The sequence below is a fragment of the Equus caballus genome, chromosome 5, assembly GCF_041296265.1.
Source record: "Equus caballus isolate H_3958 breed thoroughbred chromosome 5, TB-T2T, whole genome shotgun sequence".
Lineage (NCBI taxonomy): Eukaryota > Metazoa > Chordata > Mammalia > Perissodactyla > Equidae > Equus > Equus caballus.
In genome coordinates this window covers 5,386,558-5,519,927 of record NC_091688.1, presented here as the reverse complement: position 1 = coordinate 5,519,927, position 133,370 = coordinate 5,386,558, and the positions used below count along the sequence as shown (strand labels likewise).

Genomic DNA, 133,370 nt, shown 5'->3' with positions numbered 1-133,370 from the left:
CTTTCTCTGTGCTGAATTCTGGATTCTTTCCTCGGATTTACCTTGGCTCACTAATTCTCCCTTCCCATGTGTTTAATCTGCTCTTTAATTTAGTTTTACATTCAATCATGCTATTTTTCCCTTCTAGAAGTTAATTTTTTTAAATTGCATGGTTTTTGATAGTTATTTTCTCATGTTTTAAATTTTATCTTTAATTAATTAATAAGCTTAAAACACATTTTTATAGTTAGCCAATAATCACATTATCTCAATCCTTAGGAGTCTGACTGGGCTTTTGTTTTTGCTGACTCTTGCTCATGGTGGCTTGTTTCCTCATGCTCTGTACTTCTCACTTTTGAGCTCATGCTCAGCTTGGCTTTATCTGTGGGATTCCTGTGGCATCTGTGCTGAGTATCCGTCCCTCCAGGTATGGTTTATTTTAGCATCTGCTAAAAGCTTGAGTTTGTTACTAACCTAGGACCATTTTATGTGAATTTCTTAGTTTGGGGTTTCCAAGGAAACACAGAGAATGTAATCATGGACCCCAATCCATAGGCGGGCAGGCTGGGGTTATGGATTCTGAGAGGAGACTTTTTTCTAAAGAGCCCTGGATGATATGTGCAGGGATTATTTCATGCCCACTTTGTTGGCGAGCAGCTGTATTTTTTCCTTTGCTCACCTTCACTGAGGATGATATTTCAATGTTCTTGGCTTTATGCAGGAGTCTTGGCTTCATCCCTCCACCTTGTGTGGTTGAAGGGTTTGTCTCCTGCTCTCACATGGCTTTTCCACGGGCGAAGAGAATGAAAGTTATCCTCGGGGCAGTCTCATCTTCAACAATCTCCAGGGAACGCCCTTATTTCCATGCAAAGTCAGCTATACACTGGAGAGACTTGCTATGTGTGATCCAGTATTTTTATGTGCTTTTTGATGGCAAGGTTTGTATATTATCTAGTCTACTATATTTTCAGAGATAGAAGTCATCACTCTTATATAAGCCATGTATTAGTTAATGCTTCATGCCTTTATATATTGACTTTCCTATTATTGATAATAATTTTAACCCTTTAGAGAATTTTAAAGCTCACAAATCCTTTCCATATCTATTCACCCATAGGAATCATTGCCTTCTTTTTATAGACAAGGAAACTGGGCTCAGAGTTAAGTGACTTGTCTCATAATTAACAATTTTTTTATACCTGTTCGGTGTCAGGTACTATAAATATATTCTGGCAAAGGCTTACAGAAGACCCATGAAATGGGCGTTGTTTTCTGTGTCTCATGATTGAGAAAGCTCAGTGTCTGAAGGCTTATGTAACTCATTTAAGGTCCCATAGCTGGTCATACTCAGGCCTGCCTGATTCAGGAGCCGGTTCTTTCCAGTGCTGTCTCTGCTCATTCCATTTTGCCAGACTGCTTTCCTAGATGTGGGCTCAGTGAGGGCATTGATGCATTAGTGCGAATCTGTACTCAGAAAGCTCTTTACTAATAAATGTGTTCATTAGTTACCATCGTTCATTGGTTAGTTGCAAATGTGCTCTATGTGTTTTTTTCAATCTTAGTTACATCTGGGGGGAAAGTTCCTTTGGAGTCTTAAATGACCCAAATGACCCCAGACACTACCATTTACTGCTGTCACCTGCTAAAGGTGTAGAACTCTTGCCTAAGGATTCCTAGCTAGCATCTCAAGCTGTGGTTTTTAATCTTTTCTTGTTGAGCCATGAATTTATTTTTCTCATGCTGTTTCACACAGAATCCTAACATAAGTCAGATAAATCAGAGCAGTGGCACTTCCTAAGGACTACATACCGGCCTCCCACCACAGGTCACTTCATGATAAATTTGTAATCTCATAAAAAATATATAAACAAGTAAAAAAGAAATAAAAATCACTGGTTTTGATAAACATATTCATCTGTCTACTAAAATAGCTCCTGATTCTTAGTTTTTAGTTTCTACTATTTGTATCTATATAATTATGTGAGCCCAGGACATTGAAAAACCATGTCTCTAAGAAAGAAAGAAGAAATTGCCTGTACTCTGAACCTGATATGCCGTACCAGCGCTCTTTAATTCAGTCCAACATCCTAATTTGTCAGTCTCAATGAAACAACATAGCATCGATCAGCCAAAGTCGGAGGTAGGAAACTTGAGACTTCAAAAGAAATCTCTCCTCTCGGTAAGTCGCTTTGTCTTCTCATGGGGAATGCATCTTTTTTCTCTGCCCCTCTGGATACTTCCATGTAAAAGTTTTGGGAGGCCCTGCCTCAGGTCATTCTAAAGCCAGGAGTTTGGACTCTAAAACCCGAGGTCTTTCCATTATACAACATACTTCCTTGGTCCTTCCTCTTTTCCCCAGCCTGAGATCAACATAACTCTATTTCTTATTTGAGACCCAAATCAAGTCTCATTTTCTCTCAGAAGTGGCTCTTGGCTGTCTCTATTCATAAAGATTTTTCTGTCCTTTGAACTTAGAGCTGACACATGACTACAATCCCACTCAAGATATATCCCTTGGGTACCTTTTCTATCTATCTGCCCCGTTCCTTTAAAGGCTATATGACATCTCATTATTTGTATAGCATACTGTTTTTATTGAAACATATTGAAAGACTTTTATCTTGGTACTACATTTTGGTATTACAAACGATGTGTTGATTATCATGGCACTTTCATCTTGGCATATTTGTTCCAATAGATATGTAGGGTAAATTCTTACTATTAAAGCCATTGGGTTAGAGGGCCGTGGACATCACATGTTTTTGATAGCTACTAGCAGTTATACGAGAGTGGCTGTTTCTGCACACCCTCACCAATATCAGGTGTCATACATAGTTAGATAGAATTTATTTGGTTTATGTGTGTTAGGTTAGGTAATAAATATGTGTACACCCTTTTCTTTTTTCTCTAGAGAAAGGACTTTTTAGGTGTTGTGACACTGAACAAATTTCATCTCTCTGAGTCTCAGTTTTCTTATCTGAAAAATGGGGTTAAGCACACCTTAAGAATATTTATAGATTTGTTGTCAAGATTAAATAATACAATGTAAAAAAAGGACTTGACTCAATATTTGGCAATGCCCAATAAATGGCAGGAACATTCTTCTTGTGTTCTCTGTAGCACTGGAAACACATGACACTCAATGAAAACAAGATGAGGAAAATCATTTCATCACTATGGTACCCATCATTTTCTGACTGTTGAGCACATCCAGATGCCATTGTAAGTTCTTCACTTATTGGCTCATTTAATGCTATTAAATGTGCTATTATTATCCTTATTTTACACCAACTTTAGCATTACAAGCTATTTGGGAATGGATTTGGGATTGAAACCTAGGCAGTCTGAATATAGAACTTGAGATGGTAAGTAGTCCACCTTTCGGAAATCAGATGCTGTACAACAGGTTGCTCACCTTTTGCTCACCTTAGGCTGACGTGCTGCCTTGGGAGCCGCCATCTTACTAAGGCTGGTCGGCTTCCTCAGCAGGCTTCACCATTCCTCCCTTGGTGTGATATCACACTTAGAAGTGCCACCTGTTGTGGTTCAAAAAAAACACTATAATTAAGGAAGACAGTCAGAGGAAAACAATAAGCAAAGTAAAAAAAAATCGCAAAGTAAGAAAAGTAAAAAGAAATATCACAATTTATTCAAACACTGATTTGATACGTACTGGATACTATATAAAGCCCTACATCTAAAGATAAAGCTCCACGTGAGTCTCCTCAGCCAAATTTTACAGTAGTCCTTTAGCAGCATGCCTTCAATAAGTCATGGGCTTGTGTGTTTTCATGTGAGTATTTAAAACGGTGTTTTAAAATAAGTATAAATATTCATTGTTTGGCCTCACCTTCTAGAATTTCTGTGTCGGCGTCAGGAGGGGAAGACTGTAGTAAGAATTGTGCATCTTAATTTTGAAATGGAGAACATTCCCCAAAGCCCAAAGCATACAGGTGATTTTATTTTAAGGCGGGGATGATAGACGATGGTGATCTTTCTCATTTTACAAATGAACATTGAGGCTGCGAATGTCAGACAGCAGGTGGGAACTTTTGTTGTGCTATCAGGACAAAGGGAAGCAGGTTTGTGGAGCGTGACCTTGGGCTTTCAAAAGGGATCCTGATTCAAAATTGATAAACCTTTAGCTAGACTCACTAAGAAAAAAGAGAGAGAAGGCTAAAATAAATAAAATTAAAAATGAAACGTGAGAAATTACAATGGATTCCACAGAAATACAAAGGATTATAGAAGAATACTATGAAACCTATATGCCAACAAATTGGATAACCTAGAAGAAATAGATAAATTCTTAGACTCATACAACCTCCCAAAACTGAACCAAGAAGAAATAGAGAATCTGAATAGACCAAACACAAGTAAAAGATTGAAACAGTAATCAAAAACCTCCCAAAAAACAACAGTCCAGGACTAGATGGCTTCTCTGGAGAATTCCACCAAACATTCAAAGAAGATTTAATACCTATCCTTCTTGAACTACTTTTAAGAATGAAAGAGATAGAACACTTCATAACTCATTCTATGAGGCCAACGTTACCCTGATCCCAAAACCAGACAAGAGTAGCACAAAGAATAAAATTACAGACCAATATTGCTGAAGAATATAGATGCAAAAATCCTTAACAAAATTTCAGCAAATCGAATACAGCAATGCAATAAAAGGATTATACGACATGACAAAGTGGGACTTATACCAGGGACACAGGGATAGTTCAACATCCACAAATCAATGTGATACACCACATTAACAGAATGGGGAATAAAAATCACATGATCATCTCAATAGATGCAGAGAAAGCATTTGATAAGATCCAACATCCATTTATGATAAAAACTCTCCATAAAATGGGTATAGAAGGAAAGTGCCTTAACATAATAAACACCATATATGACAAACCCACAGCCAACATCATACTTAATGGTGAAAAACTGAAAGCCATCCCTCTGAGAACAGGAACAAGACAAGGGTGCCCACTCTCGCCGCTTCTATTCAACATAGTACTGGAGGTTTTGGGCAAAGCAATTAGGCAAGAAAAAGAAATGGAAGGAATCCAAACTGGAAAGGATGAAGTAAAATGCTTGCTGTTTGTGGATAACACGATTCTATATCTAGAAAACCCTAAAGAATCCACCAGAAAACTATTAGAAATAATCAACAACTACAGCAAAGTTGCAGGGTACAAAATCAACTTATAACCATAAGTTCCGTTTCTATACACTAATAACAAACTAACAGAAAGAGAAATAAAAAATACAATCTCATTTATAGCTGCAACAAGAAAAATAAAATATCAAAGAATAAATTTAACCAAGGAGGTGAAAGACCTATACACTGAAAACTATAAGACATTATTGAAAGAAATTGAAGGAGACATAAAGAAATGGAATGATGTCCCATGTTCATGGATTGGAAGAATAAATATAGTTAAAATGACCATCTACAGATTCAATGCAATCCTGATCAGAATCCCTAGGACATTCTTCACGGAAATAGAACAAAGAACCCTAAAATTTATATAGAACAACAAAAGACCCCAAATAGCCAAAGCAATCCTGAGAAAAAAGAAAAAAGCTAGAGGCATTACAATCCCCGACTTCAAAATATACTACAAAGCTACAGTAATCAAAACAGCATGGGCTGGTACAAAAACAGACACACAGATCAATGGAACAGAATTGAAAGCCCAGAAATAAAACCACACATCTATGGACAGCTAATTTTTGACAAAAGAGCCAAGAACATACAATGGAGAAAGAAAAGTCTCTTCAGTAAATGGTGTTGGGAGAACTGGACAGCCAGACGCAAAAGAATGAAAGTAGACCATTGTCTCACACCATACACATAAATTAACTCAAAATGGATTAAAGACTGGAATGTAAGACCTGAAACCATAAAACTCCTAGAAGAAAATATAGGCAGTAAACTCTTTGACGTCAGTCTTAGCAACATCTTTTCAAATACCATGTCTACTCAGGCAAGGGAAACAAAAGAAAAAATAAACAATGGGACTACATCAGACTAAAAAGCTTCTGTAAGGCAAAGGAAACCATCAACAAAATGAAAAGACAACCCACCAAATGAGAGAAAATATTTACAAATCGTATGTCCGAGGAGGGATTAATTTCCAAAATATTTAAAGAACTCGCACAACTCAACAACAACAAAACAAACAACCCAATCAAAAAATGGGCAGAAGATATGAACAGGCATTTTTCCAAAGCAGATATACAGATGGCCAACAGGCACATGAAAAGGCATTCAACATCACTAATTATTAGGGAAATGCAAATCAAAACTACAATGAGATATCACATTACACCTCTTAAATTGGTTATAATTAACAAGACAAAAAACAACATATGTTGGAGAGGATGGGGAGAAAAGGGAACCCTCATACACTGCTGGTGAGAGCGCAAACTGGTGCAGCCACTATGGAAAACAGTATGGAGATTTTTCAAAAAATGAAAAATAGAATTACCATTTGATCCAGCTATCCCACTACTTGGTGTTTATCCAAAGAACATGAAATCAACAATTCAAAGAGATCTATGCACCCTTATGTTCATTGCAGTGTTGTTCACGATGGCCAAGATGTGGACGAAACCTGAGTGCCCATTGATTGACGAATGGATAAAGAAGATATGATATATATGTATATATGATGGAATACTGCTCAGCCTAAAAAAAGACAAAATTGTCCCATTTGCAACAATAGAGATGGACCTTGAGGGCATCATGTTAAGTGAAATAAGCCAGACAGAGAAAGAAAAACCCTGTATGATTTCACTCATATGTGGAAAATAAAGAAACACACGGATAAGGAGAACAGATTAGTAGTTACCAGAAGGGAAGGGGGTAGGTGGGTGAGCAGAAAGGGTGAAGGGCCACATATGTGTGGTGATGGATAAAAGCTAGACTGTTGGTGGTGAGCACAATGCAGTCTGCACAGAAACTGATAAATAATAATGTACACCTGAAATTATACAATGTTATAAACAATATGACTCCAAGAAAATAATTTTTTTAAAAATCAAAAGAAAAAAAGTATAGTCACACAGAAAAGTAATCTGGAAGGTTATATGACACAATATTAACTCCATGTGGTGAGATTAGAGGAAATCTTTATATGTTAAAAATATCTTTCTGATTTGCTTGAAATTTTTTAATGAGAATCCATTCCTTTCATCATCAGGAAAATGATGAAGCCATTAATTAAGAAAGAAAATGAGTGGTGAGCACAGGAGGCTCTGCCTTCCTGGCCCCACTGTAGACTAATCTAGGCCAGGCTCGCTGCCCTCCTATCAGTCCTGCTGGATTGCATCTCAGATTAGTTGGCGTTCTTGAGTTCTTCCTCTTACTGCAGCCCAGATGAGATGTCTTCTGCTTCTGCTTCGTTCTGTGAACTGATGGGAGGTCCTGGAATTATCATCAAATGGAGTTCCAGCCAGGTTCCCTCTGCCATCCGATCTTAGTCTATCTCTGTGCTCAGCACGACACCTCAGAGGAATTCCAGTCCGCCCTGTTGCACGGAGTCATAGAAAAGGAAAGCTTTCGAATTGGGTAGCTCTGTGTTGGGGTCATAGCTCTGCCACTCGGTCTGGTTATTTAACCAGCCTGAATTTCAGTGTCCTTATCTATAGAGTGCAGACAATAATACTATCCTTTTTTGTTTTTTAAATATTAGAGAGAATGTACACAGTGTTTACCAAAGAAGTTGTCATTCACTCATTTTACAACAGCCATTCGTTGTGCATTTATTTATGCCGTGCACTCTCTGGGCACTGGCGAGACACAGAGTCTACATTTCTTTTAGAGGAATATGTGTTTTTCAACTCTTTTTTTCCTAAGAAAGTCATTGTTTTATTTCGTTTAATATATACAACGTATTTTCTCTTTAAGCACAATGTAGACCTCACTATATTGTTTGTGACTTTTATTTTTTTTCAGTTTTATTAAGAAGTAATTGACATACAAAGACTATATTTTAGTGTAGAACATCCTCTGCGTATGACCTTTCAACTTATTAGTTTCTATGGCTACAAAGGTATGCGCATAGCTGAAGCATATCAACTGCCCCCACGAGAGATGTTCTAGCAGGCACCTGTGGCTGTCCTGTTTGCCATCATTCATGGCTTAAGGTATCTTTCCTGGGTTTTGCTTTTTTTTTTTTTCCTGAAAGGCCAAGCAAAACAAAAAGAATGAACTAAAAAAGCTGTGATATTTAATACCACTTTGATATTACAGGCATTCAGTTTTATTGAAAAGCTACTTTCATTGTTCAGACATCAGGATCCTGACTTAGAAAGATTTATAAAAATTTTCATAGTTGTTGAAGACTGGTTTCTTCTTATCAATTTTATATGCAGTGAAAATAATAAAGACAAAATAAGATCATCTTTTTAAGAGAGCTGAAATCAAAAAGAAGAGTTGGAACTGATACTGTCCATGTCTATGGTTCTCTTGGGGAATTTCAGTTTTTATAGCTAGCTAATAGTGTTGACAATTATTGAACAATGTATCAAATACTGTTCTAAGTGTATGAACTAATTTAATTCTCATACCAAAGAGATATAGTTATTTGCTCCCCTCCATCTTAAAGATGAGAAAACTGAGGCACAGAGAGTTTACATAGACAGGTCACAGGCAGTAAATGGCAGAGTAGGGATTTGAACCCAGGAAGTTGGGCTCTGGAAGCCGCACATCCTTGTGCCATATTGTTTATGCATGTTGGTTACTATAAGACCTCACTATAGACCTATGAAAAAAAGGACTGATTAACAACTTTTTTGAAATATAATGTGCTCATTGGTAGAGCAACTCCTGACTGGACGCAAACTCCTAACTACAGTGGTAGGGATGCTAATGGTAGTTGCTTTGCCAGAATCACCCGTGGAACACCCACTATTCTATTGGTGAAGATCTCCTGAAACTCAGAGAGATGTTCAAATTGAATTAAAATGTTAATCAACTAAAAACAGCAAAGACCCTTTAGGATACTTGGAAAGGGCTAGAAGTTACTGAACTAACTGGCAGTCTGGGACTCAGAAAGAAGTCAAAGGAGTGAGAAATGAAGCGTAAATCAAGTCATCACGAGTAATCTCTTTCTCACGGTGGGACAACTGAGAGCAGGTGTTGCCTGTCTGCCTCCAGGTTCTTTGCTTTTCCTCTACAGCTTGACCCACAAGGAGGGACTTTTCCAGCGTCTTTTGCTACCTTAGTTCTGAGGATGGTGAGCAGCTAAAGAGCTAATGTAACAGTGACCAGCTAGTCAAAGGCTTTGTGACACTTGAGGCAAAGCGTGCTCTAGCTTTGATGTCCCATCAGGTTTGCAGGACTTCTGCAGGACTGGATTTAGGGTCGATGCGCCACTCAGGCCTAGGAGAGCCAGTTTACTGACTTGTAGTTAAACTAGTAAATCTAGTGACAGGAGGCATTTGACCTAGATATTATTTCTTTAGTTCATTCTTCAGGTTTTATGTCTATGCTTGTATTTTGGGAAAAACTTAAGCAACTCAATGTCTGATTCTGTTACATCAAGAATGAGTTATATTTTTAAAAAACAGTGGAATTTTTATTAAAAATATTGACCTCAGAGGTATCAATCACCAGATTTAAGAAGAATATACCTAGAGAGGATTACTCACCTGAAGAAAAACTCCTAGCTATAATTAAGTACTTTCCCTAAAAATCCTGAATATAATGATTCTAAATTATTTCTCTTTCTTTTTTCTTTAATATAAACCATCCATCCATTTGGAAGCTTCTGAGCCCATGCTGGTGACAAATCCATCATGGCTCGAAGTGGTTCCATGATGAAGTCAGAGTTATATTGTTGGTGACCTTGCTGTATCCCACACTGCATAACTGTTCACCCTCTCCTCTTTCCCTCCTGTCTCTGTGGGAGAGATGTCCCTTCTCTAGTTCCTGGGTACAGACCCTCTCTCGTCCCATACTCATGGGATGCTGCCTCATGAACTACCCTCTATCTTTCCTGGGTTACTGTCTCTCCTTTTCTATTGGTTTATGGCCCTGGTTTCAAGTAGGCTCATCTCCACTATATGAGCAACTGGAGAGAAGGGACAGTATGTTCCTTTTTTCTGAATATCTTGCCTACCTAGCATACCATGGGAGATGAAAATAGAATTATTTTTGGAATTAAAATGTAATGATAAAGAAAATAAGCTTTGATTTATTTTTCCTCTTATTCTGACTTGATAAAGAGACACTGACCAACTTTAAGCAGAGCTCGGCTATGCAGTTTGCCGAGTGCTCAGGTCCCTTCATGATGGTGGTTATGACTCGGTTTTAGCTCTTGTGCTACCAGAGGAGTGACTGTGCAGGAGTAGAAGTCAGGAGAGGTGAGTAGACCAAACCATTCTTTTCTGTCATTCCTGTGCCTAACTTTTCTCCCTGAGGTGGAAGCAGAAAAAGAACTACCATCTCCACATTGTACATCTCTATGCTGGCAGCAAAAACTCCCATGATCTCTTACCTGCCAGAGTTTCTCTATCAATTTACCTTTCTAGGTCCTCCATTGGCGCTCAGTGTACCACTGTTGTCCCTGCCATGTAGTTTTCCTTGGAGGGGAGTCCTGTGAATATCCCAGGCAACACTTTGCAGTCTACAACTTGCTTCTGAACAGACTTGGAGTTACAAAATCTCAGCGTATACCAGTCTGTTTCCTAGAACAGTCGGTCTTTCTTCCACAACAAGCCATTTTAGGCTAACCAGAAAGCTTAACAGATTTTCTAAAACTGCTATTTAAGGTATTATACGTAAGATTATACAAATGCCATGAGTTGCAAAAGCAGAACTTGAAGGTAATCACTTCTGCCTAAAAGAAGCAAGAAGAGAAAAGCTCAAAACTGAGCCCTGAGTCTGGGAAGCCAAAATGAGGATGGCGTTTAGTTCACCAAGAGAGGGAAGAGGAAAATCATCTCATCTGTCTCTGACAGTTCTGTCTCCTCAAGGCCGTGCAAGCATCGAGGTTTTTGTTGTTGTTTTTATTTTTCAATTCAACAGAACTACAGAGCGCTCATTTGGCTTCATAGCTGTCAGGCTGAGGCCACCTCCTTGTCTACCCTCCTCTAGGCTGTTATGTCACAGTGAGACTTGCTGGAGGCATGAGATCGGGTCCAAATGGCCTGAGTTGCCCAGTGGTCCAGAAGTACCAGCTTGCTGGGATTTGCAAGAGCTGGTGACACATGGGTGATAAATGAAGGAAAGGAAAATTGTGTAGCTGAGAGACACTGAAGTCTGAGAAGGATTCTGCTCCAGCGACTCCCTAAATTGACAGTCCATGGCAGTTATTCACAGCAGTGCTAATCTCTTCTCTCCCTCTGCCCCTGGCCAAGCATGAAAGGAATAATAGGAAACTGCTAGAGAATATCAGCTTGAATTTCACCACCCTAGCACACCTAATTTTTTTTTTGTACATTCTCTTCCTGAACTCATATTTAACCTGTGCAACAGATTAATGATCTAAAAGGGAGAAGATTCCTTTACTTAAATTTTCCTATTTAGTCAAGTTGAAGGAGATATTTTCATGTGGGTAGAAAGTTGTGGAAATTTGGTGAGGGTGTCTGAACCTTTGGCTTTCTGGTTTCTGCTTATTCAACACTTTAACACTTTTCTTTGTGACCTTGGGAAGCTACCTCGTCTCACCGTGCCTTTCCCAAAGCAGCTGGTAAGAAGATTTGTTTTGGCCTATAGAAAGGAACCCCCATCATCTCTGGGGGAGTGTTGACGTGAATAACGAACACGGTACACGCTACTTATTCTTTGTAGCTGTTAACATTTCCCCCAACATTTATTTAAAAATTCAAATCAGCAGAAAAGTTGTGAGAATGGCACAATGAATGCCCATATACCCTTTATCTAGATTTACCAATTGTTAACATTTTGCCACATCTGCTTTATCTCTTTCCACACACATGCACATTCACACAAATATATTTTTGGTGAACCATTTGAGACTTCTTTCACAGAGAACTCAATTACTATGATCCTAAATGTCTTAACACACGTCTTCTAAGAACAAGGACATTCTCCTACATAACAGCAATATAAGTATCACATTCAGGAACTCTAACCTTGGAAATTGATATTATCTAATACATAGACCAAATTCAAATGTCCTCAATTATCCCAATAATATTTTTACATGTTTTTATTATTTTTTTCAATCCAGGATAGAATCAAGAATCATGCATTGTCCTGTATTTTTTTTTTAACCTAGAACAGTTCCCAAGCCTTTAAAAAATTTTCTCTGATCACCTCGACATTTTTGAAGAGTTCAAACCAGTTGTTTTGTAAAATGTCCGTCAACTTGGATTCATCTGTTTCCTTGTGCTCAGATTCAGATTAAACTTTTTATGGCAGGAATACTGCATATGTGCTGTTGTATTCTCAGTGCATTACAGCAGGAAGCACAAGCTGGCAGTTCTATTATCGATGCTGTTAACTTTGATCATTTAGTTAAGTTGGTGTCCGCCAGCTTTCTCCATTTAGTGGTGCTTTTCTTTTCCTGTTTTTAATAAACAAGCAATTTGTGGACTGATATTTTAAAATTGTTCACTGCCAGTGGGTTTTTTGTATGCTCTTTTTGTTATGGTAGCCAATATTTCATTAAATATTTCATTCATAACAGTTCATAACAGTTTTCTTCATCTGACAATTCCAATATTTGCAATTCTTGGATGTCTAAATCTACTTTTAAATGACTTCTTGTGTGCTTGGTCATCTTCATTAGTTCATTACTTGAGCTTGATAAGAGCATCCTCAGGTCTAACTTGGCGAATCTTTCCTCTGAAGAGGGTTTGACTTTGACTCCTGCCGTAGAGGTACCATTTCTGGCCCTCCTTGTGGCTTTTGACTTTGAGTGGAAATGTGGGCTCAGCTTTCCCATCTGACTGCTCATCTAAGATTCTCTGCCCTCACGGCAGAGAGAATCTTAGAGTCTTGCCTCTTTCTCTGTTTAATAACAAGGCTTGTCCCACAGCAGCCTCACAGGAAGCCAGAGGTTGAGAAAGGCCTATCTCTAAGAGATTTGTGGCTGTGGCTTTTTGTCTAATGGAGTAAATTTTAAATCAATACCCAAAAAGTTCACAGAGTTTTTAAAGAATTGCATCAGCTTGGATGGAAAGGGACACAAACTGTACAAAATGAAAGGAGACCGTTGGACCCCTCAGCTACTACAAACAGGGATCCGGCTGAGAAAACTACTCAGCTGCAAACTCAGGCCATTCCCATTACAAAGGAATGATGACTTAGAGGACAGAACCAAGACCCTGAGGCAGAGCCAAGAGCCAGAGAACAAAGCAGCAGACTTGAGCCCTAATCAGAAACTGGCCACATTTGCCTTGCTGGATCTCGGAATTGCTTATGGACCTGTGATTGCCATGTGCCTCTTGTTTTCCCACTTTCTGAACAGGAGTATCCACAGTGGTTAGTTCCCACCACTGTATATTGGGTGTGTGGGGCTGATAACTTTAGTTCACTGGTATTTAGATTGGAGGAGTGGGGCCCGAGTTGCTGTACCTGGGAACTGATACATGCTAGGACCTAATTTATGACTTGAATTGATGTCATGATGGGATGAGACTTGGTGGTCTTAGGGGAGAGGCTGATAATATCTTGCAGGTGGGTACCATGAAGTACCGTGGCCTGAGGATGGGCTGTGCTGACTGTATTTTCCCAAGATGGCCACAACAATATTTCCTGTCTTACTATATGGTGATCTTGAACATCTCTCCCGTTGAGAGGTAGGATCTATGCTCCTTTTTCTTGAATTTGGGCAGATTCATGACTACAGCAGAAGTGAGGCTAGATCATAAATGGTAATACAGTGTCCTGTCTCTCTTGAGATGCTGACTCTAAAAACCCAGGCACCTTGCGCTTTGAAGCTCAAGCAGCCACATGGAGAGACCGTGTGCAGGTCTTGCAGCCAACTGCCCCAGCTGAGATCCTGGCCAACGGCCAGCATCCACCACCAGACATGTGAGTGAGTGAGCTTCAGAGGATTCCAATCTCTAATTGTCATGTAACCCCCAGGCTTCAGGTCTTCCCAGTTGAGAGCCCAGGCATTGCTGCCCAGAGACCAGCCATCCCTTTCTGGATTTCTGACCCACAGAATATGTGGGCAGAATCTAATGTTGTTGTTGTAAGTTTGGGGTGGTTTGTACGACAGCAATAGTAACTGGACCACTAGGTAGAGCTTGCGTCTCCCTGGGGAACATGGCAATGTTGTTTCTGCGGTCACTCTTGTTATTCTCATTGCCTCCAAATAGAAGCCATTTTCAAAGGTAGAGTGGGAGCTCTCTCATTTTTAGTAAACTCAAAGCAAGGAACTAGCTGTTCAGGAGATGAGGCAGGGTGCCAGATATTGCCTGAAGAAAAAAAAAGTGGTTGGAAATGTGACACTGCTAGGAGAATCACTCTCATTCCAAAGTCAGACTCAACGAAATTATATTGAACACTATGCTAAACACCAGGATGTGGTACAGATGGAAGGGAAGAGACAGGATATATGGCATCAACAGTTCAGCATTTCCTCCTGTGGTCAACTTCCTGATTTTCTTTCTATTATCCACTCTAAGTTCTCAAGAAGAGATATGATTTTTCTAGGTCATTACCCCTGCCCCTCGCTGGGCAGAGTTTTCATATCAAGCCACTTGATGGGCTGCTGGCTAACCTACGGACTGTCTGCCTTTGGGTCAGGCATCTTCCCCACTCAAGCTTCTGTGGTAGACGTGATTGGGACTGTTTTGGGGTAATTTTGTTCCCCAAAACTCATATGTTGAAGCCCTAACCCCCAGTACCTCAGAATGTGACTTTACTTGGAGGTAGGGTCTTTAAAGAAATGATTAAATAAAAATGAGGCCGTTAGGGTGGGCCTCAATCCAATACGACTGGTGTCCTTATAAGAAGAGGAATAGAGGGACACCAGGGGTGCAATATAGAGGAAAGGCCATGTGAGGATGCAGCGAGAAGGTGGACGCTATAAGTCAAGGAGAGAGGCCTCAGGAGAAACCAACTCTGCTGACACCTTGGTCTTGATTTCCTGTCTTCAGGACTGTGAGGAAATAAATTTCTGTTGTTTGAGCTCCCCAGTCTGTGGTTCTTTGTCATGGCAGCCCCAGCAGACTAATACAGGAATCCAACATGGCTGCTCATCTGTGGCTGTGGCCACTCTAAATTTCCTTTAGAAAGGAACTCTGAGAGAAGCAGGCACACAGCTTGTCCTGTATCCAGACCTTTCATTCAACTTTTTAACCCATTTGTAGAAAGAAGGCTAACAGAAATGAAAACCAATATATGAAAATTAGGTCTAATCAAATGCCACACTATATGATGTAGAAAATTATACAGTACAGTGTTTACACTGTAAGACTTTGGAGAAGGGGGAACTCAGTGTGGATTATAGAAGTCCATACATAGAGGGGGCACTTTATGAAAATGATGGGCTGCATACTGTACCTTTGAAGTTGAGAGGGATTTAAAGAGGTGTGAGGGAGGTAAAACAGCTGTCTGGATATGGTTGATCGGTTGATCCGTGTGAGCCAAAGCAAGGAAGTAGCACTGAGTGTGACGCACGCAGGTTCGGTGGAGAAGCATCCTGTGTAGGGCAGACCCGACACGTTGGGAACAGTGGGAGACAGGATTGGGCAGGTAGGGTAGATGGAGATCATGGACGACCTTGAAAAGCAGGCCAAGAACTTCTTATGGTTCTTAGGACTGATCTGCTGGTGCAAGCTATCCTTCAAATATCCCAGGATTCACCCACAACAGTAGTTTTTTGTTTTTGTTGGTTTTCTCTCTCTCTTTTTTTTTAAAGATTGACACCTGAGCTAACAACTTGCCAATCTTATTTTTTTTTGCTTTTTATCCCCAAATCCTCCCAGTAGATAGTTGTATATGTTTAGTTTGTGGGTCCTTCTAGTTGTGGCATGTGGGATGCTGCCTCAACATGGCCTGACGAGCGGTGCCATGTCCACGCCCAGGATCTGAACCGGTGAAACCCTGGGCTGCTGAAGCGGAGCGCTCAAACTTAACCACTGGGCCACGGGGCCAGCCCTATTGGTTTTCTCTTAAAACTACAGGGTGATATGAATATAATCGTTCTTTAGAATCATTGTATAATTATGGGAAAAAATTAGTATTACTTGTCAAAGGGGTTTCTAATTATAAGGAGGAAAATCCAGTCTCTGTGAGGGAAAACAAAGAATTATCAATTCACTCAATAAATGTTTGTTGAATGCTTACTAAGGGCTAATATGGGACATAAAGATGGGAAAGGTGCTCTTGGCCGTTGGGACTTTGGGTGGACAGGAAGTTTTAGATGGGTAGAAAGGCAGGAGAGCATTCCAGATGGCTGAAACTCCAATGACAAACATGCAGAGGGAAGAATAACAGAGGAGTGAGGAGACTGATCAAAGTATGGAGAAGACATCCACAGAGGCAGCTGGAAGTGAGGATGCAGAAGTGGGAGGAGCTACATTAACGTTAGGCTTTACAAATAAGCTAGGGCAGTTAATTTAGTAAATTCCGTTTTCCGAGGCAGACATCTGGCCATCGTGATTCAGAAGGAATCCCACCAGAAGATGATGGACTCAAAGCTTTGGCACATTAAGAGTTAACTTATTTCTATCAAACATACCATATTCACCAATCATTTAAGATAACCAAGCTATAATACAAATTTAATCATCTTCTCTTACATTTGTTTTAAAACACAAAATAATCTTCCTTACAAGGAGTTAGAAATAATCAGAGGGAAAGGTGTGAGTGTAATATTATACATATGAATTAATATATTGGCATCAAATTTAATTTAAAGTAGGTGGTAAAATCTGTCTTTAAAAAAAACACTTCTAGGGGCTGGCCCCGTGGCCGAGTGGTTAAGTTCGCGCACTCTGCTGCAGGCGGCCCAGTGTTTCGTTGGTTCGAATCCTGGGCGTGGACATGGCACTGCTCATCAAACCATGCTGAGGCAGCATCCCACATGCCACAACTAGAAGGACCCACAACGAAGAATATACAACTATGTACCGGGGCTTTGGGGAGAAAAAGGAAAAAAATAAAATCTTTAAAAAAAAAAAACCACTTCTATTGTCTAACACCTATGACTAGAAGAGGAAGATTTGGGGCAAGATTTTAGTTTCTGAATACAAAATCTATCTCACTAGATGAAGATGGGTATCAAATTTCAGGAGAACAGGAGGATTCCTCTAGATGAAAAGGTCCTTGGAGGTGGTTAGTTTAACCTTCCACTCCACAGATGAGAATCCTGCTATTCAGGGAGCATCCCTGGGCCTCCCAGATTTGGGCAGGTGCCTGGGGAGCAGAATCAGCCCATCATTGGGGCCCAGCTTTTCATGCATGGTCCCAGGCAGTTGAGTTCCAAAGTTGAGTGTTTAAAATACTAAATTTGGGGGACAGCTGCCTCAGAGTTTGATGTGCCTCAAGGTGTCCTGCTGAAAACGGAGGACAGCATTTCCCAGCCTGTTCATCAGAAGGCCCTGGGCTGCTTGTTAAAAAAAACAAAACAATGAAACAGATTTCCAGGACCCCACCCAGACCTAAGGAGTCAGAACTCTGGAGTAGGGACTAGGAATGTGTATTTTAACAAGCATAGCAAGTGATTTTTAGTCACACTAAAATTTGAGAACCACTTACCCAGGACAAGTGCAGACTTCTGTGATTGCCTCTTACTGGCGGTCATCTTTCTCCACCCCGTCTTCTCCTTTTGGTCCTCAGCCCCACTGCCTTGGCCTGATGCTGTGTGGGCCTCCCAGCTCATACCCGCTGCAGTGTCCTTTTCCGTCCCCATGATCCTCTTCAACTTTCCACTGCCCCAGCATTTTTTCTCTTCCTCCTCTCTTCCCTTCTCCTTGCTGCTCCTCAGTGTTCTTGTTTTCATCTCCTCTCTCTTCTCCCTCTGTGTTTCATTTCCTCTCTCCCTTGCTTCTGACCCACTCTACTCCCTGCCTGACCAGGCCATTGCCAAGTGGTGCTGGTGCATCGACGGGCAGCCAAAGGCAGAATGACAAGGGAGGTGAGCACAGAGTTCTGATCAGAGACAGTGGTTCAGGACGTACCTGGGGAGGTCAGAGACAGACTCTGAGGCTGGATGGGCAGACATGGATAGCTGCAAGGGATGAGGGCGGGTGCAGATCTATGACACAGGACATTCCATGAGGAAGTAGATCCAGGGGCCAAGGTGGCTGGCGGGGCAGAGTGCCCCGTGCACACCTGCTCCCTGTCTTCCCAGTGGCTGGTGTGTGGGTCAGCTACAGAGCAGCTGAGAATCAGACCCTTCACCAGACGTGTTCCCAGGTGCTTACCTACCTACCAGGAGGGGTTTGTGTCCTCCTTTGTCAGACTTGAGACTTTTAATAAAGCAGTGAACACATCGTACACATGAGGAACCTTAAGTATGCGGGAATGGAGGCTTTCCCAGACATCCCTCACACACAGGCACGGAAGGCAGAATTCCAACTGAGAGGCCAGCACACTGGACCTCGGGCAAAACTGAGAATCAGACAAAGTCTGCCTTGTTTGTCCAATAGAATCTAAGCCCTTATATATGTTTGTATATACCTTTACATTCTGGCACAAAGTAAACACCCAGTGCGTGCTGGCTATTACTTGTTGTTAGGAAATAGTCCTCTATCTTCCGTATGCCCGTATTTTTTTCCCATTCAGGGCAGGCACTAGGGCTGGCATTTTGGGACCTCTCACAAGGAGGTCTTTGTGTCAGAACACCTGGAATGATAATCAGAGGCAATTTCTCCCTCCCCTGGAGAGCACAGATGCCATGCACCTTGGGTGTGGGCTGGGTTCTTTGGAGGCCCAGGAAGTGCCATTGCTGACAAAAGGGCTCCATTTGTCGGTCCCCTGCACCTGTTGCCAGGAGGCGTGGCATGTTCCATAGATTCCATTGGGAAGGACAGCCTCTTGGGAGGAGGAGCAGAAGGGTCCTCACCCAGGAGCCCTCCTTTCCAGGATGTAGCTCCCCCAACAATACTGTCTGGGTGGGTCAGCAGCACCCAAGGCAGGAACTCAGGGAGGCTCTCCTCTCTCGATGGTCTGGATGAGCCAGGAGTTGGCTCCATTTCCTTCCTGCCTTTCTTTGGACTCTCAGGTATCTCCCTTCAGAGGGTTGTGTTCCTAAAGGCTAGAACAACCCTGGTGGTAGGGGCCACCCTACTGTCCCTGCCCCCACCTTCCAGGGCAGGGAATTTTACTGGGCATTTCTTCCAGAAGCTATATCTGAATTTGAATGTGAGTTTCTCTGTCCTTTGTGATCTGCCATCTAGAATCACAGGCGGAGCCCTTCACGTTCCAGTTTGCCCTTAGCATCCTTTGGCAGACCCATCCTCTTCCACCTTCCACCGCCGCCCTGTACAACTCATCCCTCCTTGGCTCCCGCGCGCGTCATCCTTGCTGGCATCTTTCCTCATTTTCTTATCTGGTTGAAGCATTCCTGCTCTCTCTCTCTTCTGCTAATCTTCCATTCAAGGCCCACTCAGAATAAATGTCAGCGGCTTTCCCTGCCTGGCCTCCTGTCCACCCCGCTCCCCCAGCCCTGCAGAAATAACCCGCCTCTCCTCCACTGCTGCTTCCCCGGCACACGCCCTTGTTATTGCGCTTCTCCTACTGTGTCATCATTAAATGTTGACACCTGTGCCTCCCCGGGGCTCGAATGTGAGCTCCACAGGTCTTTTAATGGTGTCCCCAGGGCCAGCCTCAGGGCTTCAACATAGTGGTCTCTCAGGAACGGCTGCATTTTATTCTGACAGGATTGTCCACAACCTCAATGCTCCCCCCTCACTAACCCCAAAGATAAGAAGTTGGAGAGGGGACTTTTGGGTAAATTAATCTGCACTGTCACCTGCATACAGTGCCAGGCTTAAGCCTCTACTGCCGGCTGGATCTGAGGCGACAGAGATTCTCTCAAGGTAGAAAGGCCTCTAGTGACTAGGCTGCCTTCTGATCTCAGCTTCATTGTGATTGTGATCTCACTCATTCATTCATTTGATAAACAAGTAGCAAGCAATAGGATATATTGGAGTATATGAGGAAGTCATTTGGTGTAAACCTAATCCAGCCTGACCTTGTTTTTCAAAAGGGCCTGACGTGGCCATTGAGTATGCATTATACATCTGCTTTAAGCATTTGCTATGTCCCAAAGACAGGAACAAATGGCCTTAAGATAAAGATGCAACTTCCCCCACATTGGAATTTCCTTAAGGATAAGCATCTCTCCCTAGGCTAGGAACTGATTGCTGTGCTCAACTGCTCAACCTGTGACCACCCAGCTTGAGACAACAGACCTGCCACATGCCGTGTCCATCAAGACAGCAGACCTGCTATCTACTGTGTGAATAGCTGTGCTGTGCCAGCTAGGCAATCTCATGACTGTTGTAAAAGGGACATTCCTATCATATGTGATGTACGCTCTTTGTTCTAAGATGGTATATAACCACTTTGTATGCCCCACTTCTTTGGTGCCCTTCCTTCCTTGTGGAATGAAGGCCCCAGGCTAAGCTAGTCCTCAGATCTGGTTCCTAATAAACTCACCGCAATTTCGATGTATAGGTTGGTTATGGATTATTTCCTTGACACATTCATTCATTCTCCTGTGCTTCCTGTGATCACTCTTCCTAAGGCAGGATCCCTCTGCTGATGTTGATCGAAGTACTCTTTTTATTTTCTTCCAGAGCCTGATACTAATCCACAGCTATTTGTCTACATGTTTATTGTCTGCCCCTCCATTAGGATGAGGACTCCTGGAGGATGTAGATCTTGTCCGCCATCTTGGCTCTAGTGTCTTCAGCACCAAGTACAATGCCTGCTCCAATATCTGTGGAATAAATAAATGAGTGAACAAACACGCATTTCACTAAGTCTCTGTGTCTGACTCTGGGTGAGGGACAGGAGGTACAGAAGAAATAAGACAGAGCTTTTGTTTTTAACGGGCTTGCTCACAAGCTGAGGAAGCAGATTACACCACAACACAGAGCGATATACTGATAGAGTGGAACATGGGGAGTCATGGGGAGACGGAGGACTAACCCAGACTAAGGAAGAGGTGGGTGTCAGGGAAGTTTGACGTTTGTGTTGACTCCTGAAAGTCAGCAAAAGTTTGCCTGGGACAGAGGTTTGGGAAGGACAGTCTAGGGAGATGAAGCCACATGTACACAAGCCCAATGGGGAAAGAATGGCAGATGAAAGGAAGCGTGTTAGTAGCTGGAGCCTGGTGTGCAAGGGAGGCCTGTAGACAAACTGGCCTCTTGGCAGGGTGGCTGGGTGTTCCCGTGTGGTTGGCTTTACTTTCTTTAGCGCGGGGCCAAGATGCAGACTTCAGGATGGGGTAGCCCCCTGAAGAGAGTGAAGCGCCGCACACCCTAATGACCCCGGTTCCTTCCCCTTGTGGCCTTTCCTTCTGCATTATTCCCAGGAGGCAGAGGAGGGAAAGGCGGCTTTGGGTGGCCGGGCAGAGGGGCCTCTGAGGCAGGCAGCAGGGCAGCACAGGGCTCTCCCTGAGAGAGCATGGCTCTCAGGAAGCAGTTCCCGCAGGGCCAGCGCAGTGTTGGGAGAACTGCGCCGAGTGAGCAGCTGCAGGAGGAGGAGAAACGCAGAGGAAGAACACAGGCTTTGCTTTCTGAGAAAAGGCAGATGATAAGCTTCCGGAAGCTTCTTTTCAAGACTGTGGATCCTCTTGAGCTAGAGCCTTTGGAGGTGCTGTTTGAGATGCAAGGAACAGAGGGTGATTGCCTGTTCAGTCCCCTCCCTGCCCCTCTCTCCTGAGAGTACTTACTGAGTGTCTATTGTGTGCAGGGAACTGTTCTAGCAGTTGGAAACGTGACATCGAGCAAAGCAGTCAAAGTCCATGCTCTCCTAGAGCTCACGTTCGAAGTGTGTGTGGGGAGCAGACAACATATAAGAAAAAACAGATGTGTAATGAAGAGAGCAATGAAGAAAAATGAAGCAGGGTGGTGTGTGCTGGTTGAGAGAAGGGGCCAGAGCTGGCCTTCCTGAAGAGGGGACATTTGAACAGAATCCTGAATGGAGTGAGGGAGAGAGCTGTGCGTGTTTGCGGGTGAAGCGCGTAACTCTGTTAGCTGAGGGTGCTGCATTCTCAGGAGTGTCTGGTCACCCGGGGGAACACGGCTGATGACTGTCTCCCATTCTGTGAAGGACAGAGAAGTCCCATATGCAGAGGGCATAGGGAACAGAGAATGTGAGATTATTATCTAGTGTAAATAATATAATGGGTATGTTATTATATAATTTGTAACATATATCATGTTATATTCTAATATTATATCGCATATTTTGTATACATTATATGTAATAGAGTGATGATAAGATTCGGAATAAATAATTGAGTGTTTTCTCCCTTTGCAGTTCCGTACTATTCATGGACTTAGTCTCTCTTCATTCAGCAGCATGGCTGTATCAGGCAGCGATTTCACAAAACACAGGCAGCAAAGAGTCAGATTCTTGGCTTTTGTATTTCCAAATAGGCTCACTTCATTCTTATAATTTCCCTGTAGAAGTAGGTATAATCCTGTCCAGTTTTGAGTTGAGAAAACAGGGGCTTAGAAATTCTTAAAACTTAAAGCAGAAACAGTGGTCTTAAAAGCCAAGGTTTTGATTTGCAAGAGTTAGTCGCTTTTAATAATCTGTTCAAAAACAATAGATTGTTAAGGGAAGAGCTGAGCACCCGAGCCCTGGCCCGGGGACTGGCCTGGAAAAGGACTCTGGGCTGAGCCGGTGTTAGGGGTTGGAATCTGAGACTCAAGGCCACTTTTGCTGTAGGAGGTGGCCACCGTGCCTCTGGAGGGGCAGGAGAGGGAGAGAGGGCCGTGCAGCATCACAGTAGATGGGCCTCCGGCAGCCCTGCAGTCTCCTTCCGCCTGGACGGTCCACCAGGAGGGAGGACCCAGATATCCTCGGGGTGGTTAGGAGGGGCTCAGAATGAGCCTGTGTACCTCGGACTCCCGGATGAGGGGAAACAAAGAGACCCCTGTGGACCAAGGGCTGGAAACCGGCAAGTGGAGCCTGAGACTTTCTAGCAGGTGTCTGTGATGGAGCAGCGGTAACATGGACGGCTGCCACCCAGGGGTGAGAAGGAAGGGGGAGGGGAACGTGGAAATGATTTTCTTTAGATTTGAAGAGACTACTGTTTCTCCCTCAAGGCACTAGATTGAGTTTTCTGCCAACAGGCAGAATTGGTGCGTGAAATGGAAGTTGAGTTAACAGAGGAGTAAAGGAAGGCAATTTTTTTGCACATTTGAATCACGTAGTCTGCAAACTAAGCATTTTTACCCGCTACGCTGTTGACTAGGTAGCATGCAGAAAACCTGGGAGGTTTTCCAGCTGAACACTCATTATCAGTCTTTGTGTCCTCTGAACCCAGAAAATGTGGTAAATTCTCCTCTGATGAAAAAAGAGTGAGAATTTCCTTAGGCTTAAAAGCCTTGTGGTTCAAAGAGGGAAGCTGGTCTCCTGGCTTTTCTACGAACAGCACGGTTGTTATTTATACTTCCTCTGACGCCGGGGCCCTGCTCCCCGCTGCGCCCCCGCCCGCAGGTTCCGGGGAGGAGCTCCGTTTCATCCTCACGGGCAGGTCTAAGCCTGGGGTTTGGAAAAGGGCACAAAGGAAGTTTCAGGTTAGAATGAGTGTGCCCAGGAGGTCGGGTCGAGGGTAGAAAGGGAAGAGAACTTAGAATCAGACAGACTTTGGCTCTGCCGCTTGCTGGCCGTGTGACCTTTGTCAAGTTCCTTTCCCTTTCTAAGCCTCTGATTCATCACCTCAACAATGGACATGTCTATTTTTACAGAGATATGAAAATAAAATGAGGTAGCATATTAGTTTGCTAGGGCCGCCATATGAAATACGACAGACTGGGCGGCTGGAACAACTGAAATTGATTTTCTCACAGTTCTGGAGGCTGGAAGTCCGAGATCAAGGTGCTGGCGGGGATGGTTTCTTCGGAGGCCTCTCCCCTTGGACTGCCAATGGCCGCCCTCCAGCTGTGTGTTGTCTGTGTCCTATTCTCTTCTGGTAAGGACACAGGTCAGATTGGCTTAGGGCCCACGCATCCGACCTCATTTTACTTTAACTGTCTCATCTCTTAATACAGTCACATTCTGAGGCACTGGGAGTCAGGCCTTCAACGTGAATCTGGGGGGACACAGTGCAGCCCATAACAGTACCGCATGAAGGGGCTCAGCATGCGGAGATGCTCCGTTAACGTTAGCTCCCTGCCCCAGTTCTTTAGCTGTCAGTGTGAGACTCAATCTGTTAATGACATTCATGCTACAGAGATGTTCCCCTCTGAGGTTGCCCGTGGGCAGCTGGCTTGGAGGTGACATGATCAACTTAGGAGATTTAATAGAATTAGAAGATTTAGTTCTGCTGATACTTTTTAGATGTTTGAATTTGGAACAAACTCATAATTTCTCTGATCCACTTCCTGACAATAATAACTAGCTGACGGGGTAGATAACAGAATGATGACAGAGCAATTGACCCTAAAGTGTCTAGTACACTGCTTGACTTCTCTTAGGTGCTTCCTAAATATTTCTTTAATTGGACCTGGAGGCTTTTGGTAAAGTACACGACGTTAAAAACAAATGTAGTCCTGCAACCTTGACCTCCATGTTCCACGCGTGAAGTGGAAATACCCACGTGGTATGGAAGACCCAGATTTGCCTCCCTGTTTCATACCGTTTCTTAGGTGACAAGCTCCCTAGGATGTGGAGGGCTGGGGATGCTCCCCGACAATTGCCACCTGAAGAGGAAGCTCCAGGTAGCTGTTGTTCTCCAAGGTTCTGAGGGAGAAGCTTAAATGGTTGTTCCTGCCCTTTCACTCCTATTGTGAGGAAAACAGCGAGAGAGCCCTGGGGGCCTCCTCTCAGGCTTCTCTATCTTCTCCTAAAAAAGACACAGAATGCACCATCTCTAGAAGCTCCATAGGTGACTACGACTGGGCCTTCTTGAAGGCAGAGCCAGGCCTTGTGTCGGCTTCCCACAGGTGCCTGTCATGGTGTCTGACGAGTGCTCAGTGCTCAGTGTTTGCTGGATTTCCCTGTTCCTCCCTGAACTGCCTTCAAAAGTAGTAGGCATCTGTTTCTCAGGCATGCATAGTTCCCAGAACCTTCTCCATCTCCATAGAGATACCGTCCTGGCAAGGGCTCCCCTCAGTGCCAGAACCCCATGGGAATGCAGAGGGTTCTGTGGAAGAGGGGAATTCCAATCTGTGTGCTCTGGCAAGCAACTGTGGGCACAAGAGTTGGCCTGTCATTGCTTGGTGATCTTATTTCTTTCAGAGCCAACTTTTGCTTTCTATTTTTGTTTTCTTTGTCCCTTGAGGCCTTACCCATCCAAACGCTCTTGTTAATGAAGGCCAGAATGCGAACTGAATCAAATGGCTTTGGGTCCACAGGGGATTGCCCGCACTCTGTGGGTGAGAGACCAGTGTGGGGAGTAAATCACAAATCCACTTCTCCTGCTTTTAAAGCCTGGCCCCGAGAGTCGGTGGCCAAGCATATTTAAAGGACATACCTGAACAATCCCGTTTGTCAAGGTTTTTCTCTACAGTCAGCACAGATGCTTTTAGGCTCCCAGGACTGCCTGGAATGCCCAGTGACGTGAAAAGGAGAATGATTTCATTGGATTTTTCCCTTCAAAGGAAAATTTGGTTTGTGTGTGGTATCCTAAATAGCGCTTTCTTCTTATGTTTAGAAAACCTCATTTGATTACAGTGATTCCCATTGAGTGGTCAATATTGCCTTTCCTGAGTAGGCATATGTTTCTTTTAATCATGGTATTTGTTAGCAAATGGGAAGTCATTTTTCTCCAGAAAGTCAGTTTAATTGAGATAATGTTTACATGCTGATATAGTGTTCCCAGGAAAATAAATGGTGCCCACTGTAGTTTCCCGACATATGTGGTATACATAGATTATGGGTGGATGAGTGGCCCTGCCTCTGCTCTGGAATTGGGTGTTCTTATCCTGGCAAGGAAAGGGACTTTATTCCTACAGTTATGATAGCCAGATAGTCATGATAGCCACATAGGAGGGCACGTTACAGCTCCTTGCAGATAACAAAGGATAATATTAATGGCGCTTTGCTTTTGATGTATTTATTCCCCACGCTTACTCAGTGAGGTGAGTCCTATTGACTTTCCGATGGTACAGATGAGGAAGCAGGCTTGGGGAAGGTTAGTAGCCTGCCTAAATTCCCACGGCCAAACTGAGATTCAAACCCAGGTCTAATCTGACGATAAAGCTGTGCTTTTAACTGCTACGCTCTCCTCAGCTCAGTGTAGTGGTCATCTTATCAGTACATCTGTACAGTAGTTCTCGAAGTGTGGTTCTTGAACCAGCATTGTTAGCATCACCCGGACACTTGTTAAAAATGCAAATTCTCAGACTACCCCGAAGCATTGAATCAGAAGCTCTGGGGGCTCAAGCTCGAGTATCTCTGCCCCAAAGGATTCTAAATAGGTGGCTATGTAGCCTCTGTGTTGAAACTTCCAGAGACAATCCTCTTACTATCCCATAGGGCAGCCATTCTCTCTGCTCTGCTTGTTTTAGTCCGTCAGTTATGAGAAAGTTCTTCCTTATATTGTAGTGCAATTCACTTGTCTTCCTTGTTCACTCAATGGGTCTGCTCCTGCCATTTGTCCCATCAACAAGATAGCTGAGGGGCTGGCCCAGTGGTGCAGCAATTAAGTGCACACATTCTGCTTCTCGGCGGCCTGGTTCGCTGGTTTGGATCCCGGGTGCGGACGTGGCACCGCCTGGCAAAAAGCCATGCTATGGTGGGCCTCCCACGTATAAAATAGAGGAGGAGGGGCATGGATGTTAGCTCAGGGCCAGTCTTCCTCAGCAAAAAGAGGAAGATTGGCAGTAGTTAGCTCAGGGCTAATCTTCGTCAAAAAAATAAAATAAAATAAAATAAAGATCTTATAAAAAAAAAATAAATAAAAAATAAATAGATATACAACTTTGTACCGGGGGGCTTTGGGGAGAAAAAGGAAAAGTAAAATCTTTAAAACAAACAAACAAACAAAAAAACCAAGATAGCTGAATGTAGCTGTTGAAACTCACATGATCAAGAGCAGGAAATTGCTATGTGTTAAAAAGAGCCTGTCTGATGGAACACGTGCAGTTTGAATGCCAACTTCCTTTTTTGTACATGTATCACAGCTGCTCTATTCTTTGCCCCATGAGTAAGATAGAAGGGGAACATTTTTGAAAAGGAGAAAGAAGAAAGACTGAGGAGCCAGAGCTCAAGGGTCTATTGGTTTTCTAGGAGGTAGTCCTTCTTGCAGTCCTGGGCCTGGAAGATATTCTATTTCCTCCAAAGTCATAGATCAGACATAAAATCCCTCCTGATGAACAAAGTGGATCATTGAAACTTGAGTTTTCAGAGATGGTGAGACTATGCTGGTTAGAGACTAGGCTGTTTAGGTCAGAGTGGCAGGAGAGTTCAGAAGACTGGAAATCAAATGTGATGAGTGGATGATTGCATCTGTGTTCATAGGACCAAAGGTGGGGTTCATGTACTTCTTTCATAACCTGGATACCCTAGAAAATATAACCTGGTGACCCCAGAAAACAGCTTCTGTGCTACTCCTGTATTATGTACCATCTTGGGAAAAGACCAGTGAGGGAAAAGGGGTGCCAGCCAGGGATGGAGGGAAAGCCAACACAACAATGCATTATTGAGTTGGCTTTTACTAAGTATGACTACTTGCTTGATTCTGCTGGACTGACTCTGCAAAGCTGGATAACTACATCTTAGGACAGTTGCTTTTGGGAAGAAAGAGAATTCATCCTCTGGCTTCCATCTCCCATCTGTCAAAGGTTTACCCACAGAGTACTAACTTCCTCAAACTCTTGGTCACACATATTATAGGCTCCATGTTAAGTCCTACAGCATCCCATGCCTTGTGGTCAACAGGATGAGAGGCAAGAGGCACTTGGTACAGGCACCAGATGAGGCACTGTCAGGTTTTCCCTGCATGAAATTGGTCAGAACCCAGGCAGAGCTGGTGGCTACAGTGGTGGCCGGAGCAAGAGTCAAGTGAGGCTGAGAGAATCTGAATGGCACAGAAGAGTGTTCTCATTTCACAGAAGAGTGAAATGGCATTAGAAGGGTGTTCTAATACAACACCCTTAAAGTAATTTTGAAAAAAAAAGCATCTTTTCACGTTATCAGGTTAATGTCTAAATTCTTTCATCATTAGTCTGCATAGTGACAAAGGATATTATTCCCAGCTTATCATAAATGTTCACATTTTAAAACAAAAGTGGGTTCTGCTTCCAAGTGTGGTGGATTAAGACTCTGCTGGATGCCTGTCCTCCCTCCGTCTGCACGGAAGAGCTGCAAAATCCAGACAGAGTACAAACCACTCTCTGAAGAGATTGGAGAGTGAACAGAAGGTACAGACTCTGGAGAAGGTCACACTTTCTTGGAGAGGGATGACTAGATTTTACAAACAAATTCCTGTCTCTGGGACATTTGCCCTGGGGCTAAGTACGGTCCACCTGCGGCAGCAGCCCATATGACAAAATTTGCAATCCTTTAGGCCTAGAAAATAAGAAAAGTGAAGTCAGAAAACTGTAAATACTGAAGAGAGTGAAGAAATTCTGGAAGGGAAGGAGCCAGTGAGGGAACCTTCAAACGCTATCTACCCACATCTCTGACTGGCTCCTGAACCACACATGGACAGAACAGACTCCAAGCAGCCAGCCAGAGACAAAAAAGACCTGAGGAGAAACCAGAGGCGACGTACAGGAAACAGAGTTTGCAATTCAATCCCAGCTAAGGAACTCCTGCTAAAACAAAGCAAATGATGCTCTTTGGAGAAAAATAACAGAATCCAGATTGTCCACGACATAGCACTCACAATGTCTGGGATAGAATTCAGTTACCTGTCACATGAAGAATCAGGGAATTACAGTACATTCTCAAGAGAAAAGAACATGAAGCAGGCCCAACCTCAAGATTAAACAGATGTTGGAACTAATAGATGAAGATTTTAAAGTAGCTGTTGTAATTATCCTCAATGAAGTAAAACAAAAGTTTCTAATGCACGAAAATCTCAGGAAATAGCTAACTGTATTCTTTTCAATATATCCATTTGAATTTAAATACTATAATGATTAAATGTTTAAAAATTGCATAAACTTTTTTTAACTGTCAGAAATTTTACATTGTTCTTTTCTCCTTGAAATAAAATTTTCATTTCACTACCTCCCAAAGATTTTTATCCAAATGTAAAATAATTTTATGGTTCAAAGTATTTTACTGATCATTCTGCCATAATTCTTTCTCTTAAAAGATATTTAAATTTTTTTTTTTTTTTTTTTGCTGAGGAAGATTCACCCTGAGCTAACATCTATGCCAATCTTCCTCTATTTTGTATGTGGGTTGCTGCCACAGCATGGCTGCTGAGAAGTGGTGTAGGTCCACATCTGGGAACCAAACCCAGGCCACTGAAGCAGAACACACTGAATTTATCCTCTAGGCCATGGGGCTGGCCCCTAAAATTTTTGTTTTATGTACTGGTATAAGGTTCTAGGTGTTCAAATTCTATTTAAAATTGTCATTCTCCGTAGTATTACTAGTTGATTGGCCAAAGCAGCATAGATACGTTACAAATTTTGGAAAAGTCTTCAATGGAATAAAATTTTATTGCAAATGCATATCTTGATGAAGCGCATAAGGTTATTTTATTTTTTCAATTTGTTTATATGTCCTTGGATGAATATTACTTATTGCGAGTGTAAGCTAACGTTCATCTTTTTTTAGGTGTAAATACTGAGAAACTTTATTCACATAAATAGATAGATGAAACTGAAAGGGGCTTTATCAGTAGCAGTCAATAGTCACTACTCACCAAAAATGATTCTTAATGATCTAGCAACTAACATTTTCAATTTTGTAGAAAGCAAAGAATTGGAAACCACCTTATTTGTGAAGATTCTTTTCCCTAGGTCATTAAAGACACTCACTTTCTTATCACACAAACAATATTTAAAAGTGTCACATTGTTTGGTTCCCTGGAGGTTTTTTTCAGACTGTGGGACAACACACTGGAGTAATTTTAGAATGGGCGGGAGGTGACTTTTCCTTTCATTAAGTTGGACAAGGACGATGAGTGTTCAAGGAAAACCCAGCCTGAGCAGCCATTCTCTCCCCGATATCAACTAAGAAAGGGTTCAGACAGAAGTTGAGTATCTAGAAATTGATTCTGTTGAAACTGCACTCTAGGGGGCTGGCCCGGTGGTGTGGTGGTGAAGTTCTCATGCTCCGCTTTGGCGGCCAGGTGTTCACAGGTTTGGATCCTGGGTGTAGACCTACACACCGCCCATCAAGCCGTGCTGTGGTGGCCTCCCACATGGAAGAACTGGAAGGACTTAGAGCCGCGATATACAACTATGTACTGGGGCTTTGGGGAGAAAAACAAAGAGGAAGATTGGCAACAGATGTTAGCTCAGGGCCAATCTTCCTCACACACAAAAAATAAATAAATAAAATCAGAATACCAGAAGAAAACCAGCAGTTTCAGTGAGGTTCAACTGGGGACTTAGAAGGGGAAATGAGAAGAAACCATTTAGAACTGAAGTAGTGATGGCACATGACTGAGTTCACTGAGTAATCAATTGCATAGTTACTTTTGACAATACTGGTGCAGAAAGAAGGGTTCCTCTTGCTGTGTCATGTGATCCCTGAGTTGAATGGAGATCAGACCAGATGACCGCTGAACATCCTTCCAGTGCTAACGTCCTGTGAAAGAGCACTATGTGAATGTTCATAGCAGCATTGTTCATAATAGCCAAAAAGTGGAAATAAATGAAATGTCCACAACTGGCGAATGGATAAACAAATGTGATCTATCCACTCAGTGAAATATCATTCAGCAATAAAAAGGAATGAAGTACTGATACATGCTACAACATAGGTGAATCTTGAAAACGTTATGCTGAATGAAAGAAGCCAGACAAGAAAACCCACACTATGTATGAGTCCATTTAGATGAAATGTCCATAGTAGGCACATCTATAGAGACAGAAAGTAGATTAGTGGTTGCCTCAGCCTGGGAGTTGGGGAGAAGTGGGGTGACCGCTAATGGGTACAGGGTTTCTTTTTGAGATGATGAAAATCTTCTAAAATTGATCGTGGTGATGATTGCACAATTCTGTGAATATAGGAAAAACTATTGAATTGTACAGTTTAAATGGGTGGATTGCAGGGTATGCGAATATATCAATAAAGTTGTTAAATTTTAAACAAAGAACATTATGAAAGAAATTTTAAGAGAAGGAAAGAGCTTGGGTCCTGGCGCAGACATAGGATTGTACTGTTTTGACAGAGGAGAAGGCCGGAAGTAAGAGCTAGTACTTGGGAGGAGGGGCTGACTGGAACACAGCTCTGTGGGGCGGTCAAGACAGACCCTGGGCGTGAGGACAGTGGGCATTTGGCGGTGGGTGAGGATGCCGGCGGGGGGTCCAGAAATGGAAAGCAGCCCTGGTGGAGAGCACCGAGGAGACCCTAAGGCGGACTCTCTCTGCGTCAAGCTTTGCCTTTGGCCAGATCTGCGCTGGGGCATGTCTTTCTGAATGACCCCGTCTGCCCTCTGCCCACATACCCTTGTGCGGGCAGCTAAAGGCATAATTTTTCTCTCGGTTCTTTAAACTCTTGTTAAAATGTCTGCTTCTTCCCCAGCTTCTGCATCTTTTGACATAATGCATTTCTCCTCTGTTCATTTTGTGCTTACCAGGCACTTTCTCCCTCGGCATAGGCTGTTTCTTTTCTTTTACTGTTATCAGAAAGTCAGCTTTTGACTTTTATATTTCCTTTATTTTTCCCTTTGGTCCTTTGTGACCATATCATAAAGGTTTATTGTGTATAAATGTGAAGATTCAGTAATACGCTTAAAATGAGGGAAACCAGCGTTGAAAAATTGTATACAATAAAAACAAGGACAGAGCAATCTGATATTTATTTTCAACAATTTACACAATAAAGAACTTGAGAGCCACCTTGAAAGCTTTTTTTTTTTCCTGTATCCTCACTGATTCTTTAAGGCAGTAGGGGCATAGGTTAGGTCTTACCCAGGGTTTGCCCAAATTATCCTCTGGCTTTTTACACAACTAAAACCAACGCTACATTCCAAATTCATCCATCCATTCATTCGCTCATTCAACAAGTGTTCATTGAGTATCTCTATGTGCTAGGCACCTTACTGGGTGCTGGGGACATGACCATGGAGGGGGAGAGTGCTCCTGGCCCTCATGGCACATACAGTCCAGCAGGAGAGACAGATGTTAAGCAAATAATTACACAATTTCACAAATAATTATATAATTAAAATTAGGATGTTTTATAAAGGATGAATATAGAGTATTATTATAATATGTAACAGGGTTCCTTCTTTCTTGCATTTCTTCCTACGCTTACTTGGTAAAGAAGCTCATAAAAATATCAGAAGAGAATTTCAAATTACTGAATATTTTGAAAGACATTAAAGTTTAAATCTTTCAAGTAAGTGTTTTAATTTACTCAAGTAGAGGTGGCCCTAGTTTAATGAACAGATCACTCGTAACACGCAATAATTAAAAAAGTTTTAGTGACTTTTAATTCAAGTATAAGCTATGTCAGGAAAAGTGTGGTGATCGTATGTATACAACCAACGGTTTTTCGCAAACTAAGCACACCTGTATAACCAGAACCTAAGCCAAGAAACAGAACATGATTAGAACCCCAGAAGCTCCACACATGCCCATTTTCATTCACCAAAGTCAGCTTACAAGAGGTCTAGTATTTCTGTGCACTTGAAATGTGCTAGTCCCAATATAATGTCTTTTGTAGATTCCATTATTATGTGAGGAGCATTTTGTTTTCCTCTTATGTATGTTAAATTATTCCCTAGAAATCTAGTTGACACCATTCATTTAATTAGCAAACCCTTCCTTTTCAGATAGCCAGAAAGTAACCCTCAGCCCTGCCCACATAGGATTCTTGCAGTTCTGCATTCCTGGAGATTTTCCACAAGTGCAGGAAATTTCCATGATGGCAGAGGCCTTGAAGCTCACGAAGAGAAGCAGGGAAGTGGCAGTTTCTCTGGATGGCTGTGTGCCAGGCCCTTAAGCAAACTGCGCCAGGATTTCTTAATCTGTTGTTCTGCATCTCCTCCTTCCCCAAGGAGAAGACTGTCAGCCCATGTGCCTTTCCTCTCTGCCCTTGCCAAAGAGCCCTCCTGAAGGAGAACGAAGGTTCACCTGCTAATTTCTCTGAATAGTAGAGGGCCTGTGAGCATTTCTTAGGTGACTATAATCACTCAAAGCTCTGAAGACATTTACATCTAGTATTTGGGGCACCATCTCTGTGAATTCTTGGGGCTTCTGGCAGGGGGACTGCAGGGGTTTTAAAGAGTCTGGCTGGGAAAAAAGAATCTGAAGGACCCTGGGAGAAATAGGGACAGAAAGCCACCTACTGCTCAAAGGAGGTTTGGCTTTCATGGAACAATACTTAGAAAGTTTGCGGGCAGCTACTTCTGGTTTTAGAGACCAATCTAGGCCAGAAGGTATGATAAGGAACCAAAACTCAACATTGTTATCAACTGTTCTAGAAGCTGCGGGAGACAAAATGTGTCGGCGAGGTTACACCCACCAGGACCTACGCCTGTGAGACTGGGCTATTTAGAGGGTAAGGTGGCTGAGTACTTATTATTATGGTGCATCTGGCATCGCGAACGGCTGTGCCAAGTTTTCTCCCCCTCCTCCAACCCTAACCCCAACTTCCTGTGTTTTCCATTGTGGGGAGACAACTTCGCCCTTTCCTCTGCTGAGAATTTTGAGGCCACCAAAAAAGACCTTCCTTATTTTCTCTCACTTCCCTCCACGACCCCTCAGCACACACTCTTTTCACATGTCCTAGGTTGATTTTTTCCTGTGTTGCAAAACAAAACCCCTTCCTGTGTCTCAAAGCCATTGTCTGTGCTTCTTGTCTGGGACTGTGTTCCTCAGTAATTTAATCTCTCCCCATATTTTCCTTTTAAACTTTTATTTTAACGGTTTTCAAACACATACAAAAGCAGAGAGAATAGAATGATTCCTTCATATACCCTTCACTCACATTCAAAAATTATAATCATTTTGCCACACTTTATCATTTTTTTCTATTTTCGCAGTAGTGTTTTAACGTAAATTTCTTCATTATCTCAAAAATGTCTTTTTATAATTGGTTTGTTTAAATCAGGATTCAAATCAGGCTTCCATTATATTTGATTGCTGGTCACTTCATTTGTATCTAATCAAGAACATGTGCCCAGGCCCCTTTTCTTTCCTGCCGTGCTCTTGGCTTGTTGAGGAAAGCAGCTCAGTTCTATAAAATGTTCCACAATGTGAATTTTTCTGATTGCTTCTTCTTGGTGTTAACTAGGTACTTAGTCTCCTGTATTTTCTGTAACCTGGATATTAGATCTAAAGGCTTGACTAGCTTCAGGTCTGCCCTGGCCTCTCGCTTCCTTTGTTTTGTGGTCTCTGTCATACACAAACGGGTCCCGACTATTCATTATAAAATGTTTGCTTGCTGTCTCTTTGCTCTGTTGGCTTCTGTCCCACCCCTCCATTGCTTCAAGGATAGAGCAAATAGTCTGCATCAATTTTCTCTACTTGTTCATATATGTTTTTTCCCCCTAATTCTCATATATGACCTCGGCCCCTACTGTACAAAAATAATTCTCTCAGAGATCACTAAATGTTCTTTACCAACAAAACCCAATGACTTCTTCCTAGTATCATAATTAATGATCATCCACCAGGTGCCAACCCCAGCTTGCAGCCTTTAACAATTTACAAGATGCTTTCCCTTACCGCTCAGCCTTTAGTCCTCTTCCTTCCCAACCTCCTTCCTCCTTTCTCGACTTTCGTCTTTGCACTATTTATTACTATTTATTTCTTTTTCCATAATGCTAAGGACAACTTTTCTATTTTCCTTTGCTTGTTGCTTTTTCTCCTCCCACCAATGAATATCCGTGATGGTTTACAAAGTGCTGTCCTTTCCCGTTCTTGGTTTCAGGAACCTCAGGTTTTCGCTGGTCACCTTCATGTGATGGCTCGTGTGTCTGTACCTGCAACTCTAGCCAACCTCACTGAGCTCCGAGCACAAGTCTCCTTTGTCCCGCTGGGCTATTTTATCTCTAAATGATTTATCAATCTCTGGAACTCAATCGGTTTCAGTCGTATTGTCATTGTCCCTTCAGACGACCTGCTTCTCCTTACTCGCCGTCTCCCGTAATGGTACTCCTGTAAGTACTTCCGCTTGAAAGTCATTTTTCACTTCTCCCTTTTTTTTTTTTTTGCTGTCATTTCTAAGAAATTGATGGCCTGGCCCAGCCTGGTCTGCAGTATCTGTCCCAATCATTTCTTCTTTTCCATTTTTTCAGGGCCCATTTTCTCCATTTAGACTTCTCAGCCTGTTTCAGACATTGTTAATCTCATGTCTTGATGATTCTATTTAAACTTGAGCTGCCACTGCACTCCCTAACCCTTTCCCTGATTAACTTTTCTCCGCAGCATGCATCACCATCTGTCATACCATATATTTTGTATATCTATTTTTTATTGTCTGTCTCCCTTGACTGGAATGTAGGCAGGGTAGGATTTTTGTTTCTGACAGATAGGAGGTACTCCACAAATATTTATCATTCAGAAAATGTAGAGCCTACACCATATAATCAAATTCAACTTACACAATCTTTACTATGTAAATTTATTATAATGCTAATCTGATTTTCTGCACTAAATTGTAAGCTCCTTGAAGAAAGAATCCACATGTCATACTTGTGCTTTACTCTATACGCCTCTCCTTCCTCATACCCGCTCAAAGACACTTATCTCTCTATGCTTTTTGGTAGTTGACTTGGCAGATGTGACTTAGGTTGTCTTCCCAGGTCTACAGGATGTAGAGAGGGAAACTGGAGTGAAGGCAGGAGCCAGAAGAAGGAAAGAGGGAGAATGAGGGAAGACTTAGCAGCAGGAATGAACTGGAGAAGGGCCTTGAAGACTAGTGCGTGTGTTGGGAGATGGTGTAATAGAGGATACAGAATGGCAGTGGTATTTTGAAAATGGACTTTCTGTCTGCACAGGCCCACAAGTCTAGCTATTCTCTAGCTTGTCGGTCTCACATAGTTAATGTTACTCAAATCACACACCCAGCCTTTGCGCTTTGCCAGTCAAATTGTCTGCAAGTTAATCTAAAAAGAGAAGAGAAATTAGAAGCCTTTGTTGATTTCCATCTGATATCATTTCATTCTGCCTAAAAGACGCCTTTTAACATTTCTTATATCATGGGTTTGCTGATGATAAATTCTTTCAGCTTTTGTATATCTGAAAAGCCTTTATTTCACCTTTGTTTTTGAGAAATATTTTTGCTGGGTATAGGATTCTAAGTCTATTTCAGTAAAGATGTTGATCCATTGCCTTATTGCTTTCATTGTTTCCATCAGGAAATCTACTGTCATCCTTATCTTTCTTTTTCTCTATATGTAATATGGCCCTTTTCTCTGACTCCTTTTACAGCTGATTGGTATTTCGGTTGTTACAGGTAGTAGGCTAAATTCTGTTACTCCATCCTGCTCAGAAGCAGATGTTTGCCTAAACTGTATTTTGAGGAATACTGGTATCCTATTAGATAGTCATGGCTTTTCTGCAAAGATAAATTTCCATGATTACCCAAGCTTGGGATTATTAGCCTAAATAAAGTTAAAGATGTTTCTTGACTCTAGGACTTTCCAAATATTTAAAATGTTAATGTTGTTTAGAATTCCTAAAAGGAAGAATTTGGTATGTAACAGTTCCTAAACTTATTTGATCAAAGAATTTGCCCAACTCTCCTTCCACTTTTTTTCTTTTTCTTTTCTTCTTTTTTTTTTTTTTGTGAGGAAGAGTGGCCATGAGTTAACATCTGTTGCCACTCTTCCTCTTTCTTTTTGCTTGAGGAAGATTGTCCCTGAGCTAACATTTGTGCCACACTTCCTCTATTTTTTATGTAGGATGCCACCACAGCATGGCTTGATGTGTGGTGTGTAGGTCCACATCTGGGATCTAAACTTGTGAACCTCGGGCTGCCAAAACCGAACATGTGAACTTAACATTAACCATGTCACTGGCCTGGCCCCAACTTCTTTTTCTTTTTACAACTTATTGACAATTGCCATGGAACACATTTAGGGAGACATTGTCCTAAAGCAATTTTCTGCAGGTTTTTATGTTTTGAGATTATGTTTTAGAATTAAGGATTTTTGCCCCAAACATCAAGGATAATGACATTTATACTGATTTATTTTAATTTGGTGATATGATGTTTAGTTAAGAATATTTAATAATTGAATTTAATTCAATAAGCATTCTTACTTTCCATAGTACATTGTGATATGTATAATACAAAGAAAAATAAATCCTTATCTCTTTCCTTCCTTGAGGATATCTTGGAGTCAATATATGTACAAAAATAACAACAATACAAGGAAAAGAGTACTAAATGTCTTGAAGGTATGACATAAACCTTTGTGGAACACATATGATTAAATCTCCTCGTAATCAGAAGACTTTACTTCTGATTAGGAGAATGCAGAAGACTTTGCGGCTTTGAGGTAATCTTCTATATAGGGTACTTGCAAATGAAATGGCTTGGGAGGGTATGAGGAGGGTTGATTCCAGGAAAGAGAAGAGCCATGTGATCAAATGCCGTATAGCAAAAAATACATGGTGTGTTAAAAGGCACATGGAACAGGTTGGTTTGGACTGGATCCTAGGATCTATGTAGGAAAGCATATCAGGCTTGCTTGCAAGGAAGGTTACCACCAAGTCATGGAGGATTTTGAATGCCTGGTCAAAGGTATTTTTCCTTTTTTTTTTTTTTTTTCTTGGTGAGGAAGATTAGCCTGAGCTAACGTCTGTGCCAATCTTCCTCTACTTTGTATGTGAGATGACTCCACAGCATGGCTGATGAGTGGAGTAGGTTTGTGCCTGGGAACTGAAGCCTCAAACCCAGGCTGCCACAGTGGAGCGCACAGAACTTTAACCCCTCAGCCACGGGGCTGGTCTCCTATTTTTCCTTTTATTTAGTAAGTAATGGGACACCTTTGAAGGCTTATGGGCAAGAAAGTGGAAAGATTAGAGCAGAGCATTGGAATCCATGAAAGAAGAGAGAGTTGGATGAGAGGGGGCAAATATGGAAACCAGTTAGGATGCAATTGTTTAAGAGATCATGAATATGAACTAATGTAGCAAAAGAACTTTCCATGAGAAAGAAGTGGAGATTGGAAATATTTTCAAGTGATGTTTCTTGAGTAGGATCCATGGGGTATGAAAACAGAATAAAAGGGTGAAAGAATTTGAATTTTCAAATGTTCACAATAATTGCAAATATTTGTTGCTTACCTGGCAGTAGTTGGAGGGCTTTACATCTCAGTCTGCGTGCTCAGCATCTCCTCTTGGATGTCTAACAGTCATCTCAAAGTTACCATGTATCAAACTAAGCTCCTCAGGGTGGTAGTTCTCCCCAAATCTGCTTTTCTCTATCTTTCCCACCTCGCATAACAGGAAATCCTTCCGTCCAGTTCCCAGACCAAGATTCATCCTTGAGTTCTCTCTTTTTTTCTCACACCTCACTTCTAATTTGTCAGTAAATCTTGTTGACTCTACCTTCAAGATGTATCCAGAAATCCACTACTTCTCACCACGGGCATTGTCATCACCCTGGTCTAATCCACCATCTTGTCTCACTAGCGTTGTTTCAACAGCCCCCCTAACTGGTCTCCTTTCTCCTGCCCTTGCCTTCCTTCAGTCTGTTCTTGATACAGCAGCCAGAGTGATTTTGTTAAAGCGTTAAATGATTATGTTAAACCTCTACTCAAAAATTGTCCGAATAAACACTCGCGTCCTTAGAGCGACTTACAAGGCTCTCTAGGATCTATTCCCTGCCCACTCCATTGCTTCTCAGGTATCATTTTCTCTTCCTCTCTTCCTCTCTCACTCTATTCTAACCACCTTGGAACCCTTGTCCCTCTAGTTTGCCATCTCAGGGCCTCTGCACTTGTGGTTTCTTCTGCCTGAAATGCTTTTCCTTCAGATATCTGTGAGGTTCATGTTTTCCTGATTTGGGGCCTGTGTTGTAAGAACACTGTATTTAAAATTCCAACCTGGCCCTCTTGCCTTCACATTCTCTTTTCCCCATTACACTGTTCTGCTTCCCCACCCTCGCAGCCTTCAGTGCACTTATACCTTTGGGCCCCTATTGGGAACATGCCCTGCAAAGTGGAAGGAGGCGGGCCTGGAAAGGAAGGCGGAGAGACTCCATGTTCTCCCCCAGCTGGATCCACAAGCACAGAAGTTCCCCACGCCTATCCGTCATCTTTAGCCAGCCTGCTTCCTTAGGTTAGCATCTGGGAGTGAGTAAGATGGGAGGACTACGAGAGGTTTCAGCACAGAAGGACATTCGGGGGGAGGGATTTGAATCAGGCTCTTCCAAGGTGTGACCTTCAAATGCCCTTTGAACTCTAGATACACCCCCACAATCTACCTAGCAACCATTTCCACATTCACACCTCCGATAAGACATTTTTTCTGTGCCTTTGCAGCTTTTGCTGAGCTCTGTAAAAGGCAGCAGTGAAAATCTCATAAGCGTCAGATCAAAGAAAATTGGGCATGACCTCCCAGCCTGTGGGAGCAATGCTGCTGAAAACAATGAAATGGTGTGGCACGATGCCTGCAAATAGACACACACAGGGCCCCTTTCCCAGTCACCGCTGAGCTGTGGCTGCTGGGGCTTGGGGGAAATTATAGGCCAGGCACAGAGGAGGCTGATGAATTCACCTTGGCGACACTGTTTCGATGACTGTGCAGATGTCTCTGGCCTGGTGGCTAACAAACGTGGCCCACGCAGAACAATCTCTTCGAAGCCTTGTGAGTCATATTGATTTCTGGATGTTCTGAATCTTTGGAGGTGGCAGGTCCAGAAATCTGTGTTTGTTCCAAGCTCCCCAGGAGGTTTTCTACAGCTCGCTGATGACTGCTCTGTGGACCAGTGTATGAAACCCAAGGCTCTTCTCACTCTCCTTTAACAGCTATTTCTATGTACTTTTCGCAGCTAGTTGGGTGTGAACTAAATCCTAACCACAAATAATCTTGTCCTGTGTGAGATGGAGGGGATGCTTTCTCCTTGTTCCTGGAAACCTGTCTTTTATAGAAGCTCTGTTCCTCAGGTGTATGCTGTGTATTTACCCAGAAAGTGCCCGTAGTCACCAACTGTCCCCCGACATGGCCCCTAGACATGAGCACTTCCACTTTCTCTCCAAGTGGGATGAAGGGGTATGTGGTGGGTGGGGAGTAATAACTCTGGGAGGCATCAACTAATAGGGATCCTTAAACATGGCTGAGTATGGTGCAAGCCCATGACTTGTTTTAGGATCTAATCAGGGAGAGTGTAGCTTGATGGGTTACTTTGGTAAGTGGCTTGGGGAGAGGGCAACATTCTTTAGAATCATGCTCCAGTAATAAAAGATGGTCATCAGTTGCCTTTTTGGGGGTTGAGGAAAGTTTGGTTAGCTGCAGAGTTTGGGGGAAAAAGTGCTGTATGGGATCTCAAGGTTTGAGGCTTGGGTTCCATAACTCCTTCTCCACCGTCCTTCCCACGCATGGCATTCCTGATCTCTTCTGAATAGATGTTGAACAAATACGGTCTGCCAGGTAGTAGACTGCAGTGGGGAATCAGAGAATACAGACTTTAGACCTGATCTTACTGCCAACTCTTCTTGGTGGTACTTTCTTTAATCTTTCCAGGAAGAATTAATCACTTCCCTTAGTATTTCATCCCATCATGAAGTGATCTACAGATTGACTCTTATTGTAGTAGTTTAAGTATGTTTCTGCTTCTCCTACAGATGGTGAACTTCTCGAGCACAGGACTCGTGTTTCACGTACTGATTTGTTAATTAATTCTATGGGTTGTTTATTAGGAATCTACTAGAGTCAAGGCACTATGCTTTGTGGCCTTTGGATTTGAAATAGGAAAACCATAGAACAGGCACGAGGCAGGAGAGCAACAGCACCAGTGAACATTAGCTGAGGCTCATTAAACTTATTTCCTCTTGAAAGCACTTTGCAAGTTTGATTCGTTTGATCGTCACTATAATCCTCCGAGGTAGTTACTATTATTAGGTTATTTTGCACATGAGAAATTGAGACACAGAGAGGTTAAGAGAGCAGTCAAGAGTCCCAGAAAGAGACAGGAAGCCGTCAGACAATGTCATTTCTGTCTAGCCATTAAGGGGAGGCTGGCCTTCAGTCGAGCTGAGGGAAGAGAGGTATCTTTAGAAATATATTGATGAGGACACTTAAACTAGGAAATTATAGCAATTGTGGAAGCAGAGACTAAGGATTTTCTCTAATTTTCTATAAATTGCAATATGATACCAAGAAGTTCAACCATCCTCAATTGCTATTTCCATAAAGTCCTCAGTTAAAATACCCTTCAGATATAGTTAATAGCTTTCTAAGTCTGTTGGGCTCTAACTGAGAATTAAGTCAAAGTCTTATCCAGAGTGGGGAAATCAAGAAGCAGATCCACTTAAAGAATGCTATTTTTAAAGAAGGATTGTTACTCTCAGGGTATGTTCTGTATTGTACATAGGGCTGAGGCCGGGAAAGGCGGGGGAGGGAGCATAGAAATGTTCCTGTGACGGATGGGAGTTTTGTCTTGTTTTGTTCTCTGTTACATCATTTGTTCTTAAGCAGTGCTTGGCACAAAGTACATGTTCAATGAAGATTTGTTGAATGAATGAATGAATGATAGGGGAGAAGTACAGATAGAGCATGGGGGAAAATGTGCATCAGAGGTCCTCAGTAATTACATGTGAGATTGAATGGGTAAGACAGTTTACCTAGAGGTCTCGCTAATGCAGGAAACAGTAAAAATAAAAGTTAAAAAAAGCAACAAAAAACCCTGAACAAATGACTTGAGAGGTAGTGAAAGCCAGACGTTCTTGACATGGGCATTGGCCTGTAATAGCCTGTGAAATATTTTAAGTTCAGCTTCTAACATAGAATATCTTTTCAGATGCCCCCTTCCCACTCTCCTCACCTCATTGCTATATGGTGATTCACATGAGAAAAGTCAAGGCTTTTGCTCTCATCAAGTCTCTTTGAGGAGAGCTTGGTGATGCTGGAGAAGAAAGAAGATTCAGTCCTTAGAGAGCTTAGAACATGACTGCTGAGGGAGAGAAGAGGTGTGAGCTCTCCCTGCATTCCTGGGCTCTCTTTGGTAGGGCTTCATTTGAGAAATCTTCTTCTTTATTATGTGCAGGGTCACATCTCTTCATGCTGCTTCTGCATATTTTTGCTGTATGGGTCCAGTTCTGCTGTTTGACCTAACTTTCCAGTGATGGGTATGTATTTGTCATGCTGGAATTTTCTGTACATGGGGGAGAGTATGTCTGCACATAGAACAAGGCCTTTCCAGTCTCTGTTGGTGCCTTGAGTGGGGAACCTCTCTTTCTAGAACAGGTTCCCTGGTGAAGACTTGTCCCGCTAAAAGCTGTGCCATGGGGTATCATCTCAACTTTGAAGTCCTTGCCAGCCTACTCAGGTGGAATTAATGACACTGCCTCGTTTGCTATCTGTTTCTTGTATGCAGTTCCATTTATTGTTACATGAATGGATGAATGAATGAATGAATCTGGAAATCTTATCTTATTCTTCTTGGTAGCTCCAGAACTTTGCACAGCACCTGGCTCAATAACCACAATACACAGCACATCATGGAAGTTCAGTGGATGTGCCACTGCACTGAACTGCACCTTCCATTTTCTCCTCTTCTCCTTGATGTGATGATCATAAGATATCATCGTTGGTGGGAACTTCAGAGATCATCTGCTCCATTATACTACTCAATGTAGAAATCTGTGTAGAGTGGGTTTTATTGTCTATTTGATCATCTCCAGTGGTGGGACACTCACTACTTTGTAATACAGTGTGGTCCATTTTGGACCACTCAGATTGTTAGCGAAGTGTTCTTTTATATTGAGCTGAAAACTGCCTTCCTGTAACTTTTACCTAGCGGTTCTATTTCTCCCCTCCTCCCGCACACTTGGAGCTGTCTAAAATAAGACTGATCCCCCTCGATTTGACCATCCTCAAGTATTTGAAAACAACTGGCACGTTCCCTTTAATATTTTCTTTTCCCAAGTTGAGCCATTCTGTGCTAAATCAGACTTCAACAGTCCTTCATATCACAAGGTTTCTAGGCCATTCCTCTTCCTAGTGTTTCTACTTTAACTTCCAGGTAGTTGATGTGGCTTCTACAGCCTAGTACTCAGGACAGGTGCTGTGGTACCAAGAAGGTCAAAGTCATAGGTATGATCCCTTTTCACATTTTCAAGACTTCTGAACTCAGGGCTGTGCTAGGGGCTGAGGACTCAGAGGTGGCAGGGCCTGCCCTCAACACACACCTGGAGGAGAAGGCATGCTTCACACTAAAACTCTGCTCTCAGACCCTATTTGCCTGGTGCATGTTGCCATGGCAGTGCAAGGCACTTTCCTCAAAATCCGGGCTTGGATAAAGAGAAGTTTATCTCTTATTGGTCTTTCTTAACTGAGGTGAGCTGGAATGAATGAGACTGCCCAGATGGGATGAAGGGAGAAGTGGTCAGTGGTGACATTTAGGGCTTAACAATCACTGGCAGCGATTGAGGAAGCTATGAGTGAGGGGATGTGGCTCGGTGTAAAGCCAGGGGTCCCGGATGATGGGAGAAGTTGGCACAGCCTTGAGCTGATTTCTGAAACTTATTGAGAATGCTGAGGTTGGGATTCTTTACTTTGGGAAAAACAATTTCAGTTGTATGTACCACTGGCTATCGTCCGTGGTGTTACCTGAGAGTGTCCACTTGCTAAGGAGGGAGATGTGCAAACAGTGCAGAGTAGGTGCCAGGTGTTAAGCATTGAAAGGTGAGTATGAGAAGAGTGGGGCTTCTATCGTCTTTCCCCACCTCTCAATATCTGCAGTAGATGCACAAACGCTCCAAGGGTTGCACATGCCAGACATGGACTGACCCACTCAAGAAATGCTTTCAGAAAGACCTTCCCTCCTTCTCAACCCCCAGGTGGTGTCTACCTGCCAAACATCTGGGGAAACCCAGAGGAGGGCAACATTTGCCCTCCCAAGATCCTGGGTGGCTGACTTAAATTTATTTTCAGGAATATTCTGTAGCTAGCAATATGTTTCACAGACTCAGAGGTCATTCTCAGCTTAAAGACATGCACACTGAGAACCCTTAGGAAATGAAACAGGGTGACAGAAACAAAATGCAAACATAAAAAATAAGAAGTAGATGAAAGGAAGCCAACTGTGCTGAATGGAGGTCATTTGATTAATACAGAGCACAAAGGAGTCATGAGTTTCAGTGATCCGGGCTGGCCCAATGCCCAGAGAAGAGCAGGCCAAGCCAGGGGCTGGAGGACACAAGTGGAGGAAGGCAGTGGGAGAAGGCTGAGCTGGGACTCTGACAGCAGTGGTGGTGGCAGATATTTTGGTTATTCTCAGTGTGTATGACACTTGAAGGCAGAGGCCCACGTAACAGGGCCTGTGTGGGACTCTCAGCAAGCCTGTATCTGCGGGGAGAGGTAGGGTGTTGGGAATTGTGGGACTGTAATGCTGGGGAAATAGCAGGAGCTTCTGGCTCTGGTTTCTTCTCAGGTCCTGGACAGATTGGGCAGGGAGAGACAGGCCATTACGCTAAGCTCCACACAAGTGAGTCCATGTGGCATGAAGGGCCACAGCAAAATATCAGAGCTGATCTCCACAGTTCAGCCTCCACTGTGAGTTCTGTGGGAGCAGTCGGAGGAAAGACCCAAGTTGGCAGCAGACTTCTGTTGGTGAAGGGCCACTCGGAGCAGAGCCAGATCCTACCTAAAGGCTCATGTTTACACCTCTCCTCTGTCTTCAGTTCTGATTGGATAATTCTTTGTCTTTCCTACCCATGACACCGTGAGCAAACATTATTTGTTTGTAAAATGTGTCCCCAACTAACTTAAGTCCTACAGCCCTTGTATGCCTGTAATTCTCTCACCTTGGCACGACCACTCTGATCAGACCTCAAGACGAGTAACCATCTGATGTGGATGCCAGTTCAGCCTCACCTCAGTTTTCTTTCTTTCCCAGCTGGTGATTTTTTTTGGATGCTAAACTAGTACTATCTGACCATTCCTCTTACTTACTGCATCCCTGCCCAGGAAAGTTATACTGAGCCCTGGTCACTGCAGTTGAGAAGGGCAGAACATAACTAAACTGTCTTTCATCAAAGACATTTGGTCTCAGTCTCCTTTGGGACCATTTTGCTGAGGGAGGGCCCCTCCCCCCATGAGAACTTGATTACGTAAGAGCTTGCTATATGGAAAGGGAGGTCCTCAACATCAGGGGAGTGGGAACTGGGCCTTGTTCGCCATTGAATTCCTAGCCCTAAGCACTGGGCCTTGTGTAGAGGGGCAGACAGCAAATTCTGTTGTGCAGTGAGGGAAGAATGAAGGTACTCAACAAATAATCATTTGATAAGTTTTTTAACTATTTGAAATTTGAAAAGAAAATCCATTTAGAGAGCCGTCGTCTCATAGCATATGATAAAATAAATTCCACGTTAATTAAAATTTTAAAGTAAAAAATCAAATCTTAAAAAGAACTAGAAGAAAACATAGAGGATTTTTATTTGATATAAAGAAGAATTTTCTAAGCTTAAGGCAGGGGATGGAATTACAAAGGAAAAGATGAATCAATTCAACTAACTGAACAGTTAAAAGCTTCTGTGGTAACAAAGGAAAAGTGAGTGATAAATTTGGAATAGCATTTGGAAAACTACTGTTAAGATTTTAGGAGACTCATAATTAATATGCCTTTCTTTCTCTTTCATGTTTGGAACCAGTTTAGGAGTAGACACAGAAATCAGACTGATAGAGGTCAAAAATATCACTTTATTGGTGATAAAAGATGGAGTCCCTGGTTTATTATTTTATTTTTTTGTGAGGAATATTCGCCCTGAGCTAACATCTGTTGCCAATCTTCCTCTTGTTGCTTGAGGAAGATTGTCACTGAGCTAACATCTGTGCCAATCTTCCTCTATTTTATGTGGGATGCTGCCATAGTGTGGCTTGATGAGCAATGCTAGGTCTATGCCTGGGCTCTGAACCTATGAACCATGGGCCGCAGGAGCAGAGTGCACAAACTTAACCACCACACCAGCGGGCCAGCCCTGAGTCCGTGGTTTAGATTTGAAACTGTGACAGGTTTACTAATACTTCACCCCAGAAATAAAGTTGCCTGCCTTGTCGTAGGCAGAGCAGAATGGCTGCAGACCTCCTGGGGGCAGAGCTGCCTCGGTCTTTTTATTTCATGGCAAAGAGCAGGTAGATCAGAGAGAGAGAGAGAGAGACCAGAGAGGAGAGAGAGACAGAGGACACGTCAGAGGAGATCAGAGCAGAAGATGAGCTGAAAATTTTCTGTTTCTTCTCGAACTCCTTATGAGTCAAAGGAGTTAAGAAGTGGAGAGGAGCCAGGAGTGTTCCTCCAGGACAGGAATTCTGAAGATTTTGGTGCCGTGGACTACTTGGCATTCTGGTAAAGGCTATGTTCTCCCTTTTCTGAATGTTTTTAAATTCATTCAGTAAAAAACATAGAATTACAAAGGAAACCAATTCTATTGAAATTCAGTTGTAAAAACATTGAAAAATTTTTGTGGTGTAGTAAGACACACCCTTCTTAATTAGCCCATTAAATATCATGATCTAGCAGCAGATCTAATAACTGCTATAATTCTGATGTAGTGATGGGCATAAACCACAGTTCGATATATGCAATGTGATATAAAAATATCTATGATTTATATTGGTGGCAAAGTTGTAGATACTGCTAATCTTAATGTGGCTGGTTGCTTACATTTAGAGTTGAAGGAATACTAATTTCAAGTAAAGGTTAATAAAAGTAAAAATATAGTTTTTCCCATTCAAGTTCAAAGACACCTCCCCCCGCCATCACTTTCATCCCCGGACCCGGAGACTTCAGGTGAAGAGTCTTTTCTCTAAAGGAAGTCCCTGCATCATAACATGAGGTCAGGAAATGAAAAGTTCTCCCCAAATATTAAAGATATAAATGCCTCATACAAATTAATAGGAAAACCCCCAAGAGATGGATGGGCTAAGGACATGATGAACAGGTAGACAATGACAAAAATTTGAAGAAAAATTCAACTTCAAAACAAAGTAGCAGATTAAATTTTTTGGCCTATCAAATTAGTCAGGATAAAACATACACCCACGCAAACGCTTACGAATTCTGCCGAGTGGCATTGATATGACTATTCTCACCGCTGTCTGAATTAAAAATTGGTACAGTTGTTTTAGAAAACAGATGTTAAATTCTTCACATTTTTGAATCAATAACTTATTAAATCAACTTAAGTTATTATCTTATAATGGCTAAACTCTAAGATTCTTCTTACATGACTAAGACTACCCCAATCTTGAAGGACCAATGCATCATATATAGCTAACAACTCCCTTCATCACTAACAAACCAAATATTCCCAAGTCTCAAAACCATAAACATAATAAAACTCACCACATTCCAACATATATGCTTATACCTCGTAGGGCTTAATATGTATGCTGAACTCTCCTTAGAATCTGCTGAACTCTCAGAATATTGCTGGAGGAACGGCAAGTTGCGTGGGAGAGCACATATTTGGGTGTGATGGTTAATTTTATGTGTCAACTTGACTGATGCCCAGATAGCAGGTAAAACATTGTTCTGGGTGTGTCTGTGAGGGCGTCTCTGGAAGAGATTAGCATTTGAATCCAGAGACTGAGGAAGAGGTTGGCCCTCACCAATGTGGGTGGGCATCATCCAACACACTGAGGGCCTGAGTAGAACAAAAATGTAGAGGAAGGTGAACTCGCTCTCCTCCTTGAGCTGAGACTGCTGTCTTCTCCTGCCCTCTGACGCTGGTGCTCCTGGTTCTCAGGCTTTCAGACTCAGATCAGGATTTATGTCATCAGCCCCCTGATTCTCAGGTCTGTGGACTCAGACTGAATTACACCACTGGCTTTCCCGGTTCTGTAGCTGCAGATGGCAGATCATGGGACTTTTCGGTTTCTATACCATGTGAGCCAATTCCTATAATAAATCTCCATATATGTATAGTATGTATTGTTATATACATTACTGATGTGTGTGTATGTGTGTGTATCCTATTGGTTCTGTTTCTCTGAAGAACCCTGACTAATATATTGGGCACAAGTATGAGTATTTTGGCACAATAGCTGGTGGCCTATATTCAATTTTTGCCCAGATAGTTTTATTTGTTCATATTTTCACTGTTGTCTTTGTTTTTCCTTTGGCCTTCCCACCAGTCCATAAGTCTTTTGCTTTGACCTTGGCATCATTGTCCCATTGATTTAATATGTATTTCTTGAACACCTGTTATGTGCCAGGAATTGTGGTAGGTATTAGTGATTCAATGATGAACAAAATAGACCTCCTTTCTGCCCTCATGGGGCTTACAGTCCATTGCTAGGGTCAGCACGCTACAGCGCACTGGCCAAATCCAGCCTGCCCTCTGTTTCTGTACAACCTGTAAGCCAAGAATGCTTTCTGCTTTTTGCTTCTTTTTAAAAGAAGAATATTTCATAACAAATTATATGAAACTCAAATTTTGGTCTCCATCAGTAAAGTTTCATTGGACACACCACCTAATTGTGTATTATCTCTGGCTGCTTTTACACTGCAGCAGCAGAGTGGAGTAGTTGCAACAGAAGCCATGTGGCGGAAACCTGAAATATTTACTTTCTGACTGTTTATGGAAAAAGTTTGAGGATTCCTGATCTAGCGGGATAAGTAGAAAAGAAACAAGTAAGCCAACAATAGATAAAATAATCACAGCTTTTGTCAAGTGATATGAAAGGGGAAAATGAGGCCGAGCTGGAGAATGCCGGGAGCAGTTCCGTGGATAGAGGGATTAGAGAATGCCTTCAGGTGGAAGTGACACTGAAGCTGAGATGCAAAAGCTGAGAAAGATCGGCTATGCCAAGAGCAGGGACAATTCTGTTCGAGGCAGTGGAGACGGGTGGGGGATGGCAAAGGGGCTGATGTGGGAAAGATCTTGGCGTGTTTGAGGAACTGAGAAGCCATCACATCTGTAGAGGAGTAAGAGGGGAGACTGATACGTAAGTACATGGCAAACCACTGAAGAATTTTAATCAAGGCAGTGACGTGATTTGATTTGCGTCTATCAACGATCACTTCAGCTGCTCTGTGGAGAATGGATTGCCAGAAAAAAAAAAGACAAAGGGAAAGTTTTAGAAAGTTATTGCTGTAGCTTTCCCCATAAGGCCTTCTCCCATTACATGTACTGTGATTGGTTCCATAAACCAGCCAAGATGAAGCACTTCATGATCTCGCAACGTTTTGCAATTATGCTTTTGAAAGTCAGTTGTCAACGAGGTTTAGATGTATCAAATAGCAACTGATAAAAATTTCTGAAGAAGTGCGTGTTGGATGTCAGATTTTACTCTGCTAAGAACTCATTGGAGAATGTTTTCTTGCTAAAAATAGGGTTTTCCAATATGGTGCAATAGCATAGAAACAGTGTTGTTAGCAACCATAACTGGCGGTAGCCACTTTTACCTCCTGGCGAGCAGTATAACACTTCTGTGGAGTCGATACCGTACCGGGGAGGAAGATGAGGGCAGCGCTGATAGTTAAACCTCTACACACAAGAACTTAACAGCAGTCTGTAGTTGATGCAGAGAGAGAGAGTTTGGAGAGGATAAGCTGGAGGCTTGGAAACGTGGCTGTGGAGACCAGCGAGAAATTCCTGGAGGAGGGTTAGCCTGAGGACTTCTAAGAACTCTGGGATCTACTTTTTCCTTTCTTATTCTTTGTGATGTGCCATATTAAAACCTTCCATTTTCTCAGAACTTCAGCGAACGTCATCTACAAGGGCACAGTCTTGGGTTGTGGTTTCTGGAAGTAATGGGGGTGCTATCGCACAAAGAATAGGATGGTACAGAAAAGTGAATGCAGGTGTGGGGTGGCTGGATGATTTATGGAAGGAAGTAGTTTGACGAAAGCAGAAATTCAGAGCCTGGTTGACTAGGAGAAAATTTCTCCAGGAAATAAAAGAATCCTAAGGAAAACCAGGTGAGGTAAGACATTTCTCACAAGTAATAGCCATTTGGAGGCAATTTCATCTGACAGTTTAAGGACAGTGTGGCTCCAGCTTACATGTGGGTTAAACAACTCCTCTCACTCTACCCTCTCATTAGCTTTATAATTTACATAAGGTCAAGTAATGTGTTCATTTCAGAGGCCAAGGAGAGCAGTCGGAGAGCTTAAATGACATCCAAGGGCATGGACATCGGCGGGGACAAGATCCTGTTGTTCCTCTGGCCGCTGGGGCCCTCGATGAAGCCTGTACTTCTGGCTACTTGGTGGATGAGAGCCAAGGGCAAAGAAAATCAGAAAAGAACAGAAGTCAATATTTATGGCAAAACACAATCCGGCATTTATAGGATGTATTTGCATCCCCATGTGTCTTGCCCCTTCTGAATATTGGGTTTCCCTGAAGGAGACAGGTCTATTTTTGGAAAAAAAAATACATGGGACAGATTTTGGTGAGGGTTTTTCAGGAAGCACTTTCCCATCAATCTGTTTCTGGGCCTCACACACCAACTTAGAAAGTGCGAAGCTGACTGAAGCCAAAGTGTCCATGCTTCCATAGTCCCTGCCGGTCACCTCTGGCCTGATGAAAAGGAACAACTAAAACAGGATGGAAGTAGGATATTTTTCTAATTTAAGAAAGATTGGGCAATTTAGTATTGAAGATCCAAATAGGAAGCTGCCTAAATCTGCACCACACAAAGAATAATGAGGTGTTTAGTACATTCGGTCTCATGAGGAGCTTCTCATGAAAGTCTTTCACTTTTATGAGCTTAAGGCTGACTGAAAGTCGCTTGGAGACTAGAGTGGGCCTCCTGTTACCCAAGGATCTAAGCAGATGGCCTTAGCTATGAGGTAATCTGGTGCAATGGTGTGGATGAGCCCTCAGGATGTGAGACTCCAGGGCCTTGCCTGGAATGGCCAACAAGAGTTGAACCATGTCATTTCCTCTCCACAGTGGTATAAGTTAAAGTCTCTCTGCAAAAAATTCTGTAAGAGCCCTCTCTCCTTCCCACATATCTTGGATGAAACCCTGGCTTAGACTCCTGGTAGAGATGAAAGCAGGCCAGGGAGGGGCACATAGCTCTCCTTGCACAGACTCATAGAAATGAGAGTCAATGCATGGGTGAGAAGTTGGCCTGGCTTTCCTGCTCTTGCTTTTCTCCATTTTGCTAGCCCCAAGAGTCTTATTCTTTCTCTCTGAGTGTAAGAATGAATGAAAAATTGTTTACAAAGCCTTTTGAGTTTCTTGAAGAAAAGTACTGTCTGAATGTAAAAGTGAATGTGCTAGACAGCTATCAAAGCTCAGAGCAAAGAAAGTCACAGACTGGAAAGAAACTTGCAAAATAGAACTTAACACCTCAAAGTCACAATCTTGTACGAATGACTAAGTGGCATTTTTTTGAGGTCAAGAGAACCTGTATCGCCTACAGTTTCCACTAAACGATAATAACAGCCGGTCCGTGTGTGTGATAGACAGTTTGCAAGGCGCTGTCATACGCATGGCCTCGTTTCTCATAAATGAGACATGCATGAAACAAACATTGTACGATGATATCTATTCTCACCATCATTTAAAATGAAGAGAATCTAGGACTCAGGGAGGGTAATCTTACTCAAGTTCCCTCAGCTGTTCAGTGGTAGAATCAGCAACTGAATCCAGATCCTGTGATGCCCAAATACATGCCATTTTCACTGTATGGGATCACTTCTTCCGAGAGCTAAATATCCCTCTCTCCTCCAACTTCCTGTCTTATTTTGAATAGTCCATTAAAAAATGATTCCTGATCTCTTCTGTGAAGAATCGGCACTTTGGATCACAGAACCAGCCTAGGGTCTCCTATTGGTACAATAGGTAGCTACTTCTAAGGTGATTTAAGTCTTGTCCCTTGGGATCCAAAATATTCCTTCCTCTCAAAGCTTTAAAGTAAGTTTAAATTCTAAGTCAAAAGGGAAATGAGTTTAAATTCTAAATAACCAAGAAAAACTCTGGAAGAGTTTCTTTTAGACAACTATCCCTCAGACATACTGTGTTTAGCTATGATTTATTGTCTCTCCCTGGGCTGGATGTTAGCACTTTACATAAGTCCCCTCCATCACTCTTTCAGCATTTATTTTCTGAGCACATAAAATGTTTTTGGCATGCTTCTAATTGCTGCGGATATAGTAGTGAACAAAATGGTGAACCTTAACCCTCCATGGTGGATGGGGGGACAGATAATATGCAAAATAAACAAATAAGTAATATGTCAGGGGTTGATAAGAGCTGCGGATATACATAAAGTACTCAAGAAGGACAGAAATACTGGGGTTGGGTGGAGTAAGGGTGGCTGTGATGTTGCTGTTGGAATGTGGTTGGGAAGGTCTCTGACTTGAGCAGCTCGCCCAAGGACATACATGGGGGTGTGGCAAACCATGCAGTTATCTTGGGACAGAGCTTTCCAAGGAGAGAAGAGAGAGTGGGAACGTCCTTGGGAGAGAATGCTGGGTGTGCTGAGGAACGTGTAGTCGAACAGTGTGGCTGGAGCGGGAGGAGCAAGGGGAGAGAGGCAGAAGATAAGACAGAGAAGAGGAGGTTGAGAGGGAGGGCCAGGGGGCTTGGAGGCCATTGTCTGAACATGGATTCCCAATGAATCTTCACAACACATGGGTCTAATTACTCCAATTTTAAAGTTAAAGAGACATGCAAAGAGAAATTTCATAGTTACTCAAGGCTACTATGGTGTGGTCAGGGGTTTAAATCCAGAATTTCTAATTCCAAAGTTTGCTTGCTCTCCTCCTCTGTCTCCTGAGGATCCTCTGCTTCCATGGTCCTGAGTAGGGGCTTTAGACGAATAGCTATGTCCACAACACTTATAAATCTTGATGCACATTTCTAAAGAGTAAACATTAGGAAAAAATTCATAAAGGGCATTGTAATGAGAGGCAAATTACATTCTGAGATGTTGCGTCTACTGAGTTGGAATTTATTATCTAGACAATCTAATGCTTTGTCTGTAACAAGAGGAAAAAAGCCAGAAGAGAGGAAGCTGTGGCTGCAAGTCCTGGAAGTGCTGAGCACAAGGGCATACTGAACAACCCGAGATCAAAGAGGCCGTTGGAAATGCAGCCAGCAAGAAAAGCCAGGCCAATCCCCTGAGGATGAGACAGAGATGTCTACATCTGTAATCTAGAAAATCTTCAGAAATGCACACAGTGAAAATGCTGTCCCATGCTTTGGTTCAAGTCCCTTTGACAATAGCTACAGAAGCTAGAAAGAGTCAAATCTCTCTTTCCCATGTTACTTCAAAATTCTGGAAAACATGGCTGGTCAGTCACATTTTGCCACCCAAAAAGCACTATTCCTGTGATCATGTTTTCTGATGACCCCAAGGGCCCCTACACAGTCTCTCTGGAGCTTATGTCACTTGGTGTCCACTTATTCGTGTCTTGACTTCCGAGCTGTATGAGACTATCCAGACCAGGTGCATTTTTCATGTCAAATACCTGCACCCCTAGGTATGATCCCCTGTAGGTCCAAGCCAAGTCACCTGGTTTCCTGTAACTTATTGCCCCACATAGGCAGCTTGAGTGTTTAGAAGACTGGGGTTCACTCCCTTCAAAGGAGCAACTTGATAAAATGCTACTGCAGCCCCAGCTCAGCAACGACAGTGCTCTGAGGAATTCCAAGGTAGCTCAGGAGTTCCATGAAAGCAGATTATTTACTGGTAGTTCCGTACGTCCTCACGCAGCTGTCTCCCGGCTTCCTGACAGCCGTCCTTCACATGTGGAAACAAGCAGAGTTCTGAGACCACGTTCCTGGAGGGGTCCCCTAACCGGCACAGACGTGGAAGGCAACCTAAGGCTCATGAAAACAGTTAAATGAGAGTTGGAGGTCCAAGAAAAAGAGTGGTGCCATTCTGGTAGGGAGGGCAGGGTGCTGCTGAAGGACCGGTCCCTATAGATCCTCACGGACAGATCCTCACCGACACGCATGGAGCCTCGCCTGTGAAAAGGCTGGCTGGACTTGTGGCTTCCTCTAAGGACTAACTGCAGGAATGCCGGGAAAAAAGTGTCTTGCTTTCAAACACCTTCCGCCTCCTGATTGTTGCTGCCTAAAATTCCTTTCACTTAGAAGCAGAGGAGTGAGTATAATTTGAGGTAAAAAACACCCCGCAAAGCCTACAACCAGCACCATCTCGGTGTAAATTCACTTTAGGGTGCAACAAACGGAGCATTCTGTGAGGAGGTTGTCACGGGAGTAGGGGAATGAGGTGGTATTTGTTTTCTATTGCTGACATAACAGATCGCCCCTAACTTAGTGGCTTAAAAACACAGATTTACTGTCTCACATTTCTGCAGATCAAAAGTCTGGGAAGGTTGGCTGGGCTCTGCTGAGGGTTTCACGAGGCCGAGATCAAGGTATCGGCAGAGCTGCGGTCCTTCCTGGAGGCTCTGGGGGAGAACCCCTTCTGGGATGTCTCAGCTTGGTGGCAGAGTCCAGTGTTTTCAGTTGTAAGACTGAGGTCCCCATTTCCTTGTTGGCTATTGGCTGAAAGTTGTTCTCAGCTTCTAGAAGCCACTTGTGTTCCCTGGCTTATGGTCCCCTTTCTCCATCTTCAAAGCTAACAATGCTAGTTAAGTCCTTCTCACGTTCCAGGTCTCTCTCACCTCTTCTGCCTCGCCTCTCCTGATGCTTCTTCTACCACGTCTCTCTGACTCCAGCTGGAGAAATTTCTCTGCTTTTGAGGTTCAAGTGATTAGATGGGACCCATCAGATAATTCCGGGTAATCTCCCTGTCTTAAAGTCTGTAACCTTCATTATATCTGCAAAGTGTCTTTTGCTCTATAATTTAATAAATGCACAGGACCCAGGGATTAGAGTGTGGATATCTTCAAGAAAGGGGCCATTATTTGGTCTACCACAGAGGTGAAGGCAAAGACGTCAAGATTTTTACACATTGTTTCTTTTAATCCTCAGAACTGCAATGAAGCACCAGAAGCTCAGAAATGTCAAGAAACTTAATCCAAGTAGTATGGCTAAAACTTGGCAGTGTTGAATCTGAATATAACCATGTTAACTTAGAGACAAATAGAATGCTAGACCTAGAAGGGCTGTAGAAATGATCTAGACAAGAAACTCTTACCCTGGGGCTATAGATTTGGAGCCCACGGGTCAATGAGGGAGTGGAAGAGCCAAGAAAAACTGAAAATAAGAATGAGTACATGTAAAAGCAGGCTATTTTTTTTTTTTTTTGAGAAAAGTTTCATGGTTTTTGTAGGAACCTCAGAGGGATCTTCCTACATAAAAAAGTATTAAAAAACACCAATCCCCATGCTTCGTTGAGTTTCTGTAAACATCACCAACAATCCACTGTTGCAAAACAGATCCCGAGGCTCCAGCTTAGGAGATCTCCTCTGCGGATCTTCTCCTTACATCCAACGACCACCTTCCATTTCTATCCTGACTTAATCCTATTTGTCTACAGCAATACAGTCCTGTAGGGGAGGGGCTATTTAAAGATGGGGAAGGTTGACCGGATATTGGCATCTCAGCCAAGGGCTTCTCTCTCATTGTCGTCTATAAGCGCTGGCACGCTGGAGACACTGACAGAGGAGGGGGGGAGGGGCATAAGAAAAGGACAAGCCCGTGTGGTTGTGAAATTGAAGTGTAGAATTTCTCTTTCAAAGGTCAGTAATTTTAACCTTCATCTCCAGCAAGCCTTTTTTGCTAATTTTCTTTGTCGTTCCTTTCGTTTTCTGTGCCAGCCTTCTGCACCTCATTTATTGTTTGCCTGTCTTTTTCCGGATTTCGATATCCTCAAGGTCATGCCTGCTCTGCCAGGCACTGCACTTAAATTTGTGAAACCAAATAGATGTGTTTTCTCCCTCCTCAGAGCTTACAAGCTAATGTTTCAAAGAAATGTTTTTCTTTTAAAATGAATATTAAACTGACAATATACAAATCTTTGTTATATTATTACTATTGATAATAAAGAGATTGATCTAAATTGCTGACCAGAGATTTCAGCCATAATATTCATTTGACACTATGTTTTAACTAATTCAGCTAAAGAGCAAAAAGAATTAATTGTTGAAATAACTTACTGACCAATAAAATGAAAACAGAGGGCCATTTTTTATAATTGTCCAGTTATGGAAGCAGAGTGGAAAATATTAAAATGCTATGATCCTTATAACCAAATTTCAAGACAATATTATATACCAAGAGAATGAAAAAAAAAGCAAAGTAGATTTTCTTTGATTCATCTTTTAATCGAGGCAGAATAAAATGGAAAATAAACGATAGAAGAAAATACCCTCTAGAATACATATGAAAAATTAAAGCAAATGAAAGTATCCATTCAAATAAAAGTACCAACCACTAGCTTTGCATAGCGGAAACACGCAGAACTGTTATGATTTTAGACAAGTAATTTAAAAACTCTGATTTTAAATTTTCTCATCTGTAAAATCATGACAATAATATTTTCCTTACTGTATTTTTAAAGAGTAAATAAAAAAATTAAATTATGTGTATTTATAAGTACTTACTATCAAATAATACATATGCCAAAGTAAAATACTTTGAAAACAGTAGTAGATTTTTAAAAGTATTATTATTATTAGATTGAACCATGTCTTTATTTAAAACATCAGTGAAAAAGGTAGCTATGAAGGACCCAGGATGTTTCATTCTTCTTAGAAAAAAACCTCAAAACACTCAAGGCACCTGCAGTACTTGTAAACGCAAGAGAAACAGGCCACTTTTTCAGTTTTGTTGTGACTTCCTAACAGAATCTTTGTTTTTGGGGATTTTGGCAAATCATTTGACTCATCCTTGAGTCTACCACAAGGGTAAGGGTCCAAGTGCAAACACAGAAAACAGATGATTAACTTAAGGAGGAAGGAGGGGAGCCCTCATGGTTGCCCTCCGTTGACGTGCCTGTGCTTTTGTGTGACGTTTAGAGAATATTAAAACATGGAGGCGGATGGAACTCAAAGGACAGACCTGAGACAGAGCCTGCAGAGAACTTCTTCTTGCTATTGTCACGGAGCATGACGAAGCTGACAGAGCCTACTTGACGTGCACTTGTGGAAAGTGGTGACTGTTGCCCTCATCACCATTGCCTCAAAAAATAACCCCTCCATGGCATGGTTTTACAAAAGCCTGACTTGTTCATCACAGCATCCCCAAATCTTACTGCAGTGCTTAGCACAGAGTAGGCCTCGCTAAATATTTGTTGAATGTATGAATATATGACTCAGCTTTTATGCAGTTATTTGGTTCAAGTATATTGCAATAATACCGAAACAGCTAGCTAAGCTGCAAAGTGCGTTATTTTTCGTTATGGTGACGTGGCAGATTGGTTTTGTTGGCTGTGTGGAACAACACATCTACCGTCATGGACTTTTATCAACATGCAGGCAGCCTCTTCACAAGAGGAAGATACCTTGCTCTTCAACTAAACCTTGTCTGTGTCACAGTTTTCCCAAGTAAAGAGCCTTTAGATGGGAGGAAGGGAAGGAAAGATAGGTGAAAAGAGAGACAGGTTGACACACCTGGATAAACCATCACTGCGACCCTATAAATGGTTTATACTTTGTGTACAAAAAGGAAGAGTTCAGGCTTTGTTTTCTTTTGCACAATTTATTTTTTTCTGTCATATTTTGACCTGCCTTTAGGAAGCACTCTGAAGTTCAGGCGGATCTAGCTTCTGCAACTTGCCATTTTGTGCACTGGGACAAGCAATCTTGGGCTTCAGTTCTTCAAATGTAAGATGAGAGTACTCAAGTGGGACAGGGAAGGGGAAGAGGCCCAGCAAAGGTGAGTTTCCAAGTGAAGTCCCGACCTGATCCTGCTGGGGAGCTCCAGAGTCAGTGAGCCTGCAGCGGTTAGTCATGGCTGGGAAGGGGTAGAAGCTGGGGCGGAAAACAGAACTAGGAAGAGGGGTCTGAGGGCATCCAACAGAATCCCTACAGTGTCAGCTTCAACCTGCTGTGAAGGTCAGATGATACGTGCATATAAAGCCCTTAGGAAAGAATCTGGCGCAGAGTAAACACATACTGGATGTTTGCCAGTATAATTAATACTTTTATTATCTTCTCCACAATATTAGAGTCATTGTTCCCCACGCCTTCCTTCCAAGCAGAGGTTATAAGCCCAAATGCTTTCCAGGTAGTATAAATTAGAGAAACTGCTGGAAGACTAGGAAGAGGTGGGACAGGATCAACAGGGGCACACCTGCACCATGCCATCAAAAATAAGGCGTTTAAAATCAAGTATTTACAAAACATTCAAAGTCACTCAAAGTCAAACTGAACCAAACTGAAACAAAAAACAGGTATGGCTGGTGGACTGCCAGTCTGCCATGGCTTGTTCTGGACCTTTCTCATGGTCTCCATCCTGTAAGGCATTCCAGTTCTCAGCAGGAAAGGACGGTGTTTGGCCACACACTCGCTGAGGAGTGCTGCCTGCCAGGCTTCCTGGGGAGCTAGGAGATCCTGGACGGAGTTTCACCCGGTGGTCCGCCCTCTCCGCCCTGGCCGCCCTGGCCGCCCCAGCTTCTGGTGAACTCCTTCCCCTCGTGAGGGCTCTGAACTTTATGTTTGTGTAGGAGCTTTGGTCTGCCCTGCTTAGTGAGTTCTCCAGTCTGAACTAGGCTCCATGGTGACACTGGTGACACTATACAATGGAGAATGGGGGTTTGTTCTTATTAATTCAAGGAAATTTATTGAGCACTATCAAGTTCTATACTAGGAGCTAGGGATCCTAATGAGAAACAGGCTCTGTGCATGTGTGTGTGTGTGAGAGAGAATTTCTTTCTAATTAAAATGTGATTTCGAAGGTCCCCTTGTTTCCCTTCACTTCCCTCTTAGGGAATACAAAGTTAGAGAGGAAGAAATTGCTTATCTATCTCTCTCACTCTATCTCGGGCCATTTGACTCAGTCCTTTCCTAGTAACTCTCAACATACCCTCCATCCTCATATTGATGGTCGCCCTGCCAGACTGACCATTCAACCATTTACCTGCTCTGTGTGCCGCTCTATGCTGAGGGGTTGAAGGTGGGGCTTTGTGTGCAGGAGAAAAAATAAGACACAGTTCTGGGGAAACAGAACATGCCTTCAGAGAGCCACCAGAGACCTAGGACAATGTATACTGAAATGCTAACCTGTACAGATGGGACTACAGGTACTAGAGGTGGAGAGAAGAGAGACAAGAGAAGAATGTGACATCACAGAAAATTCTATGGTTGTGACCTGGCACTACTCTCACCCAATTTGTACATTATATTTCTTTTATTATTTCTATTTTATTCTACATTAATATCCCTTTCATGATTAAAATTTAATATGTGTTCATCACAGAAAATTTGAAAGGAAACAAAAACAAAAAAGAAATTAAAAACTACCCCTAATTGTATTAGCCAGATGTAGCCATGATGAACATTTTGGCATTTTTCCCTCTAGGTACACACATTTTTACTTTACTGAGACAATTCTATTTTGAAACTTGCCTTTTTTTTTCATTTAATCTTTATCCTTGAACTTTTTCCCATATAATTAAGTACTCTCATGCAGCATGCTTCTTAATGGCTATGTAATATTTTGTCACATTGACATACTATAATTTATTTAAGCAAATTCTCATTTCCTCCCCAAGATCTGTCTCCTTGCCTCATATTCCAACTAAAGCCAGACTTTTAAATCTACCCTTAGGGTCCCAGAATCCAGCAATAGATGCTTTGCTCTATTCCTTCGCAAGAACTTCAGAGAACTACAAGAGACAACTGCCATGTCCTATTTCCACAGTCACTGAAGTGACAACTCAGCTTGAGGCTGCTACAGAGATGGGCCAAAAGCTGAGGCAGGGCAACTGGGAGCAGGGCTTAAAATTAAGGGATTTCCAGTGGTCAGATAGAAGGCAGCATCAGCATTAAACCCTTGTCTTACAGGCTTCTTACAGAAAGCAAAAGATACCAGCTCAACGCTCGGGATTGTTTTGAAAGGCAAAGCAAATGGCACATTTGAGAACTGAGCTTGGCTCCATTTGTTCAAGGGAAGGTGGGCGGCTTCAGCTGCCTAGGAAACAGGTTTTGAATATGTGCTTCCTGGAATTCTTTATGCTTTTCTCCTGAAAGGGTTCCTAGTGTTCCTGATAAAGGATTCTTATCCTTTGGCATTTGCAGGCAGCCTAGTTTTGGCAACATTCTGTTCAATTCTTTATGTTAGCGAGCTCTTGTAAAGCCCTGTGTTACCTCAGAGCTAAGCCAGAATTCTTCCTCCTCCTTCCCTCTTTCTCCTTCCCCCTCTCTGCCTCCCTCCCACCTACCAGCCTTGTGCATACTTTTATTTTATTTCCAGTCTGAAAGCTGCAACTCTGGCACAGTGAGGTGGAGCTACACACAGAGCTTCTGCTTCAGTGTTTCAGATGCTGCTTAGGAGAGTGAATAGCAGATGCAAGACATGGATGCTGTGTTGGAAGTGAAACAAACATCATTATTGGTTGAATGTTGACCGTGACACAGGACACATGGTCAAAACCTCCAAGACCTTGCACTAAAAGAAGCAAAAGTAAGACTTGTCCCTTCACTTCATCCAGATCTCTGGTGTAGAAAACAAAGGGGATGACAGAAGACGGTCTAGAAAGAACAGCTTCATTCTTTTTTTTTTTTAAAGATTTTATTTTTTTTTCCTTTTTCTCCCCCAAACCCCGCAGTACATAGTTGTATATTCTTCGTTGTGGGTCCTTCTAGTTGTGGCACGTGGGACACTGCCTCAGCGTGGTTTGATGAGGAGTGTCATGTCCGCTCCCAGGATTCGAACCAACGAAACATTGGGCCGCCTGCAGCGGAACGCGCGAACTTAACCACTCGGCCATGGGGTCAGCCCAACAGCTTTGTTCTTATTCATTCACTTGTTGCGTCAGGAAATCTTAATTAAGCATCTGTTTCAGTATTGTTCACCTATGAGAATCCGAGTAATAGTGGAATTAACTTTAGTTAAATCAGATAAAAGGACTGGCCTAGTGGCACAGTGGTTAAATTCACATGTTCCACTTCAGTGGCCTGGGGTTTGCTGGTTCAGATCCCAGGTACGGACCTACACACCGCTTGTCAAGCCATGCTGTGGCAGGCATCCCACATATAAAGTAGAGGAAGATGGGCATAGATATTAGCCCTGGGCCAGTCTTCCTCAGCAAAAAGATTAGCTCAGAGCTAATCTTCCTAAAAAAAAAATGAGATAACATTGAAGTGCCCAGCAAAGCATTGGGCACGTAGAGGGCATTCTATACATATTAATAGTAGCTAACATATTCTGAGGTTTCTATTTGCCAGGCACTATTCTAAGCATTTTATATATAATAACGTATTTAGTCATTAAAACAACCTTTGGGAGTATGTTACTCCAACTTTACAGGTGAAGTTAAATATCATGTCCAATGTCATTTGCTTGACTTCTTTTTCTTATCTATATGTAGTGTACATGTCAAGAGTCCTGTCCTTCTCAGCAAAGGTTAGCTCAGCACTTGACCAGATTGCGGAAGCAGAACTTCTGTAGAAAGGTTGGGACTATGTATCTTTTGGGAAAGATGAGAAGGAGAAAAAGAACTGTCATCCTAAGAGAATATTCCAGCATAGGATTCTCACCATAATCCTATTGGCGCAGCATGCTGGTAGTGGAAGGTGAGCCAAGGTAAGTAGTAATAGGGGCCCAGCTTAGACAGACATCTGTTTGGGGATCCTGTTGCTATTTCATAATACACACACACACACACACACACACACACACACACACACACACAGAGTTTCTGCATTCAAGAAATCTTTGGTAGACATAAATCACAGATATTTGAAAAAAACTAACAGGATAATACAAAACAACTAGATTTGCAATGCTAAATTCTGTAGGATATAAAAATGTGTTCCTTTCCTTCAGAATTTTGTGATCTTGCCAGGAAGATAAGATAAATATCCAAATAACTATAACTCTGCATTATAATGTGAACTCTATGAAAGCAGGAACCTTACTAATCTTATTCATGGTTATATTCTTAGGTTCCTGAAAACTCAACTTGAGTTGGCCCATACATAATAGACACTCAATAAATAATTGCTGAATGAATGAATAAGTTCATCTCAGCGAGTTTAGGGGAAGCTGCAGAGCATAAATATAGACATCTAATGTTAGTTGTCTATTTTTGTGAAACAAATAAGTCCAAAATTTAGCAGGTTAGGAATTTGCATGTGGCTTAGCTGGGTGGTCCTGGTTCAAGGTCTCTGGTGATTGCAGTCAAGTTGTCATCTGGGGCTGCAATCATCTGAAGGCTTGACTGGAGCTGGAGGATCCACTTCCAAGATGGCTTCCTTATAATGCTATTGGCTGGGGGACTCAGTTATTCCCTGGCTGTTGACTTGACAGAAAGCCTCAGTTCCTCAGGATGTGGGGGCACTCGGTGGTGGTGTTCAACATGGAAGCTGGTTTCACCCAAAGTACCTGGCCCAAGAAAGAAAGAGCAACCAAGATGGAAGCTGTAGCGTATATTTTAACCTTGTCTCAGAATAGATATGCCATTACTTCTGCCACAGTCTATTGGTTACTCAAACTCTGGTATAATATGGGAGGGGATGACACAGGAGTGTAAATACAAAGAAGCAGAGGTAATTGAGGGCCATCTGGGAGGCTGGCTGTCACAGGCCCTCAAGCCTATTTGGGTTCATATCTCAGAGATAAGATAGGCCAATACTGAAATCCAATTCATTATTTCATAAGTATGAGGCTTTTTGAAGCTTAAAGAATTATGTACGATTTGATTTCTGGTAAACTGAATAATATTCTAAATGTGTCCAAGGAGATATCTATATACAGAAACATTATTTTCAATGATTTTTTGCAGAAAATGAGCATCCCTTAATTTATTATTAAATCAGGATTCTTTTTTTCTTTTTTAAAGATTTTATCTTTCCTTTTTCTCCCCAAAGCCCCCCAGTACATAGTTGTGTATTTTTTCAGTTGTGGGTCCTTCCAGCTGTGGCATGTGGGATGCCACCCCAGCGTGGCTCGATGAGCGGTGCCATGTCCACGCCCAGGATTCGAACCAGCGAAACCCTGGGCCGCCCACAGCAGAGTGCACGAACTTAACCACTCGGCCACAGGGCTGGCCCATAAATCAGGATTTTGATATTTGTTTATAAATAATCTTCCCATATAATTGTCACCATTCCCCAATTTCTTAGGATCCCTGAGAGCATCAGGAAAGGGGCTAGGAATGTCATTGAGAACTGGAAATCCTGGGTAACAGCAATAAAGGACCAACAAGAGTCAGGCTGATGGGCTTGAGTTCCATCTGTAGGAGCTGAATGTTTTCAGGCCAGTTACTAAATTTCCTTGAGCTTAATGGGACTGATAATATTAGTTACCTCATCGGATTGTTATGAGGCTTATTGGAAAGAATACATGTAAAGCATTTAGCACCTTGCCTAGAACACTGTGAGCTAAGGAGAACAAGTCTATCTATCTATCCATCTAACCTATGTACCTATCATCTATCTTCATTGTAAACTTACTTATTAAATTTTTAAATAATTAATTTAAAAAGCCCACGCTCAACCAGTTGTGTTGGATAACAAATTGGGCCCATTAGAGTCCGCCAATTATAACTCTCGTTGGGGCAGATCTATACAAAAACTGTGCTCTCACTACCTTGTGCATATGTTTTAACTTACTATAAATGTTTATTAATTAGGGGTGCTGGTTGTCTCTACATCATTAGTAATTTTTGGAATTGAGACTAGTTTATTTCTGCCCATGTGAGTCATCCATTGCAGCCTCTCAGTGCTCTGCTCAATTCCATACTGGGCAAGGTCAGGCACAGCCATATTTGTCACACGATCCTGTCGAAGAAACACAGCCAGTGGTTCATAACAAGCTAATAGGTAACATATTGCATGGTGATCATATGCCATAATTGATATATCCATTGCATATTTTGTTAGACTTATTTGACTTTTATATTTATGATAAGGAGTTCCTGCTATTGTGAGCTGTTGCTAGTGAATGCTGGTGAAACACTGGTAGTTCTCTTTTAGGCTTTTGGATGCATTTAATTGAAGCATAGCCTAAGGTTGCAAAGGGTACTGTTAAAAGCAGAATTGATGCTGAGGCTGATATAAAAATGCAAATGTCATTCACAACCCCTGAGTTAAAAATTTTGTGTTCATCATTAGAACTCTATTGTTCTTATCAGTTGACATTATACATTCAACTTTATATGAGGAAATGCATATAGAGAGTTTTCAAAATAAAGGAATATTCTTTTAAAACATTTTGAGCAAGATGACCATCTTTTGATTTATCCTTTGTGTAAATCTTTTACATATATTGAATTTTCTTTGAAACAATTTTTTACCATAAAAGCAATTGAAAAACTTGATCTAGAGTATCAACTTTGTGGCAAAAGTGGGAGAGAAGACTTGAAGGGGAGGCTGAGGTCTTCTATATCATAGATCTTAGAGAGTGATCTTAGAGGCTGTGACTATAGAACCAGAAATAGGTAGGAAACAGATGCAGAATACAATCAGATGTTTAAATATCTATACAAAATATGGTCCTTTCAGAGAGGAGGAACATGTAAAGAATTCTATGGAGTCAAGTGGCCAAAATATTAATTGAATCGATTGAGTGGTAAATCAGCCTGGACTAGCATGTGGAAGTTTTTTTTCACTTTAATCAAGCAATAAAGCTAAAATAGATTATTAAAGAATTTGATAAAGACATAATTAGAAATTTGAGGGTGCTGTTGTGAAAACAACCCCATTTGAGGCAAATGGACTGGCTCTCCAGTTGGCAGAGCACATTATGAACGGGACTGAGCAAGGCTTTCACAGAATATGCTCTGGATTTGGCAGTTTCAGAACTCACACTCCAGCCGAAATCATCGACTGATAATTAACCTCTTTGAATTGAGAATATTCTATAGTTTGTTTGCAAACCCTACTTTACTTGGATTGTATTCACGTTTCTTTTGTGAGCTGTGGCTTTTTACTCAGAGAAAAATTAGACAGTATGTGTAGATGAGATACTATTTTCTGCCCATCAAGATTGGCAAACATTTTTAAGCTTGACAGTCTATTGTATTAGTGAGGCTGGTGAAGCAGGCATTTTCATACATTGTTGGTGAAAATGTAAAATATTACAGACTCTGTGGGGATGAGTTTGTCAATGTTAGCATTTATCCTTTGACCCTAGGGGTCTACTTTGAAGATATACCTCTTAAAATAAAAAATATATATGCAAAAGGTTATTTATGGCAGGACTGTTTACATTGCAAAATTTTGGAACTATCTAAATGTCCAAGTATAGGAGGTTGGTTGAGTAAAGTATGGTGCGTTCACCATAGTGGAACGCTATATAGCTGTAAGAAAAAAATGAGAAATGTCTCTATGAACTGAGGGGGAGTGATCACCATGAGATAGTGTTAAGTGAAAAGATGCGAAGTACCAAAGAGCATATAAATACAGTGTGTTACCCTTTGTGTAAGAAAGAGGAAATAAAAACCATATGCATGTATTTGTTTATATTTACAAAGAGAAATGAGGAATAAGCCAGCATACAATGAAGTTGGCTATCTACAAGGGGCGTTGGAAGGGAAACGAGGTGGAAGGATATGGAAAGGAGTGCACAGGAATTATTCTTAAAGAATAAGAATATCTTTCTGTATATTTTTGCCTTTTGGAAGGATGTTTATGTATTAAATATTATATACATATATATACAATTAAATCAACAGAATGAGGAGGGAAAAAGAACCTGACACTGCAAGGAAACTAAAACATATGACCCTTTAGGTATTTCAAGTGAATCGCATAACCATGCAGAATGGGAAAAAGATGGAGCAAGCGAGCTAATTTAATATCTTAGAAACGTGGTATTTGATTAGATACCCTCAGATTTGGGTTGGGAAGAATAGCAAATGAGTTCTAAACTCTTTTGAGTAGATTTCCTTTTTATAGTTGGATGGACAAACACATTCTGAAACCCCAGAAGGGCTCCTAATCCCAATGCAGACCCTACTCTGGTGGTTCTCCTGTCCCACGCAGAGGGACAGGGTCCATTCTAGAACGCATTCGTGGACTTTCCAATTTGTCCAAGATACTCATTATGTGGCTGGTAGGTGGCAGGGCGCCAAAACACTGGCTATTGTCCTTGTTTATTGCATGCAGGATGAGTTTAAACACCTCCTTCCAGGGAAGGATTACATCTCTTCCTAGTGTGACATCCTTGCGTTCCTGGAGCTGTGTGACTCCCCCAGTGATGGTGCCAATAGGGAGAAGGCCAAAGGCATAATTGAGACAGAGCTCTGGGCCAAGGAGCATGACAGTGTGATTAGTAGATAGATTGTAAGACAAAAAACAAGAAGAATTCCAGAAACCTGACCTCAGAATTCCAAAATTCCAAGTTAAGCATAAGATTTTCCATGACAAATTTTGTTTTGGGAGGAGGTGCAGCTAAGGCATGAAAACTCTTGAAAGAAAGCAATTTCCAAAGCCTTGGTCTAGGCCAGCGGAGGAGAAACGATCAGTCTTCAGGTATGACATGTAAGCTTGTCACTGAGTGGACTCAGTCTCTGAGCTCAGAGAAAGGTTCCAAGCAATACAGCCCATGGATAAAGCTGGCAAGGAAGCCAGTCCCGGGTCTGAATCCTCCGATTGGGTCATTCAGACCTAGAATGTGTAAGAGGGGCCCCTCAGGCCCAGATGACGTGATCCTTACAGGCCAACCGGGTTAATCAGAGAAAGGCCTTGCAGAGATTCAGTTAGGAAAGGAGGGTGCTGTATACGTCTTGGAGTTGTGCCAGTTTAGTGAAGAAGAGCGAGGAACTGCTCAGGATGAAGATAGATACCGCTAAAAAGCCCACGGATTGTTCAAAGAGGTGGGGTGGGAGGTGGGAGTTGGAGATGTGCAGAGAAAGAGAAATAAAGGAGGAAGGAGAAGAAACAGGAAAAGGAAGGAGGAGGAAGGAAGTTTCATGTTAAGCTCTGTCAATATCTAAATTTGGCATCTATGTTTAGACAGCCAGTAGTTTATTTCCAGGCCGGTGAAATCACTGATTCTGCCCTGCTGTCTATGTGAAGTCTCATACACACTTCACAGAAGTGGATTAGATTACTGCAGAGGGGCAGGGAGATTTAACCCACGCTCCTTGGCAATGGCAGCCAGTGTTTCTGTGTAGGAAGTACCCAGGATAGTAATCTAGTTGGAAAAGGATGGTAGGCTAGGCGACTTGCGCTGAAATTGTGCTTAATGCAAGAACAGGTTTTTTTTCCCCTTAATTTATATTGTGTGCTTATTTGTGATGGGTTGGAAGGGATCTAAAGTCTTCTTGAGTCTCCCAAATCTCACCCTCCCACCCCGCCCCATCCATGGCACCTCTCAGAAGGGCCCACTGCAATTGCCAAGTTGTGAGGGTGCCTGTCTGTGTCCTTGTTGGAGCTGGCTGACAGGGCCAGTGGATAAGCTGGACGCGGACTGGGAGCCATTCCCCCGGCACTCCCAGGATCTTTGTAGGCTCGAGAATTCTCCTTTCACCTAGTCACCTGGATCCTTTATTCAACCCACCCACTTAATTTCTGTTTTCCTCCCGGTACTTTAGCATTCTTTCCACGGAGGAATGTGGATAGCTTAGATTTTTACACATTCCACTTGTGTGATTTTAAAACGCCCCACATCTACGTTGTGTCTAAGACAATGGACGCTCTTCATTGATTGTCCCCGTCCTTCCGGCATCACATTCTGAAGTAGTGCTGCTAGAAGTGTAGTCGCTGGACCAGAAGCATTGGCATCACTTGGGAGCTTGTTATAAATGCAAAACCTCAGGCCCCATCCAAAACATACTGAATCAGAAACTCTGAGCCTGGGGTCCAGGAATCTGTTTTAACAAGTTCTCCAGGTGATTTTGTCGTCATCCAAAAGTTTGAGAAACACAATTCTAAGCAACTCCATTTGTCGCTTTGTATTTTTTTCTTTCTCTACTGATACTTTGTTTATTACTGACTGACATTTTATTTTTGAATACGGGGATAACAAAATAAATATCCGCTCAAGCAAGGTGATTTGAGAGGTGCCATAAAATGCCCAAAAGACATTTCTGAAACATGATGTTTCCATGACACTGGCTCTGTTATTGTTAGTTTCCAGACTGAGAGCGAATGAATGAAAGAAAATCTCCAATATGCTTTAGACATCAAGATCCAGGAGGAAAGGGGCTGGTGTTATTCAGGATTTTGCTTCAGCTGCTGTAATAGAGAGATCCAAAGTAATGATGGAAATGAATTAATCACAGTAAAAGTTAATTTCTCTCTCATGTAAAAGTATAGGTGGGCAGCATTGCAGTGCCACAATCGTCAGGAATCCAGGTTCCTTCTGTTTTTTTGCTTTGCCATCCTCAAATTGCATCATCCATTTAGTGGTGCAAAGTGGCTGCTCTGGCTCCTAAAATCACATCTGCTTTCCAGCCCATAGGAATTGGAAGGGAATAATACTTAAATGAGTAACTATGAGACAATATGGTTAGAGCCACAGAAGATCTGGGTCCAAAGTACATTGGGTGCTGCATTGGTCTTGGACCTTGACCTTAGATCCATTCCTCCTGTTTTTCCTTCTTCTCCTCTGTTTTGTCAAAGGGCTGACTGTTGCAGGCTGCATCTCCCAGGTTCCCCTGCCAGCTGATTTTCACCTGGCTGCAGTTTCAATGGGAAACGCTGGTGGGAGATTGGTGGGCAGAAGGAAGGGAGAAACTGAGGTATTCCTTCCCATCTGCGTCTGTCCCATGCAGTGACTCCAAGGATGACCGCATCTGTCTGAGGCTCTAGTTGCTGACCCATCGGCTCTAGTCCCACTGCCTCCCTTCTTCGTCCTTCCAGTCCTCAGGTGGTCATGGCTTCTTGTTGTTAATCTCTGGGTTGCCTCACTGTCCTGTTTGCTCTTTAGCTCTTCTATCACATGGAATCAATTCCTTGTATAAAATCCTGCAGTTCTAAGTGAAATGGTTAAACCCTGGCCAAGATAGGAGGGGGAACTCTAGAGGAGAATTCATAGAGAAAGCGATATTTGTACTGGATCTTCAAGGTTTGCTGACTGATTTCCATGAATTAATTCCAATTCGATCTTTCTGGACCCTGGGTCTAGGGAAGACACAAGGGGAGAAATGGTTTGGGGCTCAGATCACTCAGCACAGGATTCGTGGAACCCAGGGCTGTGGGTTACACCTGCTTCTAATGCAGAGTATCTCAACCTGAAGGCCATTGACATTCACGGCCAGATAACTCTTAGCTGGGGTACTGTCTTGTGAACTGTAGGATGTTTAGCTGCATCCTTGGCCTCTGCCCACTAGAAGCCATAGTATTCCCCATGCTGCCCAAGTGATCACCCCTGGAAATGCCTCCAGACCTTGTCAAATGCCCCTTGGTGGGGTGGAGTGGGGGGTTGTAGGTAAAATCACTCCAGTTTACAACCACTATTCTGTGTTGACGGCTCAGTATCCAACCACTGTACTGGAGACCCTTTTAACGCTCAAGGTCAGAAAGTCACTACCTTCCCGAATGGGCAGCTGCCACCCCACCCCTCTCCTTCATCTCCACTTCCTTCAGTTGGTGAGGGCCTTCATTTCTGATAAACACTGTCTGCTATAGAACAATGATTCCTTAGTCTCTAAGGGAGTGTCGGGGCCCAACCATTATCTTCTTGCCAAGAAGCGGTGACACAGGAAATGAGGAGTCATCAGCCTACTACAGTGTTATAATTCTTCTCTGATTTTTGAGATCAAAGTTGCAGAGCTCTGAAGGATGTTTAATTCTGTCCTTCTTGATCAACCCTTCCTTCATAAGACAAATTTTCTGCTCCTCCCACCCCAAAACACACATCTGTCCTGGTCTACTGGACAATAAAGGAGAAAGGAAAAATACTAATCGTCTCTGAGAAAAAACAATGTCCCTACTACTATCACCGTTTTCACAAGGGCTGCCTCCCACAAGCCAGGTGTTTTATACGCATGTCAATACATTTGATTAATCTTTACAACAACCCTGCATCTTAGTTATGATTGTTCCTATTTAACAGCTAAAGAGCTAACTGGCCTCAAGAAAAACAGCTAGTGTTGGTGAAGGCATCAAAACTTCTCCTACCAGTGACAGATAACAGCAGTACCTATGTTGGCACTGTGCTTTCACGTTTTAACTGTTATTTTTTACATAGATTGTCTAAGTTGTACTTAAGCATAAGTACTATGAGAGTTCAGAGAAGCTCTAAAATGTTTGGTGTGGTTGGAGGAAGCTTCCTAGGGAATTAGGAAATGAGCTGGTCCCTGAAGGTGACGTGAGTGAGAATTGGTGCTGGTGCTGTTGGTGTAGGTGGTAGTAGAGGGTTCATTTGAGAAAGGAAACATGAGCAAAGACCCAGAGTCAAGGTGACGGGGGTGTAGAGAGGACGTAAGGAAATAGGCCAACCCAACAGGGGCAGGTGATTCATGATGGTAGGGAGAGAGATGGGGTGGGTGTGTCTAGTGGGATCAGATTATGCAGAGCCTCAAGGTCCAGACAGGGGAGTTAGGATATTACGAAACAGCCAGTGAGAGATGTTGCAAATTTGTAAGCAGAGACGAACATTTTGTATCTCACTGTCACCTTCTCAGAAAAGCCTTATCTAAGCCCCTGATGCTCAGCTTTGGGTGTCAGTCTTATAGGAATCTGGGCCTTCCCTTCAACATGGCCCTACAAGACTGTGAGCTCTTTGAGGACAGAGCTCTGATTTGTCCATCCTTGGCTCCAAGGCCTGGCCTATAGGAGGCCCTCAGTGAATGGACTGAGTAGTGAGTAAATGGACCCTGACAGAACCATGTGCTCCTCTGACTCCTCAGTGCCATTTGAAGATGGATTCCAAGGAGAGGATGGCCACTGGACATGTGAGGTCACAGATTTTGAATGTGGGAAGGCGCACAGATGGAATCTCAGAGCTGTCTCAGAGGTTCACTTGAGGAGAGCACAGTGGGAGAGAAGATGAACCGAAGAACCTCCAGGTTCTGGGGGACAAGGAAGTGTGGACGGGAATCACCAAGGTAATCAAAGTGTGTTGTAGAAGCCGGACCATCTTCCCCAGTCCGGGTGAAACGTGGTACATTTCAGACATTAGGGGATAAATAGGCATTACTACTGCTACACCTAAGGCCGCCTTTCATTCTGTAGGAGGTGAAATAGTCATATTCTTAATCTAAAGAACTGAAAAATATCATTCCAAATGTTTCCCTCTTCCTGCATCCTCTACCCCCACCATTGGCATGGGCATGTGGACATGTTCCCACCAAATGAGTCAGTCAGATAGGAACATTAGTCTATTTGAGCAGATGTCACTTTAAAAAAACAACATTGCACCATTACACAAAGCTTACCAATAATTCCTGTCATGTAGCGATGGTGGTGATATAAAGAAAAGGGGTAATTTTGGTGAATTCAAAGGAGATAAGATTACTGTAATTATGGGGGACTGCTTATAAATAATCTCAGAAAAAAGAAAGGCTGTTTTGTATCATGTTGAGATATGGGAAGGAGGAGGGAGGAAGCCTGGGAAGGAGGTAGGCTGTCAGAGGGGGGAGGAGGGGGGCGGCAGTGTTGACTAGCGGTGTTCTTGTGGGTGACTTGCCCTGTCTTGAGCTGAGCTCTTCCCTAAGAGAAGAGAAAATCTTTGAAGGTCGCTGGGAAAAGAATTCAAAGAGCTTGCGCAGTATAAACTATATCCCTCTCGCCTCACCGTTGCCTAAATCCAGCCCTTCCTTTTCAAAGCACCGCTCAAATCCTTTCCTTCTGTGAAGCCATCCCGTTTCACTCCCGTCTGCAGGACTCTCCCTCCAGACGGCGGTACCAGGCCTAGGGCAATTAATTAGGATGACAAGTTTTATGACTTTGGTGTTGGTGAACCAATATCTTCTATTATCATTTAATCTTTCACGTGTTCACATACAGATTCCCTAACCAGGTTGGCATTTCCTTGAAGAAGGCTTGGTGGTGTACGCTACCCTAGGGTCCCCCAAGGCACTGTACATAAAGTGGGTCTCAATTCATATTCATTGGTTGATTGATTATTAATGCAAGTGGCTGTCATCTAAGGTGGTCTACCTACGTGACACAGGGTCTGATGAATTAAAGACAGAAAGGAAACTAACATCCTTGAGCCAAGCCCTTTTTCTAGGATTGGATGATCTCAATTTAACCATTTGAAAAACACTGAAGTAGATATACTCAGATTAACGGTGAGGAAATGGAGATTCAGGGAAATTAAAATGGGTTTCCCAATGCTACAAACTTCGTAAGTAGCAGAAGCTGGGATTTTAATCTTAGACTTGTCTGACTCCAAAGTTTATGTCCTTTTCAGAGGAAATGTTAGTGCTCCCAATATCCTCTCTTTTCCTTGGGCCAAGATCAGAAATTCTGGCAGTTTTATCCTGGTAGCTTGAAACTTTGATACCTGTCAAATTGAGGACACTCCCAGAGTGAGGTGTGGTAGGCAGGATAACGCCCACTCTCCACCCCCACACACACAAACACCCAGATTGTAATCTCCAGAACCTGTGAATATGTTAAATTACATGGCTTAGGGCAATTAAGGTTGCAGATGAAACTAAAGTTGCTAAATAGCTGACCTTAAAATAAAAAAAAATTATCCTGGATTATAAATAATAATAAATAAAGGATATCCTGGGTTATCTGTGTGTGCCCAGTGTAATCACAAGGGTCTTAAATGATGGAAGAGGAAAGCAGAAGAGTCAGAGTGAGTGATTGGATGTACGAAGGACTTGATGTGCCATTGTTGGCTTTAAAGACAGAGGAAGGGGTCATGAGCCAAGGAACGTGAGCAGCCTCTAGAAGCTGGCAAAGGCAAGCACCCGGGTTCTCCCCAGAGCCTCAAGAGAGCAAGGAAGCCCTTCTGAGACTTTGATTTTAGCCCAGTGAGACCTGCATCAGACTTCTGACCTCCAGAACTGTAAGATAATACATTCGTATTGTTTTAAGCCACTAAGTTTGTGGCAGGTAATTAGTTACAACAGGAAACTAATACATGAAGCAGCAATAAATTAGTGCCTTTTTCTATTAAAAACCTATGGAGGATTGGAGAACAGGTTTGAAGAAGAGAGCAAGAGTCTACTGAACTTAAACAACAAGGTGGAGAGAAAGGAAAAGAAAAGGCAAGACAAAAATAGGGGTGGAGCAGAGGTGGAGGAAGAGGGTGGGAACTCCTGGAAGGTGAGGATCATTTTCATCCACCTTGGCAGCCCCAGTGCCATCCACAGGGCGTGGGATACAACCAGGGTCTTGTCACAAATCATTGATTCAACAGGATGAAGGAGGGAAGGAGAGGATGAGTAGGTAAAAGAAGAAAGGGAGAAAAGAAAGGAGGTAAATGTGTGTGGGGGTGAGTGGTACCATCAGAGGGCAATGGAAGTACCAGAGGCAAACAGCTGGACTGAAGTTTCTGTAAGACATTGATGCTAAGGCTAGTCCTTCAGTGAAGCATGAACCTGTTCTGGAAGCCCAGTAAACAGTAAAACCCTTGCAAGGTTCTCACCAATATCATCACTGGCTCTAAGTTTCTCAATCCATTACATCTCCTATATTATTACAGGAAAAAACATAACCAAATAGAAACACAATCCTTCAGTATGACAGTCAAAAGGGAGCAGAGCAGCATTGCTTAAGAACAATGGCTTTGTAGGCAATGGACTTGAAAAAAATGTGTTTTTCTGACTCTCAACTTTTTACACCAGTGCAACTTCATTCAGAACATGTACTCTGAAGGATCAAGTGACGGTCTCCTTTTCACTTAGACCACCTCCACTAATCTTACTCTTCTGTCGGAAAGCTTGACACGTGATGTTAAAAGCAGATTCCTCACTGCTAATTCTTAAATGCTCTCAGTTCCCATAAAACCGGAGACAAGATCTCCACGTCCAACAATATCCAAGTGCAGGTGTTGAGTTACCCATCTCTCAGCAGTCCAGCCAACATTTGAAAGAAAGCTGGATAATATTTATTGGTTTGAGTTATAAGATGAAAACAGCTATCTCAGCCCCATTTTCTCCAGAACTGGTAAGCTCAGGTTCAGAATATGAAAGATACTAAGTACTTTTTCCTTGTTACTGTCTCTTTCTCTTTAATCCTTTGATATTCTCATTCTTCTCTCTTTCTTTTTCATAGACACCTGCGGGCACATGCATGTGCACATGCACGCACACACACACATCCCTAACACCTAAATTTTAGTTAACTGCATGACATAATCCGTAAAAGAACCACAATCATCTAATCCCGTCCCCTTCAATAGATAATGAGATGAGATTCATGTCCAACAGTCATAACCAGTTAGTGATGCAAGAAAGTCAGATCTCAGGTCTCCCCTCAACCCTGTGTGTTTTCAACTATAACAAACCACTTCTAAGTGCAGTGAATGTGTCTACGAAAGTACCCAGAGCACCTGTCCCTTCCTCTTCCTTTTCCTCCTCCTCCTCCCTCTGCTCAATTGCATTCTTTGTTAATTAATCAGATCCATCATTATTTTTCAACCCAGGTAGGTGGAGGGATCAGATGTTTTACTGTCTGTCTTGGAGTGGCTATGCCAAAACTGATACAAAACGATGACTAGGAAGAATGCTGGTGTTGGTACAATTTTAAAAAGTTAAAAATCAAAATAGTCATTAGTTGGGAAAGTTATGTAAGTCTTACTTCTATGCTATGAGAATTAGTGCATTGGTTAATGAATTAGCTTTATATATACTGAAATAGAAAACGTGTCCCTGGTACATTAAATGAGAAAATCAAATCAAATTGCAGAACATGATATATAGAGTTGTCATATTTTGTTAAAATATATGGAGAAATATGCAGAAGGGTGTGTACCAGGTTGATCTCACTGGTTACACGTGTGGAGGGGGATTGTGGGGAAGGCAGAGGAGCACTTCTACTTTTTTATTTTGGGAACCTCTGTTTGAAATTTTTGCAAGAAGATCATCTTCCTTTTGTAATTTAAACAAGATTATCAGAGAAGTGAGTTAGCCTGGGGCATGGGTCCTAACTGGAAAAGAGGTGGCCACAGATCCAGCACTGGGGCTGCATCCTTGGTACCACCACGCACAGGCTCGCCCCATGTCACGTTCCTCCCCTTTGGTATCTGAGCCAACCCTCACTGAGTTGAGTCCAAATCTTTATTAAACTCTTAACCCCAGTCCCCTTTTCTTCATGTCTCCTCATGCACTGTCTAGTAAGTGAAGTCTTTCTTCAAGACCCAGATTCAAGTGGCTGAGTCAAGATTTCTGGGCACCTCTGTTGTCTCCACAAATCTGCTTCCTTGATACCCAGCCCCTGGCTCTCTGGGGTGAAGCAGGGTATGTGGGCTCTTACACAGCCATTGCATATGGCCTTCTGCATTAACCTTACCCACATGCCTGGGCTTTTGCCAATGTTCCCCTCCTGACCTTTGAACACCAGCCTGCTTGCTAAGGCTACATCTAGCCTTACTCACAGCAGTCCCTTCTTTGGGGTTAGAAGGCTCCCCCACAGCTCCAACTTGAGGCTGGTCTCTATGCATGCAGATCTTCTACTTGGAAGTTGGTACTGTCTGGCCTGACCTCTTGCTGCAGCTCTGCCTTGCCTGCAACCTGGAGTACTTAGATGTGGTTAGTTTCTAGAATTCAAAAAATGATGTTTCTGTGCCCCCTTGGTGTCCTGTGCCTCAACCTCCTGTTGCTATTCACATGGTCACTTTGTATAAGGCCAGCTTCCACTCTGCCCCAGATTTTTCCTGTTTCATCACCATACCACGTGATATTCCTCCTTGAGAGCCCTGGACTGTCGAGTGACCCATAAGGCCAAGCTATCCCATCAGACCACTTAAATAGAATGATTTGGCTCAGTGTTACTCTGATGCATTCTTGAATTGCCTCTGCCTTCCAGCTGGACAGTGCCTTAAGCTGCAGGGTGCCATTGAAAGTTACCAAGACTCCTGAAAAGCTTACACTCTGTCTCCTGATTCTCTTCTCCAGAGAAGTCTGAGTGCCCAGATTTAGAGCTAGAAGACATAGTGGCCCTGAGACACCAGAGCACTCCATTTCCCAATCGAGGAGGTAGTGGGGCAGCGTGCCACTCTCCATCAAGGCAGCACTGGTTAGTGGAAAAGCCTCTAGCTTTGGAGATAAAGAAATCTGGCCTCGAATCCTGGAAGCTTTACTTGGTGGGCTTATGCAATCACTTGACCTCTCTGAACCTAAATTCTTTTAGATTAAGATTGAGAATATCCACTTTGCAAGGCTCGTGGGAGAGCTAGAGATAATGTTTATGTAAAGTGATGGAAAGTAGAGCTTCTGAGGTTGAAGCAAAGGTTGTGATCCTGGAATTCTGCTTGCTCAGCCCTTATCTACTCTTCCCCTTCCTACCAGCTCCCCCACCTCAGATCTGCCCTGGAGCTCCGTTAGTGTACTACTTCTTTGGGCACAGTGTGAAGGTCACTGCTCTGGATAACATGGAGTCCCTGACATTAAGCTCAGAACTAGATGCCATTAATATGCCTTAATACTGAGCCTATAAAGATGCCTGTGACCTCAAAGATGGGGGGGGGGGGGATGGTACTATGACCAACTGTCCTGGTGTTCCTAGGACTATCCAAGTTTTGGGACTGATAGTCCTACCTCCTAGCAAACTCCTCAGAACCAGGGAAACCAAGACAATTGGTTACCCTAAGAGAAGAAGGCAGATCCAAAGTGGAGGTCAAAAGACAATGCCCAACATACTACAGAAAAGATTTATATACAAAGATGTTAACCACAGCATTTATTTAAAGTAGGAAGAAACTGGGGGGGAAACCCAAAACAAATTCAACTAAAGAGGAATGGTTAAAACTATGGCACATTTTTTCACATGGGCTATCAGATAGTCACTAAAAAACATATTTTGAAGCACATTTAGTAATGAGAGAAATTTTCATAATACATTACTAAGTGAAAAAGCACAGTGAAAAACTATTTATACAGCATAATGAGGAATAGTATTGGTGATTTTTCTTCTTTATAAATTTTCTACAATAAGTTTGTATTACTTTTATAGTTCGACAAAAAGATCAATAATCCTTTTAGGATGCTGTGGGTAGTGAGAAGACTAAGCTTATCAAGGGTAGTTCCAATTCCGAGAGATTCAGAGCCCCACGCATGCAACCTAAGGTGACCAAAAATTTTAGTTCGCCAAGGATTGAGGGAGTTCTTGGGAAACAAGACTTTCAGTGTGAAAACTGGGAAAGTCTTGGGTATACTAGGATGTTTGTCACCCTAACATCACTACCTATCTCTAACCAAGCTTGTCTTACACTTCTCTAGAATTGGTTATTGGCAAGGTGGGAATCAGTGGAGACTGTTGGTGGGTCTAGTGGGTAGACTCAGAGCCTGTGAAAAAGAAGCTGAACATCCCAACCCAAGCATCTGCGCCAGATTGCAAAGATCTGCTTAACTGGCTGAACCAAATAGAGAGTAGAAATCATGGACTTTGGATCCCTAGGCTTCCACCCAATACCTCAGCCAGGACTTATGTAATAGGTGAGTATAGCTATCTGGAATCACAGTGCTGAAAAGCCACAGAGCAGGGATCCCAGAAAAGCCTCATCAGCCCCATGGGAAGACACAGTTCCCCAGAGCAGGAGTTAGAACATTCATGTGAAAAGGAGCTGTCCTGGTGATCAGTGTTGACCATTCTTGGCCAATTTCCATAAAATTATCAATTGGGCAATTAGAAAGGCACCCCAGGAAAGAGATAAAAAGGGGGACTGGAACTTCCTTAGCCCTAGCCAACAAGTCCTTGAAGGACATCTCCCTTGATGCTACAGAGGCCATGGTATTAGCTAAGCTCCACGGCAGCCCATCCAATATCTTCCAGTCCCTACTCTGTATGAGAAAATAACATTAACAGAAGTGGGAGTCAGAAGACTTGTGTTAAGGAAACACATTGCCGATGTCATCCCTGCATGATTTTTGCCAAGCTCTTTTCCCAAAAGTAATACACGCACACACAAACACACACGTATGCTTGTGTGTACTTTATTGAGATAAAACTTACATGTAACTGTATAAAGTAAAAAATTCTCAAGTATGTAGCTTGTCAAATAGATTTTGACAATTTCCCACTCTCATGTAACATCACCAAGATCAAGATATTTAATATTTCTACCACCCCAGAAAATTCCTTTATGCCTCTTTTCTGGTCAATACCCCACTACTCACCAGAAGCAACCACTATTCTGATTTATATTTTCATAGACCAAATCAGAATTAGATACATTCGGAAGTGTGGTTACAGAACTTAGGAAAGAACTTGAAATAAAAGAAAACAAATCATTCAGAAATTAAGATTAAACTAGAAGGAACACAGAGTGGTGAAACACAACATATGATGCCATTAGAGAAATAGAAGGTGAAAAGGTAGAAACATTTAAAAATTGAAAAGAAATGAAGAGATAAATAGGCTTTGAGAGAAAGTGACAAATATTGATGAGAGGCAAAGAAGACCTAACATATGGATCCTGGGAGTCACCATACAAATATAGTAATTTACTTATTTAATTATGTCCAGTCTCCCTAGATTCTCTCTGGTGGGTTTCCTGTCTTCTTTGAGTTCATTCATTACCTCCTGCATGGTAAATACTTTAAAAATAACTTAAAATTGAGGAAGGGAAGGAATAACAGAATATATGAAGGAAGACAATAAGGGAAAAGAAAGTAAACTCCCTTCCAACTCTGAATCTGTGAATCTGGGTCGATTTGGTGGGGAGAAGTAGGCTTTCTCTCATTGTTTCTATAACTCTACAGGTTACAGCCCCTAGAAAATAATTTACATTACTTAAAAATAGCAGTTCCTGAGACCTAAAATCCCTTAGCACCACCTGGGGCACAGTGACATTTGGGTTGGAGTTGTGTAAGATTTGGGCTGTCCCAGAAAACACTTCCTATTTACTAGAAAAGTTTTTTTGCAGCCTGGCTCTGCCCCCTGCACTGATGCAGTGGATGCAGGGCATTGATGGATACTCATATGCCTTCTCTCAAACCATCCATGGCCCATGTTGCACCCGTCTGCCTTCTAAAGAAGGGCTATCTACGTAGGCACGTGTGCAATGGTGTTGGCATTCTGCCCAGGTTCACTGCAAGGACTGACAAGAGAACCCTGACTTAGCTTCCGTTTCGCTACTTGACTTGAACAGGCCACCTGACCTGTCTCGTCCATGCCATGGGAGATGCTTCCTCTGCTTAGACTGCTGAACCACTCAGACATTCTTCTCAGTTTCTACAGAGTCCTTTCGTTATTTTTTTCTCATTTTCTGTTGGCTGACACCCTCCTGCTCAGTGAGTGTGCTGTGGTATATTAACGGTCCTTGAGAGTCTCTGAGAACAGGCAGGATGGTGTAGAGAAACAGATCAACCAGATCTGCATTCAAATTCCGGCTGTACTATTTGTAACATATATGATTTCAGTTCCACTAAAAACAAAAGCAATCACAAGATCTACCTCTCAGGATTGTGGTATTAACATGAGTATTAACATGAGAATGCATATGACAGAGCCTAACATGTAGTTGGTACTCAGGAAATGTTGGTTTCTGTTCTTTCACCAGATGGGCCGTGGGCTGGTTGGACTCTTAGATGAATCACTGTTTATAGGATGACAATATCTGTGCCATCTGTAGTAATTTAGTGCTGATTAGGAACTCAGACAAAATGAAAGACACAAATGTATGGCACAGATTTGGTTTGAGATTTTTCATATTCCATGTTTGTTCTGTTTCGGATTTAGAAAATAGATTTTGTTCAAATATATACTACTTTTTAACTAAAAGAAAACCCCAAATTTTTAATTTAGGAAGTGGCTCAGGAGAAGAAAAATGCCTTCTTTTTAGAATAAGTATTACTTTCTTTCACTTAATTTTTGGTTCATATGAATCTTTTGTTTAAATCTCTCCTTTATTACATGCATACACACACACACACTAGTTTTAGTATATTGGTAAAAGTAAAACTAGCCTATTTATTGAATTGGTACCTGTATACAATGATCTCTAAAGCAAAAGGAGTGATTGTCTGTCTAGTTTTTTCTTACCATGTTTTAGGAGGTAAACTAGCCTGACTAGCTGGGGCCTCAGGAAGAGGAATTGTCTGATGGCACGTGTCAGGGTAGGTCAGTTGTCATCAGCGAATGCTACCTGAAAATAAACAACTTCCCTATGACAGAGAAGTCAGGTTGTACCATTGAAACAGTGGTTCCAGTTCTGCTGCTAATTCTACAGCCCTGGGAAAATCATGTCATCTTGGAAACTTTAGTTTCCCAACTATAAAATGAGGCATTTAGAGTAAGAGATTTCTAGGATCTCTTCCGGCTCTGAAATTCCATGGTTCCTGGAACACAAAAGTGGTAATGCAAGGCAAGTCAACAGCCAGCAACAACAATGGGAGGCCAGATGAGCTAGCCTGAGAATACTAATGCAATCAATTTACAATGGATCTGAAAAGCAAAGAAAAGTGTGTTCTGGAGCCTGAAAATGGATCAATTAAGGGACAGGGGGCATATTGATTCAAACAGAACAATGTATAATTGGTAAGGGGGATATTTCGTCCTAATCTCTCTTTTTCTTCTGGTGTTTGCTCTCTGTACTTTACTCTCCCACTGCTGTTACAGAACCCCACAAATCTCATGGGCTGCATTTGAAGGTGAGCCATTGACATGCTGATAAAGTACCAGAGCGTGATGAGTATGGGAGCAACAACATATCCAAACAGTGTAGTTGGAGAGAAGCATGATTCAATCCAAGTTGGGCCAGTTAACGGTGGACAGTAAAGAGGCATCTACTGAGCAGAAAAAAGTCAGGAAAGACAATTTTCAGAACATGGAGCAAGCATTGCAGATCTTTTCCTGGAGAGAAAGATGGGAGGTACTAGGGAAACTCGTGGAACACGTGAATTACATGCAATCTTCATAGTACCTATGGCAATGGCAATTCAGCTGATAATTCTTTTTTTTTTTTTAACTAGGTAGGATATCTCAATCAACAAATGTGCCACCTTCCCACACAACTCATTCCATTTTTTAGTTGACTCTGATTATTAGACATTTGTTCCTTCTATGGGCTAAAATATGGATCTCTGTAGCATCTAATCATTGGTCCTTGTTTTCTTTCCAGGGTTACAGAGGCTGGAACTCTGAGTCTCTTGGACTTTGAAGACAGCTGGGATGCGCCTTTGCAATCTCTTTTATTCATTTGTAACTCCTGTTTCCCTTTCATGGTCTGATATGCAAATCTTTCCCCCTCCTTTCATCAGAAGTTTCATTACCTAAAACTGGCCTTCTGTAGCAGTCCTGGGTCCCCTTGGTTCTGTCTTCGTGGGTTTGTCTGCCCCAGGTTGGCTGCCGGGGTGCATTGCCTTATTTGGCTCTTTCATCACATAATAAGAAATGTGTACATCTGTACATACATAGGTTTTAGCCTTCGAATCATGTAGATAAAGCCCACATCTCAACCTGCAAGGTAGGCAGTAGTGGAGTTGATGAGATCTAAGGGTTATCTCCATCATTTCCAGATTGAAATTGTTCGTTGCCCATAGCTTTCTTCCTGAAAAGTTCAAGGACACTTGCAACTCTGGCATCCCCAAGCAATTGCTGCCAACTTCATTAAATGCTTGCTCTTTAACACTTGCACAGACTAATTTGGCTGTGTAACCTCATACAACAACCATATCAGATATCCGATGTAACATTAGAATCTGGGAGGAAAACTCAGAATGCCTTATTAGAGGCAAATTTGTCAATATGTTGCTCAGTATATTAAGCAGCTTTAATACAGCCGGAGGAGCATGGGTTTGGAATCAGGAAGAACTGAGTGCACAGTGCAATTCTGCTGCTCACTCTTTAGCGACCTCTGGCTTTGGGAGGATTGGGTTAGGTAACAATGTTACAATGCCTGGTACAGCCTGTCATACCTGGTTGTTACATAGTAATTGTTACGACCTTCATTCCTTTTCCTGGGAGCCAATCCTACATTGTATTTCCTGAGACTCCTTGGAAACTTCAAAGAAACACATTTTCATCTCTTCAATTGGTATATGATTTCCTGGCTAAGAAGTATATCCTGTTATCCAGGACACCTGCCTCTTTGTGCATTTCCTCAGCAGTGTAATTACTGACTCTGGGCCCCTTGGTGTGATTTTTCTTCTTTGGGCCTGCAGTCGGTCCGCTGCCCCGCTGCACACATCACCAGCTCCTGTGCTTAATCATCTGTGTCACTCTCATGACTTTGAATTAACTGCAGTGGAATAAACAAAAGATTGCTTGGCGTCCGGCCAAGGCTGAGTGAGCATTTCTAATGGGGGCTGAGCTAGAGCTGCCAAACTCTCCAACTTGCAAACTGAAGAAAGAAAGTAAATGCCACTTTTTGATAATGTTGAAAGTTTAGAGGAAGGCCAAAAAAATAGAATGATTTTAGTTTTTATTTAATGTATATTTACAGTCAAAAAGGCTTTATTGTTTCATATATTTAGCGTCTTACATTTGTCTTGTGGCACCTTACAAGTGCTGCGTCTAATATGGTTTGATGTTCAGTCCTGTTAACATAGAGATTAAACTAGCCAAAAAAAAAGGTGACGTCAACAAAAACTGAACTGATAACCAACGTAATCTGAAACTCATAGAATGCAGGAAAAAGCACTTAATTCACCTCTCGCTTGGTATTGGACTCAGTTCTAGCTCCACTCTGCCGGATGGTGTGATGTGGTGGTTGAGAACAGAGACTCCAGAACCAGGTTTATGGATTCAAACCCCGGCTCTACCATTTATCCGTCGTGTGACTTTGGGCAAGTGATGTAACCTCTTTGTATTTCAGTTGCCTCGTCTGTAAAATGGAATTAATAATACAACCTACTTCATAGGGTGGTGGTGAAAATTAAATATAATAATGTGTGGAAGACACTTTGAACAGTGCCTGGCGCGCCTTCAGTTTTATATGTAAGATTGCCATTATGGTCAAACCTTTGATAAAATACTAAGCTCAGAAAGAATCATTAGCTTCCATTCCACGACTGAACTACTCTAGTTGTGGAACATTTCTTTTCTTATTTTTGTTAATTAATTTAACCAATATTATTGATAATTTAGAATAATCCAAGCACTGTTCTAGGTGAACAGAGGCCAATAATTCCAGGAAAGTCTGTGCTTTTAGCATTCAGAATCTGTCTCCTGGGGCCGGCCTTGCGGCCAAGTGGTTAAGTTCACACGCTCCACTTCAGTGGCCCAGGGTTTCGCTGGTTTGGATCCTGGGCGTGGACCTAGCGCCACTCATCAAGCCATGCTGAGGCAGCGTCCCACACAGCACAACCAGAAGGACCTACAAGTAGAATATCCACCTATGTGCTGGGGGGCTTTGGGAAGAAGAAGGGGGAGGAGGGGGAGGGGGAGGAGAAGGGGAAAGAGGAGCAGGAGAAGAAGATTGGCAACAGAAGTTAGCTCAGGGCCAATCTTTAAAAAAAAAAAAAACCTGTCTCATAAATTCCACGTGTTGGTCCTAGTTTTGCCACATGGAACAGTACAGAATAAATTCCCTCCCTTTTCTGCATGGCTGTAGCCCTTTAATGTGGGCTACATTAATTGATTAATACATTCAATATGTTAATTAATTAATCTTTAACGTGAAGATGGTTTTAACTTTAGTTTCATCTTTTCTGATTAAACAGGAGCAATTCTTTCAGCTGCGTCTGATATGGTAGATGATTTCCAGCTGCATTTCTGGAAGCTTTTCAGGAGCCATGGCAGGAAGGAGGAAGCTACACGGACTTTAACCAAGGTACCACTGGGGCTCGAATCCTGTTCTTGGGGGTCCTCCAGGTTCTACCTCACTTCGCTCTTGACCTTCTTGCTCCTGCTCTAGAATTAGCTTTCTCACTTTGTATGTTTAATGGAATTTTAGTTTAAGTCCATTCTCCGGCTCTTTCTACTCCTGCCTGTTTTTGTACCATCCTGCTGCTGGGACCCTACTCAGACCAGACCCTAACTGATCTATTGGGCCCAACCCAGCCCATAACCTAGTGGATTTTAAATCACTGTAAGTTTTCATTTATTGTAAATGCTTTGTTCTGGTTGTCTTAAACTCCTTAAACTCTGAGCTAGACTTTCTTATAGTAAGCAAGGGAACAAAATAAACCACCCTTATGTTAGTGAAGCTAAGATGCCCTTGACTGTAAGATGGACCAATATTTTATGTACCACACACACAGAGAAAGTATAGCCAAGTAAACCATGACACCATGCTTTCTTATCACTTAGAGCTCTTTTAGACTTATTTAGCAATAAACTTGTTAATCCCTGGTCACTCTTGTGCATAAATAACAACTAAGTCTCATCATGTTTCAAAAGCTCCTTCTTTAACTGTTCACATCTACATATCCTTAAAATGCTTCAAGGGTCAACATACTTGGTTGGTTAGGTAGAACTCCTGGACTTCCATCTAGGCATTCATCAGCTCAAGAGAGCATCCTTTCAAAGTTCTCTCCATGTGTGGTAACATCTCTGAGATATGTTTTATTTTCAGGCAGAGGTGGATTTATTTGTAGCTAACGAAGTTTAGGAGTCAGGGTTCCTCACTGGCTCAAGCCCCTTTGTTTTTCTGTATAGACTATGATATTATAAAATTTTGTCATATGAAAAGGTGATCAAAGAATATGTAGCCACAAAATCTAGGATAATGTATGAAAAATTCATGCCAAGCACCTAATTAATAAAAATATTATTTTTTTGTGGATCATTGTATTTGTCAGCTTTTTAAAATTTGTAGTTTGTCATGATTTCTTTCCTCTTTCCTAACAAATATTCACTGTTGTACCTAATTTTTATTCATAATTTTGTGTTCTTTTTCCTAGTGTCTGCAAATTGCACAAGGCTGGGGACCCTGGATTTGCCCCATTCTTTGGTACAATTTTTTGGTTCAAATTTAAATCTGGGGGCAGCACTAGGTCACCGGTCGTGCACACGCCATCACAGTGAGTTGCTTCTTTTGATGACTCATGCTTGTAATTTTGATCTGTGTAGCTCCTTTGACATTGATGGAATTATTTTGAGTCATGTTGAAGTACGCCATGGTTTCATTAGCATGTTCTATTTGACTAAGCTCAGTTTTGTTTTTCCCTTAACTGCATCACATGTTGTTGGAAGTTAAGAAACCTCTGTTCAAAGTCAGCTGGAAATTTCTGATGAATTGATATTCGGCCCAGTGTATGAATTGATCATACCAGACTCTCACTGCTTTAAAATTCCTTTCATTCATTCCCAGAGATTTGGGCATTTTATCCTGCCTTTAGTTAACATATGATAGCCAATCATTTTCTAACTTTTTATTTTTAATAATTTCAAGTTTATATAAAAGTGGCAAAAATAGTGTGAAGAACTCTTGTGTACTCTTCCCCCACATACCCCAATTATCAATATTTTACTATGTTGATTTATTATTCTCCAACTCCCTATATTTGTACATATTATTTTTCTCAGCCATTCAAGAATAAGATAGAAATATGATCTTCCATTATAGCTTAATGCTTCAGTATGTATTTCCTAAAAACAAAAAACCCTCTGCTGTATAACCACAGCACAACCATGAAAATCAGGAAATTCACACTGATACAGTGCTACCATGTAATCCATTGACCCTGTTCAAATTTTGCTAATTGTCCCGGTAATGTCCTTTTTAAGGTCTAGGATCCAATGGAGGACAAAGCCTTACATTTACTTGCCCTATCTCTTTAGTCCCTTTTGATCTGAATCAGTTCCTCAGCTTTTCCTTCTCTTTCAAGACCTTGATATGTTGGAGAGTCCAAACTACTCATTCTATAGGAGATCCTTCAATTTGGGTTTGTGTCATGTTTTTCTCACGATTACATTCAGGTTTTGCATCTTTGGCAGGAACAGCACAGAAATGTTGCTATGTTCTTCTCATTGCATCATCTCAGCTGGCATGTGATTTTTGGGGGATGTTAATTTTTACCACTTGGCTAACGTTGTGTCTTCCAGACTTCTCCACTGTGAAGCTAGTGAATACATATTAAGTATTTGTATGTATTTTGTGAGAATATACTTTGAGATTATGTAAATATCTTACTTTTCATCAAACTTGTAGTCATTAGTTTTAGCTTCCATTGAATACTCACTGTTTTTATAAGTAAAGCTTTATTGGAACACAACCATACCTATTCTTCTATGTAATTTCTGTGGCTGATTCTTTGCTACCACAGCAGACTTGAGTGTTTGTGACAGAGACCTAATATCCCCACAAAGCCTAAATTATTTAATATATGGCTTTATACAGAAAAGCTTGCTGACACTTGCTCTTATGAGCCTGGTAATCTGTATTTTAAAAGTGCTCTGTTACTTAAAGACTTCGCTGCAGTATAGTTTTTTTCTCTGTACTTCTGTAATCTATATTTTATTATTTACATGTCTTTTCAGTTCTATAATGCTATTTGTCCTTTTACATCTTATTTTTTTAATAAGGCTATGAGATTTACAAAAGCAGATGATAAGATTAATGTATCTTTGAAATGCCAACTGTATAAACTATGCAGAGAATGGTATGCTAACAAGGGCTTTCAATAGATATTCTTTGATAGTATGGTTTGTTGAAAAATCATACATACACATACACAGTTTTGATTAGAGTGGACCTTAATAGTATTAGTAATTTTGAATACCTAATATATTCATAATTTTAAGCTTGATTTTCTGACTTTGGTTCTCTGAACTCTTCAGATAAGGCTATCAGATTAGCCTTCCTAGGACAGCTTTGAGTTTCTCATCCCTGGTTAAAAAACTCAAACAAAACATTTCACTATCTCCCCACACCCTAATTAACAAGACCCGTGTTTCTTAGGCTGGCATTCAAGAGCCGTCATGAACCGGACCCAACCTAGGCTGAACAAGGGAAGATGTGAAGATAGAAGTGACCTTAGAAAAAGAGAAATTAGAGAATTTTTCCCACATCTCCCATTCCTAGTTATTCCTTTTTCAATGCTTTGGATAGCTCAAACTATCAACTCTTTATCATTAGTATCTCATATGTAGGTTTCTTTTTAGATCATACACACACACACACGTACATTGCATTCCTAGCTTGTAGCCTCTGTCAGTGCAATTCCTTGACCTGTCCTTTAAAACTGTCCCATGGGTCCAAATCCTATCTGCTCTAGTTTAAATTCTCTCTCCTTTAAGAAAGCTCCTCTTACTGCCATGGGTTAGAAATAATCTTTCCCGGCTTTGAACACACTTTTTACTTTATCTATACTTCTCTTATAGAACTCATTGTTTTCTGTATTGAATTACAGTTCACTATATACATGCTTTATCTAGCCCACTATTTTATAAAATGGTTTAGGATGAATTTTGTATCTGATCTCCCTTTGTAGCGCAGTGTTTTCTCCTTAAGAGATCCTCAGTGAGCAGTCGATGGGTGACTCACAGGTCTGTCAGTGGGTCCATTCTTCCCAGAACACCTGAATGTGAGTAGTGTAGCTGCTGTGTACCGCTAAGTACCTGGTATCTCTCTTGGAATCTTTGAGTTCTGTTTGCTGTGAGATCTGAGGCAAATTGGGAGGTTCTGAACCACTTTGCAGTCCTACTTCTAGTTACTCCCTCTCTAAAAGCATATAATGAGAGCATTGTGAGATGCGGGAGTTGATGTCTCCATTCCAAGTCACTATTGGTTCACCTTGAATTCCTTAAAGAGAAGACAGGATGAGGTCAGCTTGGGTGTAACTGACCTCTTTGCCTTGATAAGTGGTTCTTCCCATTGCCATCCACAGTTCCTTAATTTGACTTTTTGCAGATGTAGAGAGATAGGACCAGGAAAAAGATGCACTGTAGGTCAGGGAGACTGGGAGCAAGGCAAAGCAGCAAAAAGGAAGGAGACAAACTTCAGCGTAGACAGATGTAGCTTCCAATACCAGATGTGCCACCGACACTGTGGAATGTTAAGTAGCTCACACAACTCTGCCTGCTATCCAGTGTCCTAATCTGTAGAGTGGGAATAATGGCCACCTCATGTGCTAGGTGCTGTGTGTGTAAAACACCTGCTGTAGGTGCTCACAACCTTGCTGTTGTTAAACGGTGCTTTGGAGAACCTGGCCAAAAGAAAGGACATTTTTAAAAAGGGACCACGTTGATTGTGAATACGTTAATGAAAGATACTGTATATATAATTAATTTAATTACTTTTTTACAAATTATAAAATTAATTTTTTTTAATTATGAAAAATACATTTAAAAGGGTGCTAGAAGGTATGAGATTGAGCACTTGGGTGAAGAAATATTCAAACAACTAGAGAAAGGCAACTTCTGCGCTGGAGAGGCAGTGAGGAAACAAGACTGAGTTTTGATTGACGCGGGTAAGGTACATGTGATGGCAAAAAGTTGAGGGCATTTTCACTTCATGGCTTTTATATCCTCCATTAAGTAAAAGGCAAGGTCATCCGGCAATAATGAGGAGAGATGAAAGTGAGGAGGAGGATTTGGGATAGGCTACAAAAAGTCAAATAAAAATTGATATGGGTTAATTCAGCATTAGGCTATCAGCATATGAGAACATTGGAAAGAAAATGAGGCAAGTTAGCAAAAACTTGGCAAGGTAGTGACTCAAGTGCTGAGATATGGAGTATAGGTTGAAGAACAGAGATGTGAAGATGGGAGCTGTCTTTGACAGGGAGAAAAGGATTGGAGAGCTTGTGAGGATCGAGAGCAGGTGAAGCGGGAGCAGCTGAATGAGAGAACCAGGAGGACGGGAGACCGTGAGTCATAGTAGAGTGTTTGAACTGAAGATTTGAAGAATGGAGTGACAAGCGCAGGATGTGGCTGTGGGCGTGGGGAGCTGAAGTAGGGTGGAGGAGAATGCCCTAGAAATGGTGAGACAAAGAAACTCATTTGGAAGCCTTGACTGTGGACACAAACGTCACCCTGAACAATGGAAGTACTTGAGCATGATAAAAAGAGACTTAACCAAGAACCAATTCTTAAGTGAATATTGAATGTTGCGTGTGGTGACTGCAGGAGATAGTGGCAGATGAAACAATGAGGACTACTTACACAGGTCCAGAGCCAAGCGGATTTTTAGGGAACAAAATTGTGGTGTTTTCTGTGACGCTCTTGCCCTCCTCCCTCCTGCTAACAACTGTACTTACATTGTTGGATTTTAGAATCTCGGTTAGAGCCTGCCATCACTCTTTGTGTAGCCTCTGTTGTGAGAATAGATGCTTCCCCTCACCCCAGGTCCTAGTCGGTCAATTGATAAATTTTCCTTTCTGATTCTTGTGCCTGAAGCAGTGACTAATTCTGATTTCTCCCTGTCCCTTGTATTCAATCATTTATTTAATTCTCTTGTTCGCTTGCAGCTCAGAAACACTGGGATTTCTTGACTAGTGACTTGTATTTGTTTGATTCTAGTAAATAAAATAGCCCCAGAACAAGACTTCTGTGAAAATTATGGTAGAACACAGACTCCAATAAATCCTCCTGTTGCAATGGAGAGGAAGGGCATGTCAGTATCTACTAGGGGCAGAAAACACGTCCCAGCAGATGCATAATTACTTTCTGAGGGATGCCTGTGACTCACGCCTGCCCAGTCTCAGGATTGCCTCTCCTCATTAGCTTGTGATATTGCATGTCTCTGCCTGAAGGTCATTTTGAATGCAATGGCCAGGAATAGCAAATGGAAAAAGAACTGAAAAAGCCCCACTCGTGGAACTGTCAACATAATAAAGTTTCAAATTAGATATCAAATAGCACTTCAGTGTTTTGTTTCTTAAAGTGATGTTAATTTGCCTTGTGGGAATCTTGTGTGTATCTATTCTTAAGGTAACTGGGCGAATATCTCTTTTCATAAGTGACTGTCCTTAAAGATGGAAATAAATCTCAGAGTGTGGGGTAATGAGCTGAGAGCCTTCAGGACACTCACAGCCATCGAACACTACACAGCAGGCTCCTGATTTAGATGCAGCCCCTTCATTGTTAAGTGCTCTGCTTCTGAGAGTCCACAGAGAACTAACTTCACCTAAACTGCAGAGTCCCCGGCGTTGATCTGAAGGACTAATTCTCATCCTCTCCATCACCGGGAGGCATACAAACGTCTTTGGGGCAGTACGTATAGTTTGAAAAAGTATAATCACTATATATATATATATAAATATTTATTTATTTAGAAATATAAATATATAAAAATATATGAATAAATATATATAAAAGTATAATCACACTGAAAATATCTCATTTTTAATTGATTAAAAAACCCTATTATTTTTAGAGTAAAAACTTCTGACAGAAACGCGCAGTAAGATCCTTTTGGCTGACAAGACTACATGAAAACAAGACCGCATTGTTTATGTGTCAGCATTTTTATGGACAACAAGAGATAAGTGGTAGCTTGGTTGTGATTTCTATTCTTCGACTACCCATTCTATTTTCCTCTGCCTTCAGCAGACCTGAAGGTCCAATGGGAATTTTACCAGGTGGAGTGAGTCAAACCTTTGTTCCCTTATAGTCCTGTCTGTATACGATGATCGTAACTTTCTGTTAACATTCAGTAGGTCCACACTGGTGGTGACAGAAGAGTGGTGGGTAGGGAAAACAAATCTGAACAAATAATAACTCTGTTCTAGCGAGGTTAAATTGTTTCCCCCTCCGTGAAAAATGGTATCCAATGTAATCAGCTTGCTACCAGTTAGACAATGTAGGTACCATACAGGCCTCACTGTGTGGTACCATATCGAGTACTTAGAGTTGAATACAGTAGTTGGCAAATCGGACACTCAGCAATGGCTGTAGGTGGGTCAAATTCCATAAGAAGTCCTTGTTATAGAGACTTTGCCTCAATTCTAGACCCACACCATGACTAGTTTGTTTATAAGACTGTTGAACAAACACTAGGGTGGCTGTAGAGGAGAATGAATGGCATCCACAGGATAGATCATCTTACCTATGATTTTTAAGAGCATCCTTGATGGGGGAGCATTCTTCTTTTTGAATATTCATTTCACATAAGACACAAATACTCTTATACTCTGGGACCATTCTGAGAGGTCCACAAATATAACTCTTTTCTAAGACTCTTTGTCACCAATCCTCCTGTTTTGCTCCTTTGAAGAACCTGGCCAGTAGAGATAGATCCTTACCTATGGACATTTCTCCTTTCATGGATCTTATCTTCCCATGTTTTGGGCATACTTGGTATCTGACTCTAGTTAGAATTCTGAAGACAGTGAGCAGTGGTAAGAATGCAGCATGAAGAGAAATGGCTTCCACATATAAATTAACTCTCTTATATAAAGGAGTTGCAGATCTCCAAAAAAGTCAGGACTAACTGTCTGAGACAAGGGAGGAGAGGCTACTTCAGCTGAGAGAGGCGACTAACTGGAGACTGTACGTTCCCGATTCTCTGAGTCCTCTGAAACTTCCCATAGTGCCCCATTCTAATTTTGGGGGTTCCGCACATTCGCTGTCAATGTCAAAGTTTTCAGAAAGAGACATGGAAAATCTGTAAACCCAATGGATATAATTAAAAACCTGCATGATCAAACTCATAAGCACAATACCAATACTATAGCTAACAAATTTTAACTTTAACTCCCTAATATCAGCAAGGCGTAGGTCACAACTAATAAGCTATGTCATCAGTGTGCACCAAGAGCACACAGATTCCCCATCTTTTAATTTAAGCTGTATTTTTGCTGTTTTTATCAACAAACAAACTACCTAACCAATCTCATATTTCATATTATCCATTCCTTCTTCATTTCCCTAAAGCCCTGTGAACTGCAATAACTCCTGGAAGTAATTTTATACTAGTCAGGGCTCCAAGTTTGATAAAACAGGAATTAATTTAGTTTAACTTAAGCAGCAGAAGAATTTATAGGAGTCGTATCTCATATCTCATTTGGAAGGATAGTAGACCAGGCCTGGAGAGGAACCAAAGGTGAAGCACAAAGATATGCCATAGGAATATCCTCTTAGGTCACTGCTGGCTGGCGCTGTCACCACTTGTCCCTTGTAGCCACACCACTAGATTCTCAGCTCTACCACTCTGACCTTCAATTTTTGGGTAAATCCTTCAAATATCAGAGGCAGAAGCCCCCACTGTAGCTGGCAGGGATTAAAGAGAGGGAATGTATCCTCTCCTTTGAAGTGTGTACTTGGAAATGAGACGCTATCTCTCACTGATATTGGGGTTCCCTCAATTAGGAAAAGATGTCTGTATGTTTGTTTCAGATCAGATTCCCCACAAAGCAGGCTTTGAGATGAAAATTTCCATTCAAGAATTTTATTGGAGGATGCTCTCCAGATCAACATATATGGAAAAAGGGAAGGAAGCAGGATTGGCTTGAGGGAGAAGTTTGGGTGCAAAGCAGTCACAACAAATGTGCAGCCAACTCCACAGGAGCTCTGAAACTGGAATAGCCCCTAAGGTTGTCCTCAGTTGGGAGGGGGACTTGGTACACGTGCCCCAAGATGCCAGCTGCTCTTTCAGCCAACGGCAAAACCACAGAGGGCTGACATCTGAGAGCTGTTAGCTGTCAACTCATCAACTGTTGGCAGAATAAGTCTTTTGGTCTCAGAAAGGGTGTCTAAGATGGTATAATATAGCATTTACTACAATGTTGGACAGACACATAGAAAAACAGTCACCAAAATCATCACATATGTGCACAGATACCATTAATTTTATCTGCATGGCTGATTAATGACCCAAGTCTAATTAAGTATATTATTCTCATGGGAATTCAGTTCCTGAGGCTGAAAGTCCGAGAATTACATGTTGACAGCATCCCTCCACCTGCGTGATCCCCGGGGAATGCCTCATTGCCCTCCAACTTTTTTGAGTTGGATATGCTCCATCAACGTCCTGTGTTCTAACTCTGACCTAGTAAATTATATAAACTTCAGAAATATTTCCTTCAACAAAGGATGGAAGATGGAGCAAGAATAGAAATTCATTTCAACAAAAATTTAGATAAATTTCTTACCAAAGTCTTCAGGTGACATTTGGGACTCCTGAGTAAGTAAATGTTGGATTAGAATGTTTTCTTGATAAGGATGGCAGGTAGATCCTTTACCATCATACTGTGGCTATTAAATACTGGTTGGTAACAGCCAATTGGACTAAATAGAGATTTGAAATTTTAGAAATTCATTTTAAGTGAAACTGTTCATCTGTTTAGAGGTTATAACTCAGATGACAAGGAGGGCCGTGCGGTAACTTAAGTCAATGAGGAGGATTAAGGAGGGGCTGTGGTGGCCGGGAGGGCTTGCTCTCTTTTCAGAGGAGGCAGCTGCTCCTCACGGCTACACCCTTGTCAATAAGGAAAATGTGGGCTTAATGCTTACGTTTCTACTATTTTTTTCTCAAGAAAAGATGGGCAAAAGGTTGAACATCTGGATTTTTAATATGAGAGAAGAAATTTAATTCTTTGCAGACTTTATAGGATATTGCTGGAGTCTAAGCCTAGCCTGGGACCACCACTTTGTAACTTCTGAGTTGAGTGTAAGAAAAATCGCTGAGTGGGAAAGGGTAAATTAGAAGATGGTTGTCCAAAAATAGGTGGATGTTGAAAGAGGAGATATTTGCTGTTTTCAACCAATATATTTCACAGCTGATGGGGAACTCTGTGAGGAATTGTGATCGAATGATCCAAAGACAGAGAAGCAAGTTGGATTGTCACTCTGTCTAGACATCATCATGCATCATTGCTCTTCCAGCTTTCTTCCTAAGAAAGGGAACTGTTTTTTGCCGTAGGAGTTTGTATAGTTCTCAAAGTCCAGTTTCATAAATATTCAAAATGCTTCTTTATGATACTGCATTGTATTTTCTTTTTACATTTTGAAGTTAGGGAATTTATCTGATAGAACATTATCATTTTCATAAATGTACCCCTGTGAGCCTTGAAAATATTCTCTTTTTGTCCCTTTAAATTACTAAAGTATACTCGGTTATCAACTTCTTCAATCCCTTTATTTTTTCAGACTTCATTTATTCCATGCAATTTTTGTGCCAAGCAATATACTAGTGCTGAGAATACAACAAGGAAGAAAGCGTGGGCTCTGTTTTCCAGATATTCATGATCCTAAGGGGGAGTTAGACTTATTCAAGTCTGACTTTTGGGTAAAAAAGTATGATTTTTTGGGCTGAGGTAAAATAAGCAATAATGACATGTATTTTCCCTTAGTGAAGCATATCCATGGTTCTTTACCAGATAAGTATGTACTTTGAAAAACCAAGGATCACACTGAAAAAAAATGAGTTATTTTTTCCCTCCTCCCCCAAAACAAAGTCCTATTGAGATAATATGTACAGAGATGGTTAATAAATTTATTATTAGGATATCAATGAAATATATTGCCTTGAAGATAAGGACTCTCCTCGTCTTCCCAGACTCAATCTTTGGTCCTTTCTCTTCTCTGTCTCCCTCACTACCTTAGACATTCATCTAAGTCCACTGCTTTAAATGCCATACATTTATGATACTGCTGAACTGATCCCATCTAAGACAACTATATATAACAGCTTAACATGTGCTGATCAGTTTTCTTTTTCAAAAAGAGCCATTTGAAGATGAAAACCCTGAGACTGAAGGTGAGAAATCTGCATCTCTGAGTTTCAGATGTGCTCATATTGACAATATTTTAGTTGCCCCTCGCGGCACACCACACAATAGAAATTCCTTCATCAGACCTAGTTAGCAATGTAGCAGCTGCCCTATTCCTTACCCCAGGGGTTAAGTACTGAGTCTCAGAGGGCAGATTTGGGCAGTCATTTAGTGGTAAATTGTCACTGTCTTGTGAACAGGTCTGAACGAAAGACTCAGTTTATTACTTCCTTGGGAACACAGTAAAATTATTTGTCTTCCACGTAGTTCTAAGAAAACTTCTGAAATCCTGAGAGTCCCAGCAACTGATATGATTGTTTCTGATTCTTAGCATATTAATGGCACATATGTCACATTTAATTATAAAGCGTGTACCGTATGGTGAAGTCCATGATGTGGGCAATCCTTGTATTTCATGATTTGAGATTCACCTTTGCACACCATCTTTTAGGTGGCCCTTATCCTTGAAAGAAAAGACAGCGTGGGGAGGACATGGGCTTAGCTCATTGCCAATAAACGCTGTGCAAAGATTTTAATGGGACTTCGTTGTATGGTTAGTGTCACACATACAAGGTCCCCACGCCTTCACTTACACCTGTGTCGAAGGGAAAGTATTTTAAGAGTTCAAAGCAGTGGTGAATTTGTTTATTTTGGGGAACAAAGGCAAGTGAATGAATTTCCGTTTCTATTTATTTAGGAAAGTGAGGACTATGGTAACTGGTGCTATTATGAAGTTCTTTTCCTCTTTCTTTGAGGAAAGCCTATATTTAAGTGTAATAAGTTAAAAATTAAATATCATTTTTAGTATAACAGGTAGACACGGACGTCTGTAAAGTACTTGGCGCTGTGGATGAATAAGCTCTATGACTAGTAACAGTCAGGAGCAGACATGGGTTTTTGGAGCCTGAAACAAAATATGAAGAAATGATACAAAACATAACTACTTTTGCAAATTTTGCAACAATGTCTGACCATGTAAATATGTTGCTAGAGCCTTTCTCAAAGCTTTTGAAGGGCCTGTGCAAATGTGGAACCGTGACACTTAAGCTTCATACTGCCGCCTGTAACACTTTAAGAAAAGCAGTGACAATATTAATTATGTCTTCACAATAGAAAGAGAAAGGCTTTGGGAATCCTGAACTCTAAAGGTCTCCATCGGGAGCCTGTGGTTTTTGTATGTTCATGTGCGAGGTGTACAGAGAGTCAATCAACAAAAAACTGCAAAATCATGACACTTACTCGAGAGAGATTTATCCCTCTCCAAAAAGAGGCATTAAAGGTAGACTGGATAGCCCCACTGATCTCCTTTTCCTGGACCTGATTCCTAATCTTTACCCTGCATATTTCACCTCTTTGTTGGGGAGAAGCAAGACAGAAAGAAAAATGCAGGAGAGAGAGAAACCAAAAGGATTACTGCCTTAACACCGTCCTTTAGATCTTCTCAGGGAAAAGATTCTCTTGTGAAAGTGTGGTAACCCCAGGCATAGCTTGCATTAAGTACAGAAAGAGAAAAAAGTTCAAAGGAGAATGTAACTCCATGAGCAGGAACACAAAGAGGCTTAAAGAGCATGCCTGGAGGATGCCACCATCCCTGTCTCCCTATTCTGCTACCCAGTTTAATTTTCCTCATAGCACCTGTTGCTCTCTGGAACTGTTTTTGTTTAGTTCATGTTTTTCTGTCTCCCTCACTAGAATGTAGGTTCCAAGACAGTATGGACCCTGTCTGTCTTGTCTACCGAAGCAGTCTGTGTGCCTGGAATAGTGCCTGACACATAATAGACCTGCCTTAAATATTTGTTCGATAATTAAATGGTAAGCATCCTGATGCTTTTCTGGGTTTAGATTGATAGGGCTGGGAAGGAAGAAACCTCCTGTAACATCTAGAGATGTTTCCTCATATTCTGTCTCACCGTGACTATTCCAGTTGACTTAGTTGACTTCAAAGTCTCTGGCAGGATAACAGAAAACAGGCTCTTTGATCCAGAGAACAGTAAGAGATTTTGTCAATCTCTTGTTCACAGCTTCCATTATATCAAACCCAATTCTGGAATAAATACCACTGAAGCTTATACATTTTATGTCTTACTGCTTAGTAATATCTTCCTTAGTTTTCTCTGAATGGTATTCCTTCCATAACTACAGAAATCTGAATCCCATAATAAGCGGCGGTTTTCACTCTGTGCTGCCTGTGCCCCAAGGATGCTTTGGAGGTGCCGCCAGGGCTGCCAGGGAGAATGAGGGTAGCGGTGTCTGGATCCCCAAGTCATCTATCCTCTGTTTTGATCAGAGTCACTCTGCTTTGAGTTGTTTTACATTTTGTCCTCTGTATGATTTGACTTGACGCCACATGATTCCAAGATTTAAGCAAAAAAATTTGCACATCATTCATCTTTGACATCATCATTTGTCTATGAAAAATTCCAGATGCTTTTATATAATTCTAAACATCTGAGTGCCTGAAATTTGAATGCTCCTCCCACAATGTTTGGCCCTTGCTTATTAAAATCCAATTAATTAGGTAATCTATTTCACAAAGACAGAAACCACATTTTTGCTTATTTGTACCATAATCACAAAGTGGCTATGACTAGTACCAAGAAAACAACAGAATATCTCCACACTCTTTCCTAAAAATTAAATAATGGGTACAGAATGTGCAATTATTATCTAGCATAAAAGTTTTAACTAGGGTAACAAAGAGAAGCAACAGAGTTAGAGACTGTGACTTTATTTTTATTCATCATGGTGGCATTTAGTTAGGACATGAAAGGAGAAATCCTGAACCATTCAAGCTGGAAGCCCAGTTGAGACCATTGTGATTCTGATTAAGCATTCTCTTTTGAAACTCTCTTCAACAGACACCAGGTACTCTACGAATGCCATGTTTCTACAGATGCCTAATATGCAAGGTTGACGTGCTTTCTTAATTTACTAATTCAGTTGTTTGAAGAATACGGCTTTCTTTTGTTCATCAGTAATCCTTGTTTGTTTCCATCACAGAAAATGTCACTATCCAAAATGTTAACAACTTGATTTGTTTCTAATAATTCTGAAATTTTAAATATTTAACTTTAAAAAAGTACACTGATTAAAAAAAGATGCTTTAGCATGTCGTATGCATGTGTACGTGTGTAGGTGTGTGTTTTACTTGAAATTCAATGATTTAGAACAACTCCTATTCTTGAAATATATAAACAATAAAGAACTATCAATTTATCCATTGCCAATGAGATTTTTATGATGTCCTTGCAGTTGCACCTTGCATTCTGCATCATCCAGTCCACATCAGCGGTTGGTCTCTATGGAATCACTGACTGGTCATTCTTAAATTAGCAGATTCTCTTTTCCCTATGCACTGTACCTTAGTAAATCATATTTTACTTGTTATGTTGGCATAACTTTGAAAGCGGGTGATCATAAGAATGATGCATTGAGAAGCATTTTGTGGTTAAATACTTCTTTCTGACTTTTTCATTCCCAGATAAACACTGTGCTACAATATTATTATATTCAATATGGGACTTTTTTTGTAGCCAGTTTTCTTTATATCATCAATATGTCTGTGCTATCTGCCATTCATATGTAAGCCGCTTGATGGCAGGAACCCAGGTTTTAATACCTGGACAGCCCACATAGTGTCTAGTTCAAGGTTCATATTTAGTCAGGCTTGTGATGGAGTAGAGTTAGCCCTGTGGTGTGCAAACATCACCAACAAGAGATTGCCCTGGTCTTCCTGGTTCAAAGAGATAGGAAGAAGAATGACCTAGTCAGGAGATAGAACCAGAGCCAAGGGGGTCTCGTCAAGATGGCAGCGTAAGCAGACTCTGAACTCATCTCCTCCCATGAACACAACCAGGTTACAACTATTTTTGGAAACATTATCCTGGATAGAAAACTGAAAACTAGATACAAGAAACCCCCACAACAAGGGACAGTCCTGACTAAGGCAGAAGAGGCAGAAATTCCTTCTGGAGAGAAAAAAAGCCACCTTCAGGAGCAGCAGAGTTTCTCAGCTGGCCAGGTGGGAGCCACCCTAAGGTATGCAGCCTTCCCTGGAGGAGTGAGTTCCAGAGCGGGGGCTGATTCTGTTTATAAGCATCCTTCAGACTCAGCACAACTGAGACGAGGGTCTTACTATCTGGCTTTGCTGGCTATTAACCGCAGCAGGGATATCCCCAGAAAAGCTATTGGATGAAAGCCAAAAAGACCTGGGTCTTAAAGGGCCCACACACAAACTCACCCATCTCACCAAACTAAAATCACCAGAGGGAAGGCTGACAGTCCTTTGGTGAAACGAGACTCACCTGGTGGGCTCTGGGGACATCTTGGTGAGAGGAGAGATCTCTTTGGAGACTGAGACATTGGTGGTGGCCATTATTGTGATCTGACACAGACCCCAGCAGAGGCCATTGAAATTCTTCCCATGGCCTGTTAGCCCAGGGGTCTGCCATACCCACTAGAGTGCAGATTTAATACAGTTCAGCAAGGGCAGGCAGCTGGCCCTAGGCACCAACCCTACCCAACAGCAAGCCCTCAGGCTACTTGTCAGCCTGCATTGACTGGGTGCCTTGATCCTCTACAGGCAGGTGAGTGTGTCCACCTCTGTGGAGCAGGGCATGTGTGAGGACCAGGTGAAGAGTGGGGGGCATTGATGGAGAGGCAGGGGCCTCTGCAGGGGGGCACCAGAGTATGCTCCAGGGGGTTGGGAAGTGTGCATGGACCAGGACTGTGTTGACAGTGTTTGTGGTCTCATGGGATGTGAGGCTTATCAGTAGCAGAAGACCTGTGCTTCACAAATAGCCATAAAAAGGATCAGCCCCACCTTCCAAAACCTGAAACAATTGAGTGTTTTCATGCCTAGGGCCAGCCCCACTCAGCTGCACTCCTAAGAGAACTGACAACAGCCTTGTAGGCCTGAGGCCTATTGCAACTGTAAGCCCCTGAGTCTAGCAACCAGCTATACTGGGTACCTACCCAATTAACAGGAAAACTGACAGGAGTGTGCTGTTAGACCTTGTAGCCAACAGTGCTGAGGCTCCCCAAACCAGATTTACAAACAGCTGGCCAGGGAAGGAAAGACTAGATTCCCTGGGTACCTGCATTAAGAGCAACCCTGCCACAGCAGAAGGACACAAGGAGTCCACAAAGGGGTCACTCCTGGATCATTTGGACTGGTGATGAGAGGGAAGCACACTTCTGGGCCTCAACATGCATCTCTTACATAAGACCACTTCTCCAAGAGACATAGCTGACTCACCTAATACATAGAAATAAGCACAGAGAAAAAGGCATAATAGGGAGACAAAGGAATACATTCCAAGCAAGGGAACAGGACAAAACCCCATAAAAAGGATTAAATGAAACAGAAATAAGCAACCTACTTGACAAAGAGTTCAAACAAAAACTCATAAGGATCCTCACAGATATTGGGAGAAGAATGGATGAACACAGTGAGCTCATCAACAAAGAATTGGAAAATATAAAAAAGAACCAATCAGAAATGAATAGTACAATACTGGAAATGAAAAATACAGTAGAGGGACTCAATAGCAGAGTAGAGGATATAGAAGAACAATGAGTGGGCTAGATGAAAGACTAGAGGAAATCACCCAAGCTGAACAGAAAAAAGAATTAGACAGAATGAGAACATAAGGGAATTCTGGGACAATATCAAGCACACTCACATTCGTATTATAGGTGTCCCAGAAGGAGAAGAGAGAGACAAAGGGGCAGAAAATTTATTTGAAGAAATAATAGCTGAAAATTTTCCTAACCTAAGGAAGGAAACAGACGTCCAAGTACCGGAAGCACAGAGAGCTCCAAACAAGATAAGCCCAAAGAGGTCCATACCAAGACACATTGTAATTAAAATGTCCAAAATTAAATATAAAGAGAGAATCCTAAAAGCAGCAAGAGAGAGGCAACAAGTGACATACAAAGGAAAGCCCATAAGGCTATCAGCAGACTTCTCAGCCAAAACCCTACAGGTGAGAAGAGAATGGCATGACATATTTAAAGTGCTAAAAGGAAAAAATCTACAGCCAAGAATACTCTATCCATCAAGGTTGTTATTCAGAATGGAAAGAGAGATAAAGAGCTTCCCAGACAAGCAAAAATTAAAGGAGTTTATTACCAAGAAACCAGTTCTACAAGAAATGCTGAAGGGACTTATTTAAGTGGGAAAGCAGTGACCACAAATAGGGATAAAAAAATTATCAAAAAAACCCCGCCCTCAAACCAGGCAATAAAATCACTGGTAAAGGTAAAAGTATATTAAAGGTAGCATATCAACCACCTGTGAAGGTAAGATGAAGGTTAGAAAACAAAAGTACTAAAATTACCTATTTCAATGATAAGAGGGTAGTGGATAGACACATGCCAATAAAGAGATTAGATATGATTTAAAAAACATAAAACATGGGAGGACGGGAGTGAAAAAGTAGAGCTTTTAGAAAGAGGTCAAGTTAAAGAGTCTATCAACTCAATATAGACTGTTATATACATAGAATATTATATAGGCTCCTCATGGTAATCACAAATCATAAACCTATAATAACTATGCAAATAAGTAAGACAAAAGAAATCAAACATATTACTAAAGAAAGACATCAAACCACAAGGGAACAGAGCAAGAGAAAAAGAAAGGAACGGAGAAGAACTAATAAAATACCCAGAAAAAAAGTACCAAAATGGCAATAAATATATATTTATCAATAGCTACTTTCAATGTCAACGGACTAAATGCTCCAATCAAAAGGCATAGGGTGGCCAATTGGATAAAAAAACAAGACCCATATATTTGCTGCATACAAGAGACACACTTCAGACCTAAAGACACTCACAAACTGAAAGTGAAAGGATGGAAAAAGATATTCCATGCAAATGGCAAAGAAAAGAAAGTGGGGTTAGCAATACTTATATCAGACAAAATAGACTTTAAAACAAAAATTGTAACAAGAGACAAAGAAGGGCACTACATAATGATAAAGGGAATAATACAACAAGAAGATATAACACTTGTAAATATCTATGAACCCAACATAAGAGCACCTAAATATATAAAGCAATTATTGTGAGACACAAAAGGAGAAATAGACAGTAGCACAATAATAGTAGGGGACCTTAACACTCCACTTACACCAATGGATAGATCATCCAAACAGAAGATCAATAAGGAAACACTGGCCTTAAATGACACATTTGACCAGATGGACTTAGTGGATACATACAGAACATTCCATCCAAAAACCACAGAATACACATTCTTTTCAAATGTACATGGAACATTCTCCAGGATTGATCACATATTAGGCCACAAAACAAGTCTCAATAAATTTAAGAAGATCAAAATAATACCATGCATCTTTTCTGACCACAAAGATATGAAACTAGAAATCAACTACAGGAAGGAAACCAGAAAAGCCACAAAAATGTGGAGATTAAACAAAACGCTACTGAACAACGATTGGGTCAATGAAGAAATCCAAGGGGAAATCAAAAAATTCCTGGAGACAAATGAAAATGAAAATACAACATGCCAAAATCTATGGGAGACAGCAAAAGTGGTTCTTGGAGGGAAGTTTATAGCAATTCAGGCCTACCTCAACAAAGAAGAAAAATCTCAAATAAACAATCTAACAGTCCATCTAAAGGTACTGGAAAAAGAAGAACAAACAAAGCCCAAAATCTGCAGAAGGAAGGAAATAATAAAAATCAGAGGAGAAATAAGTGAAATAGAGACTAAAAAAAGATAGAAAAAATTAGTGAAACCAAGAGCTGATTCTTTGAAAAGATAAACAAAAGTGACAAACCCTTAGCTAGACTCACCAAGAAAAAAAGGGAGAAGGCTCAAATAAATAAAATCAGAAATGAAAGAGGAGAATTTACAATGGACACCTCAGAAATGCAAAAGAGAATACTATGAAAAGCTATATGCCAACAAATTGGATAACCTAGAAGAAATGGATAAACTCTTAGAAACATACAACCTTCCAAAACTGGACCAAGAAGAAGTAGAACATTTGAATAGACCAATCACCAGTAAGGAGAGGGAAACAGCAATCAAAAACCTCCCAAAAAATAAAAGTCCAGGACCAGATGGCTTCCCTGGTGAATTCTACCAAACATTCAAAGAAGAGTTAGTACCTATCCTTCTCAAACTCTTCCAAAAACTTGAAGAGGAGGGGAGTCTTTCTAACTCATTCTATGAAGCCAGCATTATCCTGATAGCAAAACCAGACAAGGACAATACCAAAAAAGAAAACTGCAGGCCAATATCACTGATGAACATTGATGCAAAAATCCTCAACAACAAATACTAGCAAATTGAATACAACAACACATTAAAAAAATCATACATCATGATCGAGTGGGTTTCATTCCAGGGATTCAGGGATGGTTCAACACCCGCAAATCTATCAACATGATACCCACATTAACAAAATGAAGAATAAAAATCACATGATCATCTCAATAGACGCAGAGAAAGAATTTGACAAGATACACCACCCATTTATGATAAAAAGTCTAAATAAAATGGGCATAGAAGGAAAATACCTCAACATAATAAAGGCCATATATGACAAACCCACAGCAAATATCATTCTCAATGGAGAAAAACTGGAAGCTAGCCCTCTAAGAACAGGAACCAGACAAGGATGCCCACTTTCACCACTCTCATTTAACATAGTATTGGAAGGCCTAGCCAGAGCAATCAGGCAAGAAAAAGAAATAAAAGGGATCCATATTGGAAAGGAAGAAGTGAAACTGTCACTCTTTGCAGACGACATGATTTTGTATATAGAAAACCCTAAAGAATCCACCAAAACTTTTAGAAATAATAAATGAATACAGTCAAGTCTCAGGATTCAAAATCAACATACAAAAATAGGTTGTGTTTCTACAAACTAACAATGAAGTAGCAGAAAGAGAAATTAAGAATACAATCCCGACCTGTACCTAAGATATACAACTGTGTATCGGGGGGTTGGGGAAATACAGCAGAAAAAAAAAAAAAAAGAATACAATCCCATTTACAATTGCAACAAAAAGAATAAAATACCTAGGAATAAACTTAACCAAAGAGGTGAGAGATCTGTACATCGAAAACTATAAAACGTTGTTGAAAAACATTGAAGAAGACACAAAGAAATGGAAAGATATTCCATGCTCTTGGATTGGAAGTATTAACATTGTTAAAATGTCCATACTTCCTAGAGCAATCTATAGATTCAGTGCAATCCCTATCAAAGTTCCAACAACATTTTTCACAGAAATAGATCAAAGAATCCTAAAATTTATATGGAACAACAAAAGACCTGGAATAGCCATAGGTTTCCTGAGAAAACAGAACAAAGCTGGAGGTTTAACACCCCCTGATTTCAAAATATACTACAAAGCAATAGTAACCAAAACAACATGGTACTGGCACAAAAAACAGACACACAGATCAATGGAACAGAATCAATAGCCCAGAAATAAACCCACACATTTATGGACAGCTAATATTCGACAAGGGAGCCAAGAGCATACAGGGGAGAAAGGAGAGTCTCTTGAATAAATAGTTTTGGGAAAATTGGACCACCACGTGCAAAAGAATGAAAGTAGACCATTCTCTTACACCATGCACAAAAATCAACTCAAAATGGATTAAAGACTTGAAAGTAAGACCTAAAATCATGAAACTTCTAGAAGAAAACATAAGCAGTACGTTCTTTGACATTGGTCTTAGCAGCATATTTTCAAGTCCCATGTCTGACCGGGCAAGGGAAACAAAAGAAAAAATGAACAAATGGGACTACGTCAAACTAAAAAGCTTCTGCACAGCAAAGGAAACCAGCAACAAAACGAAAAGAAAACCTAACAATTGGGAGAAGATATTTGCAAACCATATATCAGATAAGGGGTTAATATCCAAAATATACAAAGAACTCATACATCTCAACAACAAAAAAACCAACAGCTCAATTAAAAAATGGGCAAAAGATATGAACAGAGATTTCTCCAAAGAAGATTATGGATGGCCAACAGGCGTATGAAAAGATGCTCAACATCATTAGCTATCAGGGAAATGTAAATCAAAACTACAATGAGATATCACCTCACTCCGGTCAGAATGGCTATAATTAACAAGACAGGAAACAACAAATGTTGGAGAGGATGTGGAGAGAAGGGAATCCTTGTACATTGCTGGTGGGAGTGCAAACTGGTGCAGCCGCTATGGAAAGCAGTATGGAGTATCCTCAGAAAATTAAGAATAGATCTACCATATGATCCAGTTATTCCAGTGCTGGGTATTTATCCAAAGAACTTGAAAACACAAATACATAAAGATACCCGCACCCCTATGTTCATCGCAGTATTATTCACAATAGCCAAGACTTGGAAGCAACTTAGGTGCCCATCAAGGGATGAATGGATAAAGAAGATGTGGTATATATACACAATGGAATACTACTCAGCCATAAGAAAGGATGAAATCCAGCCATTTGTGACAACATGGATGGACCTTGAGGGTATTATGCTAAGCTAAATAAGTCAGAGGGAGAAAGTCAAATACCGCATGGTCACACTCATAAGTAGAAGATAAAAAACAACGACAAACAAACACATAACAATAGAGATTGGATTGGTGGTTACCATAGAGGAAGGGGGGAGGGCAAAAGGGGTGATTAGGCTCACCTGTGAGGGGATGGACTATAATTAGCTTTTGGGTGGTGAACATGATGTAATCTACACAGAATTTGAAATATATTACGATGTAAATCTGAAAGCTATATAATGTAATAATCCAATGTTACTGCAATAAAAAATAAATTAATTAAAAAAAAAAAAAAAGAACTCGAGCCAGGAAGTCCAGAGGCCACCAACTACCTGAGGACAGTCTTGGACTCAGGAAACCTTTTGAGGAGGGGTTGAAAGGGAAGAAACTGAAAGCCAAAAAGAGCCCAATTGACAGGAAGCTGCAGAGGAAATCCTGCTGTCAGAAGGAGCAGGAGAACACAGGAGCACCACTCTGGAGTAGACCGAGGATGAGGACCAGCATGGGAGCCAGGGACCAAAGTTCATCAAGCCGGTCACGGAGGAAGGGAGGTTTATGGCAGGCCCAAAGCCTGGGATCACAGAGGAGGAGGACCGAATCTGGGCGAACAGAGAGGGGAGTGAAAGAGAAGTGAGAATAAACATGAAGAAGGCCCAGAGGAAAGCAGAGATCTGAGTGCCATTCCAGCTGGGTTTATTCCTGATCATCACACGGTGTCTGTCCCTGAGCCTCAGAGGGACCAAGAGGGCCTCTGATAAAGGCACATAATCAAATATGGTTTCTGTTCTGTCTCTGCACTTTGCTTACCCTTATTTGCTCTCTCACTCTCTATCCCTCCAGCTCTCTCACTTTTGCTCTTGTTCTCTCTCATTCTATGACACTACAAAAATGCAATTAATATGCAATTCAAGTCATTGCTGTCATAGATAGTTAAAACCAAAAAAAAGAAAAAATGACACCACTAGGTTCAGCAACCTGCATGAAAAACAGTAGCATGAATAGGATGCATGGCTTGGTTCAGGATGATAACAGAGAGAAGGAAAAATAGAGAAGTGAGCAGGGCAATTCAGAGAGGTTGTCCAATGGAATGAATGATTGAATTTACTACAGGCCAGACACCCGTCTGGCCTCTCTCTGCATATTAGTTCTAACTTTGAAATGGTTCTAGAAGGCAGATATTATTATCTCCATTTCTAAAATAAGAAAATTGAGACTTAAAAAGGTGGAGCAACTTGTCCAAGGTCATACAACTCAGTGGCCAACCAGTATTCAAGTCGGGGTTCCTCTGATTCACAACCTTCTTTCTGCTCCTTCTAAGGAAATGCTTTGTTTTGGAAAGATCCAATGGCTTGTGAATCTATCAGAGCCAGTCCTGTCTTCATGCCCTTTTCCTTGATATTGATGAAGGCACAGTTATTAGTATAGTCTTGTGAATTTACTCTTGGGCACTCTGAGGCAGCCTTTAGAGCCTTTCTCTCTTGACATGTTTCTCCAATTACTTTACTATTACAATGGAATAGCACAAATGAATAAAAGTTTTTGATTAAAAGCAATGTGACTCAAACAGCTCATGTGATGAATCTTGAATACATGGCCCGCTGCTTCCTCACTGAAGCTGGCTGTAATTCTTAACTCTCCTGCAGTTGCAGAAGGAGAACTGTGTAGGCACTGTTCTCTGCCTCTGGCTACTTGCTTTCAACAGGAAGGGCATTTATAGAATCTTCCAGGGGATGAGGAAACTGCATCCTCACTGCCTACATTGGCAGGGTCAGCAGTTGTAAGCTGCTAGGAAATTGCCAAGTACTGTTAAGATGATTTCCGTGCCTGATCCAAGAGGCTGTTTACTCACAAGGCCCAAATCTTTCCGGTCTTGGGAAATACAAGTGATCCTTGGCTGAAATCAGTACACCTAAAACCCTAAGAAGTTATTTAGAACGCCATTTTGAAAGCCTCCCATGGTCATACAGGAAAAGCCAAGCACTGACATTGTATGTGGAAGAGAAGGCTGCGATAAAATCTGCTCATGGATCAGATTTTGTCTGGTCCACTTTCTGAGCTGTGCTGTGTGGGAACGGGGGCCTACGTGGGAAAGGAGTGCTGCCAGAAGTTCACTTTTGCTTCTGTGGGTTCCCCCTGGCCTTTCAGGCATGCTATCTTTACTCCCCAGAGAGTGATTTGTTTACTTTCTGATCGTTTCTGTTTAGGATACATTCATTCATTCATCGAACAATATAAGGTGAGCACCTACTGTGTGCTGGGCTCTGTCTAGGAACTGGGAACACAATGCAGAAACAAACGCACTTCTTACACTCAAGGAGCTTACAGTTTAGCAAAGGAAAAACATAAAAAAAGGAATCATAGAACCGTGTAATTTCTAACTGTGAGTGATTTGGAGAAAATAACAGCCAGGCTTTGAGAATCTAGTTTGCACAGTTGGGGCAGACGTACTGGGAAATGATGTTTGAGCTGAGATTTGGGAATTATGTACTACTTCACAGACCCTGGGGACTGCTGATGAATTAAGACTGGGGTTTGACCAGCCACTGGAAGTGTGTGCACACTAACACCTGAGCAATCAGCAGACAGCTTGCTTGGTTTTTGCTCTAAAGATGGGAGCGTGCTTTGGCAAAGGCAGGAGGAGCCCATACTAGTGCAGACACAGCTCATTCAAGTGACATCTATATCCTTCCTCCAGATCATCTCTTGACACTTGGTTTGGTTTGACTTAACCAGTAGCCAATTTCCTCTGTTTGATTTACAGCGTCAGCCAACCGGCCAGCTCCCCCTTGACAGTCTTGTGCTTCATCTTTAACTGCTGAGCTGGTTCCATAGTTTGCTTTCTTCCTCTCCACTTTTCCACTCTCCACCTCACCATTCTGACCTCCTCCTTACCACATTGGTTCCAAGCTTCCTTTTCATTTCTATTGTGGCTTATACACATCTTCTGAGACTTCTAGGTTGTCACTGTGACCAGAGGAATAGAAAGAGGAGCAATTGCTGGCTCATGTGCTTCCATGGTTATAGAGAGAAATGCAGAGACGCATCATTCCGTATGGTTTTTTCCACCATATACTAAAATCTGGGTTGAGTTGAATCACTTTTATGGTGAAATTTGTCCAAATCTATCCTCTTGTGGATTATCTTTACCTAGGAAATATGTGCTCCAAGAAGTTTTAATAAAAGAACTGTAGTTTTCTTGCTTTATTGTGTTTCACTCAGGCTGGGAGAGGTGTGAGGCACAAGCTGAAAGTAAATTTAACAGAAAACTTAGACTTTGTTTCCCTAGCAATGTTAATTCAGTCTTCTTACAAACTGAAGACACTGGAGGCCTTTGTTTCTACATCCCGAGCCCTACAGGGCAATGTGACAGGCTGACCACTCTCGAAACAGTGCTGTATAATAGAATTCTGTGGCATTTATTTTAGGGTCTTCCCTCACTAAATTTCATACAACCTCATGGGAATTATGCTGCAACTGATATTCATCTTGTTTGCTGAAAAAATGGGAACAGAACAATATTTAGGGTCGTGACTGAGTACACCAGGGCATGCGCGTCAGCAGGGCAGGGTGCGTTATGCAAGGCCAGGATGAGGAGTTTGGTGACTCAGGAACAATAGCGGCTGGAAGGTCAAGGTAAAAGTGGACAACAGTCCAGTAGTTCAGACCTTCAGGGCTAGAGCACTGGTGTGTAGGAATAGTCACCACATCATATATATGACCACTTATTCTGACCTCTCACACCTATTTTGAACCATTTGTAAATACTAGGGAGAGTTTCAGTAAGAATCCTGGAGGACACAGTAAACCACTTTTATCCACTTGAATAAGTTGCACTCAAGAGGCTTTGGTAAAATTTGGTGTATCTTCTACATCTAGGAGATTTCATAGATGCGTTTGTGCTGGGAGGCTTTGTAATACACTGGTAAATTTCTGGGTTCTAGTGACAGACTTCCAAGATTTAAATTGGCTCTAGTATTTACCAGCTATGAGAACTGAGAAGCCTCTTACTTTTCTGTGCCTTGGTTTTCTCAGAAATAAAATGATCCCGACGGTTGTTTAGGGTTGTAGACATGGTTAAAGGAAGACCTCCACGTACAGCACAAAGAACAGAGCTGAGAGCCCTGCAGTAGGAGCGCACTGTGTTACACTCAGAGCGCCGCACACTCCCACTGATTTGCCAAGGGAAGAGAAAGCACTTGTCAGATTTTTTTGAATTCTTGAGAAAATTTCACTAGAACTGACAAAATATAAACTTTTCCCCCAAACTAGTTCCATGAGACTTTGACTGTCTCTCTTTTGTAGCTGTTCCTTTAACCATGTGATGGGACAGGGGCTTGAGATCATGGAGGAGATGAAGAAGGAAGACGAAAAGGAGGAGATGAGAAATCCCTTGACCTCGGGGCTGCATACAGGTTGGCACCCACATACCTCCTTCATCCCCTCCTCTCTCAACTAGGTTTGCTCATTCCCAGTAACTGGAGACCCTGCTTGGGAAAATGAGTTGCTTTTATCTTGGATCTCAAAGAGCCGAGTCGGAAACATAATTCCTCGGTGTGGAGTTACTCACAGGTTATTCTGTAGCGCCGTATCCTGCAGTGAGAACATAGGATTAGCACAGCTCTGGTGACACCACTAACCCAGGGCTCTGTGTGGGTGTGGAGATGTGAAGGAAGATTTTTTTTTTCACCCGTAAGGTTAAGCTCAGAAAAAACAAAAAGGAGAAAATCCCTGTCTTTATCTGTCTGTCTTAAACACCTACCGTGCAATTTTAGAAAATTAGAGGGCATAGTATTCATTTAAGACGATGGTGAAACTGAAGACTAAAATCAACTAATATCAAGGCAGAAAAGAACCAATACCACACATTCTCTTTTCGTTTGTAACTGAGGATAAATGTTACTTTGCTGAAATCATAATTGTTGGGCTTTCCTCCCCCTCCTGCCGGTCCACATTCTCATGTGCCTGAGCAATATGAGAGCACATGGGACATTCTGGCCAAATCCATGCTGCCCATTCTCAGAGAGAAATTCTGTCCTAAATATGGACACTTGAAAAGGCAGACTCAGCTCCTTGCGATGGGCCCTGCCCTCCACAGACCTCTCTCAGCATTCCCCTCCTATATATTTCCCATGTATATTCTTCAGCAAGACTAAACACCTTGGGGTCCTCTCCTGTCTCTGGCCCTTAGCTTATGCTGATACTTCCACCCAAGGGGTGTTCTTCTTCTTCTCATACTCTCACCCTCACCTTGTCTGGTTGCAAACCCTTGTTCCCTCCATGAGATGCTCAACCAACATAATCTTCCTTGAGACACTCTCCCTGACAATCCCAACACCCTGGAAACCACTTAGCCATGGTTCATATCTCAGTTGTAGCACTTGTCACATGGAATCCTGTTGTATACAAGTGTTGTGTGTGTATGTGTGTGTGTGTCTGTATTTTATCAGATTCCCCCATACATCATGGCAACCTTAAGGATGGTGACCAGCTCTTATTCATCTTTGCTCCCTCGGCTCCTGGAATAGTTTTTACACAGAGACAATTAATAAAAGTTCCTTGTATGCATGCAAGAATGAGCAGCATCAGCCTCCTTTGCCACTTTCCCGCCTGTTACTGGCAGCGAATGGTACCACAGGAGGATACCTCCCCCAAAGGTCTCCTCCTCTTCTCTCCTTTGAGCCTCCAGCCTTCCCTTCTTTCTCTCATCTCCAATATGCCCTTGTCACTATTGAGGGTTCCTGAGACTCAAAGTAGATTTCCAAGTTCAAATGGAGAGCAGCAAACAGTCCAGAAAGCCCACAGCCCAAGGTAACCCTCTCCTCACCATAAACAAGGTTAACCAACTAAAAGATTTGCAAGTCCTTCCAATGCTCCTTTCCCCATCCTGCCTTTGGCAGAGTCTGGTAGGCTGTAACGATTTTGTAGGAGCTGAAGAGAGCAGAGAGACTCTCTGGTGCCAGCTCAGTCCAGGATCAGCTATTCTTTTATCTCCTTTAAAGCTTTTCTGTGTTGGTTTCGTATGTTATAGGAGGTCCCTGTCAATATTTTTTCATATCCTTTTTCACTGCATGTCATTAGTCTCCACAGTCTTGAGTAAGCCTCGACTACTTCATATAAAAGGTCAAATGTGTGAAATCTAAATTCTATCATACATATTAATGGTCAATAATAGCTTGTGATTAAGTTCCAGCCTATAAGGTAAGAAGTTAATGGCATTCTTTGATAAGTGCCTAACTGAGGCTAATTAATTAATTCCCTTGCTCTCTGCTTTTCCCTGGTACCCATGAAATCTCTAATGAATTAATATTCTACAGCAAACTGTGGCTTCTTAATTTCTGGATTTCTAGAAATCAGTGACAGAGAAAAGAACTTATCCATTAAGATGCATTTTTTATTCTCTGACTACGCTGCTATGGACCCTTTCAGATGGCCTGAGGAGAGGAAGAGAAAGGCACATAGGTTTTTTTTCTTTTTCGCATTTCCTTCTAAGCAAACAGTGTTCTATTACTGAGCCTGGAGGCTGCAGTCCCCCTGGGCTGGATATGGACTATAAACATTGGCAGCTGGGAGAAGGGCAAAATACAAGGGTTTTGCGGACAGGGCTTTAAGGTAAGCAGCTCCATCTTGGTTTCTGTGCTGGCCAGGATGAGGACGATGGCAACAGCTAACATTTATTGATACTTATTGTTCTCAGTGCTTTACAGGCATTCTTGCATCTAAGTTACGAGCTATGGGGTCTGGAATACTATTACCCTCATTTTACAGATGAAGAGGCTGAGACTTGTATCGACTGAGTCACTTGTCCAAGCTTATTCATTAGTGTACGTCAGAGCCAGGACTCAAAGCTAGATCTGTCTGAGTCTGAAAGCCAAACTCTTCATAAGGCCATGATCCGGGCCCCCGGCTCACGCTGACATCCTTCTCCACTCTCAGGATTCTTGAGTAACTGGGGTGTAGCATCAAATAGTTGGAACAGACAAGATATTAGAAGATCCATATTTATACAAAAGATAAAATATGGCTGATGATTTGCATGAACAGATTTAACATAGTGTTACCTAAGGACAAAGCTTCCCAGTAAAACACAAGATATCAATTGTTGTAGAGATTCACATCACACATTTTTATTTTCAAGTACATAAAGCAAAGCATGATTGGATTTTAGTATCGGCCTAAAACACAGTTTCACAGTATTTGTATCCTGAAGCCATCTTGAAATTGTAGCTACATTGTATGAGATGTTTGGTTTTCTGTGATAGTTCGTTTAACTAATTCTAGCATTCTTATATGTTTTCCCCGTATTTTCTATGGCTTGGACTTGCTGGAACATTTATCTGTATCATGTAACAGTTGTAATATGTGTCTTATTTCTCTTCTTTAAACAAATAAATGTGTTGTGATGCTAATGATAGTGGGACATCAAGTTTTACCTAACTAAGGAGGTGCTATTTTCTGCTCGTGACATTGTAACTCTATGACTCAGTTGCCTGGGTTTCTTCTCTGTAACTGAGTCACCTAGATATTCAGCTTCAGGTTCAAAGGATGGTGATGAGCCTTACTACTTGCATCTTCTTATCTTACCTTATTTCATCTTCATGACAACCTCATTTCATGAATAGAATTTGACAGATGGGAAAGCTGAAGCTCAGAGTATGGTAGTGACTTGCGCAAGGTGACATCAGCAGCTGGGATTCCAACTCAGTTTCAAGACTTGCCTCAGGCGCAGTGCTTTTTGTCACATCAGAGCTCTGTTCTCTGTTTTCCAATGGATGCATCTCTTCTTTCTCTCTAAATAAGTCAGTGAATGGCTTATGATGTCTTTAAAAAACAATTACATGAATATAAATCAGATTTTACCTTTTTACGCTGTTGATGTTCTCAGCACTTATCTTCAATGTGACATGGGGTCTGTCACGCTTATTGTCTGAGTTTGGTAATTATAAGCAGATTGCTTAGCTTCTAGTGGAGAACGAATATGGAGGTGGAAGGCTTCTTGAAGGCTCAGGTCCTCAGTCCCTCCTATTCCCATATTATCCCTCTGAGTAATTGCTTTGTGCCCTTTGGTGGAGGAAAACAATAGCCAAATTGAAATAAGCTATTTGTGTAAATGATGGTGGAATTTTTTTTGAAGGTTTATTTTTAACTTTTAGTGTTTGAAAAGAGCACATTTAAGATTGTCTAAAATGGGAGCCCACGTTCAACTGAACTGAAAATCTAGCCAACCAAATAATAGTTTCTTTAAAATCATGCCAGAACTCTTGCCCTTTCTCTCCCCTTTTCAGAGTTCCCAGGATCCAAAGTGCTGTTGGCAACTGCCCCAGAAGTGGTGCCCAGGGAGGGCCAGAGCCAGAGTGTCAGGGCAGGCTCCTTCCAGGACTCCCTCCTGTGCCCTGGGTAATTTGATAGGTTATTTGGCAAACAATACAATAGAATGTGCAAATGAACAGCACTTTCTTCTCCAATTATAAGAGTTGCTGGGTAACTGTTTTCTCTTTTGCACATAAACTTGATGTCAAGCAGTTTGGGTGAGTTTGCTTGACTAATTAATGGTGCATATTAACGAAGCCAGGTTTGAGCATTTGATCCCTGTATGGCCACTTAGCATTCTTTTTTCTGTGCCAATTGCACTCCTGAATCGCCCAAATGTAAGGCCTTGATCACTGAGCTGGCCAGCCGAGAGACTCTGGTAGGGTCCTTGCCATTCCATCTCTCTCACTTGTGAAGTCGCACAGTTTATCTGCCTACCCAGTGTTGGGCCTCTCTTTGAGTATGAAGAGTCCATATCTTCAGAAGCAATTTCAGTGCTGCTCTAAGTCTCTGGGAAGTACGCTGAAATTGTCATTGTAGCTGAAATGTAAAGCACACGATGTTCTGTGCCCACAACCCTGAGTCAGTAATTGTACACACAGCCTCGAGATGGCGTGGATTGAACTGGTTACCTTTGTTTTTCCTGGGACCTTGCCACCTGGGGGCAGTGTACGTGGGGAAGGAACTTTGGACTGCCAGAAGCACAGGGACTGTTCGGCCGCTAAAGTGCCTTGGTTTGAATTCTGGCCCCACCTCTTCGTTAGCTCTGAAAACTTGGGCAAGTCTCTTAACTTTTTTAAGGCCTCATATTCTTCATCTAGAAAATGGGATAAGTAATCAATACCTGCCTTATAAGCTGGTTTTAAGGACAAAACAAGATAATCTGTGTAAAAACACTCAGCACAGTGACTTGTAAATAATAAACACTCAAATAAATGTTAATGTTGTTTAACCTGTTAATTTCCATCTTATGGAAGGGCAAATGAGGATGTGGAAGATGAAATAATTTATAAAATGATCTGTTGGTGCTAGGGCTGAGTTGATGAAATATTAAAATAGATTCTGTATAAAGGTTAAGTTTCTGCTGTTGAGAGGTAGTTGAGATCATTGGTTAAATAACATGTTTAATGTATGAGGAACAAATGGAAAAGCAGAGCCAGAATTATTACATGTTCATCCTTATTTTAAACTTCTTGGCAAGAACCACCGCACCGACCAGTCTTTGTAGTTTTCTTTGGCAATAGAACAAATCCAAAGATTCCTTGGTTCATAATGGATCATTGACCAGCTAGAGGCTCATGGTGAGTCACTTACTTGCTGTGAATCAAAGTTTTCCCATTGCAAAAAAAGGAATAAGAAATTAGCTCACTGGGGTCTCATGAGGACTGAGTAGAACAATGCATATGAAAGCATTTCCTAATCCACAAAATGCCTCAAAAAGTGTAGTATTATTTTCATCATAATAATTATTATTATTTTATATGGCTGAAGAGTTAAAGGGCAAAGCAGTTACTTAATTCCTTTAAAACATTCCCAAGAGTGAATAGTGAAGTCCTGTGCAGGCCCAGCTCTCCTTCTTCTAGATCATACTGTTGATCACCTGCTGGACAGATGGCATTGGCTGAAGTGGGCCTGCTCTAAAATCTCCCTGATGGCACTGCCACTATTCTGCTCCCTGTCCTTGCTGGCCACATGTGACAGAACTACTCATGGACTGAGCAAAGGACCAATTCTTCCCTTTGGGTATCTTGGTCTTGTTTCAGGCAAGGAGTTTCTCTCTCTTAGAAACTGGAATTCATTTCTTGATGTGGATGCTATACACCTCATTGGAAAAAAATCTATTTGCAAAGCATTTCTGACAAAGAAAATATTGAATCAGATGGTGTTATTCCTACAGATTCATTCATGAAAAACAGCTTGCCATCTAATAGGCAGTGTGGATGAGGGCCCTCAGGGTACTTGTTTGTTGATTGTGGGTGAAGTTAGTGTCACGCAACTAAAGCTGGGAAGGATCTTACCTCTACCGTTAGACCTTTCCTGTTTTGAAATTGAAAAGCCTGAGGCCTGGAGCACGTTAAATCTCCCACTTACACATCCAATTTCATCTCTCGCCGTATCTCAGGGTTTATTTTGCGTTTTAGCTGTACAACCTTCTTTCCCTTTCGGTCTTTGCAGTGCCCTTTGCACGCTCACACCTCGGGGGTTTGCACATCTTCTTTCTACGTCCTGAACAGTCTCTCCCCGCCCCCGCCCCCCCACCATTTCACGTGACTGTAGCCTACTCAGTAGAGGTTGCTATCGATGACACCTGTAATTTATCCATCTGGCTGGCTGGCTGCTTCACCAGATTGAAAGTCTAAAGAGAAGGACCATTCCACCCTTGCATGCTCCCCACTGTATTCCTTTTGCTCTGCCAAGTGCCTGGCTCATTTTAGAGGTTCAATAAGTATTTGCAGAACGAAAAAGTAAATGAAGCTATGCATTACTTTTGTTTTTAATACTTTAATTTCTTATGGACATTTTTATAGTATGCAAGTGCACAAGATCCTTATACAGTAGGTAAGGGCCTAGGATCCTTAAGCCCTGCGTCTATGATAACATAAAACCACTAGAATTTCCTATTTAAATCTGAGCAAAGACTCAGTCATAAGCACAACTGCTTTCCTTGTTCAGCAAAGTAACACTTCAAAGATATAATGAAAATTGGAAGAAATTATGGAACATGTTGGATTCCTATGGGGAGAAGAAAGACTTGTCTTCAGGAATAGCTCTAGCTGAATGAGGGGAATTGAAGTCCAAGCACTCGGAGGGCTAGTTGGTGAGAATTGCTCCTGACATGTGGAGTAATTGTCAGTTGAGGAAGATGAACTGGAGCAGGAGACATCCCACCTTGAGGGCTTTAGCGCCAGGCTTGGGCGCTGGTTCAGCGTTCCTAAGAAGTCTTCTTTTTAGCCAAGGGCACAGCCCTGCATAGCAGACTGCCACCTGTAATTGTTTTTATACTCTTGTTCTCCTGCCTCAAATTGGAGTGCTCTGAATGAATGACTGAATAAGGGGGAAGTAGATACAACTAAATATTTTAGATGTTTTGGTGTATACATGTTCACATGCACATTCTGATGGCTCAACAATATAGAAGAAGTGGCTAGCTGCTTACACCTGGCAGCCTGGACGGTGAGCCCTTCCTCGAGCTTCCAACAGGGTGGGCATCTAGTGAGGTGCTCCAAGGCCTGAGTTCCACTGCCACTTCTGCCGCTTATTAACTACATGACCTCAGGCAAGTCATCTTGACCCCCAGTATCTTCATCCTTCAAAAGAGTCTCACAATCCTACTTACATCTTAGGGTGGTTATAAGGAATAACTGAGTTTATGCATGTAAAACACTTAGCACTACATTGGTGTATGGTATGCACTCAAATTTTACCAGTAATAACCATATCCAACATTTATTGAGTACTACTATACATGTGTGTGTGTATATGTATATGTGTGTATATACATATATATGTAGGTATGTATGCATTTATGTGTAGTGTTTGTGTATATACATGTGTGCATATGTATATATGCATAAAATCATATCCTCAAAACAGCCCTGAGACAAAGGTACTGCTAATACTCATGTTTACAGATGAAGGAAGTAACACAGAGTTGCTAAATAACCTGTCCCAGGTCATATGGACACGAAGTGACGGAGCCAGGATTTGAACCTCTGAGTCTGCCATTGTAAACTGTGATTTCTATTGCCTCTTTGCTATTAGCATCAGTTTTAAAAGGGTGTGGGATAGAGGAGAGGTGAGTCTTTTGTCAGATGCACCGATTTCATCAGGCTCTGTGTAGGGCAGTGTAGTTACCTAGCCATACTAATCAGCAAAACTTTTCCCCACTCAGGTGTGACCTTTAGCCTCTGCCTTCATATAATCTACACGGCCTAGGAATTCTGTTTAATTACTGCAGTTATTTCAGGAAGCCACTGAATTGAAAGCCAATAAAGCCACAAAAGGGAAGAGGTATAAAACTATCTTAGGCTCAGACCTACCTCACCAGTTATGTTCTCAGGGGTGGCTCCATAAAATGAGGTCATGTTGCTGAGTTTATGATACTCATTTCAGGTAAATTTTATCATACTTTCCTTAGTGAAAACCAAACCATAAGCAGGACTATCTTAGGAAAAGTTTGCATTAATGAAATATTAACAAATAGGAAGACGGGGGAAAAAGATTAGGCAGGGTACATTTCGCTGAGGAACAGCAAATATTTATTTTTAACAGACAAAATGCTGGCACATTGATTAGGACCATGGGATCTGTCTCCTCCTGCCTACTGTTGGAGTCAGAGAGTCACCCTGGCTCCTAGACCCTTCAATTCTCAGTTAAATGGAAGCAAGAATTATCAACAGAGAATATTTACTATGCATGCGAGGTGGATAAATAGCTGGTGAGTGTCCAACTGGGGTTTTTTGTTACCCCTTTGGGGCTGAAACCACTGGCACAGGGCCATGTTGGCACTTCTCTGTTATCTCATTTCTCCCTCAGCCTGACCAGCTGCTCCCTGGGGAGGAAGCTACTGGGATTTGTGGGTGTGTGAAGTGAGGGACTGAATGGGGGAGAGGAGGAAAGAGAGGGGAGGGAAGTCTGAAATGTGCCAATGAAAGTCCCTTACAGGGCAGCTACTCTTAACTTGTGCTTCTGCATCAGCCAGCACAGACTCAAGGACCGTGGTTGGAAGGAAAGTGCAAGCTTGGTGGAGGATGGTCAAGAGGTGGGTGGGGCCAACACTGACCACAGGTTCCTCAGGTTGAACCTAAAGAAACTATTTTTAGCTATTTAGACACCAACACCTGTACCCGATGCAGACTCATGGGCCCTGCATTTAGGGTCTTTAAACATTAAAGCTCCCAGAAGAGATGTAGATGGACACCTACTCTAAGGCCACTCTGAGGAAACCCTGGCAATGGAAGGAGGTGGAGAAAATACTAACTGGTATAGGCAGCCAGAAAGGAAGCTCTGGAGCCCTTGAATTGCCCAGTGAAAGCTCAAATGTGGCACTTCTGCCCAGAGTCCTGGTAGCTCATGTGGGTCATAGCCCTGGGAAGAGATGTGACTGGGCCACAAAAGAAAAAAAAAAGCTAAATTTAGAAGGGTATCATCAAACCAGTGTGATGAGTAATATTTGCCCAGTGCTTTGACGCTTTTGAAAGAAACATGAAATCAAAGGTTAAAGTATTAGGACAATACACAGAGCGGGTAGCTGGCTAGCATGGCTTTGAGATAATCCCGAATCTAAGCTCCTAGGTAAAAAGAACAAGCAGCCTATTGAAAAGACTTTCGTAATTTATTTAGAAAGAATTCCATGTTCTAAGGAAAGGACTACGCTTTCCTCGTTAGAGGTGAGTAAGCGCAGGTTTAAGGCTGTGAGATCAGGCGTAATTAACAGAATGTTGACTCCTTGTTCCTGACATCAGATCACCCAGTTGCTGAGTGTGAGAAAGGAAGTAAAAAGCCACTCAAGTGAGACACTGTGGCTTATTAGCACAAGAAGAAAACCACTATCTGCTCTTTGCATTAAATGTATATAGCAACGAAAGATTTATAATATATGCTTTATTGAAGCAGACACACATTGGGTACCACAAAGTTAAAAAGAATGGCTATTAATATCCCCATTTGTAGATGAAGAAACTGGGACTCAGGCTCAGAATGAGTGCTTCACCTCCTCTTCTCGCTCCAAATCTAGTCTCCTCCTATCACGTTATGATTGCTTCAAACTTTGGATAAAATGGGAATAAGCAGACTGACCACTGGGAGGGTCTGCCCTGGTTACACCCAGGCTGTCTCCTGGAGGGCTCCCTGCTTGCTTGGGGGTTGGAGGCACAGGTAGTCATCTTACTGGGTTTTAGTGCATGTAGAGTATTGATGATTATTGCATTATAACTGACAAGTGTTGAGTGCTTACTGGCACTGTGTGAAGAACTTTTCATGATTATTCTCACAATAATCTATGAAACTGGTATTATTATGACTCGTTACATAGGCGAGGGTGCTGAGGCACAGATGTGAAGCACCTTTCCCAAGGTCGCACGGTAAGCGTAAACCCAGATCTGTACTTGTGGGCTTAATAGTTAATACTTTGTCATTAACTTTGTTATCGATGTCATTCCTCTGAGTGTGAATGAATTTATAAGAGCAACTAATGCAGTGGAGAAAGCACAAACTCAGAGCCAGGACAGCTGAGTTCTAGTCCTAACTGTGCTACTAATTAGGTGTGTGTCTAGATCCCGCTTTCCTCATCTGCAAAACTAAGGTTGAACTCTTCGTCGTCTCTATGGCTCCTCACAGATCTAGTGGAGTATATTCTGTAAAAGACTTTGCCCTAGATCCTCAAAGGTGTTCGTTTCCTAAACTCAAGTCTGAAGATATTCTCTGGGCTTCTGAAACTCCGAAAGGCTATACCAGTCACCTTAGAAAAACTAAATTTATAAGAACTAGTTCATTTAGTGCTTGAGCTTTGCAAAGGTCCTAAGAATGTTAATAACTCATATTTTCATGCTGCTGCGTGGGCTGGCATTGACTTTGACATCCAGTGTCCAATGATGACTCATGCCAATCCGGAGAGCGGGTGGGAGACGGGCTCACTGCAGCAAAGGGGAGCATTGTCACCACTCAAACACTTCTCCTTTGCAGGCTTTTGGCAGCTTAAAAGTCACTTGCACAGATCACAGGTGTTCGCTGTGAGGTGGGTGCTCACATTCTCATTTTATAGACGAGGAAATTCAAGCCCAGCAAATGGTATGTCTTGATTAAACTCTCAACACTTACAAGGAAAGACCTGGGCCCTAAACCCCACCTTCTGACTCAAAATCTAATTGTATTTCTGTTGCCTCTTGTAAGGAAGACAGCACAGTGCAGTTGGCAAGGCCTACAGTGGCAGATTCCATTCTCTACCACCCATGTGATCTTGGGTGAGTTGACCAAACTCTGTGCCATTCATCTGTGAAATAGGTTAATAACACTTACCATGCAAAATTATGGCAAGGCTCAGAAATGGACATTCCAAATTACCTAGCAGAGTACCTGGCACAAAGTAGATACTCAAAATCACTATTATTTCCATTTCCTCATGTTTGAAAACCTAGTATTTTCCTTTGCTTCCAAGAAGTTTACAGTTTAGTCATTACAGTCTATCTAATTACTATGCAAATGAAGAACCGATATTTTAAAGTTTTCCTATGGAAATAATTTTCTTGTCAGTGGAGAGCAAAGAAGAGGATAAATTACAAATTCGAAAAACGTCAGTTTATTACATCAGAATAATCTGGGGCCACAGCTATGGCTTTCTTGCTCTTTAAGTCTTTATTCTCTTAGCTTCTAAACTTCATTTTCCACCTTTTAAACTGAGCCTTAAAAAGTGAACTCACAAATGGCATGACATGTTGGTGGGCTGCCCTCTCAGGCATGAAGTTCAGAACTGTGAACTCCAATGGAAACTCACATATTGGGAAATCTATATTCAGCATATACAGCTGTGTCCATGGTGAAACATTTACCCATTCTCAATTTACAGTGTAATCAGCAAAAGACTAGTGCCCAACCAGAATAAACAAGTCTCCAAGCTAGGTTTTTCCATTTTTTATATTGCTATTCATGCACACTTATTTAAAAACAGAAAAAACTTTTTAACCACCATTATTATTTTTCAGTTCCAGAAGCTGCTGGATAATCAGGTGGGACCTGATTATCACAATTGGTTTCTGGTGTTGGAGAAGGGAAGGTAGACCCTCATTTATTGACTGTGTGTGTAAGGCTCTTTGCATTAGCACGGTTAATCCATCTGGCCCTGCAGAGGGGCGTGCAGAGCTGCAGCACCGTCTGACTTCAGGGACTGTGTTTACCCCTTCGTCTTACTACCTCCAGGATTTCTTCATGCTCTTTGTCAGGACCTGTGGTGGAGCGAAGAAAACAGGAATGGGTAGTCAACAACTTTAAGATCTTGTCAGCTGAGACAATCCTGTCTTAAAGTACAAGAGTGCGAATAGCTTTGCCAGAGAAATTCTCCAGGTGAGAAGAGGCAGAAAGGCATAAGAGGAGTATGGCAGACAGGAAGTAGGACCCCTGCATCTGAGTCCTGGTTCCATCACCATATGCCCTAGGGATTTGGGATACATTCTAAACTCTTTCTGAGCCTCAGTTTCCCCTTGCATTAAAACAAAGATTTGGAATAATAAGTCTCCAACTGCCCTTTCAGCTCTAGGATCTTATGGTTTATAATGGATCTTCTGATATGACTCTAGATAGGGTAAAACAATTCAGGTTCAAGAATAGTTATGTTAATTACACTAGGCTTTTAAGAGCTCAATTTTGGTTATGTGTAATGACTTTAACAAAAACTAGAAATGACAAAAGATGGGCAGCCGAAACCCCTATTTATCCTCCCCCCGGACAAGGGGATTGGCAGTTTGCCAGACAAAGTTTATTTTCCAGCAGCATGCCGGAAAAACAGAGCAGGTCTGGTAGCATAGAAGGTGCGGCCACTTTGGGATTCTTGCTTCCACACCGTAATCAGATTCTCATGGTCCCAAGGGGCACAGCCTTAGCGTTGAGCTGGGAATCATCAAGCAGTGGTCATCACCTAGGTTTCAGCTGAGATCCTTACTCTACAAGGTACCTCCTGCCCGGGGACTAATGAGTGGCACAAATAGTTACGGCTACTTGGAGGCAGAGGAGGGAATAATCACTCAATGGTAAAGATGCTGGAGAATGTTACAGGTCACTCCGTAGAAGTAACTGGAAGACTGGAGCTTCTTTGAACAGGACTTGGATAAATAGAGAAGAGTTGGAGGCTAGCATGGAATGAGATAAAGAACATAGTACAGCTGGGGGAAAATGAACGCTCCAGTTTAGCACAGGTAAATCTGATACAGAGGTCTTCTGAATCAAAGCCAGAACTTGTAGGCTTTCAAGAAATGTGGAGTTATGTAAATGAGTCACAGTAAGACATAAAAAATTCAGTTCTAGCCAGTTTTTCTTTATTTGAGTGAATTTCATTCACTGACAATGAAGGTGATAACTAAATTGTTTATAAACTTGCTATTTTCAAACAGTGATTTCACAGAGACCAGTCTGAAGAGGGTAACTTTGATACCTGCAGAGGAATGTGCTTGCTTTTGACCGGTTCGCTAACACTAAGGTCTCTACAGAAAACAGTGCTATCAAACGTATGATGCGGAAATTGGGTGTTGGATTTCGTTTGGCATAAGCTGCTTCCACGGATTCACCACAAGGAGACCACGTTCTCCTTCTTGAACTCTGTGAGCTTAAAGTACAGGCTGTCCTATTGAGTGAGTTGTGTGGGGCCATTTTCAAGTCTAGAAGTCCTTTATAATGCTTCCTATTGGGTATATGGCATCCCATTGGAGTCACATCATTCGTCAACTGAGGATAACGACAAAGGCCAAAGATAGCTCTAACAGCTGCTCTTTGGATAGATCCAAGTAAAACATCGACCTCTCCCTCTGCCTGCCCATCCACACCAACCATAAAATAATTTGTATGTAAAATACTGTTTTCCAAACTTCTCCAATAACATGAGAGGGATCCACCTACAGAAAAGGCTGCAAACAACTGCGTAAGTATTATGTGGACACTACGGGCTTTAGTTTGGAGTCTGTTAATTTTAACATTTTTATTTTTGTCATAGCTAGTTTTTTCTAACTCTAGACTGGTTAAAATTCATGCATAATCTGTGTCTTTGTGAATTTGCAGAACTAAGGAGAACTTTTGACCTCTTTTTTGCCTAGTATATTTAAAAATCAAGACTTGTCTTCCGTAAGTTGTGGAGCACTTTGTTCACACCTGTTTCCATCAGAAAAGACGCTAAAGAGTCTTTATGAGACTTGCAGTTTAGACTTTAGAGTTCGAGAATTGCCCTTTGGAGCCAAAACTCTTTCGTTATTGAAAGAATCATAAAATTCTCTCCCTCCTCCCTCCCTTCCTTCCTGCAACCACAACAGCAACATTTAGGGAATCAGAGACAAATTATCTCCAAATCTCTGCCTTCAAGGAACGCCCAATCTAAGAGAGTTAGATCTAAATAAATAATTATGTAGGTCGCAGGGCAGCTGAGTTCTCCTGTCCATTAGGATTCAAATAAGATCCACTCTAATCCTAACCTAGAAGCAATGATAGCCTTGAGTCCCTCCCAATCTTTCTCAAAGAATTCATTTTAGGAGGGAGTAGAAAGTATAAGAATACTTACATTCTCTCCTTTCACTCTGGCTGCATCTTGCTGTTCCGTATGCAGTGTTCCTTTGTCACATTGCCCAAGCTGTGGAACACAGACCCTTTACCCCCTGAAAATTTAACGCACACAACACGTTTTTTTTATGCTGTGGACTTTACTGAAAGTTTGAGATGACGGAGGCAATTCACGTTGTCTGTTACTTGCCCCTCTCCCTCTGTGTATGCCCTGTACATGCCCTATTTCCCCATTTTTCAGGTCTCCACCCTATTAACCCAGAAAAGACAAGCTTACCAGAATTATTGAAAGTGAGGGATGAAATGAAGCATGAAGAATGACTAGGCACTGGACAGATTGCGGGGCACCTTACAGCAGTGAGGGAGCCTTCTTTTCTTGTAATCAGGCCGAGCCCTCCATCTCCACCTTTCTACTCCATGCTCTCCTCCCCATGGGCCCTGCAATGTGTCTACTCAGCCCGAATCACCTACTCCTGCCTCACATTTCAGTGGTACCAAAGAACTGTAGAGACTGAAATTTTCTCTTTTCTTTCCCCTCCAGTCCCTGTAAAGGGAAGGGAGCACCATAAAGATTCATTGATAGTGAATTATATCACTTCTTTTGGAAAGCAATCGTGTCTACTTAATTTAATTAATTTTTTTAAAGATTGGCACCTGGGCTAACAACTGTTGCCAATCTTCTTTTTTTTTCCTGCTTTATCTCCCCTTCCCCCCCCCCCCCCCCCCCCGTACACAGTTGTATATCTTAGTTGCAGGTCCTTCTAGATGTGGGATGTGGGACGCCGCCTCAACGTGGCCTGACGAGCGGTGCCATGTCCGTGCCCAGGATCTGAACCCTGGGCCGCCACAGCAGAGCACGCGAACTTAACCACTCAGCCACGGAGCTGGCCCCAATCGTGTCTATTTTAAATGATATATTTTCCCCCTTTACAACTGCAACACAGTCCAACCTAGTCCAACCCTACATCCATGTGTGACTATACTCTCATATAATGGATTCTTTACTGCCCGTCTTAAAGCATGACTCCAAGAAGTAAATAGCCACATTCCGCACCAGGTGTGAGCTTTAATGGCTACTGGAAAATTCACTCCTAAATGAAAAATAGGTACTCCTCAATAATTAATTCTATCCCTGTGAAAACTCTGTTGTTCTGAGTCATAATCAACAGACGCTCATTCACCTCTTAACAATAGTGAAAGTAACTTTAAAAAAAAAAAAGAAAGCGCCTTGTTCTGAGGAATTAACCTTCTAAGAAAAACTTGTTTTTTTGAAGTTAATCTTAGAGATCAAAATGACAGAATTATAAAAATCAAAGGAATTAAAGAGAAAAATTGGGAATTGGATAGTTTGCATTATCAGTTCTCAAATCCTCATATTGTAAGGGCCGTTTAAGAATGAAATGATAATGGAAACACAGATTTCCTAATCTTATTTTAGCCTTTGGGTTCAAACTTTTTATAGAACTGATAAAGTGCTAGGTACTTCATTGATAGCTGTCTTTTCACATAATCCTGTTTACACCATAAGTAGATGTACTTCTCAAGGGTGAAAAATAAAAGTCTTAGATAGGAACACATTTTAATGCCTAAAGCTGTTTTTTTCCCCTCTCTTTTTTGCTTTTAAAGGTACGCTTTTTTTTTTTTTTTCTTGGTGAGGAAGATTGGCCCTGAACTAACATCTGTTGCCAAACTTCCTATTCTTTTTTCCCTCCCCAAAGCCCCAGTACATAGTTGTATATCCTAGTTGTAAGTCCTTCTACTTCCTCTATGTGGGATGCTGCTACAGCATGGCTCGATGAGTGATGTGTAGGTCTGCACCTAGGATCTGAACCAGCACACCCCAGGCTGCCAAGGCAGAGCACAGGAACTTAACCGCTATACCACCAGGCTGGCCCATACAGTTGTTTTTAATTACAAGTTATGGTAGATTGTTTCTAAAGATGGCCATCAGCAAGTCCTTTCCTTCTCTGCACTATGTGCCATGTCCACATCAAGAGATGAAGTCAGTTTTATCTCCCTTTGAATTTGGGCTGGCCTTAAGTTCTTGCTTGACCAATTGAATGAGGTCAGCATTTCCAAGGTCATAAAAAGTCTTGCAGCTTGTACGCAGGCCTCATGGAACACTAATTCCTCTTGGGATGCTCTTGGAGCCTATCTGCGGTGAGTAGTCCAAGCCACACTGAAAGATCTCATACAGAAGCTCTGGGAGACAGTTTCCAAGACCAGCTGGCCATGTGATTTGGCTGTCTTGGCTGCTGAGCCCATTTGAGCCTTCAGATGACTCCAGCCCCAGCTACCATCTGATAGTACCTACATGGCAGACCCTGAGCAAGAACCACCCCATTCACCTATAGAACCATGAAAGATAATAATAAATTGCTTTAAGCTACTGAACTTTAGGATTGTTTGCAATAGAGCAATAAATAATAAGAATAGAAATAAAAATGTTTTGAATAATTCATTTATTCTTTTCTTTTTCCACTTTTTGCCTAGTCTTTGTGAACCAGGTACTATGGTAGATGCTGGGGATTCAAAGATGAGTGAGATATAAGATGTAAGGCTTAACATGTTTGCTTAAGGAACTTAACATCTGGTTGGGGAGACAGACAAGTGAACAGAAGAGTATTATACCGTATGGTGCGTGTATTATAAAAATGCATGTGGATCCTGTGGTATCACGTGGCCTTGGGAAAACTAGTCAGTTTTTTGGAAGGTGATGAACAAAGCGAGACTTGAAGAGTGAGCAGGAGATAACAAAGCATTCAGGTAGAGGGAGTCACCTGAGCATTAGCATGGACAGAAGATTAGCATGGAACTTTCCTGGAATTGGAGATAGCTCAGTCAGGCTGGGGCCATGAACTTTCTAAAATCTGAACTGGCCTTTCCAGGATAAAATAGGAATTCTCCAGGCGGATGAGGAGTCTGAAGGAGCACATTTCAGATAAAATCAATAATACCTTCCCAAGTTGAAGTTCTTTTCTAGCACAATGTCTCCCAGAAGATAGAACCCATAAATACATACCCTAACTCCTACTTTCCCTCTTTTTCCCAGACTATGACCATTCTGGAAATGAAATTTACTCACGGAGTTAAAATAACCCTATCTCATGGTTACCTGGGCAAGTAAATTTAAATTTTGCCTGAGTTTGCTAGTTGTACAGTCTGGATAACCTGGTTACCATTGTTTTCAAGGGAAAATGGTGAGAGTTAGATACAATTCTATAGAGCTCTTATATATATCTTTGAAGAAGTGTCACTTTTATGACTTTACAAAAATTGATATCTTAGATTTCATTATCTCTCCAAGACCTATATTCCCTTTCTATTCTTCTTTGAGAGCTAATGTGATTTTAGAAAGATCATGGCCTTAAAGGCCGGACATGGCTGCTGTGGAATCTTGCTAACAACATATGCTAGCTGTATGGCGTTTGGCAACTTGCTTAACATTTCTGAGTTGCCATTTCCTCCTCTGTAAAATACGGATAACATGCGTATCTCCCAGATTGATGAGGGTGAAATGAAATCATGTCAATAAGAGACATGACACAGAATAGATGCTCAATAAATGTTCTCTTTCTGGCTTTCTCTGAATCGCCCTTGCTTCTCCCAATTCTGCTTTCCTGTGCTAACTTTTTTCAAGCACTTGGCTGCTGACTTTTTATTTCTCATAATCCATCGATTCCTCTATACTTGTCTGTCTCCTACCTGCTACAACCTCACACAAATACATTATAGTTCCGTGAAAGCATTTTGCTTTTCTAGAATCTTGACTTCCAGCAGTCCACTTAGAAAGATCCAGGAGAAAAAGGAGTGGGGAGTGGAAACTCTTTTATCCTGGATGATTTTAAGAATGGAATCTTGGGCTGGCCCAGTGGCCAGCAGTTAAGTGCGCACATTCCTCTTTGGCGGCCTGGGTCCCTTGGTTCGGATCCCAGGTGCGGACATTGCACCGCTCATCAACCATGCTGTGGCAGGCATCCCACGTATAAAGTAGAGGAAGATGGGCATGGATTTAGCTCAGGGCCAGTCTTCCTCAGCAAAAAGAGGAGGATTGGCAGATGTTAGCTCAGGGATGAGCTTCCTCAAACAAAAAGAAGAATGGAATCTTGGAAACAAAGGCAGAAAGTGATCACAGAATGGAAAACAAACAATGGAAAACAAAGAGAAAGAATGAACACAGAGGAGAGGCCTTAACAATAGAACTCAGTCTTCTAGTACTATACTGAGCAGAAGTGGTGAGAGTAGGCAACCTGTCTTGTTCTGATCTCAGAGGAAACCCTTTCAATTTTTCCCCATTGAGTATAATGTTAGCTGTGAGTTTGTCATATACGGCCTTTTTAATGTTGAGGTATATTCCTTCTATAACCAATCTGTTAAGGGTTCTTGTCATGAAAGGATGTGGTATTTTGTGAAATATTTTTTCTCGTCTATTGAGATAATCGTGTGATTTTTACTTTCATTTTATTGATAAGGTGAATTGCATTTATTGATTTGCATATGTTGAACCATCCTTGCATCCCAGGGATAAATCCCTCTTGGTCATGGTGTATTATCCTATTTTAATGTGTTCTTGAATTCGGTTTGCTAATATTTTGTTGAGAGTTTTTGCATCTATATTCATCAGGGATATTGGTCTATAGTTTTCTTTTCTTGTAGTATCCTTATCTGGTTTTGGTATCAAGGTAATGCTGGCTTTGGAAGTGTTCCCTCTTCCTCAATAGTTTGGAAGAGTTTGAGAAGGAGTGGTGTTAATTCTCATTTAAATGTTTGGTATAATTCACCAGTGAAGCCATCTGGCCCTGAAGTTTTCTGTGTTGGGAGTTTTTTGATTAGTAACTCAATCTCTTGACTTATTGGTCTGTTCAGATTTTCTGTTTCTTCCTGATTCAGTCTTGGGAGGTTGTGTGTTTCTAGAAATGAATCCATTTCCTCTACATTGTGTGATTTGGTGGCATAAAATTGTTCATAGTAGTCTCATAATTCTCTGTATTTCTGTAGTATCAGTTCTAACGTGTCTGTTTTCATTTCTAATTTTATTTATTTGAGTCTCGTCTCTTTTTTTCTTAGTCTAGCTAAAGGCCTGTCAGTTTTGTTTAGTTTTTAGTTTCATTGATTGTTTCTACTGTTTTGTTGGTCTCTATTTCATTTATTTTTGCTCTAATTTTTATGACTTCCTTCCTTCTACTAACTTTAGGCTTAATTTGTTCCTCTTTTTCTAGTTTCTTGAGGTGTTAAGTTGGGTTGTTTATTTGAGATGTTTCTAATTTCTTTCTTTTTTTTAGGGACTGGCACCTCAGCTAACAACTGTTGCCATTCTTTTTTTTTTCTGCTATTTCTCCCCAAATCCCCCCAGTACATAGCTGTATATTTCAGTTGTGGGTCCTTCTAGTTGTGTCACGTGGGACGCCACCTCAACGTGGCCTGACGAGCAGTGCCATGTCTGCGCCCAGGATCCAAACCCGTGAAACCCTGGCCCACTGAAGCAGAGCATGCAAACTTAACCACTCCACCATGGGACCAGCCTGTCTAATTTGTTAATATATGCATTTATTGCTATAAACATTCCTCTCAGAACTGCTTTTGCTGCATCCCACAAAATTTGATATGTTGTATTTTCATTTTCATTTCGAGATAATTTTTTAATTTCTCTTTTGATTTCTTCTTTGACTCATTGGTTGTTTAGAAGTGTTTTGTTTGTTTTCTGCATATTTGTAGATCTAATCACTTTCCTCTTGTTGTTGATTTTTAATTTCATGCCATTGGGGTCAGAGAAGATAGTATGATTTCAATCTTCTCTAATTTGCTAAAATTGTTTTGTGGTATATCATATGATCTATCCTGGAGAATGTTCCATGTTCATTTGAGAAGAATGTGTATTCTGGTGCTGTTGGATGAAATATTATATATATGTGTTTATTAAGTCCATTTGTTCTAAAATGTGGTTCAATTCCAATGCTTCCTTGTTGATATTCTGTCTGGATGATCTACCATTGCTGATAGTGGGTTATTGAAGTCCCCTACTGTCATTGTTTTGTTGTCTAGTTCTCCTTTTAATATCTGTTAGTATTTGCTTAACATATGTCCCACTTCTATTCAATATAATACTGAATGTCCTAGCTAGAGCCATTAGGCAAGGCAAAGAAATAAAAGGCATCCAAATCAGAAGGAAGAAACAAAATTGTTGCTATTTGCTAATGATACGGTCTTGTATATAGAAAATTATAAAAAGTCAATCAAAAAATTGTTGGAACTAATCAATGATTTCAGTAAAGTGGCAGGCTACAAAATGAACTTACAGAGATCAGTGGCAATTCCTTTGCCCTAATCATGAAGCATCAGACAATGAAATAAAGTAAACTATCCCAATCACAACAGCATCAAAACCAATAAAATACTTAGAAATAAATTTAACCAAGGAAGTAAAAGATCTGTACAGCAAAAACTATAAGACTTTGTTGAAAGAAATTGAAGAAGATACAAACAAATGGAAAGACATCCTGTGTTCATGAATCAGAAGAATAAACATTGTTAAAATGGCCATACTACCCAGAGCCATCCACAGATTCAATGCAATCCCCATCAAAATACCAAAGGTATTCTTCACAGAAATAGAAGAAACAATCATAATATTTGTGTGGAACCACAAAAGACCCCAAATAGCCAAAGCAATTTTGATAAAAAAAGAACTATGCTGGAGGTATCGCATTTCCTGATTTCAATCTATACTATAAAGCCACAGTAATAAAAACAGTTTGATACTGGCACAAAAATAGGCACATAGACCAATGGAACAGAAGAGAGAGCCTAGAACTAAATTCCAGCATATATGGTCAACTAATATTCGACAAGGGAGCCAAGATCATGCAAAGTAGGGAGGACAATCTCTTCAATAAATGGTGCTGTGAAAACTGGAGAAAGACATACAGAACAATGAAATTGGATCCCTATCTCACATTACTCATAAAAATTATCTCAAAATAGATCAGATTTAAACATATGACCTGATACTGTAAAACTCCTAGAAGAAAACTTAGGGAAGAGGCTCACTGATATTGGTCTTGGCAGCGATGTTTTGGACATGATGCTAAAAGCAGAAACATCAAAAGCAAACATCAACTGGGGCTGGCCCCGTGGCCGAGTGGTTAAGTTCGCGCGCTCTGCTGCAGGCGGCCCAGTGTTTCGTTGGTTTGAATCCTGGGCGCGGACATGGCACTGCTCATCAGACCACGCTGAGGCAGCGTCCCACATGCCACAACTAGAAGAACCCACAACGGAGAATACACAGCTGTGTACTGGGGGGCTTTGGGGAGAAAAAGGAAAATAAATAAATAAATAAATAAAAAAGCAAACATCAACTAATGGGACTACATCAAACTCAAAAACTTCAGCATAGCAAAAGAACCAATTAATAAAATGAAATGGCAGCCTACAGAATGGGAGAAAAATTTTGTAAACCATATATCAGACAAGAGATTAATGTTTAAAATATATAAAGAACTAACAACTTAATAACAAAAAATTAAACAATCCAGTTAAAAATGGGCAGAAGAACTAAATAAACATTTTTCCAAAGAGGACACCAAAATGGCCAACAGGCACATGAAAAGATGCTCAACATCACTAACCATCAAGGAGATGCAAATACAAACCCAATGAGATATAACCTCACACCTATTAGAATGGTTATCATCAAGAAGACAGCGATAACAAGCCTCGGCAACGATGTGGCAAAAAGGGACTCCTTGTGTACTGTTGGTGGGAATGTAAATTAGTCCAACTACTATGGAAAACAATATGGAGCTTCCTCAAAAAATTGAAAATAGATCTACCATACAACCCAGCAATTTCACCTCTGGGTATATACACAAAGGAAATGAAAACGGGATTTCGATGAGATGTATGCACACCCATGTTTATCACAGCACTGTTCACAATAGCCAAGACATGGAAATGACCTAAATGCCTATCAATGAATGAATGGATAAAAGAGATGTGGTATATATGCACTATGGAATATTATTCAGCCACAAGAAACAAGGATATTCTGCCATGTGCGACAACATGGATAAACCTTGAGCATATTATGTTAAGTGAGATAAGTCAGACAGAGAAAGACAAGTAGTGTATGATATCACTTATATGTGGAATCGAAAAAAGTGAAACCTGGAAAAAAACAGAGAGTAAAATGGTGGTTACCAGGGGATGGAGGGTGGGGGGATAAGGCTGATGGTGTTTAAGGGCACAGACTTGTAGCAAGTAGTAAATAAGCCATAGAGATCTAATGCACAGTATAACGAATACAGACAACAATATTGTACTATAATGATGTAAAGTGATAAATATTGCTTCAGACCATCACATCACAATATACAAATGCATCAAAGTAACACACCGTACACCTTAAATTTATAAAATGTAACATGTCAAATTTATAAAATAAAGAAAAAGAAGAAAAAAACCTACTTCTCATGAAATACTGTTTCAAATCTGAAAGCCTGTTTAACAGAGCAATCCTTCCGGCACAGACCCTCAAGGAGTGTACAGCAAGCTAAATGGTTAAACCCACATTTTGATTAATGTCGGCTTATTGAAACAAAGCAAAAAAAATCTGAATGTTTTCTATAATATGAAATAAAGAGAGACTAAGGAAAAAAGCCTCCAACAACTCAGAGCAGTAAGTGGTCCTGCCCAGCCTTACAGAAGTTGAGTGACACCTGGTCACAGTTTCTTTGTGTTCCTACCACCTTTCTGAAACTGTGAGCTTCCAATAGCAGGAGCAAAAGTTTTTAACGACTAAGTCTGTCCAATGGTTTGTCACATGTTCTTTATCTTTTTCCATCGAAGTGTAATCCATGTTTTAAATTTCCCTCACTTGCCAGACTTGTTTTATATTTTCCTCTTCTATAGAGACCTGCAGCCAAAAAAACCCTGGGCCCCTCCAGCTGGCTCCCTACCTAGACTTTCAGAGTAGATAGCACACTGTCTTTAGGTGCGTGGTGCTCTCCGGGCCTGTGCAGCATGGTGGCCCTGAGAATCAGGGAGGCTGGGCCTTCAGAGACCCAGGACACTGAAATCCGCAGAGCCACCAAACCTCAGTGGCTCCTTTGCCTTTTCGTGGTAATGGTTATACCACACAATCTGTGGAAATTTTTATGCAATAATGCAGAAACTATAGAAAAATTAGTTTTCAGTATAGATGACAAGACCCTCAAAACAAGTAATTTACGCAAATATATATATAAATGGCCGATGAACCTATGAGAGGATG

At 41.6% G+C, this 133,370-nt stretch overlaps 2 long non-coding RNA genes across 3 annotated transcripts; one reads left to right on the top strand and one right to left on the bottom strand.

Annotated features, from left to right (window-relative positions):
• Positions 1–11,772: 11,772 nt before the first annotated feature.
• Positions 11,773–17,924, bottom strand: LOC138924207 (uncharacterized). The gene is made up of 3 exons (XR_011438970.1): positions 17,675–17,924; positions 15,476–15,614; positions 11,773–14,385 (listed from the first exon to the last, which is right to left on the bottom strand). It is a non-coding gene; the product is annotated as an uncharacterized lncRNA (long non-coding RNA).
• A 4,935-nt stretch (positions 17,925–22,859) lies between these two features.
• Positions 22,860–87,332, top strand: LOC111773441 (uncharacterized). 2 transcript variants are annotated; one of them, XR_002807829.2, is made up of 6 exons: positions 59,788–60,851; positions 61,759–61,973; positions 71,191–71,388; positions 81,525–83,190; positions 84,067–84,176; positions 85,249–87,332. It is a non-coding gene; the product is annotated as an uncharacterized lncRNA (long non-coding RNA). The 2 variants fall into 2 exon arrangements; XR_011438969.1 differs by lacking the exons at positions 59,788–60,851; positions 61,759–61,973; positions 71,191–71,388; positions 81,525–83,190 and adding an exon at positions 22,860–23,131.
• Positions 87,333–133,370: the final 46,038 nt, after the last annotated feature.